This window comes from Callospermophilus lateralis, chromosome 14 (assembly GCF_048772815.1).
Source record: "Callospermophilus lateralis isolate mCalLat2 chromosome 14, mCalLat2.hap1, whole genome shotgun sequence".
NCBI classification, from domain to species: Eukaryota; Metazoa; Chordata; class Mammalia; order Rodentia; family Sciuridae; genus Callospermophilus; species Callospermophilus lateralis.
This window is the reverse complement of record NC_135318.1, coordinates 74,328,578-74,472,756: the sequence shown is the minus strand read 5'-3', so window position 1 is coordinate 74,472,756 and position 144,179 is coordinate 74,328,578. Positions and strand designations below refer to the sequence as shown.

Sequence of the window (144,179 nt, the reverse complement as noted above, 5' to 3'; positions counted from 1 at the left end):
CACTCTGATTTTCAATTTGTAAATATGTTTTCACAATTGTGAATAATAATTATTAGTGTATTAGTGAATTTTTATTGCTTATTTGTTACAACTTTCTTCATACCAAGAAGCAAGTCTTCATTAAAGCTAATGTCAAGTCTCATCAAGAAACAAGGCATTAGATATGGGAAAATTAAGGGAATACATAAAACAAATATAAATTTAAATCAGAATAAGAATTTGAAGATAGACTTAAAAGATGGTTAAGGCATGGTGGGTGGGGATTCTAAGGTGAGAATAACTTCAAGTGTCAGAAAAAGCCATTGAATTAGAAGGGTGGGAAAAACACAAGTGGGAAGAAGTATCAGAACATTTGAGGTTTCATACATCTCAAAAATTCTCTCTTTTCCATATTATTTTTTTTACTGACATAATATTTCTACATATTTATGGGTAGATTATTGTAATTTGAGACATGTATATGATGTGTGATTTAAATCTTGTCAAATATAAGCATTTTGTGTGTTGGCAATGTTCAAATTCCTTTTATTTATTATAAAATGTATAACTAATATTTCAAACATTTTCTTAACTGTTTTCTATTCTTTCAGTTCACAATAGCTAAACTGTGGAACCAAACTAGATGTGTTTCAGTAAATGAATGCAAAAAGAAAATGTGGTATATATACACAATGAAATATTACTCAGCAATAAACAGAATGTAATTATGGCATTTGCAAGTAATTGGATGGAGTTGGAGAATAAAATGCTAAGTGAAGTAAGCCTATCCAAAAAAAATGACAAATATTTTCTTTGATATAAGGAGGCTGATTCATAGGGGGGCTGGGAGGGGGAGAATGGGAGAATTAGACAAACTCTGTATAGGGCAAAGGGGTAGGAGGGCAAGGGAGGGATCATGGGAGTAGAAAAGATGGTGGAATGAGTTGGACATCATCACCCTAACTACGTGTTTGAAGACAAGAATGGCGTGAGTATATTTTGTATACAACCACATATAAAAATTTTTACTTTATATGTGTAATATGAGTTGTAATGAATTCTGCTGTCATATATAACAAATTAAAATAAAAAATATATAAAAAAACATCAAAAAATGTGCATTTTTTAGCTATCTCCTATACTTTTTTTTCCTGTCTTCAAACTGAAAACTGAGTATTTTTAACCTAAGAGAAGTTATGTTGTATGTACAGCTAAACTGTATGTCTTAGTAATAAATTAAACCCATATCTTACCAACTCATAATGCATTTTCAAAATGAGACAAATCTGTATTGTAAGCAAAAATAACTGAAATTAGAGCAGATATCATGGGCAGAAATTCTTTTTATTGTTCTGTGTAGTCAATCAGTCAGGCACTGGAGGTGCACAATTTCATGGTGGAAAATGGACACTGGGTACAAGTGGATTCTGTGTTTTATATGTTACAATGAGGGTGACTTAATTTCTGGAAACTTAAGCAGAACCTGTCAGTTTGGGGAGTCAGGAAAACACTTATAAAAGTGTGAAAAACATTGTTACCAGCAAGGAATGAAAATGTAGAGCCTAGAGCTCACTATTTTATTTTTTACACTGGGACTCATTGTTATCCAGAGCTCATTGTCTCCTCTCTCCCTCCAAGACCCATCCTCACTGGGACAAGGTGAAAGTCCAGAGCCCAGGCTCACTATTTTACTCCTCCCTTCAGGATCCATTGTCCTCTTCTTTCCTTGAGTGTTGTTATTTTTCATATGTTTAATCTATCAAAATACATTTTCTCTGGGAAACATAACCAAGTGGATCTATGAAAGGTAAACATTAACTTTGGCAGGTGTCAGTGTAGGAAATTCTATAACAAGCATATTTGCCCTTATTCCCTCAGAGCTGCTTAACTTTCAATTTAAGATATTTAAATGTTACAAATTTTAAAAATCTTTTGAACATTTTATGATGTCAACATTTGTTTCTCTTTACACATGATTATCAACCATGCTCTAGCACTTAAAATTCTCTGACTAGTCTTTGGGTGCTTAATTCCCAGAATCTGGAACACCTGTGGTGGCAGCATTTGCTGTTAATACAGGCAACAACTTCTGCTGTTCACACACAGCAATTGCACTTGTCAGATGGTCTGCAGCTTTCTCAAGTTTTCCTTGGCTTATTAACTCTTTACTAAGCTCTATTTCTTCAAGGAAGAATTGCTGAACAGCTTCAGCTTTATTAATATACTGTAACTTGGAGAACCTCCTCTCTCCCCTTGACAAACTTCTGCTTTTCTCTTCCTCCCCAAAGTGTGCTCTTGAATTTGGGGTTTCTCAACCTCTTGCCATTGAAGAAAGTGCAAAAGTGGATGATGAGCCCTGAATTTTCCTGCAGCCAGGGTGCAGCTTACCTTTTTTCCCTAGGGGCATGGAGTGGTTCTTTCTTGCCCATGGAGTAGTAGTTGGTGGAGCCTAGAGAGAGTGGAATTTTAATAAAGTATTTAAAATAAATTTTACATATTGGTTGTCTTCTCTTCATCAGTGTTTTCTTTGCTTTAAATACAATGAACTGCATTTTCCTGACATGGCCTTCTTAGTCTCCCTTGCTGCTTTTTCTGTTATATAAATATGTGTGTTTTCTTATCCTAAGTCACCATAGCTGGTGCTTTAATCTATCATTATTATATTATATTAAGACCAAAATTGTTTTCTAGATGTGTCAAAAACTCCAAATTCATCCTACTTCTAAACCCTTGTCATTTTTTTTTTCATTTTCTCTTCTTCCTTGTTAACTAAGTACCCAACAGCCCACATCCTTCCCCTTCTTACTCAGTATGTTCTCCTTGCTTCTCCATTGATACACAATCTTAAATGAGAGGCCAAGGAAGAGTGTCAGAGTACTTTGGCAATAGCATAACTGCTTGGGGATTGTGCTCATGTGCATGATCTTCAAATAATTCACTGCCAGTCACTACCCTGCTGCACTATCAAGAGGCCAGTGTTGATTAGAGGACTAACCCACCTAGCAACTAGCTGGTGATCATGGCTACTTCTTCAGTTTTACCATCAAGAAATACTGGCCAGTACCATAAGCATCATTGCTCCTGAAGCTATTGGGGCATCTTACATTATTACATTTACAAAGCATTTCCCAAACTTGGAAAATGACTGGCTTAGCCAAAACATAAAACCAAAACAAATATTACGTTCTAAACATGTATCAGCACATGCATTTATTCTGTAAATATATTATTCTATATTGTAGAGAGGGATAGTTGGGGCTCACTTACCCACAACACTCAAATAGAAAGTCACATGTAGGAAAATAAGTATACGTACATTTCATCTAATGCTCATGTTATTTTGAATGATGTTTTCTCAGAAGGAATTGTCCACAATCATGAAAGTAAAGTGGGCCTCATTCCAATGATATTTTCCCTATTGTCTCCTTAAGGAGTAAGATACAGACCTTGCAATGGAGTCATTATCTAATTGAATATATTTATACATGGTTTTACTTTTTCTTAGCCTATAGGCATCAAAGTGAAAATGACAACACATAAAGGGAAATGTCTTGTACTAAATTCATACATGTCAACAATGCTATTTTTCTGATAATTGTCATTAGAGGCACGGGTCACATAGCCTGGCTGCATATTCAGTGTGCTGAGTGCAACAACTGGGGACACAAGAAGCAATATGGAGTAAAGGTGGTCAGCTGCCATACATTTCCCAACCCAAAAGAATGAAAAAAAAAAACAATACATTTACATCGTGAAGGTTAATGCTAAGATGAAAACTAAAAATATATACATTCTTTTTCTGAGTATGTCATGTTTTACATGAGACAAAGGGAGAAATTATTGAATTAAGATTTTATACTTGCTAAAAGCTGCTTAATGAATTCTTCTCATTTGCTAGGACTAGAATTTCTGGGCTATGGCCAAGCAGATTTTAAGATTTTTAAGGCACATTTTTGTTTTGTTTTGTTTTTACAATCCCCAACAAAGTCATACAAACATATCTAATAATATATGAAGGTACTCACTTCAGATTATTACAATATTGGTGGCTATAATTTCTTAATAATCTCTAATTTCATAATTTAATAATGGTAATTTGCTTTCCAGAGAAATTGAATGCCTTACTATAGTGTACTTAAAGCCCATGATTTTTAGTAAGTGAATATGCTAAAATTATTCAAATATTTTATTAAATTCATAAACATATAATATTTATTTATTGGATCAATAAATGTATAGTTGATCAAATAGCATAGAGAAAATGTTGCCTTATTTAAAATTAATTATAACTGCATACACCTAAATTACTTTTTATGTGATTTTATGGAAGATGTGCATATTATAATAGTTATTATCTTTATGAGTAGTTTATTCTTTTGCAGCATTTATTTTTATTACTAAAAATCATAACACATAAAAAAGAAAACAACTAAAGTATTTAAAAAATCACAGGAATTATTACAGTGATTAACTCACCCAGCTCCTGCTTCAGAATCCTGAAAGCCACTGTGATTTCAGGCATATGCCACCATGCCAGGAGAAAGTATGTTATTTTAAGTGCCAGTGGATTTACAACTTGTTCAATGTCAATAAAAATTTGTCAAACTAACAAAAAACATTAATTCATTACTTTTTAGTTTTTTTTTTTCCTTTCAGCTTTCCAGAGGTCCTTCTGTACATAGCTGTTGCTATGTCCATTCCTATCCATCATTAAATCAAATCCACACTTTAAGTCAGATTTATGTATTGATTTGTAAAGATAACAATACATTTAAGCAGTAAATTAATTTACTCTTTTGTACTTTATTTCCTGTAGTACTCTTCAGTGAATTACTTGTTTGAATTCAGATGTAGTTCAACATTATTTTTCAAATTATTATTTGTTTCCATCAAGAGATCCTTTCATGTCATTTGAGTTTGATCAAATTGTGCTTTTAACCAAATCATCTGAAATTTTAGAAAATCTATTACTCATATTTCTTTTCCCAAGCTCAAAGTTAATGGATCCAGAATGACAGGCATTTACCCCATTAACACTCATTCTTCTAAAGCCACCAGAATCAGTTACATTTTGAGGTCAAATGCCACCGTAACAATAGAGTTTATAGAAATTAACCAGCCACCCCAAGGATAAAGACAATATTAAATCCTAGGCCTTAGTGAAGAGAAGGCAGAAATTATCAAGGAAGGAAAAGATGCATATTCAAGTATAATGTTCAAACATAGTCATAGGTGGGGCAAGAAATGGGATTCAAATATGGGATCCCTGAAACAGAGAGGAATAGCCATTTGCATGTGCCCTGTGTGAAAGTCAATTACAAGATTAAATCCCTACTATAGGCTATTTGTAGTGAGTTATTTATGGAAATCAGAAAACAATCTAGAAAATGTTCAAAGGCACACATTTCCTGAGCATTTCCAAATGCCAAGATCTAATCTGAGTGGGGCTGCAAGCATCTTGATAAGGCTTTCTTAAAATAAGAGTCTCTCTGTTAGAAAGCATTTAGGGTCTCCTGGACTGTGGAGAACTGAATGTTTCAGCTGTTTTCCAGAGAGCCCAGAAAACACAGAATCTATTATTGGATTTGCTGTTTGTCCTGTAAATTTGTTGAGATTGATTATAGAATCTTCAGGTGAGTACAGAATTTCTCAGATATAACTCATATTGCTTTAGCTGAAAAGTTAAAAAGAAAACAAATATATATATATATATATATTTTTTTTTTGGGGGGGTGTGGTTACTGGGGAATGTATTTAGGGGCACTCGACCACTGAGCCACACCCCCTGTCCAGTTTTGCATTTTATTTAGAGACAGGATTTAACTGAGTTGCTTAGTGCCTTAGAGTTTAGCTTTGAACTCATAAGCCTTCTGCTTCAGCCTCCTGAAAGCCACTGGGATTACAGATATATGCCACCATGCCAGGAGAGAGAAAGTTATTTTAAATCTCAGTGGAGTTACATCTTTTTCAATGTCAATGACATTTTGTCAAATTAACAAAAAAATCAATTAATTACTTCTAGGTTTTTCCCTAAAGTATAGAACATAATTCCTATTATTGATTTTAATTTTATAGGTTTAATAGGGCTTTTAAAATTTGTGGTGTCATGTGTAGAAATTTCCTAAATTTATAAAGACATTTCTCTTCAAAAAAATGTTGTAGACCTTGAGACTTCAGTTTCTAGTCTTCTTTTTTAATAGTCATCTTCAACATCTAAAACTCCAGGATGGTGGAGAAAGGTGACAATGAGTAACACAATGAAGTTTCAAGGTGAGAGTTTCTGAATTCTTTTTGATCTACAAATCAGGAGCTGATTAACTTCACCTTTCTAAAAATATTGCTAAAAAAAGGATCCCCTTTATTAAAAGTCTTGTACTATCTATCTATCTATCTATCTATCTATCTATCTATATATATATATATATATATATATACATACACACATATATATGTATAATGCCTTGTATCACCTGATATGTGAAATTTAATTTTGCTCTAAAAGTTTACAGTATATATATATATATATATATATATATATATATATATATATATATACACACACACACACACACACACACACACACACACACACACGTGGTACAAGGCATATATATAATATTTGGACACATTCCTTTTATTTTGTTCATTTTTATATGGTGCTGAGGATCAAACCCAGGACATCACATGTGCTAGGTGAGCAATCTACTGCTGAGCCCCAGCTCCAGCCCTTGGCTTTATTTCCTGTTTACCAGAGAGATAACAGCTTTTTTTCATTTTTTAACTTTACTATACTTTATCATTCTTTAATCTTCTACTGAAATTTCTATTTCTGCTCGTTTTAAAAACCTAAGGTCCCTTTTATTCTCTGAATGTTTCTTTTAAGAATTTCTTAAAAATTTTTTGGCAACTTACAAATTTATTATGCAAAATCAATACTATAGCTCTAAACATATATTTTGAAAATACACAAAAGATTAATTGTGTGGAGTGAACAAAGACTATCTTATTTAATACATCTAAATTTTGCCATCTCCATCACTTTGGCACATTATATATTCTCTTTCATTTTACTTGATTTCTTCGTCTATGCAGTGAGGAAATAATAGCAAACATACCAGGCAGTGCTGTAATGATAAACATGGGAAAATGAGTGTAAAGCCCTGTGGAGGGAACCTGGGTCGTGAAAGTGCCACATGGGAACAACACTACATTTATGTGGCTCCACTCACATCCTAACACTGTAGGAAAATGGAAGAAGAACCGTTCTTCCTCATTGGAATCACATTCCAAATATTCCACATGACATTTGGAAAGTAAATTTTATTTAATTTATAGTTTTTCTTAGATTATGTCTGTTATTTAATTTAGTCATAAAAATTTTGAAAAAGTTGGAGGTGGAAGATAAAACTTTTCTTCTGAAACCTTTGAGTTAATGTCATACCCCATAATAACAGATAGGTTTATTTATTAATCTTGTCCTTTTTTGTTTTTTCATGAGAAAAAAATCTGTCTCAATTATTACTTCTATCACTTTATTAAGATTCATTTTTCTTTCCTGAGGACATTAAAAAAGTTGTGTTTTTTTATTTTTTAAAACTAAAACTCCAGTGACTTTGAAGTTTATTCTCTCTTCTCAGAGAAATCCCCATATTTTAATATTTTTATTTTTGATTCATAATTTTAAAATCTTCTCTTATGAAGGATTATTTTAAATTATTTTTTGGGGATGGTGAACAACACTTGAGCCCCTTTTTATTTTTTATTTAGAGACAGGATGTCACTAAGTTGCTAATGACCACACTAAATTGTGAAGGCTGGTCTTGAACTTGTGGTCTTTCTGCCTCAGCATTGCAAATTGCTGGTATTACAGACATGTGTGACAGCATCCTGTTTGTTTAATCTGTTTTACACCAGACATGGTGGTGAACACCTGTAATTCCAGTGACTTGGGTGTCTGAGGTAGGAGGACTGCATGTTCAAGGTCAGCTTTGGCAACTTAGTGAGATCTGTTCCTCCCCCCCCCCAAAAAAAAATAATATAAAAAGGCTGGGTAGGTGCTCAGTGTGAGAAAGCTTGCATAGCATGTGTGAGATCCTATATTTAGTGTTCAGTACTTAAGAAAACACTTTTCTGAATGGTAAATATTTTTTAATCAAATTTGTTGTTCTTCCAAAGAGTAACAGTAAAATTATTTAAAAAATATCTTTACATAGTGGAGTACAATATGCTGGATGATAATTCTTTTTTTTCCACCTCATATGTGAAATTTAACTTTTCTCTAAAGTGTTTACAGCATTTTGATCTTTTCTTTTTTTTAATGCATTCTTTACTATTTATCCCAGATTTATTATAAAACAGTCATCTCTTAGTGTTAGTAACCTGTAAATAAAAAAAAAAAATCTGTAGATTCTCGAGTCCTTTATATGAAATGGTGAAATATTTACACATAATCTACACACTTCAAATATCTCTGGGTTACTTATGCAATCTAATAACTGAATGTAAAAGTTATGTTATACTGTATTGTTCAGGAAATTAAAAGTCTGAACAAAACATGTTCAACATATTGTGTGTGTGTGTGTGTGTGTGTGTGTGTGTGTGTGTGTGTGTGTATATATATATATATATATATATATATATATATATATATATATATATATACTGAATTCATAAATGCAGAACCCACAGGTATAGAGGGCCTACTGTAACTACTACTGTATTAAAATTTGCACCTTGAGTGTATTTAGAAGTTTTATTTTAAAATGATATAAATGCTGTCCCTTTATAGCTTGAACTCTTGAACTTAATTTTAAATAACTAAGACAGCAGTGAGAACTGCAAAACAGTGGCTATAGGGGCACTGAGAAGTTTCCCTGAAATATCCAACACCAAGAGTCAGAACCCAAGTATTTGACCAATAATTTTTTAAGACATAGTTTTATGAGGCTGATTGTCTTTCATTTGATGCATCTTAAGTTATGAAATTTTTTCTAGTTAATAATTGTGAATTACCTCTGAAGTCTATCAACATTACAATATTTTCCTATTTTCCTCTTAAATTCATCAGTGTTAGTAAGAACTGGAAGATCAACTACTCAGCATTGCTAGAATAAAGATTTCTGTTAAGATATGATTATGCATATTTTAGATTAAAATAAGTCTTCTCAGGCTGTGGCTGTGGCTCAGTGGTAGCACACTTGCCTGGCAAGTGTGAGGCAGGGAGTTCAATTCTTAGCACCACATATAAATAAATAAAAATAAAGATCTATTTAAAAAAAGCAAGTAAGTGTTTTAAAAAAAATAAAATAAAATAAGTCTTCTCTTTTGTTTTAAAAAATGAAGAGGAACATGTAACTTTAACTGTGCTCCAATTATTCTGCCAGAAATCAGGATTATAATTGTTAGAGTACCCAAGAAATAAGGTTGTGATGAAAATCACATGTTGATTGTAATAAGATTATTTTTTAAAAATAATTTTTCTAGTTTTTTAATCCTCAAAATTAAAACAGAAACAAAACCAAACAAACAAAAAACATTTTTTTTTAATTTCTTACCCTTACAGAAAACCTAGATTGGTTTTATTTTTTGAATTGATGTGGTTTATGTGTGCAATGGTTAAGGTGAATTGTCACCTTGGTTGGATTAAGAAATAAAGAAGATTTAGAGATTTCTGGGTGGGTCAAGAGGGTGTGTCTAGGAATGATTAGCATATGGAATAGCCAACTGAAATGAAAACTCTCCCTAACTGGGGGCAATACAGTCCAATAGGGTGATGGATTGGATGGAATAAAAATAGGAAGAAGAAAGAAGCAACAGCAGATGCCATCTTGATTCTTTTTGAACTGTTTCTTGATTGCTGTTTTGAGCATCTGAAATTGTCTGATTCTGGCTTCTTCACTCTTCCAAAGAAGACTATGCCAGTGATTCTCTAGGGAGTTTCCAGAAACTTGCAGTCTTTGACTTGGAATTGATCCCTCTTGTTTTGAAGCTTAAGCCTCTTGAACTGTACAGCTACTTGTTCTTCCAACTCTCCAGCCTGCAGGCATCCTTTGTGGAACACCCAACTTCTGGTCGACCTAAAAAAATACCGTTTTATAATTATACTTCCTATTGGTTTCAAATATATATATATTTGATTTTGTGAGTTTTACTTTTAAAGAGCTGGTCTCTTTCTAGTGAACTTCTCATACTTCATTGGCCCAAGTAGACTTTCCTCAATAAACCTGCTTTCATTTTCCTTTTATTGAAAAGATGAATGGAAACAATTATAATTGTTTGTAGGGCCCTTATGACCCAAGTCCTACACCCACATCCAGATGATTAATATTCAAATTTCTATTCTGGTGGGAGCAGAAACTCAGTATGGCAGGAATATGAGTTATCTAGTCAAAATTATGCCTGACATAAAGCTGAAGTCTCTCCTTGTGCATCAGTTCTTTTGTGTTATAAAATAGAGTTTGTACTACTTTAATGACCATTTTTTAAGAAAATTAAAATGTAGTTATTACTCCCCAGGTATGGGTCTGAAGAACCATTTTGCCTAATCAGACTCAGACTCAGAAATAACATGTTGCTTCTTCTTCTTCTTCTTCTTCTTCTTCTTCTTCTTCTTCTTCTTCTTCTTCTTCTTCTTCTTCTTCTTCTTGTTCTTCTTCTTCTTCTTCTTCTTCTTCTTCTTCTTCTTCTTCTTCTTCTTCTTCTTCTTCTTCTTTTTCTTTTTCTTCTTCTTCTTCTTCTTGTTCTTCTTCTTCTTCTTCTTCTTCTTCTTCTTCTTCTTCTTCTTCTTCTTCTTCTTCTTTTTCTTCTTCTTCTTCAAAAATATGGATTCCAGAATCAAGCAAGCCTTCCAGAAGGAAATCATCTGCCCTATCTGCATGAAGTACTTTATAGATCCAGTCACCTTAGCCTGTGGGCACAGCTTTTGTAGGCCCTGTATCTACCTTGGCTGGCATGATCTCTCAGTTCTTGTTACCTTCTCTATATGCAAGCAGATGGTACAGAATAGAGACTTTAAAACAAATGTTTGTGTGAAGAAACTGGCAGCCCTGACCAGGAAAAAAAAAAACCAGTCTTTGGCAATTTCTGAGCTTGGAGTAACACATGCGTGAGACTCATAAGGAGATGAAGAAGATTTTCTGTAAAGAAGACAAGAACTTTCTCTGTTTGCTCTGCTCTAAATCCCAGGAGCATGAAGCTCACACACATGGCCAATCGAAAGTGCTGCTGAGGAGCACAGGGAAAGTGATTCCTCTGAAGATCCATTCTTAAAAAATCAAAGAAATCAACATGGGTCTGTTTTCTTGGGGGAACAGATGACTCTATGTTTCCCATTCAGAATGCCTTCTGGGTTCCAAGTCTCAGGCTTCCCATATTTGACAAACATCTGAAAGGAACAAAGAAAACATAATGACCCTATTATTTTCAATGAGGTTAATTTATCTCTCATTTCTGATTTCTTCCCTATGTGAAGGTCTGAATGTTACACTATTTTTTTGCTGCTTCTCTAACTTATGGTTCTTGTACAGAAGAATCTGCTGAAGAAAATGCAATGCTTATGGAAAAAATATTGTGAAAGTCACAGAAACCTGGCCATGGAGATATTGACTATGGACTCATGGGAGGTTAGTGCTATACTTCTGCCTTCAACATAAACTTAGGGGTCATATATGCAATATTTAAAGTAGGAAATAGATCTGAAACTCTAGTATTCTCTAGGATTGAACAAGAAAGGGGAGGAGTCAATAATAAAAGTATTTCCTCAGTTTCTAGTTATACCAGTTTGGCCCTTAGATAGGGTTTCTATTTGAGACACAGATATTATCAAAATCACTCTGCTTTACTACATGTAAAGGTACACTTAGTACTTACACAACAGGTATAAAAAACTAGGCCATTTCAAAATGTCATATGTGCTGGGATGATGTAAATGGCAGGCAAAAGTGGCATTTGGTAGTTACTGAAAATTCAAATGTAGCTTCCAAAGCAGATTAAGCTGACTGCTAGTGAAAAAATAAGTGGTCATAAATGGGTGCAAAATTTCAGAGAGAGGGATAAATGGTTCAAATATAAGAACAGTCTGAAATTACTCCAAAGAATTAATATTTAACAGCATTATATAAAGTATGGAGGGGAAATATGATTAGTGAAGCAGCTTTGTGTTTGAGTAGAAGATTACAAATTTGAGAATAATTTTTAAATAACTAATTTTCTTTGTGGATGTTTATCCGAGTGTCTTATAATTTAAATTAAAATTAATTTAAAATTGTTTCATGATAACTCTATTACAAATAATAAGCTAAATAACATGCAGAAAACAAGGCTGAAAAAATCTCTTATTGGAAAGGTTAAGATACAAATCAGAAAGGAAAATGACCATCATGTAAATAAGTAAAATTCTTGATATATTAGAGCACAATAACATTTTTTAGACTAATTAAGCAGGAAAGGTGAAAATGAGTAAAAGAGCACAGACTGCAAATTAGGTTTAAATTTTAAATAGTTGGTGGCAAAATTTTTAACTCAAAAAATACTTTAAGATTAAATTCTGAAGAGGAACATAGCCATAGAATGTCAACCCAGAGAGAAGCACATGATAAATAATTGCACTGGTATATTGGGAGGGAGGTTACTGAAGTTATGGTGAAGTTGATGTCATAGATTGGAATGACTTTTGAAGAGAATTTAAGAAGATGGTCTCAGAGAGATAATAAGATCAGGTGCTAAATGACACTTCAGTATTTCAGTTAGCTGGGTGAAGTGCTTGGAGATGACTATTGTACTCTGAAGTTACAGTATGTAGGTTTAAGTAAATTGGCTTAAACTCAAGAAGAGTGACTGGATTTCAATCTATTCATTGTAGTCTAAAGTCCTTAAGTATGAAATGGGTTATGTTTCCTCACATATGGGTTGGAAAGGATAAAACAATTTTTTTGTGTGTGTGTGTGGATTGTTTTAGAAAACTCTTTATCATGAATTAAGTGAATGTAACCTGTTGATTAAAACTGTTGATGCAGAGAAAAGGACATGGTAGTGCAGTCTTGTAATCTCAGCTGATTGGGAGGCTAAGGCAGAAAGATTACAAGTTTGAGTCTAGCCTTAGCAAATTAATTAGAAAGAAAGAAACAAGCCATGAATATTTGTAAAAAAGGAAAGGAATAAAAATTTGTGGATTCTGAAAGTTTGACAAGATGAAGACTTAAATATGATTGTTAATAATACAAATAAGAATCTGGGAGTTTATTTTATTTTTTGTTTGTCCTTTTAAAATACACATGACAGTAGAATGTACTTTGATCTATTATTCATACTTAGATTATAACTTATTCTGATTAGAATCCCATTCTTGTGATAGTACATGATGTGGAATTTCAATGGTGGTATATTGATATATAAACATAGGAAAGTGAAGTCCTAGAATTAGGAAGTTTCAACAGGTTTTAGAGGGATAGGTTTATATTTTGATGAATTTAATTTTACTGCAGAACTACATAAATTTAAGAAGAGAAGCAATCAGAGTTGAATATGGGAAGATGCCTCCATTTTACTATGAGGAAGAATGGCATCATTCAGACAGGATGCAGAAAGAGAGGAAAGACATTTTTGAGCAGCTCAAAGAGAGTAAAACCAGAATGATTCATATGACAGAGATCTCAAGACGACCTGAAGGAAATATGCCACAGACAAGATGTGGAGTCACTCCAGGTAACTACTGATACATGGGGATATAAGACAGGCATGTATAGCTATTTCATTTCACAACTGAAATCCACTTCCCTTGTTGCTTCAAGTTTGGTTGTACAAACATATTTCTCCACAACTGTGATTACTTTGCTACGAGGTCACTTCTTCCAAGAAATTCTAAAAACAAGGATCCCTCCTATGTTATCTGTAAGTAACAAAAATGTATGGAATGATTAATGGATAGTCCCCTTCTGAAAATCAACAACATATTTGGGACTTTTAGAAATTCACCAAGTAGTAAGCTGCACATGGGTATTCTTGTTAATTCACAGACATAACAAGACGGGGTGATTCAGGAATATTGACCTTATTGTTACTGCTTTGTGTCTGCTTACCTGAGACACAGGGTCTTTAGACAATTGCTGGGATTTATATATGGTTGCAGCAGAACCCAGACTCCACAGCATCATCCCCTCCCACACACACAGAATATTGCAGAACCACACTTTACCAGGATTCTATAGTGGACTGTGTTCTATTGAGTAGAAAAGAAGTTGGAAATGCACCCTAGGATGGAAGACAGAACTTCTTGGGAACTAGTAGCTTCTGGAGCTGATTCAAAAATCTCACACTGTACTTAATGGTAGAGGGATCTTGTAAAAATCACTCAGAATTTTTATTTTTCTTTTCCCAGGTCATTGGAGACACAATGTACAGGTGAATGTTTACATGCCTCCCAACAGATCCTTTTGCAGTTTTTACAGTACTTGTCAGGACTATTACAGTGCATGATTCATTGGAATACTCAGTCCCTCTTGTAATTGATCTGCTTTTTCTTCCCCCACCTAATTTGACATCTCTCTTAGTTCTCATTCTCAGTAATTTTAGGAGTAGCTTCAATAAAAATGTTGCAAAAGAGAAATTATTTCAAAATCCTTCCATTCCTGGTTTTCTTTCCAGTTCTGGAAAGCCTATGCAGATGAAGGAGAAATACTAAGTGTACACAAGGTTGATGAAGTCAAACACCTCACAGAGCTAATAGTGGGAACACAGGCTAACAGGAGAGGTAGAGTGCTCCAATGTGTGAAACCTCTAGAGATTTGTTAATTTTGTATGTATAAGTTGACAGTTTAAAATGATAGTTGAAATAAACTTAAAGCATTAGAACTCTGTGGGTCCTCCAGGCTAGCTCAGCTCCAGAAACCAGATATCACTGCCTAGAATTCTTCTGACAGTCTCCCTGTGAAGGAGGCAATAGCCAGTTCTAGTTCTTAGAGAAGATTTTGACTGCAGATAGGGAGATTTCAGTGCAGACTGGAAATGGACACCAGATTTTTACTCTTATATATATGCAAGTGAACAGAAAACTAAGCATATTTACAGAATTTGAGGAGTAACAGAAAGGATTAAAATGGATTTCAACAGCATTTAAAATATATTTAAATATTTAGGAACTGTGAATAAGAATTAATTTCACAAAGTGATGATTTCTGTATTTCCACACCTGTGTGTTGCTAGAATTCTTATAAAGGGTCATATCAAGAAAAGTCATGATTTTCTGACTTTACATATGTTCACTGCATCTTCCTTATTGCAGGATTGAATCTATGCAGCTGTATATAGCCCAGCCTCTGAATCCAGAACTCAGTGCAGGGCCCATCACTGGATTAATCCACAGCTCAATTGCTTTCAAGGTAAACATAAGCGCTTTGTCAGTATTCTCATATGTATTATTTGTTCTTAGGACCACATGGGTGGTATTTCCCTTTTATTAAATATCTTACTTATTTTTATAAATAAATAATATGACTGCAAATCCTTGAGTATGTATCTATAGTCAAATTTACAGTATAAAGAGTGAAAAATTAAAAAAAACTACATAAATATAATCCAGGCTCATATCTCCTGAGGTATATATAAAATAAGCAATATAAAAATTGGTAATTTTAATAAATAGCTATACTCAGATTTAAGTTTCATTATTCAATTTCACAAACAAATTTATGCAGTTGTTCAGTATGTTCAGTATTTTAAAAAAATGGCCCTGGCATTTTAACTTGGGGCCTCCCACATATTAAGCAAGCACCCTACCAGTTAGCCAGATATGCAACCCCCAGTATTTTTTGTAACAGAGTCTCATGAATTTGCCCAAGCTGGCGTTGAACTTTCCATCTGCTTATCCCAGTCTTCTGGGATTTCAGACATAAGCCACCTTACTCTGCTAAATTTGAATTGTTAGGAGAAGCTTTGGGGGGTAAATAGTTGAATAGTACTTTATGTTGTTTGTACCATGGGTATATATAATTTATATGACATAAAATTTTGAATAGCTATAGAAAATCTGAGAAAATAAATCAACTTTATCACCAAGAAAGGAAAATAAAAATAAAAATGATTTCAGTTTGCTCAGTATAAAAAGCTACATGTTAAATCTCATAAATTCAGGGCAGTGCAGAACATGCAGAAAACTTAGGGATAGTGAAAAGATTTGCATAAATAAATATTAAATTATTCTTTCTAAAATTACAAGATTTGAGGAATAACAGAAAGGATTGAAGTGGATTCCAGCAGCATGTACAATATATTTGAATATTTAGGAAATGAAAAAGAATTAATTTCATAAAGTGATACTTTCTAAAATATATAAATAGATTTTTATACAGTTGCTTATAAAAGCTTACAAGAGAGAATCAACTGAAACCTGCAAATATTTTAATTTTCCAAATTCTGGCAAGTGTGTGACATCCATCTGCCAAATGTGGTTAGGTATCAGTCCTTAAGGATTGATCTCAAGATTAACTTGTGGTAAAAAGGTCACACAATTTTGATATTTTTTTTTATATGTCTGGCTTGTTCCTTAGTTATTTTAAAATGCTTTTTTAATGTATTAGCATTGACATGGAACCTTATATGAAAATTTGTAGCTTCTTCAAGTGTAGAGAAAATATGTATGTCATGTGTAGTTTTATCTGCTAAATCATTGCCCAAACTAAGGGCTCCAGGCAATCCTGTACGTGCCCTGATATGTCCTATACAGAATGGATCTTTTCTGTCCCAGATTAGACTTGTATAGTGGAAAACAAAGAGAAAACAGTAGAGGAAGGAGAAATCCTACCAGCATCTTCAAGGGATACTATATCATTAACTATATACAGACTATCAGAAAATAAAATAAATACAGAATCTTTAAACATCACAAAAGCATATAATACTGCATTAAGCTGTACCTTTTGACCTGATTGTTTGAGTACTAAAAATGTAAAGTTTTGATCAGGGATAACTACTTCTGCTGTACCATTATTTGACCCATCAGTGAATATATTTGAAGCAGTCATGATAGGTGTTTTTCTTGTCATTTTTGGAAAAACTACAGGACACGAAGACCAAAAAGACAATAAAAAATTAGATGGTAAGTGATTATCAAACAAAACATTAGATTTACACCTGATTATTGCACAAGTATTTAACTCGTTAGCTAACTCATCTATTTGATCCATAGTATATGGAGTAATAATTTTATTGGGAGAAATTCCAAACACTCTGTTTGCTGCTTTTATTCCTCTGCGTATTAATTGTCCTACAGCCTCAGGATACCTAGTAAGAATAGTGTTAGGAGAACAAGATAAATGTATCCACAATAATGGAACTTCATGCCAAAATACTCCTGTAGGAATATTTTTGTTGCTATTACAACAAATAATAAAGGCAAACTTATATCTCATTCCACCATCTTTTCTACCCCCATTCTCCATTCCTTACCTTCCCTCCCCTTTGCCCAATCAAAGTTCCTCCATTTTTGCACCTCACACCCATTATGTGTGCAGAGAGCCATCAAAATAGAAATATGTCAAAACAATATTCTTCTGAAGAATTTGATGTCCAATTTCAGAAAGGCTAGTCTCAGGAAATTCCTGAGCTCTGAAGAAGATGTGCATGATCCACAAAGAGACAAAGAAGATCATCTGTGAAGAGGAAAACCCCCTGCTGTATTTGCTCTGCTCTAGCTCTCATGAGCACAGGGCTCAGAAACTTCCTTCAGTAGAAGGGGTTGCTGAGGATTACCAGGTAAGTGAGTGAGGGAGCTCAGATATTATAACAAAGATGAGGATCCTGATGATGATTGCCCTATTCTTTACTGCATACTACCTATTTTTCTAAGTATCAAGGAAGAAGCTAAGTACCAAATGTTTAACCAATAAATAAAGTATATAAATATACCTGCCTTAGTGGAGCTTGCTTCTACAGGGCTAGCGATAAGGTACATGGCAATTTTAATTTTGAGTTTAACACTAAGGCATGAGAAAGTTCTCATTTCAAATGAGGTACAGGTTACTAAAATAATAAATATAAAATATGTCTATATAGTATGCATATATACTAACACAAGAGAATAAATAGCATAAAGTGCTTTGCAATTATTGGAGGAGAGCATCAGAAAAATCCCAATGTTGATGCCAATTGCCACACTAACTGAAAGCTATATATCAATATTCCTGGCTACATTACACTTTATACTTTTTTATCCTGAAATCTTCTAAAATTCATAATCATCAATGGTAAAAAGAAAGTAGTATAATTTTTTTCCTACTAAAGTACTTATATCTTATTTGTTGATTCTATCCTTGTGAGATGGAAACAAATGTATTTTCTTCTCAACTGTTTATATATATATATATATATATATATATATATATATATATATATATATATATATATATATATATATATATATAAAGGAGAAGCTGCTAAAGCAAAAAAGATTATTATGGGAAAAGATCCATGTAAATCAGAAAAATGTAAATGAAGAGAACAAAATTATTAATCCATGGATGGTAAGTATAAGTCTATTTTCCTAACATTCAGCTTGAAAAAAAAAAAACATACTAGAAATATATCTATAATCACTTTAGCATCATAGTGTAAAGATATTAGGCATAGCTTTTCTGATGGGTTCTAATCCTGAAAGTAAAATTTAAATATGCTGGGCAAACAAATCACCAAGCAATGTTGTAGGGATGTTTGAGATTAAAATTTATTTCCTAACCATAGTTGAGACTATTACAGTATTGCAAATAATGATGTGTGTCTCATCTATAAATTCTAATTTCTTGCATAGATGATTTTGGATGAATTATCAATCAAAACTTTTTTGGATATTTTACACTCTCATGAAGCAGATAAAAGTGGATAAAAGCAGATAAAAGGATGGCTTGATAATTTCCATCATTATAAAGAATAGAAAAACAATCAAGATTAAAGAGGAGTGAAATTGCAATTTCTGAGAAATGGGTAGATATGAATTCATGTTATATGCAACATACTGATAAAGGTACTGGCCAAAGAAAGAGGTTTAAGTGGAGGAGGATAAAATCATGCTGGAAAGGTGATCTAGACAACCTATCCATACAGTGCTACATGTAACTACAGGAAGAGATGATGAGGGCTGAATATAAGTAACTGTGTCCCATTCTTCTTCAGGAAGAAAAAACTACATGTAGATTCTTAAAAAGGAAAGCAAATGAATTTTAGAGCATCTCAAAAAAAGCAAAGCCAATTTTTTTTTCAAAAGAAGAAACAACTTAGAGAAATACATAAGAAGCTGGTGAAAAATTCCCATAAACCCTATGTTGAGCTACTTCAGGTAAGCACTGAGATGGAGGTGACAGGGTTTTATATAATCTGAAATTTTCAATTTTGACCACATTATTTGTTGCCACATCTAGATTTTTACATCTCCTGCATCAATGATCAGGGTTCTGTCCTCTTTAGATATAATCTAGGTAAAATTTAACTTCTGTTCTGACTACAAATAAGCAAAATTTATAGAATTTTGTGAGTAGCTGTCCTAGCAAATGTTTACTTCATAAATTGTTGTTTTGAAGCTTGCTTTCCTAAGAACCAGAAAATAACCTTTTATTCATGAACATTCCATTTTTGCCTACCACTGGATAATATGAAGTAATTTTGTAAAAGCTAATGGTTCCTTAATTCTGTTTAGAAGTTGTGGGTTTGAAATGCCCTCATTAGAGACATTATCTACTCTGTGCTACCCAGGTCCCTCCTACTCACTCTTTTCACACCCTCTGGGCACTGAATTCTTCAAGAATTCAGTTTTTTAAAATATGCTATACCAGTATTATCCTGAGAGATGAAAATGAAAATGAATTTATAACAAGGATTGCTGTGATGATATTTGATACATACCTGAACTTTGCAAAAAACAAAATAGCATCCTATTTATTAAGAAATCTAAGCCTTTTTTTTGGCAGGACTTGGGAGATCTATTGACAAAGTACTTTAGTCTTTAGGGCAACTAGGGCACCATGTGAGCTATGAAAAGAATCAAGCTGTTTCTAACAAAGTGAAGAAATACTTTTTGTAGATAATAATCAACTGTGAGTGCATATGTTTGTGTGAATATGATTTCCTGTTCCCTGTATCAGAAGTTAGCTTCTCTTCTGTGGTTGAGGGATGTATATTTTGCAGGACTGAATGCTGGCATTCATAAATACAACTCTGTATGATTTTACAGTGTTTCTAAGGTGCATGGGATAGTTTTTCCTAGTTAGAAAATGACACTGGCACCTCTGAGAATGAGTAGATAAAAGGCAAATAAAGTAATAAAGACTCCTAGGAAGAATCCCTTCTCATGATCATATAGGTACACTCTGATGAGAAAAGGTTTTCAAGAAATATTTTCAAAGGAATGGTTGTTTAGTTCCTTAAAAACTGTGATGACATCTTTTACATGAGAAGATTCATGTCCTCTTCCTCTTTACAGAAGTGAGTCCGTGCAGCTGCACATGCCTCAGCCTATAAAGCCAGCACTTTCTGCCCAGACCATCACTGGACTGATAGACAGGCTCAACTGCTGCGAAGGTGAGCGTCAACCCACTGATGGGAACACAGTATAGTGCCCTTCAGTAATGATTTTCTGTGGGAAATCTTTATTAACCATTATTATCTCAAAACAAAATGGCCTGTCACTTGGTATCTATAATCACATTTAGTAATCTGGTTACCATGATTAAATAAGAAAAAAATAAGTTCAGGGTGGTATAATAATAAATGTAATTCATGATATAGATGCAAAATCATTTAAATAAGTCAGACAATTATAAAGTAGCTTATAATTTTATATATTACATATAATATATATATTATATAATATATATATATACATATATAATATATATATATATATATATATATTAAAGTGAAAATTGCCACTTTAAATTAAGTGCAGTTAGTGATGCACATTATTTAAATGTTTTCACTTAAAATATCTTAGTAATTTAATATTTCACATGTGTTATATTAAATGTAACATATAAAAATGTATTAAATTTAATGTATTACAATGCATGAACAAACATAAAATAACTGAATTCACAGAGCAATACTTCACGAGCATCAAAAATAAAATGAGTTGTGAATGTTGAGGCAGTATATAGATTTCCATAGTAGACCTAAATCAGAACCGAAGCAAATAGTTAACTATTTGGACTTAGTGGAAATGCAGACTTCTAGTTCTCAGATAAAATGAAAAGCAGTGAGCGAGAAGTAGGCATGACCACACTATTTGTTACAGTGTCCATATTTTTAGCAGTGTTTTCACTGTGATTGGGCTCTTTTTTTGGCTGCAGGTGTTCTGGAACACTTGCAATATACTACAGAAACAATTATGCCTTTACTTCTTCCTTCTATCCCACCTCTCCTCCCAAAAGATTCAAAGGTATAACTTCTCATCTAACAGGAATTTAAAGATGATTTTTTTTGGAATATTCTCTTCTTTACACAGTGAAAAATTTTTTTTAAATGCAGTTAGCGATGATAACAACAATCTATTTGATGATGTGAGAAGTTTGAAATTTGAACATGTCCATCCGGACTCATATTTGCATTCTGATAGTTCTAACTATTTTGCTGTGTGAGGAACAAAGAGTTCCCTGTAAAATATTATTGGAAATTGGATATGAAGGACTCTTTGGACAGCGATCTAGGAATCTGCAAGAATTCCTGGGTAAGGAAGAATGGCACACTGATTGACTCCAAAGTCAGGTTTCTTCTTCTCTTTCTGAAGGAGGATAAACACCACAGTCTCTTGAACAACTCCCCAATGTTTCCTCACTACACAGAGAAACTTCAGGGCTAGGTTGGTGTGTTAATTAATTTTTGAGAGTGGAAGTGTGAGTTTTGTGGATGTTACCAAGAGTTCTCTTATATGGCAGTACCCTGCTGTCACTTTGAATTTCCCAGTCAGAACTTTTGTTAATACTGGCTACAAATGATCACATATAAGTCAGGAAACTCTATGCCTAGGAATTCTGTAATTCACGTAGCCCTTTTCAGTAAAAGTCAACAATATTATACTTTAGTATTTCTCAGTATTTTTGTCTTGAGCCAGGCATCATGGTACATGCTTATTAATTCCAGTAATTGTAGTAATTCAGGAAGCTGAGGTTGGAGAACCTCAAATTTGAGGCCAGCCTTAGAAACTTAGCAAGACCTGGTCTCAAAAATAAAAAAAAAAGAAAGGATTAGAAGGGCTCAGATACACTTCAGTTGGTAGAGTGGTTCCCTCACTTGCACACCACAAAAAGTAGAAGAAGGAGAAGAAGAAGAAGAAGAAGAAGAAGAAGAAGAAGAAGAAGAAGAAGAAGAAGAAGAAGAAGAAGAAGGAGGAGGAGGAGGAGGAGGAGGAGGAGAAGGAGGAGGAGGAGGAGAAAAACATTTTCTTGAATGTAACTTCATTCTGCTTCTAAAAGCAAAGACTGTGTGTTGAAGACAGTATGAATGTAAAATTGTGTTAATTAATTTTCCTTAAATGAAGATCATGTTTTGTGGCACAGAAAATACTTTGCATTCCCTTTTTTTTCATCTGCACTATAGGCTGTGTATCATTGCATGTTTTGTGAGTTTGTTAGAATTTATAAAATTACATAATTGTATGATACATGCTCAGTAGCATTTTTTATAGAGAATTTTCACATCATAGACAGAACTGTGTGTCCACACTAGACATATCATTTTGATGTTTTCACCTTTCTGATGATCTAAGAAATTCTAATTTATTCATTCTTAGAGAATAATAAAACAGAAAACTCTTTTCCACACTCAGGAAAAGAAGCCATTTTTTAGTGAAGCCAGTAAAGTTGTCCCTTTCACTTTCCCTGCTATTTCCTTAACTATTTTTATTTCCTTCATTTTCTTCACTATTTTTATCTTTTATTTTAATTACTTATAAATGATAGCAGAATGCATTTCTATTCATTGTACATATATAGAGCACAGCTTTTCATTTCTCTGGCTGTATACAATGTAGAGTTTTTCACATGTGCAGTCATACACGTACCCAGGGTAATGATGTTAATCTCATTCCACCATCTTTTCTACCCCCATTCTCCATTCCTTACCTTCCCTCCCCTTTGCCCAATCAAAGTTCCTCCATTTTTGCACTTCACGCCCATTATGTGTCAGCATTTACTTCTCAGGTAGACCTATACAGTGAACACTAAAGAACACTAAACAAAGACTTTGAAGAAGATCTTAGAAGATGGAAATATCTCCCATGTTCTTGGGTAGGAAGAATTAATATTTTCAAAGTGGCCATACTACCAACATCGTTATGTAGATTTGAGGCAATCTCAATTAAAATTCCAACAATATTCCTCATAGAAATAGAAAAAGGAATCATGAAAATCATTTGAAATACTAAGAGACTCCGAATAGCCAGAGGAATTCTTACCAAAAAAAGTAAATCAGCATGCATCATAAGACCAGACCTTAAACTATACTACAGAGCCATAGTGATAAAAGTGGCATGGTATTGGTACCAAATTAGACTTGAAGACCAATGGTACAGAACAGAAAACAAAGAGAGAACACCACATAAATACAGTTATCTCATAGTAGACTAAACCACTGAAAACATACATTAGAGAAAAGATAGCCCTTTAAACAAATGGTGCTGGGAAAAATAGAAATCCATATGCAACAAAATGAAATTAAACCAATATCTCTCACCATGCACACAGCTTGACTGGAAGTGGATTAAGGACCTAGGAATTGGACAAAATATTCTGCATCTAACAGAAAAAAAAATAGGCCAAAATATTTAACATGTTTGATTAGGTCCTGACTTCGTTACTAATTTTTTAAAAAATTTCTGTTAACAGGAAAACCGAGAGAAAATTTAAAAAATTACAGATATTCTCTGCTCCTTCTCTATATACACAAGTGTATAGCTTCAATCATTATCCATATCCTCTTTCAGAATGATGCATTTTTTATAACCAATGAACTTAATTTGATACACAGAATATGTGGATACCATATACTTGTAATATAATGAGGAGTGAATTTTCTCTCTGTATTCTTCCTCTGTGAACCTATGACTCTAGTCAATTTATGAGAAAAACATCTACAAACCAAAATTGAGGGTCCTTTCACAAAAAGCCTGACAAGTATTTCTCAAAATTGTGAAAGTCATAAAAAGTAAGAAAAGAAGCTCTTACAAGTGAAACCAAAAGAGACATCAGACTAAATTCAATATTCCATTCTAGGTTGGATTCTAGAATAGAAAATTGGATATTCATGTACAAGCTGGTGTAATTTAAACCAAAATTAAATATGTCTGACTTTAGTTCATGATAACTTACCAATGTAAGCTTCCAATGCTTGGAAACTGTCTCATGAAAATGTATGAATATTTTATAGGAAAAGAAAAGTGGCCATAGAAATACAAATACATATTAAGTCATTATTTCACATTTTTAACTTTTCTTTAAATATAAAATATTTTAAAGTAAACTTTGAAAAGTTTTAACACAAATATCTATGTTTCTATGCTCCATGACACACTTAGATAGTCAAAAAGGCACATTTTAGAAGAATTTATATAGAGTATTATGTTCTTGAAAATATACACATACACCAATTAATCATACATCACAGGTGGACAGTGTCTGAAGTATGAAGCTCCATGCAGACCTGAGCCTCTAAATCTGCTGAGCCTGAACCACTTTTCTTCTCAATTTGCTGATTACTCTATTTGAGAGTTAAGATAGCAGTTGTGGTTGCCAATTCAGGTCAGCATTTTACTTTTTACCTCAATGGAATTTGGTGATAATTTCTTTCTCAGTTTCTTGCCTCTTTTCTGTTTAAATCAAGACCTCTGAGGAATCTCAGGCTATCTCATTATGATGTCTCTTTGGGGTTCTTAATGCATTATTTTATCTGAATTATTTTACCTCTTTTATATGAATCTTCTTTCTTTTCTTTTATTCCTTTGTTTGATTCTTCTGACGGTTTTTAAGTAATTATATAACACTGAATTTTACATTAAAAAAAACTCATCTTTGCCATCGTTAAAAATCTATATTTCTCCTCTCTTTCAAACTAAGTAGTTCAGTACTCTCTTATACTCGGTGTCTGGGCAGATTTATCCAAACCTCCATAGTTGGACAAGGAATAGCAGTCATGAATCACTAACCCCACATATTAGTAGTATTTTTCACATTAGCTTGTGTTCACCTGTCAATTTGTAATATTACCTGAATGCCTGTTTCTTCTGAGAGGAAAATGCTATCCTCCAATGATAACTCAAATGAGCTGACAGCATCATTTTAGTCTGCATTTAAAAATAGAAAATATTTTTATATTTACCAGGAAGAAATGAGTTTTGCATTTCTTCTCATTTAGATTATCTTGCATCTCTTGACTCATTTTTCATAATGGATCCATTTCCTTTAAAATGTTTTTCCACAATAAAATCATAGTCTTTAGTGTTAGGGAAGACAGGCTTGTAGGTTTCATCCTTTGTGTATTTAAAAAAAAAAAAAACAGTGTTTTGGAGAAAATCAATTTGAGTTAAAAGAAAGTCAGATTTTTACAAATTAGTATAAATTAATTTTGTTATTTGGGATATCATCAGAAGCAAACCATCATCATCATCATCATCATCATCATCATCATCATCATCATCATCATAGGTCTGGCCTATCTGGCAAGGAAAGCCAGCGTCTTGAGGACAATGTTGGTCCTGAAGTCTACTTTCTCTGCTATTTCTCTACACTCAGGGCAGCACATTGGTGTTTGGGCTTCCTCCCAGCAAAGGCAAAGGCAGGGTTGGCAAAAAGTATGCCCACAGTCTATGGTTACAGGTTGTAAGAAGTAATTCATGCAAATGGAGCATGTAAATGCACACTGGAAGTCTTGCAAGGCCTTTGAAACCATATTTCTGAAATTGAAAATATAGGAGAAGTGGGTAAGAAGAAAATGAAAAATAAAAGAGACTTATCCTCTGTATTGATGAGGGAATAAAAAATATAAAAGAGTTTTGGACAGCCATGCTTATTCAGTTGAATTGTGCCAAAATTTTCTATTAACTTCAAATATAGAAAAGATAAAGAGTCTGGGTTTGTTCTGACACAAATGAACAAAACGAGATGAGCATGATCTTTGTTTTTAAAAAAGGATCTTTCTCAATCATTTGGAAAAGTTCAATATTTGGACAAAGAAGAATGTTTAGGATGATTCCAGACTTACCTACATTAGCTGATCACTCTGAGTGCTCATTTCTATCTCTCATTTTGTCTCTGTGACTCCATAACTGTAATAAACACCCAGACAGTCTTTATGCCAAATGTCTATGCTCTATGCCTCTCAAATCATGGTTGTGCTTCTGTAAAGACAATTAACACTGAGTTTAATTCATTTGAAGATGGCTTGATTTAATCACTGTTGGGTTCAGCTTCGAACTCATGAAACTTCAAATAGTTGAATTTATACCTGTAACATTAATTAAACAATTTCTTTCAAAAAATAAAATGTAAGCTGGGTGTATTGATGTACACCACTCATTCAACTACTTGAGAAGCTGAGGCAAATTGATTAAAGATATGAGGCCAACTGCAACAATTTATTGAGATCATGTCTCAGAATAAAAACTAAGAAAAGGTTGATTATGCAACTCAGTTTAGAAAAACACTCTGTCCAATACCCAGTACCAATAAAAAAATGAATTACTGGGGATGTAATCAGTGGTAGAGCACTTACTTGCCCAACACATGTAAGGTCTTGAGATTTAGCCCCAGGACTGAAGACAAAATAAAAAAGGTTTTTTTTTCTATTACTTTTCATTACAGAAAATAATTTTCCCCATAATCAGTTCTGACCATCAGAGTGCCTTCCTTTGTATGAATGCTGAAGTAATAATCAGCAATAATTAATCTATTGTTGTTTTAAACCAAATCAACTGGAGAGCCCAGTGTAATGGTGCATGCCTACTATCCTAGCTTCTGGGGAGACTGAGTCACAAACTGAGTCACAAGGAAACTAAGTTTATGGCCAGCCTTGGAACCTTAGTGAGACTGTTTCAAAATGGGTTGTAATACAATGGTAGATTAGCCCTGAGTACAATAAAAAGAAAGAAAGAAAAATTAGTGCGAGATGGAGAGCAAAAATTAACAATGGTAACAATGGTGCATTTCTCTCTATACTAGAGTTGAGAAACTTCACTTTAGTTTAGAGATGCAGTTGATGAAGTATGATAAATTCATGTTAATTTCTAGTATTTTTCTGTAGTGATCAATTTTTCCACTTGGAAACTTCTGCAGTTTGGTAGCACATACTGGAAATCATATCAACTATTTTGGGAAATGAAGGTTGTAAAAAGACAACATGTAGAACTTTTACATCAAGGGTTTTACTATCAAAACTATACATTATAATTTGAAACCAAGGGTGGTGGAACACATCTATAATTCCAGATGCTCTGGGGGCTAAGGCAGAAGGTCTTGAGATCAAAGTCTGCCTCTGTAGAAGTGAGGTAATAAGGAACTGAGTCAGACCCTCAATTAAATACAAAATAAGACTGGAAATGTGGCTTAGTGGTTGAGTGCCTTTGAGTTCACTCCCTGGTACCCACACTACCCCCAAAAAATTTAAATTTATATGCATAAAGACTATTGCATACATTCAATATACTGAATATATAAGTAATTTATGGGTTACAAAATTGATAAAACTGCAGAAATATTTCATTTAAAACCTGCAAAATCTAATAAAGCACAAGGGAAGAGAATGAAAATTACTCATGTCACTTATTAAAATTGCTGTAATTATATATGTATTTACTCCAAGAAAAAATAAGTAGGTTTTTACTTGGACAAAAACTCAAGTAGGTTGAAAAGTAAATTTAAAGATTTTTTAGGAGCGAATGCCATGATCTTTTTTTAAGTGCTGAGTAATATTCCATTGTGTATATATGCTACATTTTTTAATCCATTCATCCACTGAAGGACATCTAGGTTGGCTTCACAGTTTAGCTATTGTGAATTGGGCTGCTATCAACATTGATGTGGCTGTGGCCCTCTAGTATGCTGTTTTTAAGTCCTTTGAGTATGCACCAAGGAGAGGAATGGCTGGGTAAAATGGTGGTTCAATTTTCAGATTTCCAAGGAATCCCCATACTGCTTTCCACATTGGCTGCACCAATTTTCAGTCCCACCAGCAATGTGTGAGTGTATCTTTTCTCTCACATCCTCAACAACACTTATTTTTGTTTGTCTTCATTATAGCTGCCATTCTGACTGGATTGAGATGATATTATAGAGTAGCTTTGATATGTCTTTTTCTGATTGCTAGAGATGATGAAATTTTTCATATATTTGTTGATTGATTGTATATCCTCTTCTGAGAAGTGTCTGTTCAAGTCCTTGACCCATGTATTGTTTTTTTAGGTGCTTTGCTTCTTAAGTTCTTTATACACCCTAGAGTTTAGTGCTTTATCTGATGTGTGAGAGGTAAAATTTTTCTCCCAGGATGTAGGCTCCCTGTTCACCTCACAGATTATTTCTTTTGCTGAGAAAAAAACATAGTTTGAATCCATCTCATTTATTGATTCTTGGTTTTAATTCTTGTGCTATAGGAGTTCTTAAGGAAGTTGGGGCCTAATCCCACATGATGAAGATTCAGGGCTACTTTTTCTTCTATTAGATACAGAGTCTCTTGTTAATTCCAAGATCCTTGATCCATTTTAAGTTAACTCTTGTGCATGGTGAGACATAGGGATTCAATTTCATTTTGTTGCATATGGATTTCTAGTTTTCCCAGCATCATTTGTTGAAGATGCTATATTTTCTCCAGTGCATGTTTTTGGTACCTTTGTCTAAAATATGATAGCTGTAATTTTATGAGTTACTCTCTGTGTCCTGTATTTTGTACCACCAGCCTATCAACCTGTTTTGATGCCAGTACAATGCTGATTTTGTTAGTATTGCTCTTTAGTATAGTTTCAGGTCTGATATAGCAATACTACCTGCTTCACTCTTTCTGCTTAGAATTGTTTTAGCCATTCTGGGTCTCCTCTTTTTCCAGATGAATTTCATGATTGCTTTTTCTATTTCCAAAAGGAATTCCATTGGGATTTTTATCAGAATTGCATTAAACCTGTATAGTGCTTTTGGTAATATGGTCATTTTGATAATACTAATTCTTCCTATCCATGAGCAAGGTAGTTCATTCAATTTTCTAAGGTCTTCTTTGATTTCTCTCTTTAGGGTTCTTTAGTTTTTAATGTATAGATCCTTCACCTCTTTTGATAAGTTGATTCCCAAGTATCTTATTTTTCTTGAGGATATTGTGAATGGGGTACTTTCTCTCATTTTCTTTACAGAGGATTTGTCAGTGATATACAGAAACGCATTTGATTTATGAGTGTTGATTTTATATCCTGTCACATTGCTGAATTCATTTACTAGTTCTAGAAGTTTCCTGGTGGAGTTTTATTTGTGTGTGAGTTTGTGTGTGTGTGTGTGTGTGTGTGTGTGTGTGTTCTAGGTATAGAATCATATTATCAGCAAATAGTGCTACTTTACATTCTTCTTTACATATGGTTATTCATTTAATTTCTTTCATCTGTCTAATTGCTCTGGCCAGTGTTTCAAGAACGGTGTTAAATTGAAGGGGTGAGAGAGTGCATCCCTATTTATTCCAGATTTTAGAGGGAATGCCTTCGGTTTTTCTCCATTTATAATGATGTTGGTCTGAGGCTTAGCATAGATAGCCTTTACAATGTTGGGATATGTTCCTGTTATCCCTAGTTTTTTAAAAATGTTTTGAACATAAAAACATTTTATCAAATGCTTTTCCTGCATCTACTGAGATGATCATAAGAGTGTTATCTTTAATTCTATTGATATGATGCATTACATTTATTGATTTCTATATGTTTTACCAACCTTGAATCCCTTGGATGAATCCCACTTGATCAAAGTGCACGATCTTTTTGATCTTTTTTATTCAATTTTCCAGAATTATATTGAGGATTTTTGCCTCTATGTACATTAGAGATATTGTACTAAAGTTTTCTTTCTTTGAAATGTCTTTGGTTTTGAAATCAGGGAGATATTGGCCGCATAGAATAAATTTGGAAGCACTTCCTCTTATTCTATTTCCTAAAATAGATTGAAGAGTATTGGTACTAGTTCTTCTTTAAAGGTCTTGTAAAACTCGGCTATATACCTGTCTGGTCCTGGACTTTTCTTGGTTGGTAGTCTTTTGATGCTTCTTCTATTTTCTCATTTGATATTAGTCTGTTTAAATTGTGTATATCTTTCTGACTCAATCTGGGCAGATTATATAACTTAAGGAATATATCAATTCCTTCACTATCTTCTATTTTATTGGAGTATAAGGCCTCAAAATAATTTCTAATTATCTTCTGTATTTCTGAAGTATCTGTTGTTATATTGTCTTTCTCCTCATGTATGATAGTAATTTGAGTTCTCTCTCTCTTTCTCTTCATTAGCATGGTTAAGGGTCTGACATTTTTATTTATTTTTTCAAAGAACCAACTTTTTTTCTTTTGTCAATTTTTTCAATTGTTTCTTTTGTTTCAATTTTATTGATTTAAGCTCTGATTTTAATTATTTATTGGCTTCTACTGCTTTTGCTGCTGATTTGTTTTTCTTTTTCTTGGGCTTTGAGATGTAGTGTGAGGTCATTTATTAGTTGATTTTTTCTTCTTTTAAGGAATGAACTCCAATGAATTTTCCTCTTAGTACCTCTTTCATAGTGTCCAAGAGATTTTGATATGTTATGTCTGTGTTCTCATTTACCTTTAAGAATTTTTTAATCTCCTCCTTTATGTGTTCTGTAACCCATTGTTCATTCAGTAACATATTGTTCAGTCTCCATGTGATACAGACATTTTTATTCTTTGTTTTGTTGTTGATTTCTAATTTCATTCCATTATGATATTTAACAATGCACAGACCACATCAATGTTTATTGCAGCACAATTCACAATATTTAAACTGTGAAGCCAATCTAGATGTCATTCAGTGGATGAATGGAAGAAAAATGTGGCATTTATACATGAGGGAATATTATTCAGCATTAAAAATCATGGCATTTGCAGGTAAATAGATGGCATTGGAAAACATAATGCTAATAGAAGTGAGCCAATCCCCCCAAAAAACAAATACCAAATGTTTTCTCTGATATAAGGTGGTGATTCATAGTGGGGTGAAGAAAGAGAACATGGTAGTATTAGATTAATTCTAGATAGGAAAGAAGGGTGGGAGGGAAAGGGATGGGTAAGGGGATGAGCAAGAATGGTAGAATGTGGTGGTCATAATTATACAAAATACATGTATGAGGACTTGAATTGGGTGTCAACATAACTCATATAAAGAAGATATTTAAAATTGTGATATATATGTACATTAAGAATTGTAATGCAAAAAAAGTACATGTATAATGGCATAAATTGATGTGAATGTACTTTATATACAGAGATACAAAAATTGGGCTCTATATGTGTAATAATGAATTCCACTGTTGTTGTGTATTTATAAAAAATAATAAAATCAATTAAAAATAAAAAGTAGCATCAAAATATTTACATATTAATGATGGTCATTGAATTCATTTTGTTGTATTTTGCCAAATAGGAAAAAAATGATTATTTGGATGTTTAAAATAATAAGAAAATAAAATATTTTTTTAACAAAAAAAGATAGATTACTAATCTCTAGGGTATGTAAAGAACTCAAAAAACTAAGTACCAAAAAAAACCCCCAAATAACCCAATCATCAAATGGGCCAAGGACCTGAACAGACAATTCTCAGAAGAGGATATACAATTAATCAACAAATATATGAAAAAAAGCTTAATCATCTTTAGCAATTATAGAAATACAAATCAAAACTACTCTAAGATTTCATCTCACTCCAGTCAAAATGGCAGATATTACAAAGACAAACAATAAGTGATGGTGAAGATGTGGGTGGAAAAGGTACACTCATACATTGCTGTTGGGAGGGCAAATTGGTGCAGCCAATGTGAAAAGCAGTATGGAGATTCCTTGGAAAACTGGTAATGGAACCACCATTTGACCCAGCCATTCCTCTCCTTGGTGTATACTCAAAGGACTTAAAAACAGCATACTACAGAGCCACAGCCACATGAATGTTTATAGCAGCCCAAGTCACAATAGCTAAACTGTGAAACCAACCTTGATGCCCTTCAGTAGATGAATGGATAAAAAATGTGGCGTATATACACAATGGATTATTACTCACTATAAAAGAGAATAAACTCATAGCATTTTCAGGTAAATGGAACATAATGAAAATAATGCTAAGTGAAGATAGCCAATCAACAAAAATCAAATGCTGATGTTTTCTCTGATATAAGGAGGCTAATTCTTACTGGGTTAGGGAGGAAGGGCAAGGGAAGAATAGATGAACTCTAGATAGGGTAGAACTGAGGAAGGGAAGGGTAAGGGAAAAGGCAAGGCTTCAGCAAGAATGTTGAAATGTGATGGATATCATTATCCAAAGTACGTGTACATTTATATACAACCAGAGATATGAAAATTTGTGCTGGATATGTGTAACAAGAATTGTGATGCATTCCACTGTCAATTATTTTTGAAATATCAATTTGAAAAAATTTAAAAAAATGTTAATGTTTAGGCATGACAGCCACTGGTGACTATAATTCAGCTACTATGGGATTTGAGCAGGAGGATCTCACATTCCATGCCAGCTTCAGCAACTTAACCATTCCCTATGTAATTTAGAAGACCCTGTCTCAAAAGAAAAAAATAAAATTCTGGGAATGTAACTCTTTGGTTAAGTGCACTTGAGTTCGATTCACAGGGTGAAAAATAAATGAATATATATATATATATATATATATATATATATATATATATATATATATATATATATATATACATACACACACTGTGTTTATTCAAAAAATATGTATCACCCCCTGAAATTACATGACTAAATCCATATGTATTGGAGATTGATATAATTCAATGTGGGCTGCTTTCACTGAAATTGAAGATTTTTTGTTGGTTAGTATGGATTTTATTCAGTGACTCATGAATACAGATGCATTCTTTCATTCCTTATTTATTAACAATATCTGCTAGCCTCAAGAAAAGACCAGAAAGTAAGCAAATTACTACACTATGGAAAGCTTACTGTTCTCATGAAAGCACACTTGTACTTCTAGAGCAAGGTTTTGAAGAGATAGGTGTAAGAGTAATCACTTACTTTCAAATAATATTGAATGTTATGAAGGAAACTACTAGTCACTGTGGCCATTAGTGCTGAAAAAGTGTACTCAGATGACTGTAAGAAAGAAAAATCTGACCTTAGAGATAAAACATGATTCGAGTGTTTGGCAGGGATAATTAAGTGGGAGAAAGTATAAGTTTTAATGACTAATGAAAACCATTGAGTCTGGAGTGAGCCTGACACAAGAGTGAAATAAAGAAGGATATAAAGTTAGGCACCAGCCAGAATATTCAGGATAATGGAGGGTCCAGAAAGCCTTTCTTGTTTCTTTTCTTTATTTATTTTTTGTTTGTTGTTTATTTGTTTGTTTTGGGGAAGGGGTGGTCCAAGGACTGAACTCAGTGGCACTTGAACACTGAGTCAAATTCCAGGCCCTACGTTATATTTTATTTAGAGACAGTCCCTGAGTTGCTTAGTGAATTGATGTTCCTGGGGTTGGCTTTGACCTCGAAATTCTCATGCTTCAGCCAAACCAGCCACTGAGATTACAGGTGTGTTCCACCATGATAGTTCAGAAAGTCTTTATTTTCAGTACATTTACATTTATATATAATTTCTTTATATAATCACAGACTAGAAAACAAAAAAGCGTATTAGAGGTTGAGATTTTTAACATTTAAAGAGTTCATACAAAGCAAAAAGTTAATTGAAATGGGCAAAGGATATGAAAAAATTTTCAAATACATAAAAAGATGTTCCATCTAATTTGTGAAAGGAATCAGAATTTGCAAACACACAGAACAGAGTAGCAAAAGGAGGACGGTGTGCGCAGATCATGGGCAGAAATCGTGTCCTTCTGATAAACCATTTTATTTGGTGCACTTTATCCAAAAAGCTGAGATGGCTCCCCAGTCATTGCTCTGAGGGCCCAGTAGATCCCATGGGCAGTAAGCTTCTGGTGGGAGTCCCAGAAGAGCTCCCTGCAGGAGAGTAGTGCTTCTGGACTGCTCTTCATAGTTAGAACTGTGGAAGAAAATTCTTTAAGAAGCAGTGCCAAATTAGGTCCCTGTTCTGTTTGGAAATATGCACAGGACTTGAAAAAATGAAGCTGCCAAACCAAATTGTTGTCCATTGTTGGCTTTTACCATCCACCCATCCACGACTTCTAAACCATCTTGATTTTAAGTTTCTGGTTGTAAGATTTAGCAGGGAAAAAATAGTAATAATAATAATACAGGTAAAGGTTTGACAAGAGCATTGCCACATAACAATCCAATATTATTCTCCCATTCTTGTGCTGGCAGTAGGTACCAGTGAAGTGTTCAAAGGAAAGTGAAACAAACCTGAAACTTTCCTCTCAATCTGTAATCAGCTTTCAGACCCATCTTGGAAGGATCTTGGGAAGATTTTCTCAGGGAAAGTTGGTCCTTATTTCTCCAGAAAAATGAAAAGTTAACTTTAAAAGCTTGGAAAACTTAAAGTTGTTGTTTATATGTTTATATGTTTCTGCATTGTTTTCTCCCAAACAATGAAGAAACATATTTAGATTCTACGTGCATTTTTTAACCTGCATTTACACAAGAACCAGACATGAGTTATCAGGATTTTGTAAAATACCAAAACAACAACAAACAAACAAGGAAACAAAAAAGCCCAGAAACTAACAAAATTAAATCATTTCATTCTCAACACCCTCAACAACCCTACAGCACATTTATAAATACTTTGGGAAAATATATAGTAATTTCTCTCTCTCTCTTTCTCCCTCTCTCTCTTTTTTTCTTTGAATCCAGGGGTGCCTTACCACTGAACTACATCCCCAGCCCTTTATTATTTTATTATGTTAAAATTCAATTTAATCTTTTTTTAAAAAAAAATTGGTACTGGGAATTGGACACTGGGACAATTTAGCACTGAGGTACATCCCCAGGATTTTTTATTTATGTATTTTCTTATTTCTAAATTTTAAGATGGGATATAGCTAAATTTCTTAGGTCCTCACTAAATTGCAGAGTCTGGCTTCAAACTTATGGTTCTCTTGTCTCAGCATCATGTGCCTCAATGCCTGCTCAGATTTTCTTAATAAATATCATTTTTTTTTACTTTACTAAAGAGAAGATGGTGTTGAAAATTTGATTTAGTGCTAGAAAGCCCTTAGTTTTACAAATTATGGGTCCACTGAGTGCAGCTGTAATTTTAGAATCCAAGACAATTTCTAAAAAGCAATGTTGTAAAAATTTACCAGAACATAAATTGTATACATACATATATGTACATTGAAAGACTAACAGATCAGGTAAGAATTCTTGTTCCTTTTAAAACCCTTACATTACCAAAACAGAATATTGGTGTGAAGTATGCCAGAAAAGGGAGGTACCCAAATTAAACAATCAAGTTTGGGAATATGATTTATTCTTTTTTTAAACACTATTTCTCAAATTCAGTAAATAAAGAAACTATTTCACATTTTTTTTCATTTTTCTTTACTTATTGTAATAATAAGTAAATTGGAGCTATCACAGTGGTGTACACCAGTAATTCAGCCACTCAGAAGATGAAGGCAGGAGGATGTCAAGTTGAAGGCCAGCCTGAGCAATTTAAAGTGTGTCAAAAAAATAGGGGCTGGGGTTATAGCTTAGTAGTTGAGCACATGCCTTGCATGTGTGAGGAACTGGGTTCAATCATTAACACCAAATAAAATAAAGGTATTTTTAAAATATATAACTATAATATAAATTATAAATTAAGTTGCCCACAAAGTTCCCTGAGCTAGGAATTCTTGACCTTTTCCCCTTGTATTCTTCAGATGGGTCAGGCAGAACCAAACTAAATTACTGCCTTTGCTGGTGGCCTTGGAAAATGTGGTCTAAAATGTGAAGCCTGGATAAATTTCCAGTGTAGAGTTGGATCAAAGGTATTCTTAGATTAAAATAAAAATAAATAAATAAATAATGGCATCACTCTTTAAAGGACAAGAAAGAATTAAAGCCAATCTGAAGCAAAACAGTTTATCTTTGAAGCTGATAAGATAACTACACAGGCACAATATCTAGTTTCTATGCTGTTGTCCTTGTAGAAAAGGGCTCTGTGTTTTAATTAGAATGGATTTGATCTCAGTTGTTTAGCACTTGGGATTAAAGGAATATTATACCATAATGTAGTTATTGTATTAATGAACTATATAACTTTTGATACAAATAAACACAGCTGCTTGTAGAGACAGCCACTCTTTCTTTCCCTTTCCTGCCTCTGCATCTTGTCTCTATATCTCCTTTAATTTTCTTTTAATAATGTTAATGATGATAATAATAATGTCCAATATTTAAACAAAATAACTAAGTTAAATGTTCAATGGCAATGCTGTTTCTTTTCTTTTTTTTTTTACTTTATTTGTTTATTTTTATAATTCTGGGAACAAAACCCAGGGCCTCTACCATGGTGGGCCAGATTCTACCACTGAGCTACATCCCTAGACCTCACATGCCCTTTTAGTCTTGCAAAGTTGTTTACTGTTTACTTTGAGATTGCAATTCTCCTGCTTCTGCCTCCTTAGCAACTGCAATTGCAGGCATCAATCACTGCTCCCAGCTTCTTCAAGTCAATCTTAGAGAAAGATCATTTCTTCACTCATTTTTTCCCTTACACTCATGCACTTAGATATCATCTTCTTCACACATCACTAGTCCATTTCCAAAGAAATTTGGGAATCTTCCATTTCCAAAGGTATTTGGAAAACCCCCATAAGTAAATTTGCATTATTGTAATTCTATTAAGAAATAAAATAAAAATTATCTGGTACAAGTGGCTCACACCTATTATCCCAGTGACTCAAGGCTCAGACAGGATGATTTCAAGTATAGTATTGGCAATTTGTAGGAGCACTCATAAATGTGTAAGACCCTATTAAAGAAAGGTGTGGGGATGTAGCTAATTGGTTAACTTCTCCTGGGTATAATCCCAAATACCCCACACCCCAAAAAAGAAAAAAAGTAAAGAAAGAAAGAAAGAAAGAAAGGAAAAAAGGAAAGAAGACAATTTAGAAAGGGTTAGAATAGGAGTATAAAGAAAAAAAAATTCTGTGATTTTTGTAGGCCTGTTCTTTTAAGATCCACTTTGTTTATAGAGAGCTAGAGTAGTTCAGAAGTTCCATGAAGCTTTTTTTTCTTTTGTGGTACTGCGGATTGAACTCAGTATAGAAAACCCTGAGCTATATCCCCAGTCCTTTTTTATTTGTATTTTGTAAAAATCTCACCCTAAATTGCTGAAGCTGGCCTCACACTTGTAATCCTCTTGTCCCAGTCTATGGAGTTGATGGGATTACAAGTATGACTCACCTCCCCAGACCAGGGAACACTCTTCTATGGAGTGAAGGAAGCACTGCTTCAGTAGAAGTTCAGAGCAATCTGACATCATTTCTGATAAATCTTTACTAACATCTGTCATGGAAAGTCCGGTAAAAACGGACCTCAATTCCTCAACTTCTTTTTCTTAAATACTTATCTGTAATTATGCATACTGTGTATCAACAGATTATTTTTTCCTACAAAATGGGTTACTAAGTTGTAAGTAAATAATGTTTAATGTTTTTCATTGACAATTATGCTTATTCACTGGTATGCTTATATTGTATAAAAAATTGTTGAAGTCAACAATATGGATACTTTAAAGTACTAAGAGCACAATTTACTTCTGAGTTACCTAAAAAATAGTTACTTAGTTTCACTGTATCACATACAAAAATATAGATGTTAAATGAACTAATCTGAAAGAACTTTCCAATTTCAGGAATCTTTTTAAAAAGGGAGTTATAAAATAGTAACCCATAGAATAGCCATAAAACTGTATGTTTTGTGATCCAATTAATGTTCCTCTCATTATTTTCAACATATCTAAGACTATCATAATAGGAATGGAGATTAGTTCAACTGATCTTTAATCAGAAATTGATAAAATTTTACTCTAAAATAATTTTGTATTTTTTTCCCTAAACGGAGTATTATATTGGGATCTGGTAATGACTTTGAGGTGTTCTTCCAAAGACTCAAAATTGCTTCAGACAGAGCACAAAATATTAAAGATTGGGTAATTTTCTTTCATCAATTTCTTCAAGATTATTTATACATCTATTTTAACCAAACATATAATTTTTATTTCAAAAAGGGGCTCAAGCACTAGAGGAGGTGAAGAATATAAAGGCACAAAAAAGATGTCACAGGGCTTGGCAGTGCTGGTCCTAAATGGGGTGACTCCTATATCTTATGTCCTGAATCCTTGCTCACTGCCACCTGGCCTCAGTACACCTGACTGCAAACTTACTTGTGTTCTATTAAATACATTTTCTCATTTATTTGGTGGTAATGCATCCATTAAGTCATTTAAATCATGTAGTAATTGTCTATTTAACATTTTGATATAGTCATAGAGCATAGAATATATGTCTTCCTCCCTCCCCCTGTTCCCCTTCATCTATTCTACACATCTTCCATATATTTTCATATATTTAAATTGGTGTTTTGTATAGATACCTAAAAGTGGAATTCACCTATCTGCACATAGCATAATGTTTTTGACACTCATTGTCATTTAAAATTTATCCATATAAATAGGTACATAAATAATCTATTTTATCTCTTATACATCCAATTCTTAAATAAATGATAGCTCTTTAAAAAGTGACATAATACACAGTGAAGATACAAAAGTCATTTTCCATTCCTATTGTTGTTTCTGCTACTATGATAAACTTATATTTTCATTTTTAGCAAAGTAACGTATACATATACATATATATACATATATATATATATATATATATATATATATATATATATATATATATATATTGTTTATAAAATCTCAAGTACTTTATAAAACTGCATAACTAAAACCAGTAACTTCTTATCTGAGTTCTGTAATTTTCCCATCTGGTATCTATTTGTCAGGTGAAAAGTCTTTCAACTTTTCTGTATTTCTATTATCTACCTCCATTTTCATAAATGATCAAAAACAAATGATCAATAACAAAAATTCAAGCACCTTGAGAAATTATCAAAAGTCATAAATCAACATTTTTATTTATTTATTTATTTATTTATTTATTTATTTATTGCTGAGGGATAAAACCCAGGGGACTTTACCACTGAACCTCATCCCCAGTCTACTTTTATATAATTTTTAAAATTGAGACAGGATCTCCCTAAGTTGTCCAGGCTGGCCTTGAACTTGTAATTCCATTGTCTCAGACTTCCAAGTTGCTGAGATTACAGAAGTCCACCACTGTGCCTAGATGAAAAGTAATTCCTTTATGGGTTTTTCTTTTGCTCTTAATTTTCTTTATACTGGTCTGACCATCCTTCCCTGTCCTTAGTGAGATTCTGTGTTTACTTCTGAACCCTTCATTGCTTGGAATCCCCACTTGTTCTTACACTGTCCATCAGAGAATTATTTTTCCATAGAATGTCAGTGTTTAAAAAATTCTGCATACTTCTCTATATAATACTGTCAGCTTTATTTATTGCCTCCAATAGATCTGTAATCTTAAATTTTTTTTTATCAAAAGCAACACTTGACTTTTATTTGGTTTCTTAAAACATTTCCACATCTCCCCTATTGTTAAAGGCAAATGGGTATGATGACTCCAAAGAATGTTTTATAATATTGTTTATACCACACATACATTTATTTTACTTGTTAGAAACCTATAGTGAGTATAATACTGGGATGTTAGACCGAATAAATTAGTATATTGAGGTATTTAACTACTTCCTTTTATATATTAGTAATGAAACATTCTGACTATTATTAACAGTAAATACAGTGCTATGTATTTTATTATAAGCTATGGGAGATTTGTGGTTCTTTTGAAGAAAACACACAAATTGAGCACTGTCCGCTGTATCAGAGTATCTATAAAACATATGAGTTTGTATGAATTTTTTTTCATCCAACATTTAAATATCATCTCATCATGTCCCAGTTTCAAGAAGGGATGATATTTTAATTGGCCAATTACATAGTTCTTCCTTTTGACTGTGAAGATTATGCTGTAGTTGTTTTTTTTAAGTATGCTTATGAAATCTACAGTATAAAATGAAGCCTAGAATGTATCAACATTAAAATGAAAATATACAGCAAAAAATTCGATATTTTGCATGTCCCCATCCAATGTCATTATTTATACTGTTCCAGGAATTTCTGAAACGCAATGACCTCCCTTAGGTCATTTATTCTTTATTTTTGTTCTGCATGATCAAACATTCTGTTTAGTTGTGCACATGTACTTCCCATGTCATGGCCGCTCACATACCTTGTAAGACTCAAAAGAAGATGAACATCTATATTCTCATTTCTTAACCTATGGAAGAACATCATTAGAAATTCTATTTGTAAAGATTCTGATGATTCCAACTTCTATTTCAGATGTTCTGTTTTCTGTAGTAAAGAATTTTACAGAAATTGCTTCTATGTTCATAGAATATACTATGAAAGTTTCAACAGCCAGAACTGAGTTTTTATGTTTGACTTGGCCTTTTCATTTCATGTTTTTTCTTAAGAATGTAATCTCAAGTTTGGATAAAAAGAAACTACATAGAGAAAGATATGAATTACAAAGTATAATGTCAAATAATTAAAACAACCTAAATGCCCAATAGGGAAATAATTATGGAAAGATAACTATCAATTTGACATTTTATAAACACTAAAATGGATTATTATAAATATCATATATACAAATATAATAGCACATTAGTTAAGCCAAAAAATATAAGAAATTAAATAACTTTATGTTTTACCAAAAAGTAATGTAAGGGGAATAAAGCAATTAGTGTAATAATTATATTATATTGACATTACTATGGAGGAAGTATTTTTATCCTTTATATTTTTCTCTAAGTATTCTATGCATGAAAAAAAAAAACAAGAAATGCCTTTTTATAGAGATCCCAAACACCATTTATTCCACCTTTAGATTTTCTACCTTTTTCAAATTGATATATTTTTTTTAAATACATGGCAATGAAATGCATTACAATTATTATTACAGATATAGAGCAACAATTTTTCATATCTCTCTTTGTATATAAAGTATGTTCACACCAATTCATGTATTTATACATGTACTTTGGATAATGATGTCCATCACATTCCACTATCATTGCTAACCCCCTGCTCCCTCTCTTCCCCTCTCACCCCTCTGCCCTATCTAGAGTTCCTCTATTCCTCCCATGCTCTCCCTTCCTACCCCACTATGAGTCAGTCAACTTATGTCAGAGAAAACACTCACCATTTGTCTTTTTGGAATTAGCAAACTTTACTTAGCATTATCTTCTCCAATTGCATCCATTTACCTACAAATGCCATGATTTTATTCTCTTTTATTGCCGAGTAATATTCCATTGTGTATATATGCCAGGTTTTTTTCATCCATTCATCTACTGAAATGTAGGAGTAACTCTTGGTTTGCAGCTATCAGCTACAAGCAGCTCAGAGTGCTTGTGAAACCTACACTCATACAGGTCTGACAGGAACACATGCAGGATGGGGCTCTATGTTCTAACAAGCAGTCTGAGAAACCACATCCTCCGTGATTGAGTTCAGCATTGCCAGTCAACCAAGAGACAGGGGCCTCAGGGCATAATTCCCCGAACTCATATGGCCCCATTTTCATAGGGACCATGATCCTACCAGTCTGCCTTCCACTGCACAGCAATATTTGGAGCTTTCTCAAAGTGTGGTTACTTTGATTATAAGATGATTGTTTTCTAAATGTTACATAACCTGCTTGCTTAGGTATGATTGGAGGATATGCCCTGTATCAATTGTAATCACTTCTGCAGTAAATAAGCCTACTGGAGGTCAACTAAGGCTGCCACCTGCCAGATGTCAACAGCACTCAGTGTCTATGTGTTGCCTCCAGATCCCCGCACACCCACTGTGACTGAGGTAGATGAGTGGCCCAAAGCAACACTGAAGAACATGTAGGCTGGTTCCACAGTTTAGATATTGTGAATTGTGCTGCTTTAAACATTGATGTGGCTGTGTCCCTATAGTATGCTGTTTTCCATTAGGTATAGACTTAGAAGTGGGATAGCTGTGTGAAATGGTGGTTCCATTCCCAGTTTCCCAAGGAATCTTCATAATGCTTTCCACAATGGCTGCACCAATTTACAGTTCCACCAGTAATATATGAGTGTACTATTTCAACATATTCTTGCCAACACTTATTGTTGTTTTTTATGCATAATAGCTGCCATTCTGACTTCAGGGAGATGATATCTTAGAGTAGCTTTGATTTGCATTTCTCTAATTGCTAGAGATGATTAACATTTTTTCATATATTTGTTGATTGATTGTACATCCTCTTCTGAGAAGTGTCTGTTCAGGTCATTGGCCCATCTATTAATTTGGTTTTTGTGTTTTTTGGTGCTTAGCTTGTTGAGTTCTTTATATACCCTAGAGATAAGTGCTCTATCTGATGTGTGAGGGTTAAAGATTTGCTCCCAGGATGTAGGCTTTCTATTCACCTCACAGATTGTTTCTTTTGCTGGAAAGAAACTTTTTTAGTTTTAGTCCATCTTATTTATTGATTCTTGGTTTCAATTATTGCCCAACAGGACTCTTATTAAGGAAGTTGGGGCCTATTCCCACATGATGAAGATTAGGGCCTATTTTTTTTCTTCTATTAGATGCAGATTCCCCGGTTTAATTTCTAGGTCCTTGATTCATTTTGAGTTGAGTTTTGTGCCTGGTAATAGATAGGGATTGAATTTCATTTTCCTGCACATGGATTTCTAGTTTTCCCAGCATCATTTGTGGAAAAGGCTATATTTTCTCCAATGCATGTTTTTGGCACCTTTGTATAATATAAGATAATTGTAATTTTGTGGGTTAGTGTCTGTGTCCTCTTTTCTGTACTGTTGGTCTACTAGTGTGTTTTGATGCCAATAACACGCTGTTTTTGTTACTATCGCTCTGTAGTATAATTTTAGGTCTAGTGCAGTGATGCCACCTGCTTAACTCTTCCTGCCAATTATTGCTTTAGCTGTTCTGGGTCTATTATTTTTCCAGATAAATTTTATGATTCTTTTTCTTCTTTTATGAGGTAGATTTTTTTCTTTAAAACAAAATTGTGTTTACTCCTTTCTCTAACAGAATGACTGATGTGATTTATATTAGGTTTTCTGAGAGCAATCAGCTTAAACTTTTGTATGTGCCTTATTCTCTCTAAATGATATTTAAGATATAGTTTTTGTCTTTCTTTGATATTTAGGCAACCTGAAACACCTGTGTGTTTCACAAAATAACAGTAAACATTACATAGAAAATTAAACTGCATGTTGAGTTTCTCAATTAAAATTTTCAAATATAAAGGGACAGTTCTCATCCTGCTTTCCTTACATCAGTATTTTTGCTCATCAGAGAATATGGGTTCTTGAGTCTTTACTACCTTCAGGGTTGCATAATAATCAACATTAAAATCTATAATCCTCTTGTCCTCCCTGGAGAGAATGGAATGCTCCAAGAGTGAAAAGTTTTCTTAACTGTCATAAACCGAGTATTTGAAGCCCAGTGTTGTTTCAAGTTAAACTCAGGTACTGTACAAAAGAACTTCTGAAAGCATTTATTAAAAGCTACAAAATAAAAAATTCAATAGAAAAGTAGACAAAGGGAGATAGAGATGCAGATGTAGATGGAGAAGAAGACAAAAGAGAGGGAGAAAAGAGAAATAAACCTAGGTGTATAAGAGGAAAAGAGAGACAGAGGGAAGAAGTATTAAAAAGAAGTGTGTGTGTGTGTGTGTGTGTGTGTGCACTTTTTTGTGTACATCCACATAGTCTCTTGTATTTACACCAATGCTTTCTAAATTTGATTCATAAACCTGTAACTTCATATTGAAATTATCTTTCATTCTTATCTTCTTTGCTTATGTGAGCTGCTAACAGGTTAAGTATATGCCTTATTTAAACTACCACAACAACTGAATTCATTATTCTGAATAAGTAATTGTTGAAAAATAGCTCAACTCCAAATTATGGGGTCTTAGTTATATCTATTTTCCTTTTGTCTACATAGTGAAGCCAATAGAACAACACTGACTGCCTATTTCACTCTACAGCTTTCCAGTTGCAAAGTTGGGCAAATTGATAACCTATTGTGTCTTCTGTATACCATTTATAAAGTGGAGCTATTGCTGGGTGCACAAGTACACACCTGTATTCTCCAAAACTCTGAAAGATGAGGTAAATTAGTGAGGCCCTAAACAACTGAGCGAGATCCTGTCTCAAATTTCAAATAAAGTAAAATTAAAATGTGTAAATTTTCAAATAAAGTAAAATTAAAAGTTAAAAAAAATGTGTGGGGATGTGGCTGAGTGATTAAGCACCTCTGAGATAAATTTCCTTTACCAAAAATTAATTAATTAATTAAAGTCAATAGAAAATTATATTTTTTGAGAGAGAGAGAGAGAGAGAGAGAGAGAGAGAGAGAGAGAGAATTTTTTAATATTTATTTTTTTCTAGTTTCTAAGTGGACACAACACCTTTATGTTTTATTTTTACGTGGTGCTGAGGATCTAACCTAGTGCCGCGCATGCCAGGCAAGCACATTACCTCTTGAGCAAAATCCCCAGCCCAAATATAAAATTTTTTAAAATAAAGTTATTACTCTGTTGAACCTGAAGGATTGGACTGAAGATTAAAAATAATATTTTAGCATTCAGAACAGTAAGTGATTATGAGACACTGTTACTATTAAAAACAACATTAAAAAATGTAAAGCAACTTAAACCAATAAATAAAACAACTATTCCTGTTCATAATGATTATTTCTCCTTTGTTAGTTAAATTATGACACAAGTAATATATTGAATTAAAAAATTATTGTTTAATTATTCAGGTCTGTTAGATTAATTTTGATTATATTGAATCATTTTTTATAACAACAACAACCATACTACCAGCCTCCGGAATGCAAGCTCTGTGACAGTGTTGGATGCACAGTAGGCTTTCCACTACCATTGAAAGAACAAAAAGAGGGCTGGGGATGTGGCTCAAGTGGTAGCATGCTCACCTGGCATGTATGTGGCTGGGGTTTGATCCTCAGCACCACATACAAACAAAGATGTTGTGTCTGCTGAAAACTAAGAAAAAAATATTTTAAAAATTCTCTCTCTCTCTCTCTCTCTCTCTCTCTCTCTCTTAAAAAAGAAACAACAAAAGACACCATTTTTTATGCTCATGAGATTTATCTTTAATAACAAGAAAATATCATGAGTTGTCACTTGAAAAATTTTTCTGTCACCTTAAAAACATTTTAGATTATTTCATTTAAATATTGATATAACTTCCATGAGTAGATAATTAAATTCCTAAAGTGAAAAAAAAGTCTTTCTTGCATTTATACTCTTAGATATATCACTTACTCTTTCCACTTACATAAAAATGACTATCACGTTTCCATTGGCACGTGTCATTCTTTTAATAGGTTCATAAGCCTCAGCAAAACAGAATTTTGCAAGATATCAAAACTATGATAATTACCTTGCTGTTGTTCTTAATTTGCATATTAAAGAATTATTAGATTTTTTTGCTGGCTAGTAAATGCAGTTTCATCTACCCATACCTATATTAATTTTCTCTTAATCATAATATTATTGACGATTATGAATGATCAACTGATTTTTCTGAAAAAGCATTCATTGATCTTTTATGGTTACCAGATAAGTCATTCTGTTGGTAAGAAAAAAAAATATATGACTTTTCATTCTAATATAATTTTTTTAAATGTTGTACATTGTGGGAAAAAATATCAAAATTAATTTCTTGCAAGATAATAGTATATTTCAAAATATATCATAAATAATAAAATTATACTATATTAGATTTTCAAAAAATATAATAAGTGTAATATGATCCTTAAAAATATTTCTTTTTAGCATTGTGTTCTGAATATATATATATATATATATATATATATATATATATATATATATATATATATATATATCTTAGGAAATGTTAAAGATTCAGGAAGACATCGCCAGAAAACAAAAATCTCCCCATTTACAGTCAAATATAAAATGAAATATATTTTGTTACATATGATTTTAAACCTTATTCTATTTTTTATATACATATGACAAAAATAAATTTTATAAACATGCATAATATGTAATGATTATGTATTTACTCTTTAAATTTGATATAAATATTCCCCCTTTTCTTACAGTTTGGCATATGTGTTTGTTTCTTAGAAGGTACACACTAACCACCAGGTTGCCTATATTGTGAGTACTGCAGAATGGGTTATGTTTTGGAACAGCCAGAAGTGGTGCCACCTTTCCCTGTAGGGACTATAAAAGGGTCAGTGCTTTCGAGAAAAGGCATTATACAAACAAGTTAACTATTTTGTTAATGATAGCATGGTTTTGCCTCTTTGTTCTTTACCTTGTTACTTTGCAACTTATCCACTTTCAGGGCTAGCACATGACCTAGATTAGCCCCTTCAATTAAACAGTCTTCTTAGGCCTTGTAAATATAACAAAAATGATTTTTATTGGATCTTCTTGCATTAACCTAAGCATTTTAACATAGAATATAACTTTTGAAAGAACAGTAAATCATTGATTGGCCGGTTATAAATGAAACTTTAATGACTACAGCAGTGTTATAATTCCAGGAACAGTGTAATTTAGTAAAAGTTAATACTTATTTCCCATACACATTGAGACAAATAGTTTAATAATAGTCAGTTTCCTCCTCTGTAAAATATTAATGTCAACTTTGTAGAATTCACTTTTAAAAATTAAAAAAAAATGGCCAGGCATGTTTGTTCACAACTATAATCCCTCTAATTTAGGAGGTTGATCAGGAGAATAACAATTTCTAGGCCAACCTCAGTAACTTAGTGAAACTCTAAGCAATTAAATGAGGTCCTGACACACACACACACAAAATAAAAATAAATAAATAAATAAATAAATAAATAAATAAATAAATAAATAAAAAGAATTAGAAAAATTATAAATTCTTGCAGGCTACCAAGCACAGTCTATACCAGGTCATCAGCTGTTGTTATCATTGTTGCTACTGGTATTAGCTCTGAAGCACATTGAGCTATGTGGGTAAAGTAAAAGTCATCAATACATATTTCATAGACTAGTCTTTGGAGACTATTGAACTTGTAAGTTTGCTTGAAAAAGGGATTAAACAAAGTATAAATTTAGGAATATAAGATCCAAGATTGCATGGTGCTCCTTTTTCTTTTTTATGTCATTTGTGCAGCTAACACCATAGTATTTTCTTAACAAGGATCCCATCTATGTTCCTAGCATCCACAACAAGTATGCAGGGAAGTCATTCTCAGGACTTTATGATGCTTTGTTTGACATTGAAAGCAAAATGGATCCTTCCAAGGCCTGGGAAGAAGTAAAGACAGATTTTTTCAGCTTCATGGTGAAAGCTATTGCAGGGACTTTGAGACAAGTAGCCTAAGAGAGATCTTTAAATACCCCATGTTGAATGGGTATAATATATCCATGAGTGTATTGATAAATTAAGAAATAAAAGTGGAATATTTTGTCTCTGTGTATGTGTTTGTGTATGTGTGTGTGTGTGTGTGTGTGTGTGTGTGTGTGTTTACCTTGCTCCTCATTTTTTATCCCTGGGGATCAATAAAGAAGAAATGAAAGATTTATATTCTATAATTATGCAACTTTGAAATTGAAAAGTTGAGTTGAGTATTAAAAATAAAGAGAAAACTTTAATACATTAAAACAACAACTATTATCCAACAGTATTAGGAAATCAAGTATACTGCAGCCCTTTCAGATCTAATCACATTACTGCACACAGGAAAGCATTAGTCTCTTATGGAGCACATGGGAAGTGTGCATGAGGCTGCTCTGCCCTGAAGCCTTGACCTGCTTCTTAGAAAATTCTGATCTAATCATGTTTCTAGTAAATGTAGTCACTCTTTACCACACAGGACAATTACTTTTGCATTAGTATTATATATATATATATATATATATATATATATATATATATATATATATATATATATAAAATTAAAAGAGCATTTGTAAATCCAACAAGATATAATAAGCACAGACCATTTTCAATACTTTTGTAACTCATATTCTGCTGACTGGTTGTGCCTTTTGTGTGAAACCTAATCGTTTTTTAAAAAAATTATGTTTACCTTTTCTTCCAATCTCTCTACTTTCCTATATCTCTTCCTTACTCTCCCTCTGTTTTTCTTTATTTCTACTGAGGATTGAAATGTGAACTCAGGGGCACTCTATCTCACTGAGTTACATTCCTGGTTCTTTTTTTTTTCAGTTTGGGAAAAGGTCTCCCTCAGTTTCCCAGGTTTGTGTTTGTTTCTGAGAAATATATTAACTGAGTAGCAGCTTCAAACCACTGAAATATGAATAAAGTGACCATGTATTTGTGTTGGGAGCTGCAGCTAAAGCAGCCACAGCAAACTTCCAGCTGATTGGCTCACCACAGCCCCAGCAAACTTCCAGCTAATTGACTCCTCTGCAGTGATGCTCATTGGGCTGTTTCCCTGCCCTTTCAGACCACGAAGCTGCTCATTGGGGAACTCTTTTGGCTCTGCCCATGTGACCCAGCCAATCTGGCTCAAAAGCAGGGACCTAAGAGTTCTGGTGAAGTGCTCGCTGGAAGAGCAGGAGGTGACGTTTGAGCTCTCAGGGAATTCCCGGAGAGCTCATGTAATTCGGCGTGCATGCTAAAAACAAAGTTCGTTCCTGCTTGACAAGTGGCTCGTGAATTTTGCCCAGCCAGACTACAGCATTTGGTGGCCCGTACAGGGAACAAATGAGGGTAAGTGATAAGGCAAACTGCTCACCCCTGAGGGCAGGGTGAGAGGATGTGTAGGCATTTTAAGATTATTCTTTCATTTTTTTTCGCTTTTGTTTTAAGTTGCCTGTCCCTGGAGATGAGTGAGATGGACGAAAAACAGCTCACATCTGAGGAACAGATAGGGAGAAAGGATGGATGGACATTTCAGGAGGATAGAAAGGCAGATATAATCAATTTTTGTTCCATTTTTGTTTCATTTTGTCTCGGTTTTCTTTTGCATTATCTTAGTGAGGGGTATCTTCGTCACGGAAATGTGGAATTAAAAATTAGTAAAAATCAAACTTAAAAATGTTAAGTAAATTGTTAGAGGAAGGAGACACCCCAGTAAAAGCAAGAACAGTTAGGGCATACGTTGAAGATTTAAAAAGGATAGAAAAGGAAACCCAGGAACTCTGCCAGTTGGCACAATACTGTTATGAACGTTGGTACAATCTTTTTTACTTAGTCAAAAAGAAGACAATTTAGATCAAGTAAAAGAGGAGGCCTCTCGAGATAGTCAGAAAGGGGAAGGAAGTTTAGAGCAGAAAAAGCCATCAGAGGAGAAGTTACAACAGGAGGCTGCTACTAACACCATTCTATCACCAGAGGGCGAAAGTGTCCAACCAACAGCTCCACCTATGGAGACAACATATGCTGAGAGGCCCCTAACCCCCGTAGTTGATAGATGGGATCCTGAGACAGGACCTCAAAAATTAACATGCCCTGTATTTGAGCATGTAGGAGGGCAGCAAATTCACCATGCTTTAGATTTCAAAACAGTGAAGCAGCTAAAAGAGGCTGTAACAACCTATGGTCCTCAAGAACCCTTCACAGTAAGCATGGTCGAGTCCATTACCAATTTGAACATGACACCAGCAGAATGGACTAGTATGTGTAAAGCTGTGGTAAGTGGAGGACAATGCCTGTTATGGAAGGTTGCCAATGAGGAATTTTGCACAGAGACGGTGAGGAAAAATGCAGCAGCCAGTTATCCTCAGAGAAATCTAGATATGTTGTTAGGAAAGAGACCTTATGAGGGTCATCAGCAACAAATTGCATATGAACCTTCCATATACTCACAAATTTCTGCAGATGCTGTTAGGGCATGGAAGACTTTAGAAGGACATGGAGATTTACAAGGTCAATTATCTAAGGTAATGCAGAGAGCAAATGAATCTTACGCTGACTTTGTAGATAGGCTTATTCAAACAGCTTCCAGAGTTTTTGGGGATACAGAACAAGCAATGCCATTAATAAAACAACTGGCTTATGACCAAGCAAATTGGTGCTGCAGAGAGGTTGTTAGACCTTGGAAACATGAAGATTTAAACACATATATTAAATTATGTAGAGACATTAATGAATAAGGGCAAGTCTTGGCAGCTGCCGTACAACAGGCTTTAGATGCCAGGCCAAAAACATGCTACAATTGTGAACAAACAGGACATTTCAAAAGGAATTGCCCCATAGGAGGAGGGTTTAACAAAGCTAGGTATCAAAGGGGTAGAATACCAGGTATTTGCCCATGATGCCTTAGCGGGAGACATTGCACTAATGAATGTCATTCTCAAACCACCAAAGAGGGTACTCCATTATCAAAAAATGGACAAGGACCAGGTGTTTACCCATGATAACATGGAGAAAGGCATCAGGCTCCATTGCCAAAAAACGGACAGGGGGGCTCAATGCTCCAGAACTCATAACCACAAATATACAGGGCACTGGAGAAACCCAGCAACACCATCATGATAGTGCCCAGGACACATTATCCATTAAATCCCTCACTTGACAAACCAGAGAGAGTGCAGGATTGGACATCTGCGCCTCCATCAGAGCAGTACTAATTCCAGAGATGGGAGTTCAAATCATTCCCACAGGGGTAAAAGGGCCTCTTCCCCAAGGAACAGTATGCTTATTATTGGGACACAGTTCTACTACTCTAAAAGGACTTATGATAAGTCCTGGGGTAATTGATCCCAATTATGAAGGTGAAGTAAAAATTATAGCCATTCTCCAAAGGGTATATCACTAACTTCACAAGGAGATAGAATAGCACAGTTATTAATAATACCCAGCCTACATGATAAATTTTCCAGTTGTATTGTAGAAAGAGGTTCCAGGGGATTAGACTACACAGGTGTAGATTGGGCTATGCTTTCTTTAAATTTAGATTCTCGCCCTATGTTAAAACTAAATATTCAGGGACATGAATTTAATGGGCTACTGGATACAACTGCAGACCTTAGCATCATCTCTCTTTAAGAATGGCCAAAACATTGGCTATTACAACAAGCCACTCAAATGCTTCCAGGCCTAGGAGTGGGACTAATCCCCATATAAGTGTGATGGTATTAGATTGGAAGGATCCTGAAGAATGTAAGGGAACTATACAACCATATGTATTGGATCATCTTCCTATAAATTTATGGGGATGAGATGTCTTAGATCAATTAGGACTAACATTAAAAAATAACATCAATTCAAATGCACCCACTATTTTGGCTAGAAAAGGTTTTAGGAAAGGAAAAGGATTGGAAGAAAAAGGACAAAGTACAGTGGCACCAATACAAATAGATCAAGAAATAGATAGACATGGATTGGGTTTTCAGAAGGGCTCACTGTGACAATAAAAATTACTTGGAAATCAGAAAGACCAGTATGGGTTCCTCAGTGGCCCCTGACCAAAGAAAAGATACAAGCAGCCCATGACTTGGTCAAACAACAATTAGCAGAGGGACATATATAACCTTCCATATCTCCCCATAATACTCCTATTTTTGTCATCAAAAATATATCTGGTAAATGGAGATTATTGCAAGACTTAAGAGCCATTAATAGTTAGATGGTTATTTTGGGACCTGCTCAATCAAGGATTCCCCTATTGTCTGCTTTGCCAAAATCCTGGTATGTTTAATTATAGATATTAAAGATTTTTTTTTCAATTCCAATTCATCCTGAGGATAGTCCATGATTTGCATTTACTATCCCTGCACTGAATCATAAAGGTCCTGCTCAGAGATATGAATGGAAAGTACTCCCTCAATGGATGGCTAACAGCCCAACTATGTGTCAAATTTGTGTTAACAAAGTAATTCAGCCACTTAGAAATCAAAATCCTGAACTACTAATATTTCACTCTACGGATGATGTATTATTAGCACAAAAAGCTAAAAACACATTGCTAGAATGTTATGCCACACTTACAAACATATTAAAAAATTATAATCTAGAGATAGCAATAGATAAAGTACAATTAAAATTTCAAATGAATTATTTAGGAATTCTATTATCCTCAAATACGGTCCATCCACCAAAAATTCAAATATGAGTAGATCAACTCAAATCACTTAACGACTTTCAAAAGTTATTAGAAGACATAAATTGGATAAGGCCTTATCTAGGCATACCAACAGGAGAGTTGGGACTTTTATTTGATATCCTAAAAGGTCCATGAGATCCTAATTCATGACAAATGTTAACACCTGAAGCAAAAAAGACATTAAAAACATTGAAACATATATGGAAAATATGCATTTGGATAGAATTGATATAAATATGCCTTTATTATTTATTATACTACAACCAAAATATTCCTACAGCAGTATTTGGAAAAGAAGGTCCATCATTATGGATACATTTATCTTATTCTCCTAACACTATTCTTACTAGGTATCCTGAGGCTGTAGGACAATTAATACTCAAAGGAATAAAAGCAGCAAACAGAGTACTTGGAATTTCTCCCAATGAAATTACTATTCCATATACTATAGATCAAATGGATGAATTAGCTAATGAGTTAAATACTTGGAAAATAATTATGTGCAAATGAAGTGGTTCATTTGATAACCACTTACTATCTAATCATTTGTTGTCTTTTTGGAATTTGCATCCTGTAGTTTTTCCAAAATCTGCATGATACTTGACCTACAATTAATTGAAATGTGAAAAATTCAGGCCTAGAAAAACAAAACCAACATACATAATAAATCTAATCAGTCTGTCTCACCTGTTTTCAAATCAGTCCTTTAAATAAACCTAAATTGCCAGCATAAAACATCAGTTGCTCTAAACGAGTGGACGGATGTCCCCTGCCATGGGCTGTGTAAAATACATGAAGAATGCTGCACTGATTGTTATCTAGAATGACTTCTGCATGAACTACTATTGGAGAATAGTTGCTGATATACTGCGGTTCTTATACCAGTAAACTGGAATGAAGGTAATTTCAGACCGCAAAAAGAATAAATTGATTTTGCTAACTGGTTTTTGGAAAACACTGCCATGAAAAATTATCAATATGTTCATAAAGGCATCTACATGTCTCGCCACAGGGGTTTTACTTAATGGGGGAGGGGGTGAGGTCTGGATATAACTTAACTGTCCATTAGTAGGTAGAACAATATAATGGAAATAACAGTGCATATACCGGTTTGAACTCAATCTAGGAAAAATGGATTCATCTCTGTGTAACAGGCCTCCTTCTGAAACACACAATATAGAGCTCCAAAAGCAGAACGATACTTTCAGAATATCATGTAATGTTTGTAAATAGATAGACAGATAGATATACAGAAATCCAAAATCTGAAAACGGTCTGGAAGTGTACATTTCAATAACTTACAATGTCAGTAGTGGGGGATTACTAGCAGATCAAGAGGACTACATCTGCATGCGAAATGGTTCAATTTTTAAAGAGTTTTTTAAATGACAATGGACAAAAAATTCAAAGGGTTACAATAAGTGTTGAGGAGTGACTTGGTAAAAGGAGCACAGAGGTGAGAAAAAATTAAGTAGAGTTCAATGGAACCAGGTATAATATCGGTACACATGACTCCATGAACAGGAGCAAAGGGGACACTTAAAGAAATCATAAGGACTAAGGAGAGATCAAAATTAGGGGGGATTGTAAGAAGAGCTGAAAAATACAAAAGCATGCAATGGGCAGAAAATGTGGAAGAAAAGGCCTCATAGGTGGTAAACTGATCCATCTCTCCCTGGTAGTTCAACTGTATGAATAAGAGAGAGGCCGGCTAAGTGGGAAAGTACTTGGAAACTCTGTTGATACAGAAACAGAAAGTGCCACCAGAGTGAAAAAAGTAAACCTAGTAAGACAGCTTAGCCCCTTCCCCTTGGTGTTTTATGCCAGCTATCTTTCTTACTGTGCCTCTGTTCATCTACACTGATACGTGTTAGGTCCAAAAACAGTGACAAACATTGTTACATGTATTGATGAATCCTGCCAATTCCACAAAGCACAGCCCTTTTACTTACTGTTCTCAATACCTTTTTTTCGACTCTCACCTCGTTTGAAGAAACACTTTCAGAGGAAAGAAGTTCTCTCTAAGCCACATGTGTCCTTAAGTAAACTATGAATTGAGTGCTATTTCAAGGTGTTTGGGCTGATTCCTCCAAATGGCACGTAAAACCTAGAAAAGTGTCATGCACCAACAGGCAGTACATCTTCACTGAGTTCTGTTCTTTGCACACCAGGGTCATCTTATTGTCCATTTAATGGTCAGAAAAACAGTGTTACAATGAGTATCCTTCTTAGTAGTAGGACTAAAGTGTTTTGGACTCGCATGTTCAGATACTGAAAAGGCTCAGGGAAATCCACTTGAAAGCTGGTCATTCGACACAAGTGCTAGAGAGAAAAACAAGCTACTCTCATTTGGCAACTTTTAGACTGTGATACAGGTCTGGCCATGTAAGTGTAAATAACAACAGGTCTAATCATGCATGGTGGCCTATGGGCTTGGAACTTGTATGCTTACAAAACCAGTGATTACTTGTGCATCTTCTCCTTCGAACCTCATATGTGACTAATCAACAAGTCAAGTGTAAACTTGGGAGGAAAACAATATGTTGGGATGTCCTTTTTGTACATCAAGCCATGAACTCTTTGTCTTAACATCAACAATATAACACACGTTCAGGATTTACATCCATTTCAGAGAGTCATATCCATCTTTCTCTTGGCTATATAGTTATAAAGACCAGCCAGCTTCCTTAGATGTTTTCAAGCCCATGAAAAGACCAAAAAAAAAAAAAAAAACATATGAAAGAAGAGTTTGAAGAATTTTCAACAAATACTAGTCTAGAAATGCTGACATGAAAACCAACTAAAGGTTTCAACACTTTCTTTTTGAAAACATTAGCTGTGCCGTGCTTTTCAAAAATGACTTGTCATAATTGATTTGTACCCATGTTAGCAACTCTACTGAAATTATTTTGAAAGTAGACTAATGTGAGAGTTTCTCTTTAGAAATAATTCAAATTACTTGCATAAGAAGTGGAAGAAGGTCTGGGGATGTTGTACCTCAGTGGCAGTGACATTGCCTAGCTTGGGGGTGGTTTGCCATGGACTTTCACCCCAAACACATGCAAGAAAAGAAAATGGAGGGAAGGGAGAGGGAAAGTTGGAAGGGAGGGAGTCAAAGTTGGAGGGATGGAGGGAGGTAGAAAAGAAGGAAGAAGAAAAGGAGAAAAACCAGGAAGGGAGGCAGGAAGCAAGGAAGGAAGGAAATAGGGAGAGCACAAGGGCAGGGAAAGGACTGAGTCACTAAAACAAAAGGCAAGGGACACAAAGACCAATATAGGCCATTAAAGCTGTTGGAACTGTTTAGACAGCTTTAGAATTTGAGTGACATCAAATTGAGTGTTATTATGACTGGATGGAATCTTCCTACTAAGACCCGCCTTGGCCGGGACTAAAACAAATCAAGGGGTGGGTGGCATGGAGAGGAATTCTCTCTGGCTGGAGGGGGAGGGACCTAAACCTGTGGCACTTGAGGATGCACTGTGTATGGAAGGGGACAAGAATCCCCTGATGGGATGTTGAGCACAACAAGGCCCTGGGACCCCTTGATCATGGCTCCACCGCCATTCGCCCACTACCCGCCATACGCTGAGGCCGAGAATGGGATCACAGTGGTCTGCTCTGTTGCCTTGTGCAGGTTGGAGTTCCTGACCAAACACCGGAGTGTCCACAGCCTGTGTTTGCCTGCCTGGGCAGGCTGTGGTTGTGGTAGCAAGAGCCAAAGCCGTCTTGGCGTGATGGAGGAGCCAAGGGCTGCCTCTCAGCCATACTAGTGGGTGGTTCTGGAAGAAGCACCCAGGGTTGTGGCAGCATTGTCTGAAGACATGAAGCCAGGCCATCTTTCTTATGGCTTTCCTTGGGAGTTGGTGATGTGTACAGCTCTTGGATTTTTTGCTGTTCTCTCACTTTTCTGGAGAAGTTTTCAGTTGGTCAGTCGCAGGCTTTACGTGGGAAAAGAAAAAAAGCTGGCTCTAAATCTTGCTGGACTTATTGAAAAAAAATGTGGACTTCTTGAGAAAGTTAGCCTTGTTGAAAAAGAACATGAAGGCTTAGATTCATCTTTAAAGGATTGCAGGTTTGAGAAGGGTTCAAGGGAAGTACAACATCTGGAGGAAACCTACGAAAAGCTGCATAGGTCCGAATCCCGCCATGGCGTTGAAATGCTCTTTCTGGAAGAAGAGCTCAAATCACAGAAGGCTAAACATGGTCAACAGGATGAAACAATGGCGCATCTATCAAGAAGGATACAGTCCCTCCAAGGTGAAGCTGAATCCCTCAGATCACAAGTAGCTGAAGCTAAAACAAACTGGAGACTCTTTCAAGTCAATGAGGAAGAACTGAAGCTGGCAATGAAAGAGAATTTGAATGAAGGATCCCAACTTCCGCAAACGCAGAGACCAACAATACAAGGAGAAGCTGAAGCACAGAGGGAACAAGGAGGTGTCCAATATAAAGCAAAAATCACATTAGAGGACTCTAAAGTCGCTGGAGAACAAGTTCTAAGAGACACAGAAAAAAACATGGAGTCTCTGAGTGTATGCTTGCTGAAGATGAAGATAGGTCTTCTCCAAGCCTGGGAGCCCAAAGGGATGGTGGTCACCTGGAATTGGGAAGGACGAGTGAACCAGAAATTGGTGCTCACTTGGAGGATGAGTCCAAAGGAGCTTTGAGGAACCTGGTTTATGGTGCTAAGCTAAAGGCCTCCTTAGAAATGTTGGCAGGAGGAAGAAATCAAAAATGTACTTTCTCATCTGAAGTGGTGAAAACCACAGAAGACCTTACAGAACACCTTTAAACTCTGCAGACTGAACAGGCATCCTTGCAGTCTGAAAATGCACAGCTGCAAAGTGAGAATGAGACCTTACAGAAGAACTTTAAAGTCATGGTGGAACGCTATCAAAAGAATATGATGAAACTGCACAGGAAATTAAGAGTGGAGAAAAACTCCCGGGTGGAACAAGAGGAGAAACTTTTCAAAGTCGAAGAAAATTTGAGCCATACAATGGAAGAGCTGGAGACCTACAGAAAGAGAGCCTAATATCTGGAAGAAGAATTGCAGAGAACCATTCATTCCTGTCTGGGGAAGATTATTTCCTCTGAGAAAGAAGCACATGCTAGTGAGTTGGCAGCTCGGATTGCTGAAAGAAACCTCAGTTATTTCAGGAAACAAAATGCGTGCAACAGTCAAAAATTAACTGAGAAGGAGCTTAGATTTGAACGTGTAGAAAAAGATCCCTATGATGCACTAGATGTTTCCAACTCAGCCATGGGCAGAAAGCCTTCTCCAAATGGGCCCTCACAAATAGGTCAGCCTTCATCTGAAAGGAGACCTCCTCATTTTGAAAAGAGTGGTCCACTCACACTCTCAGCTTTCACTCCAGTTGGAGGATGAAGAGGGTCAAGGGGCCCTGGAGAATCCTATGGACCATGCGATGAGCAGTAAAGGAAGACAATCCAGCTGTCATAAGTTCACTGATTTTCAGAGAGCACTTTCTCAGACTGGGCCCCTCTCTCCTCCAGGGGAACAGGCCAGCAGGCTGATGATCCCTCCACCAGGACAACCATATTCTTCTGATCCACGTCTTCCTCTACAAAGGCAAGATAGGTTTTACTCAAATTGTGATAGACAATCGGGACCAGCAGAACACAGAACTCCTAATATGCCTAATTTGGATAAATGGGATGGGCCTATGTCTTTACCAAGGCAATCCAGTAGAAAGGAGACCATAGTCGATCTCAGGGACTCTGACGTGCCTGATTCACCTCTCCATGCTGAAAACCAAGCAACTGACTCTGGTTCTGTGTTGGCACCTTTCCCTCCAGTCAGAGGTGCCTTGTTTCCAGTTGACCCAAGGAGTCAGTTCATGAGAAGAGGACCTTTTTTTTCCTCCACCTCGCCCAGGAATCATGTATGGGAACCTGGAGATAATTTTCCACCAGGCCTGCCACCCACTCCATTTCCAATGGGAAATGTCTACACAGGGAGGGGGTTTTCGTCACAATCTTCCCCCAAGAGCTGGAATTCAGCCCTCTACACCCGCATTCTGAAAGTACAAGTGAGTTCCCTTAAGGGTTCCTTCCACCTGCAAATAAGCCTGTGACTCAACATCCAGAACCAAACAAGAAACCTCATGCTGTTGCTCTCTCTTCAAATGTAATTGGACATATCTCTCATTTTTAGTTTTTAAGTAACTGCTGTTACTTCAGTAATTGACTATACTTTGGCTCCATATGAAGCTCAATGAAACTATTATTCTTAAGATAGTATTTTGTAAATAAATTGGTTTACGTAGGAATCTTATGAGTAAATTATTCCTATTTTATTTTATTCCAGAGTACAGCATTTAATCTGATGAAGCCACTATTATATAAACAAGAATGGGAGTTCTAGGTACTTGTAATCTAGCTGCTGGAAATATATTTTAAACTCCCAACAAAGAAGTGTATTTAGTATGACTGTAGCAAATGTCAAGTGACTTTAGGCTTAATGAAATTGTCACTGATTTACAGACTGGTTGGGCATATCAGCAAGTTTTTCCATATCAGAATAACTAGAGCATGGGAGGACCAAAGGAGAGAACACAACGAAACATGTCACGGAATCAGGAGATCTCAACTACAAAGAAAAATGAAGACCTCTTTTTTATATTGGTTGCTTAAAACATTACATAGCTCTTGAGATATCATACTTCCTACATTACATTCAAGTGAGTTATGAACTCCCATTTTTACCCCATATACACATTGCACAATAACATTGTTTACACATCCACATTTTTACAACATGCCATATTAGTAACTGTTGTATTCTGCTACCTTTTCTATCCTCTACTATCCCCCCTCTTCTGCCCTCCCATCTTCTCTCTCTATCCCATCTGCTGTAATTTAAAGTTTGTGAATTGGAAACCACACTTTAAACTCACTCTGCTCCCCTTTTTCCCTTCTGTCAAATTACTCATGATCTTCTTCTATTTCTCCTCCTCCTTCTCCTCTTCCTCCTCCTCCTTATACCTTTCATTCATTCATCATACACTCATGCATTGGTTCATTCATTCCTTTCACATATGGTGTTGGGGATCCAACTCAGGACCTTTGAAAGTGCGAAGCCAGCACTCTAGTGCTGAGTCACAACCCCAGCACCTATCTTTTTGATTTTATGACTGTTTATATGAAATTCAGAATTGCATTCTGCTATGGTTCACTGATATGTGGATTGACCTAGTCCTTGATTTCTGAGAGACTTTTGGAAAATACATATGAATTATTAGGAGGTTGAAATGAAGAAACAAAGAGGAAATTCCCCAATTTCTTATTCTTAAATTCCACACTCTGACGCTGCCTACCTGCTATAAAAACTTTAAATGCTTACTCCCCATTTCTATATCATTGCCAACAAGTGAACATGAACTGCCCTCCAACAAACCAGAGAACTCACATTGAACAATGTTTCCCCATTAGAGACCAAGAAACAATACTTATTAAAAAAATTCCCTAGTTATGAATTAGTAGTTAAAGGTTTATTTGGGTGTTAAATGTGCTCTAATAATGTGTTTGTGTGTTTGTTGATGTGTGTGTGTGTGTGTGTGCTAATGTGTCAACATGCACTGAGGTGTAAAATAAATGCAGGATTGCAACGGCCTTCTTAAAAATAAGAAGCAGCTTTATCACATTTGTAGCCCAGGGAAGAATCTGCCTGATACTTGACCTACAAGTAATTGAAATGTGAAAAATTCAGGCCTAGAAAAACAAAGCCAACATACATAATAAATCTAATCTGTCTGTCTCACCTGTTTTCAAATCAGTTCTTTAAATAAACCTAAATTGCCAGCATAAAACATCAGTTGCTCTAAACGAGTGGATGGATGTCCCCTGCCATGGGCTGTGTAAAATACATGGAGGATCCCGCACTGATTGTTATCTAGAATGACTTCTGCCTCAACTACTATTAGTGAATAGTAGCTGTTATAGTGCGGTTCTGACACCAGTAAACATTAATGAAGGTAATTTCAGGCTGCAAAGAAATAAATTGATGTTACTAACTGGTTTTTGGAAAACACTGCCATAAAAAATTATCAATATGTTCATAAAGGCATCTACATGTCTCTCCACAGGGGTTTTACATAATGGGGTAGGGGGTGAGGTCTGGATATAACTTAACTGTCCATTAGTCAATAGAACAATGTAATGGGAATCACAGTGCACATACTCGTTTCAACTCAATCTAGGTAACATGGATTCATCTCTGTGTAAGAGGCCTGTTTCTGAAAAACACAATGTAGAGCTCCAAAAGCAGAACGATACTTTCAGAATACCATGTTATGTTTGTAAATAGAAAGACAGATAGATATACAGAAATCAAAAATCTGAAAACGGTCTGGAAGTGTACATTTCAATAACTTACAATGTCAGTAGTGGAAGATTAATAGCAGATCAAGAAGACTGTATCTGCATGCGAGATGGTTCAATTTTTAAAGAGTTTTTTAAATGACAATGGACAGAAAATTCAAAGGGTTACAGTAAGTGTTGAGGAGTGACTTCGTAAAAGGAGCACATAGGTGAGAAAGAATTAAGTACAGTTCAATAGAACCAGGTATAATATCTGTACACATGACTCCATGAACAGGAGCAAAGGGAACACTAAAAGAAATCATAAGGACTAAGGAGAGATCAGGATGAGGGGGGCTTGTAGGAAGAGCTGAAAAAAACAAAAGCATGCAATGGGCAGAAAATGTGGAAGAAAGAGCCTCACAGGTGGTAAACTGATCCATCTCTCCCTGGTAGTTCAACTGTATGAATAACAGAGAAGCCGGCTAAGTGGGAAAGTACTTGGAAACTCTGTTCATGCAGACAACAGAAAGTGCCACCAGAGTGAAAAAAGTAAACCTAGTAAGGCAGCCTAGCCCCTTCCCCTTGGTGTTTTATGCAGGCTCTCTTTCTTACTGTGCCTCTGTTCATCTACACTGATACGTGTTAGGTCCAAAGGCAGTGACAAACATTGTTACATGTATTGATGAATCCTGCCAATTCCACAAAGCACAGCCATTTTACTTAGTGTTCTCAATACCTTCTTTTTGACTCTCATCTCGTTTCAAGAAACACTTTCAGAGGAAAGAAGTTCTCCCTAAGCCACATGTGTCCTTAAGTAAACTAGGAATTGAGTGCTATTTCAAGGTGTTTGGGCTGATTCCTCCACATGGCCCGGAAAACCTAGAAAAGTGTCATGCACCAACAGGCAGTACATCTTCACTGAGTCCTGTTCTTTGCACTCCAGGGTCATATTATTGTCCATTTAATGGTCAGAAAAACAGTGTACAGTGAGTATCCTTCTTAGTAGTAGGACTAAAGTGTTTTGGACTCGCATGTTCAGTTACTGAAAAGGCTCAGGGAAGTGCACTTGAGAGCTGGTCATTTGATACAGGTACTGCAGAGGAAAACAAGCTACTCTCATTTGGCAACTTTTAGACAGTGATACAGCTCTGGCCATGTAAGTGTAAATAACAACAGGTCTAATCATGCATGGTGGCCTATGGGCTTGGAACTTGCATGCTTACAAAACCAGGGATTACTTGTGCATCTTCTCCTTCAAACCTCATATGTGAATCATCAACTAGTCAAGTGTTAACTTCGGAGGAAAACAATATGTTGGGATGTCCTTTTTGTACATCAAGCCATGAACTCTTTGTCTTAACATCAACAATATAATTAATGTTCAGGAGTTACATCCATTTCAGAGAGTCATATCCATCCTTCTCTTGGCTATATATTTTTAAGGACCAGCCAGCTTCCTTAGATGTTTACAAGCCCATGAAAAGGCCAAAAAAAAAATCTGAAAGAAGAGTTTGACGAATTTTCAACAAATACTAATCTAGAAATGCTGACATGAAAACCAACTAAAGTTTTCAACTCCTTCTTTTTTGGAACATTAGCTATGCCGGGCTTTTCAAAAATGACTTCTCAGAACTGACTTGTGCCCATGTTAGCAACTCTTCTGAAATTACTTTGAAAGTAGACTAATGTGAGAGTTTCTCTTTAGAGATAATTTAGATTACTTGCATAGGAAGTGGCAGCAGGTCTGGGGATGTCGGAGCTCAGTGGCAGTGACCTTGCCAAGCTTGGGGCTGGCCTGCCATGGACTTTCACCCCAAACACTTGCAAGAAAAGAAAATGGAGGGAAGGGAGAGGGAAAGTTGGAAGGGAGGGAGGCAAAGTTGGAGGGATGGAAGGAGGTAGAAAAGAAGGAAGAAGAAAAGGAGAAAAACCAGGAAGGGAGGAAGGAAGCAAGGAAGGAAGGAAATAGGGAGAGCACAAGGGCAGGGAAAGGACTGAGTCACTAAAACAAAAGGCAAAGGACACAAAGACCAATATAGGCCATAAAAGCTGTTGGAACAGTTTAGTCAGCTTTAGAATTTGAGTCACATCAAACTGAATGTTATTATGACTGGATGGAATCTTCCTACTTAGCTCCGCCTTGGCCTGGCCTAAACCAAATCAAGGGGTGGGTGGCATGGAGAGGAATTCTCTCTGGCTGGAGTGGGAGGGACCTAAACCTGTGGAACTTGAGGATGCACTGGGTAGGGAAGGGGACAAGACTCCCCTGATGGGCAGTTGAGCACAACAAGACTCCTGGGAGCCCTTGATCATGGCTCCTACCGCCATACGCCCACCACCCGCCATACGCTCAGCCCCTGAAGGGGATCACAGTGGTCAGCTCCGTTGCCTGGTGCAGGTTGGAGTTCCTGACCAAACACCTGAGTGTCCACAGCCTATGTTGGCCTTCCTGGCCAGGCTGTGGTTGTGGTGGCAAGAGCCAATGCCATCTTGGCGTGATGGAGGAGCCAAGGGCTGCCTCTCAGCCATACTAGTGGGTGGTTCTGGAAGAAGCACCCAGGGTTGTGGCAGCATTGTCCGAAGACATGAAGCCAGGCCATCTTTCTTATGGCTTTCCTTGGGAGTTGGTGATGTGTACAGCTCTTGGATTTTTTGCTGTTCTCTCACTTTTCTGGAGAAGTTTTCAGTCGGTAAGTAGCAGGCTTTACGTGGGAAGAGAAAAAAAGCTGGCTCTAAATCTTGCTGGACTTATTGAAAAAAAATGTGGACTTCTTGAGAAAGTTAGCCTTGTTGAAAAAGAACATGAAGGCTTAGATTCATCTTTAAAGGATAGCAGATTTGAGAAGGGTTCAAGGGAAGCACAACATCTGGAGGAAACCTACGAAAAGCTGCATAGGTCCGAATCCAGCCATGGCGTTGAAATGCTGTTTCTGGAAGTAGAGCTCAAATCACAGAAGGCTAAACATGGTCAACATGATGAAATGATGGCGCATCTATCATGAAGGATACAGTCCCTCCAAGGTGAAGCTGAATCCCTCAGATCACAAATAGCTGAAGCTAAAACAAACTGGAGACTCTTTCAAGTCAATGAGGAAGAACTGAAGCTGGCAATGAAAGAGGTTTTGAATGAAGGATCCCAACTTCCGCAAAGGCAGAGACCAACAATACAAGGAGAAGTGAAGCACAGAGGGAACAAGGAGGTGTCCAATATAAAGCAAAAATCACATTAGAGGACTCTAAAGTCGCTGGAGAACAAGTTCTAAGAGACACAGAAAATCACATGGAGTCTCTGAGTGTATGCTTGCTGAAGATGAAGGATAGGTCTTCTCCAAGCCTGGGAGCCCAAAGGGATGGTGGTCACCTGGAATTGGGAAGGACGAGTGAACCAGAAATTGGTGCTCACTTGGAGGATGAGTCCAAAGGAGCTTTGAGGAACCTGGTGGATGGTGCTAAGCTAAAGGCCTCCTTAGAAATCTTGGCAGGAGGAAGAAATCAAAAATGTACTTTCTCATCTGAAGTGGCGAAAACCACGGAAGACCTTACAGAACACCTTAAAAGTCTGCAGACTGAACAGGCATCCTTGCGGTCAGAAAATGCACAGCTACAAAGTGAGAATGAGACCCTACAGAAGAACTTTAAAGTCATGGTGGAACGCTATCAAGAAAATATGATGAAACTGCACAGGAAATTGAGAGTGGAGAAAAACTCCCGGGTGGAGCAAGAGGAGAAACTTTCCAAAGTCCAAAAAAGTTGAGCCATACAATGGAAGAGCTGGAGACCTACAGAAAGAGAGCCCAATATCTTGAAGAAGAATTGCAGAGAACCATTCATTCCTGTCTGGGGAAGATTATTTCCTCTGAGAAAGAAGCACATGCTAGTGAGTTGGCAGCTCGGATTGCTGAAAGAAACCTCAGTTATTTCAGGAAACAAAATGCGCGCAACAGTCAAAAATTAACTGAGAAGGAGCTTAGATTTGAACTTGTAGAAAAAGATCCCTATGATGCACTGGATGTTTCCAACTCAGCAATGGGCAGAAAGCCTTCTCCAAATGGGCCCTCACCAATAGGTCAGCCTTCACCTGAAAGGAGACCTCCTCATTTTGAAAAGAGTGGTCCACTCACACTCTCAGCTTTCACTCCAGTGGGAGGAGGAAGAGGGTCAAGGGGCCCTGGAGAATCCTCTGGACCATGCGACTAGCAGTAAAGGAAGAGAATCCAGCTGTCATAAGTTCACTGATTTTCAGAGAGTACCTTCTCAGACCGGGCCCCTCTCTCCTCCAGGGGAACAGGCCAGCAGGCTGATGATAACTCCACCAGGCCAACCATATTCTTCTGATCCACGTCTTCCTCTACAAAGGCAAGATAGGTTTTACTCAAATTGTGGTAGACCATCGGGACCAGCAGAACACAGAACTCCTAATATGCCTCCTTTGGATAAATGGGATGGGCCTATGTCTTTACCAAGGCAATCCAGTAGAAAGGAGACCATAGTCGATCTCAGGGACTCTGCCGTGCCTGATTCACCACTCCATGCTGAAAACCAAGCAACTGGCTCTCGCTGTGTGTTGGCACCTTTCCCTCCAGTAAGAGTTGCCTTGTTTCCAGTTGACCCAAGGAGTCAGTTCATGAGAAGAGGAACTTTTTTTTCCTCCACCTCGCCCAGGAATCGTGTATGGGAACCTGGAGATCATTTTCCACCAGGCCTGTCACCCACTCCATTTCCAATGGGAAATGTCTACGCAGGGAGGGGGTTTTCGTCACAATCTTCCCCCAAGAGCTGGAATTCAGCCCTCTACACCCGCATTCTGAAAGTACAAGTGAGTTCCCTGAAGGGTTCCTTCCACCTGCAAATATGCCTGTTACTCAACATCCAGAACCAAACAAGAAACCACATGCTGTTGCTCTCTCTTCAAATGTAATTGGACTTATCTCTGATTTTTAGTTTATAAGTAACTGCTTTTACTTCAGTAATTGACTATACTTTGGCTCCAATTGAAGCTCAATGAAAGTATTATTCTTAAGATAGTATTTTTTAAATAAATTGGTTTACCTAGGAAACTTATGAGTAAATTATTCCTATTTTATTTTATTCCAGAGTACAGCATTTAATCTGATGAAGCCACTATTATATAAACAAGAATGGGAGTTCTAGGTACTTGTAATCTAGCTGCTGGAAATATATTTTAAACTCCCAACAAAGAAGTGTATTTAGTATGACTGTAGCAAATGTCAAGTGACTTTACTCTTAATGAAATTGTCACTGATTTACAGACTGGTTGGGCATATCAGCAAGTTTTTCCATATCAGAATAACTAGAGCATGGGAGGACCAAAGGAGAGAACACAACGAAACATGTACGGAAACAGGAGATCTCAACTACAAAGAAAAATGAAGACCTCTTTTTTATATTGGTTGCTTAAAACATTACATAGCTCTTGAGATATCATATTTCCTGATTAGATTCAAGTGAGTTATGAACTCCCATTTTTACCCCATATACACATTGCACAATAACATTGTTTACACATCCACATTTTTACAACATGCCATATTAGTAACTGTTGTATTCTGCTACCTTTTCTATCCTCTACTATCCCCCCACTTTTGCCCTCCCATGTTCTCTCTCTATCCCATCTGCTGTAATTTAAAGTTTGGGAATTGGAAACCACACTTTAAACTCACTCTGCTCCCCTTTTTCCCTTCTGTCAAATTACTCATCATCTTCTTCTATTTCTCCTCCTCCTCCTCCTCTTCCTCCTCCTCCTTATACCTTTCATTCATTCATCATACACTCATGCATTGGTTCATTCATTCCTTTCACATATGGTGTTGGGGATCCAACTCAGGACCTTTGAAAGTGCGAAGCCAGCACTCTAGTGCTGAGCCACAACCCCAGACCTGTCTTTTTGATTTTATGACTGTTTATATGAAATTCAGAATTGCATTCTGCTATGGTTCACTGATATGTGGATTGACCTAGTCCTTGATTTCTGAGAGACTTTTGGAAAATACATATGAATTATTAGGAGGTTGAAATGAAGAAACAAAGAGGAAATTCCCCAATTTCTTATTCTTAAATTCCGCACTCTGACTCTGCCTACCTGCTATGAAAACTTTTAAACGCTAACTCCCCATTTCTATATCATTGCCAACAAGTGAACATTCACTGCCCTACAAGAAACCAGAGAACTCACATTGAACAATGTTTCCCCATTAGAGACCAAGAAACAATACTTATTAAAAAAATACCCTAGTTATGAATTAGTAATTAAAGCTTTATTTGGGTGTTAAATGTGCTCTAATTATGTGTTTGTGTGTTTGTTGATGTGTGTGTGTGTGTGTGTGTGTGTGTGTGTGTGTGGGTGTGTGTGCTTGCGTGTCAAACATGCACTGAGGTGTAAAATAAATGCAGGATTGCAATGGCCTTCTTAAAAATAAGAAGCAGCTTTATCACATTTGTAGCCAAGGGAAGAATCTGCATGATACTTGACCTACAAATAATTGAAATGTGAAATATTCAGGCCTAGAAAAACAAAGGCAACATACATAATATATCTAATCAGTCTGTCTCACCTATTTTCAAATCAGTTCTTTAAATAAACCTAATTGCCGGCATAAAACATCAGTTGCTCTAAACGAGTGGATGGATGTCCCCTGCCATGGGCTGTGTAAAATACATGGAGGATCCCGCACTGATTGTTATCTAGAATGACTTCTGCCTGAACTACTATTAGTGAATAGTTGCTGTTATAGTGTGGTTCTGATACCAGTAAACTTTAATGAAGGTAATTTCAGGATGCAAAGAAATAAATTGATTTCACTAACTGGTTTTTGGAAAACACTGCCATAAAAAAATATCAATATGTTCTTAAAGGCATCTACATGTCTCTCCACAGGGGTTTTACTTAATGGGGGAGGGGGTGAGTTCTGGATATAACTTAACTGTCCATTAGTAGGTAGAACAATGTAATGGGAGTCACAGTGCACATACTGGTTTGAACTCAATCTAGGTAACATGGATTCATCTCTGTGTAAGAGGCCTGCTTCTGAAAAACACAATGTAGAGCTCCAAAAGTAGAACTATACTTTCAGAATACCATCTTATGTTTGTAAATAGACAGACAGATAGATAGATATACAGAAATCAAAAATCCGAAAACGGTCTAAAGGGTACATTTCAATAACTTACAATGTCAGTAGTGGGAGATTAATAGCAGATCAAGAAGACTGTATCTGCATGCGAGATGGTTCAATTTTTAAAGAGTTTTTAAATGACAATGGACAGAAAATTCAAAGGGTTACAGTAAGTGTTGAGGAGTGACTTGGTAAAAGGAGCACAGAGGTGAGAAAGAATTAAGTAGAGTTCAATAGAACCAGGTATAATATCTGTACACATGACTCCATGAACAGGAGCAAAGGGGACACTTAAAGAAATCATAAGGACTAAGGAGAGATCAGGATGAGGGGGGCTTGTAGGAAGAGCTGAAAAAAACAAAAGCATGCAATGGGCAGAAAATGTGGAAGAAAAGGCCTCACAGGTGGTAAACTGATCCATCTCTCCCTGGTAGTTCAACTGTATGAATAACAGAGAGGCCGGCTAAGTGGGAAACTACTTGGAAACTCTGTTCATGCAGACAACAGAAAGTGCCACCAGAGTGAAAAAAGTAAACCTAGTAAGGCAGCTTAGCCCCTTCCCCTTCGTATTTTATGCAGGCTCTCTTTCTTACTGGGCCTCTGTTCATCTACACTGATACGTGTTAGGTCCAAAGGCAGTGACAAACATTGTTACATGTATTGATGAATCCTGCCAATTCCACAAAGCACAGCCATTTTACTTAGTGTACTCAATACCTTCTTTGTGACTCTCATCTCGTTTGAAGAAACACTTTCAGAGGAAAGAAGTTCTCCCTAAGCCACATGTGTCCTTAAGTAAACTATGAATTGAGTGCTATTTCAAGGTGTTTGGGCTGATTCCTCCACATGGCCCGTAAAACCTAGAAAAGTGTCATGCACCAACAGGCACTGCATCTTCACTGAGTCCTGTTCTTTGCACTCTAGGGTCATATTATTGTCCATTTAATGGTCAGATAAACAGTGTTACAGTGAGTATCCTTCTTAGTAGTAGGACTAAAGTGTTTTGGACTCGCATGTTCAGTAACTGAAAAGGCTCAGGGAAGTCCACTTGAGAGCTGGTCATTTGATACAGGTACTGCAGAGGAAAACAAGCTACTCTCATTTGGCAACTTTTAGACAGTGATACAGCTGTGGCCATGTAAGTGTAAATAATAACAGGTCTAATCATGCATGGTGGCCTATGGGCTTGGAACTTGCATGCTTACAAAACCAGTGATTACTTGTGCATCTTCTCCTTCGAACCTCATATGTGAATCATCAACTAGTCAAGTGTTAACTTGGGAGGAAAACAATATGTTGGGATGTCCTTTTCGAACATCAAGCCATGAACTCTTTGTCTTAACATCAACAATATAATTAATGTTAAGGAGTTACGTCCATTTCAGAGAGTCATATCCATCCTTCTCTTGGCTATATATTTTTAAGGACCAGCCAGCTTTCTTAGATGTTTTCAAGCCCCTGAAAAGGACAAAAAAAAAAACATCTGAAAGAAGAGTTTGACGAATTTTCAACAAATACTAATCTAGAAATGCTGACATGAAAACCAACTAAAGTTTTCAACTCCTTCTTTTTTGGAACATTAGCTATGCCGGGCTTTTCAAAAATGACTTCTCAGAACTGACTTGTGCCCATGTTAGCAACTCTTCTGAAATTACTTTGAAAGTAGACTAATGTGAGAGTTTCTCTTTAGAGATAATTCAGACTACTTGCATAGGAAGTGGCAGCAGGACTGGGGATGTCGTAGCTCAGTGGCAGTGACCTTGCCTAGCTTGGGGCTGGCCTGCCATGGACTTTCACCCCAAACACTTGCAAGAAAAGAAAATGGAGGGAAGGGAGAGGGAAAGTTGGAAGGGAGGGAGGCAAAGTTGGAGGGATGGAGGGAGGTAGAAAAGTAGGAAGAAGAAAAGGAGAAAAACCAGGAAGGGAGGAAGGAAGCAAGGAAGGAAGGAAATAGGGAGAGCCCAAGGGCAGGGAAAGGACTGAGTCACTAAAACAAAAGGCAAAGGACACAAAGACCAATATAGGCCATAAAAGCTGTTGGAAAGTTTAGACAGCTTTAGAATTTGAGTGACATCAAACTGAATGTTATTATGACTTAATGGAATCTTCCTACTTAGCCCCGCCTTGGCCTGGCCTAAACTAAATCAAGGGGTGGTTGGCATGGAGAGGAATTCTCTCTGGCTGGAGTGGGAGGGACCTAAACCTGTGGAACTTGAGGATGCACTGGGTAAGGAAGGGGACAAGACTCCCCTGATGGGCAGTTGAGCACAACAAGGCTCCTGGGAGCCCTTGATCATGGCTCCTACCGCCATATGCCCACCACCCGCCATACGCTCAGCCCCAGAAGGGGATCACAGTGGTCTGCTCCGTTGCCTGGTGCAGGTTGGAGTTCCTGACCAAACACCTGAGTGTCCACAGCCTGTGTTGGCCTGCCTGGGCAGGCTGTGGTTGTGGTGGCAAGAGCCAAAGCCGTCTTGGCGTGATGGAGGAGCCAAGGGCTGCCTCTCAGCCATACTAGTGGGTGGTTCTGGAAGAAGCACCCAGGGTTGTGGCAGCATTGTCTGAAGACATGAAGCCAGGCCATCTTTCTTATGGCTTTCCTTGGGAGTTGGTGATGTGTACAGCTCTTGGATTTTTTGCTGTTCTCTCACTTTTCTGGAGAAGTTTTCAGTCGGTCAGTAGCAGGCTTTACGTGGGAAGAGAAAAAAAGCTGGCTCTAAATCTTGCTGGACTTATTGAAAAAAAATGTGGACTTCTTGAGAAAGTTAGCCTTGTTGAAAAAGAACATGAAGGCTTAGATTCATCTTTAAAGGATAGCAGATTTGAGAAGGGTTCAAGGGAAGCACAACATCTGGAGGAAACCTACGAAAAGCTGCATAGGTCCGAATCCAGCCATGGCGTTGAAATGCTGTTTCTGGAAGAAGAGCTCAAATCACAGAAGGCTAAACATGGTCAACAGGATGAAACGATGGCGCATCTATCAAGAAGGATACAGGCCCTCCAAGGTGAAGCTGAATCCCTCAGATCACAAATAGCTGAAGCTAAAACAAACTGGAGACTCTTTCAAGTCAATGAGGAAGAACTGAAGCTGGCAATGAAAGAGGTTTTGAATGAAGGATCCCAACTTCCACAAACGCAGAGACCAACAATACAAGGAGAAGTGAAGCACAGAGGGAACAAGGAGGTGTCCAATATAAAGCAAACATCACATTAGAGGACTCTAAAGTCGCTGGAGAACAAGTTCTAAGAGACACAGAAAATCACATGGAGTCTCTGATGTATGCTTGCTGAAGATGAAGGATAGGTCTTCTCCAAGCCTGGGAGCCCAAAGGGATGGTGGTCACCTGGAATTGGGAAGGACGAGTGAACCAGAAATTGGTCCTCACTTGGTGGATGAGTCCAAAGGAGCTTTGAGGAACCTGGTTGATGGTGCTAAGCTAAAGGCCTCCTTAGAAATCTTGGCAGGAGGAAGAAATCAAAAATGTACTTTCTCATCTGAAGTGGCGAAAACCACGGAAGACCTTACAGAACACCTTAAAAGTCTGCAGACTGAACAGGCATCCTTGCAGTCAGAAAATGCACAGCTGCAAAGTGAGAATGAGACCCTACAGAAGAACTTTAAAGTCATGGTGGAACGCTATCAAGAAAATATGATGAAACTGCACAGGAAATTAGAGTGGAGAAAAACTCCCTGGTGGAGCAAGAGGAGAATCTTTCCAAAGTCGAAGAAAAGTTGAGCCATACAATGGAAGAGCTGGAGACCTACAGAAAGAGAGCCCAATATCTTGAAGAAGAATTGCAGAGAACCATTCATTCCTGTCTGGGGAAGAATATTTCCTCTGAGAAAGAAGCACATGCTAGTGAGTTGGCAGCTCGGATTGCTGAAAGAAACCTCAGTTATTTCAGGAAACAAAATGCGCGCAACAGTCAAAAATTAACTGAGAAGGAGCTTAGATTTGAACTTGTAGAAAAAGCTCCCTATGATGCACTGGATGTTTCCAACTCAGCAATGGGCAGAAAGCCTTCTTCAAATGGGCCCTCACCAATAGGTCCGCCTTCATCTGAAAGGAGACCTCCTCATTTTGAAAAGAGTGGTCCACTCACACTCTCAGCTTTCACTCCAGTGGGAGGAGGAAGAGGGTCAAGGGGCCCTGGAGAATCCTCTGGACCATGCGACTAGCAGTAAAGGAAGAGAATCCACCTGTCATAAGTTCACTGATTTTCAGAGAGTACCTTCTCAGACTGGGCCCCTCTCTCCTCCAGGGGAACAGGCTAGCAGGCTGATGATCCCTCCACCAGGCCAACCATATTCTTCTGATCCACGTCTTCCTCTACAAAGGCAAGATAGGTTTTACTCAAATTGTGGTAGACCATCGGGACCAGCAGAACACAGAACTCCTAATATGCCTCCTTTGGATAAATGGGATGGGCCTATGTCTTTACCAAGGCAATCCAGTAGAAAGGAGACCATAGTCGATCTCAGGGACTCTGCCGTGCCTGATTCACCACTCCATGCTGAAAACCAAGCAACTGTCTCTGGCTCTGTGTTGGCACCTTTCCCTCCAGTAAGAGGTGCCTTGTTTCCAGTTGATCCAAGGAGTCAGTTCATGAGAAGAGGACCTTTTTTTTCCTCCACCTCGCCCAGGAATCGTGTATGGAAACCTGGAGATCATTTTCCACCTGGCCTGCCACCCACTCCATTTCCAATGGGAAATGTCTACGCAGGGAGGGGGTTTTCGTCACAATCTTCCCCCAAGAGCTGGAATTCAGCCCTCTACACCCGCATTCTGAAAGTACAAGTGAGTTCCCTGAAGGGTTCCTTCCACCTGCAAATAAGCCTGTTACTCAACATCCAGAACCAAACAAGAAACCTCATGCTGTTGCTCTCTCTTCAAATGTAATTGGACTTATCTCTCATTTTTAGTTTTTATGTAACTGCTTTTACTTCAGTAATTGACTATACTTTGGATCCAATTGAAGCTCAATGAAACTATTATTCTTAAGATAGTATTTTGTAAATAAATTGGTTTACGTAGGAAACTTATGAGTAAATTATTCCTATTTTATTTTATTCCAGAGTACAGCATTTAATCTGATGAACCCACTATTATATAAACAAGAATGGGAGTTCTAGGTACTTGTAATCTAGCTGCTGGAAATATATTTTAAACTCCCAACAAAGAAGTGTATTTAGTATGACTTTATCAAATGTCAAGTGACTTTAGGCTTAATGAAATTGTCACTGATTTACAGACTGGTTGGGCATATCAGCAATTTTTCCATAGCAGAATAACTAGAGTATGGGAGGACCAAAGAGAGAACACAACGAAACATGTCACGGAAACAGGAGATCTCAACAACAAAGAAAAATGAAGACCTCTTTTTTATATTGGTTGCTTAAAACATTACATAGCTCTTGAGATATCATATTTCCTACATTAGATTCAAGTGAGTTATGAACTCCCATTTTTACCCCATATACACATTGCACAATAACATTGTTTACACATCCACATTTTTACAACATGCCATATTAGTAACTGTTGTATTCTGCTACCTTTTCTATCCTCTACTATCCCCCCTCTTCTGCCCTCCCATCTTCTCTCTCTATCCCATCTGCTGTAATTTAAAGTTTGGGAATTGGAAACCACACTTTAAACTCACTCTGCTCCCCTTTTTCCCTTCTGTCAAATTACTCATCATCTTCTTCTATTTCTCCTCCTCCTCCTCCTCTTCCTCCTCCTCCTTATTCCTTTCATTCATTCATCATACACTCATGCATTGGTTCATTCATTCCTTTCACATATGGTGTTGGGGATCCAACTCAGGACCTTTGAAAGTGCGAAGCCAGCACTCTAGTGCTGAGTCACAACCCCAGCAAATATCTTTTTGATTTTATGACTGTTTATATGAAATTCAGAATTGCATTCTGCTATAGTTCACTGATATGTGGATTGACCTAGTCCTTGATTTCTGAGAGACTTTTGGAAAATACATATGAATTATTAGGATGTTGAAATGAAGAAACAAAGAGGAAATTCCCCAATTTCTTATTCTTAAATTCCACACTCTGACTCTACCTACCTGCTATAAAAACTTTTAAACGCTTACTCCCCATTTCTATATCATTGCCAACAAGTGAACATTCACTGCCCTACAACAAACCAGAGAAATCACATTGAACAATGTTTCCCCATTAGAGACCAAGAAACAATACTTATTAAAAAAATACCCTAGTTATGAATTAGTAGTTAAAGCTTTATTTGGGTGTTAAATGTGCTCTAATTATGTGTTTGTGTGTTTGTTGATGTGTGTGTGTGTGTGTGGGGGGGTGTGTGTGCTTGTGTGTCAAACATGCACTGAGGTGTTAAATAAATGCAGAATTGCAACGGCCTTCTTAAAAATAGGAAGCAGCTTTATCACATTTGTAGCCCAGGGAAGAATCTGCCTGATACTTGACCTACAAATAATTGAAATGTGAAAAATTCAGGCCTAGAAAAACAAAGCCAACATACATAATAAATCTAATCAGTCTGTCTCACCTGTTTTCAAATCAGTTCTTTAAATAAACCTAAATTGCCAGCATAAAACATCAGTTGCTCTAAACGAGTGGATGGATGTCCCCTGCCATGGGCTGTGTAAAATACATGGAGGATCCCGCACTGATTGTTATCTAGAATGACTTCTGCCTGAACTACTATTAGTGAATAGTTGCTGTTATAGTGCGGTTCTGATACCAGTAAACTTTAATGAAGGTAATTTCAGGATGCAAAGAAATAAATTGATTTTACTAACTGGATTTTGGAAAACACTGCCATAAAAAAATTATCAATATGTTCATAAAGGCATCTACATGTCTCTCCACAGGGGTTTTACTTAATGGGGGAGGTGGTGAGGTCTGGATATAACTTAACTGTCCATTAGTAGGTAGAACAATGTAATGGGAATCACAGTGCACATACTGGTTTGAACTCAATCTAGGTAACATGGATTCATCTCTGTGTAAGAGGCCTGCTTCTGAAAAACACAATGTAGAACTCCAAAAGCAGAACGATACTTTCAGAATACCATGTTATGTTTGTAAATAGACAGACAGATAGATATACAGAAATCAAACATCTGAAAACGGTCTAGAAGTGTACATTTCAATAACTTACAATGTCAGTAGTGGGAGATTAATACCAGATCAAGAAGACTGTATCTGCATGCGAGATGGTTCAATTTTTAAAGAGTTTTTTAAATGACAATGGACAGAAAATTCAAAGGGTTACAGTAAGTGTTGAGAAGTGACTTGGTAAAAGGAGCACAGAGGTGAGAAAGAATTAAGAAGAGTTCAGTAGAACCAGGTATAATATCTGTACACATGACTCCATGAACAGGAGCAAAGGGGACACTTAAAGAAATCATAAGGACTAAGGAGAGATCAGGATGAAGGGGGCTTGTAGGAAGAGCTGAAAAAAACAAAAGCATGCAATGGGCAGAAAATGTGGAAGAAAAGGCCTCACAGGTGGTAAACTGATCCATCTCTCCCTGGTAGTTCAACTGTATGAATAACAGAGAGGCCGGCTAAGTGGGAAAGTACTTGGAAACTCTGTTCATGCAGACAACAGAAAGTGCCACCAGAGTGAAAAAATTAAACCTAGTAAGACAGCTTAGCCCCTTCCAATTGGAGTTTTATGCAGGCTCTCTTTCTACTGTGCCTCTGTTCATCTACACTGATACGTGTTAGGTCCAAAGGCAGTGACAAACATTGTTACATGTATTGATGAATCCTGCCAATTCCACAAAGCACAGCCATTTTACTTAGTGTTCTCAATACCTTCTTTTTGACTCTCATCTCGTTTCAAGAAACACTTTCAGAGGAAAGAAGTTCTCCCTAAGCCACATGTATCCTTAAGTAAACTATGAATTGAGTGCTATTTCAAGGTGTTTGGGCTGATTCCTCCACATGGCCCGTAAAACCTAGAAAAGTGTCATGCACCAACAGGCAGTACATCTTCACTGAGTCCTGTTCTTTGCACTCCAGGGTCATATTATTGTCCATTTAATGGTCAGAAAAACAGTGTTACAGTGAGTATCCTTCTTAGTAGTAGGACTAAAGTGTTTCGGACTCGCATGTTCAGTTACTGAAAAGGCTCAGGGAAGTGCACTTGAGAGCTGGTCATTTGATACAGGTACTGCAGAGGAAAACAAGCTACTCTCATTTGGCAACTTTTAGACAGTGATACAGCTCTGGCCATGTAAGTGTAAATAACAACAGGTCTAATCATGCATGGTGGCCTATGGGCTTGGAAATTGCATGCTTACAAAACCAGTGATTACTTGTGCATCTTCTCCTTCGAACCTCATATGTGAATCATCAACTAGTCAAGTGTTAACTTGGGAGGAAAACAATATGTTGGGATGTCCTTTTTGTACATCAAGCCATGAACTCTTTGTCTTAACATCAACAATATAATTTATGTTCAGGAGTTACATCCATTTCAGAGAGTCATATCCATCCTTCTCTTCTCTATATATTTTTAAGGACCAGCCAGCTTCCTTAGATGTTTTCAAGCCCATGAAAAGGCCAAAAAAAAAATCTGAAAGAAGTGTTTGACAAATTTTCAACAAATACTAATCTAGAAATGCTGACATGAAAACCAACTAAAGTTTTCAACTCCTTCTTTTTTGGAACAATAGCTATGCCGGGCTTTTCAAAAATGACTTCTCAGAACTGACTTGTGCCCATATTAGCAACTCTTCTGCAATTACTTTGAAAGTAGACTAATGTGAGAGTTTCTCTTTAGAGATAATTCAGATTACTTGCATACGAAGTGGCAGCAGGTCTGGGGATGTTGTAGCTCTGTGGCAGTGACCTTGCCTAGCTTGGGGCTGGCCTGCCATGGACTTTCACCCCAAACACTTGCAAGAAAAGAAATTGGAGGGAAGGGAGAGGGAAAGTTGGAAGGGAGGGAGGCAAAGTTGGAGGGATGGAGGGAGGTAGAAAAGAAGAAGAAGAAAAGGAGAAAAACCAGGAAGGGAGGAAGGAAGCAAGGAAGGAAGGAAATAGGGAGAGCACAAGGGCAGGGAAAGGACTGAGTCACTAAAACAAAAGGCAAAGGACACAAAGACCAAAATAGGCCATAAAAGCTGTTGGCACAGATTAGACAGCTTTAGAATTTGAGTGACATCAAACTGAATGTTATTATGACTGGATGGAATCTTTCTACTTAGCCCCGCCTTGGCCTGGCCTAAACCAAATCAAGGGGTGGGTGGCATGGAGAGGAATTCTCTGTGGCTGGAGTGGGAGGGACCTAAACCTGTGGAACTTGAGGATGCACTGGGAAGGGAAGGGGACAAGACTCCCCTGATGGGCAGTTGAGCACAACAAGGCTCCTGGGAGCCTTTGATCATGGCTCCTACCGCCATATGCCCACCACCCGCCATACGCTCAGCCCCTGAAGGGGATCACAGTGGTCTGCTCCGTTGCCTGGTGCAGGTTGGAGTTCCTGACCAAACACCTGAGTGTCCACAGCCTGTGTTGGCCTGCCTGGGCAGGCTGTGGTTGTGGTGGCAAGAGCCAAAGCCGTCTTGGCGTGATGGAGGAGCCAAGGGCTGCCTCTCAGCCATACTAGTGGGTGGTTCTGGAAGAAGCACCCAGGGTTGTGGCAGCATTGTCTGAAGACATGAAGCCAGGCCATCTTTCTTATGGCTTTCCTTGGGAGTTGGTGATGTGTACAGCTCTTGGATTTTTTGCTGTTCTCTAACTTTTCTGGAGAAGTTTTCAGTCGGTCAGTAGCAGGCTTTACGTGGGAAGAGAAAAAAAGCTGGCTCTAAATCTTGCTGGACTTATTGAAAAAAAATGTGGACTTCTTGAGAAAGTTAGCGTTGTTGAAAAAGAAAATGAAGGCTTAGATTCATCTTTAAAGGATAGCAGATTTGAGAAGGGTTCAAGGGAAGCTCAACATCTGGAGGAAACCTACGAAAAGCTGCATAGGTCCGAATCCAGCCATGGCGTTGAAATGCTCTTTCTGGAAGAAGAGCTCAAATCACAGAAGGCTAAACATGGTCAACAAGATGAAACGATGGCACATCTATCAAGAAGGATACAGGCCCTCCAAGGTGAAGCTGAATCCCTCAGATCACAAATAGGTGAAGCAAAAACAAACTGGAGACTCTCTCAAGTCAATGAGGAAGAACTGAAGCTGGCAATGAAAGAGGTTTTGAATGAAGGATCCCAACCTCCGCAAACGCAGAGACCAACAATACAAGGAGAATTGAAGCACAGAGGGAACAAGGAGGTGTCCAATATAAAGCAAAAATCACATTAGAGGACTCTAAAGTCGCTGGAGAACAAGTTCTAAGAGACACAGAAAATCACATGGAGTCTCTGAGTGTATGCTTGCTGAAGATGAAGGATAGGTCTTCTCCAAGCCTGGGAGGCCAAAGGGATGGTGGTCACCTGGAATTGGGAAGGACGAGTGAACCAGAACTTGGTGCTCACTTGGAGAATGAGTCCAAAGGAGCTTTGAGGAACCTGGTTGATGGTGCTAAGCTAAAGGCCTCCTTAGAAATCTTGGCAGCAGGAAGAAATCAAAAATGTACTTTCTCATCTGAAGTGGCGAAAACCACGGAAGACCTTACAGAACACCTTAAAAGTCTGCAGACTGAACAGGCATCTTTGCAGTCAGAAAATGCACAGCTGCAAAGTGAGAATGAGACCCTACAGAAGAACTTTAAAGTCATGGTGGAACCCTATCAAGAAAATATGATGAAACTGCACAGGAAATTAAGAGTGGAGAAAAACTCCCGGGTGGAGCAAGAGGAGAAACTTTCCAAAGTCGAAGAAAAGTTGAGCCATACAATGGAAGAGCTGGAGACCTACAGAAAGACAGCCCAATATCTTGAAGAAGAATTGCAGAGAACCATTCATTCCTGTCTGGGGAAGATTATTTCCTCTGAGAAAGAAGCACATGCTAGTGAGTTGGCAGCTCGGATTGCTGAAAGAAACCTCAGTTATTTCAGGAAACAAAATGCACGCAACAGTCAAAAATTAACTGAGAAGGAACTTAGATTTGAACTTGTAGAAAAAGTTCCCTATGATGCACTGGATGTTTCCAACTCAGCAATGGGCAGAAAGCCTTCTCCAAATGGGCCCTCACCAATAGATCAGCCTTCATCTGAAAGGAGACCTCCTCATTTTGAAAAGAGTGGTCCACTCACACTCTCAGCTTTCACTCCAGTGGGAGGAGGAAGAGGGTCAAGGGGCCCTGGAGAATCCTCTGGACCATGTGACTAGCAGTAAAGGAAGAGAATCCAGCTGTCATAAGTTCACTGATTTTCAGAGAGTACCTTCTCAGACTGGGCCCGTCTCTCCTCCAGGGGAACAGGCTAGCAGGCTGATGATCCCTCCACCAGGCCAACCATATTCTTCTGATCCACGTCTTCCTCTACAAAGGCAAGATAGGTTTTACTCAAATTGTGGTAGACCATCGGGACCAGCAGAACACAGAACTCCTAATATGCCTCCTTTGGATAAATGGGATGGGCCTATGTCTTTACCAAGGCAATCCAGTAGAAAGGAGACCATAGTCGATCTCAGGGACTCTGACGTGCCTGATTCACCACTCCATGCTGAAAACCAAGCAACTGGCTCTGCCTCTGTGTTGACACCTTTCCCTCCAGTAAGAGGTGCCTTGTTTCCAGTTGACCCAAGGAGTTAGTTCATGAGAAGAGGACCTTTTTTTTCCTCCACCTCGCCCAGGAATCGTGTATGGGAACCTGGAGATCATTTTCCACCAGGTCTGCCACCCACTCCATTTCCAATGGGAAATGTCTATGCAGGGAGGGGGTTGTCGTCACAATCTTCCCCCAAGAGCTGGAATTCAGCCCTCTACACCCGCATTCTGAAAGTACAAGTGAGTTCCCTGAAGGGTTCCTTCCACCTGCAAATAAGCCCGTTACTCAACATCCAGAACCAAACAAGAAACCTCATGCTGTTGCTCTCTCTTCAAATGTAATTGGACTTATCTCTCATTTTTAGTTTATAAGTAACTGCTTTTACTTCAGTAATTGACTATACTTTGGCTCCAATTGAAGCTCAATGAAACTATTATTCTTAAGATAGTATTTTGTAAATAAATTGGTTTACGTAGGAAACTTATGAGTAAATTATTCCTATTTTATTTTATTCCAGAGTACAGCATTTAATCTGATGAAGCCACTATTATATAAACAAGAATGGGAGTTCTAGGTACTTGTAATCTAGCTGCTGGAAATATATTTTAAACTCCCAACAAAGAAGTGTATTTAGTATGACTGTAGCAAATGTCAAGTGACTTTAGGCTTAATGAAATTGTCACTGATTTACAGACTGGTTGGGCATATCAGCAAGTTTTTCCATATCAGAATAACTAGAGCATGGGAGGACCAAAGGAGAGAACACAACGAAACATGTCACGGAAACAGGAGATCTCAACTACAAAGAAAAATGAAGACCTCTTTTTTATATTGGTTGCTTAAAACATTACATAGCTCTTGAGATATCATATTTCCCACATTAGATTCAAGTGAGTTATGAACTCCCATTTTTACCCCATATACACATTGCACAATAACATTGTTTACACATCCACATTTTTACAACATGCCATATTAGTAACTGTTGTATTCTGCTACCTTTTCTATCCTCTACTATCCCCCCTCTTCTGCCCTCCCATCTTCTCTCTCTATCCCATCTGCTGTAATTTAAAGTTTGGGAATTGGAAACCACAATTTAAACTCACTCTGCTCTCCTTTTTCCCTTCTGTCAAATTACTCATCATCTTCTTCTATTTCTCTTCCTCCTCCTCCTCTTCCTCGTCCTCCTTATACCTTTCATTCATTCATCATACACTCATGCATTGGTTCATTCATTCCTTTCACATATGGTGTTGGGGATCCGACTCAGGACCTTTCAAAGTGCGAAGCCAGCACTCTAGTGCTGAGTCACAACCCCAGCAAATATCTTTTTGATTTTATGACTGTTTATATGAAATTCAGAATTGCATTCTGCTATGGTTCACTGATATGTGGATTGACCTAGTCCTTGATTTCTGAGAGACTTTTGGAAAATACATAGGAATTATTAGGAGGTTGAAATGAAGAAACAAAGAGGAATTTCCCCAATTTCTTATTCTTAAATTCCACACTCTGACTCTACCTACCTGCTATAAAAACTTTTAAATGCTTACTCACCATTTCTATATCATTGCCAACAAGTGAACATTCACTGCCCTACAACAAACCAGAGAACTCACATTGAACAATATTTCCCCATTAGAGACCAAGAAACAATACTTATTAAAAAAATACCCTAGTTATGAATTAGTAATTAAAGCTTTATTTGGGTGTTTAATGTGCTCTAATTATGTGTTTGTGTGTTTGTTGATGTGTGTGTGTGTGTGTGTTGTGTGTGGGTGTGTGTGCTTGTGTGTCAAACATGCACTGAGGTGTAAAATAAATGCAGGAATGCAACAGCCTTCTTAAAAATAAGAAGCAGCTTTATCACATTTGTAGCCCAGGGAAGACTCTGCCTGATACTTGACCTACAAATAATTGAAATGTGAAAAATTCAGGCCTAGAAAAACAAAGCCAACATACATAATAAATCTAATCAGTCTGTCTCACCTGTTTTCAAATCAGTTCTTTAAATAAACCTAAATTGCCAGCATAAAACATCAGTTGCTCTAAACGAGTGGATGGATGTCCCCTGCCATGGGCTGTGTAAAATACATGGAGGATCCCGCACTGATTGTTATCTAGAATGACTTCTGCCTGAACTACTATTAGTGAATAGTTGCTGTTATAGTGTGGTTCTGATACCAGTAAACTTTAATGAAGGTAATTTCAGGATGCAAAGAAATTAATTGATTTTACTAACTGGATTTTGGAAAACACTGCCATAAAAAAATTATCAATATGTTCATAAAGGCACCTGCATGTCTCTCCACAGGGGTTTTACTTAATGCGGGAGGGGGTGAGGTCTGGATATAACTTAACTGTCCATTAGTAGGTAGAACAATGTAATGGGAATCACAGTGCACATACTGGTTTGAACTCAATCTAGGTAACATGGATTCATCTCTGTGTAAGAGGCCTGCTTCTGAAAAACACAATGTAGAGCTCCAAAAGCAGAACGATAATTTCAGAATACCATGTTATGTTTGTAAATAGACTGACAGATAGATATACAGAATTCAAAAATCTGAAAACGGTCTAGAAGTGTACATTTCAATAACTTACAATGTCAGTAGTGGGAGATTAATAGCAGATCAAGAAGACTGTATCTGCATGCGAGATGGTTCAATTTTTAAAGAGTTTTTTTAAATGACAATGGACAGAAAATTCAAAGGGTTACAGTAAGTGTTGAGGAGTGACTTGGTAAAAGGAGCACAGAGGTGAGAAAGAATTAAGTAGAGTTCAATAGAACCAGGTATAATATCTGTACACATGACTCCATGAATAGGAGCAAAGGGGACACTTAAAGAAATCATAAGGACTAAGGAGAGATCAGGATGAGGGGGGCTTGTAGGAAGAGCTGAAAAAAACAAAAGCATGCAATGGGCAGAAAATGTGGAAGAAAAGGCCTCACAGGTGGTAAACTGATCCGTCTCTCCCTGGTAGTTCAACTGTATGAATAACAGAGAGGCCGGCTAAGTGGGAAAATACTTGGAAACTCTGTTCATGCAGACAACAGAAAGTGCCACCAGAGTGAAAAAAGTAAACCTAGTAAGGCAGCTTAGCCCCTTCCCCTTGGTATTTTATGCAGGCTCTCTTTCTTACTGGGCCTCTGTTCATCTACACTGATACGTGTTAGGTCCAAAGGCAGTGACAAACATTGTTACATGTATTGATGAATCCTGCCAATTCCACAAAGCACAGCCATTTTACTTAGTGTACTCAATACCTTCTTTGTGACTCTCATCTCGTTTGAAGAAACACTTTCAGAGGAAAGAAGTTCTCCCTAAGCCACATGTGTCCTTAAGTAAACTATGAATTGAGTGCTATTTCAAGGTGTTTGGGCTGATTCCTCCACATGGCCCGTAAAACCTAGAAAAGTGTCATGCACCAACAGGCAGTACATCTTCACTGAGTCCTGTTCTTTGCACTCCAGGACCATATTATTGTCCATTTCATGGTCAGAAAAACAGTGTTACAGTGAGTATCCTTCTTAGTAGTACCACTAAAGTGTTTTGGACTCGCACGTTCAGTTACTGAAAAGGCTCAGGGAAGTGCACTTGAGAACTGGTCATTTGATACAGGTACTGCAGAGGAAAACAAGCTACTCTCATTTGGCAACTTTTAGACAGTGATACACCTCTGGCCATGTAAGTGTAAATAACAACAGGTCTAATCATGCATAGTGGCCTATGGGCTTCGAACTTGCATGCTTACAAAACCAGTGATTACTTGTGCATATTCTCCTTCGAACCTCATATGTGAATCATCAACTAGTCAAGTGTTAACTTGGGAGGAAAACAATATGTTGGGATGTCCTTTTTGTACATCAAGCCATGAACTCTTTGTCTTAACATCAACAATATAATTAATGTTCAGGAGTTACATCCATTTCAGAGAGTCATATCCATCCTTCTCTTGGCTATATATTTTTAAGGACCAGCTAGCTTCCTTGGATGTTTTCAAGCCCCTGAAAAGGCCAAAAAAAAAACATCTGAAAGAAGAGTTTGACGAATTTTCAACAAATACTAATCTAGAAATGCTGACATGAAAACCAACTAAAGTTTTCAACTCCTTTTTTTTTTGGAACATTAGCTATGCTGGGCTTTTCAAAAATGACTTCTCAGAACTGACTTGTGCCCATGTTAGCAACTCTTCTGAAATTACGTTGAAAGTAGACTAATGTGAGAGTTTCTCTTTAGAGATAATTCAGATTACTTGCTTAGGAAGTGGCAGCAGGTCTGGGGATGTCGTAGCTCAGTGGCAGTGACCTTGCCTAGCTTGGGGCTGGCCTGCCATGGACTTTCACCCCAAACACTTGCAAGAAAAGAAAATGGAGGGAAGGGAGAGGGAAAGTTGGAAGGGAGGGAGGCAAAGTTGGAGGGATGGAGGGAGGTAGAAAAGAAGGAAGAAGAAAAAAAGAAAAACCAGGAAGGGAGGAAGGAAGCAAGGAAGGAAGGAAATAGGGAGAGCACAAGGGCAGGGAAAGGACTGAGTCACTAAAACAAAAGGCAAAGGACACAGAGACCAACATAGGCCATAAAAGCTGTTGGAAAAGTTTAGACAGCTTTAGAATTTGAGTGACATCAAACTGAATGTTATTATGACTGGATGGAATCTTCCTACTTAGCCCCGCCTTGGCCTGGCCTAAACCAAATCAAGGGGTGGGTGGCATGGAGAGGAATTCTCTCTGGCTGGAGTGGGAGGGACCTAAACCTGTGGAACTTGAGGATGCACTGGGTAGGGAAGGGGACAAGACTCCCCTGATGGGCAGTTGAGCACAACAAAGCTCCTGGGAGCACTTGATCATGGCTCCTACCGCCATATGCCCACCACCCGCCATACGCTCAGCCCCTGAAGGGGATCACAGTGGTCTGCTCCGTTGCCTGGTGCAGGTTGGAGTTCCTGACCAAACACCTGAGTGTCCACAGCCTGTGTTGGCCTGCCTGGGCAGGCTGTGGTTGTTTTGGCAAGAGCCAAAGCCGTCTTGGTGTGATGGAGGAGCCAAGGGCTGCCTCTCAGCCATACTAGTGGGTGGTTCTGGAAGAAGCACCCAGGGTTGTGGCAGCATTGTCTGAAGACATGAAGCCAGGCCATCTTTCTTATGGCTTTCCTTGGGAGTTGGTGATGTGTACAGCTCTTGGATTTTTTGCTGTTCTCTCACATTTCTGGAGAAGTTTTCAGTCGGTCAGTAGCAGGCTTTACGTGGGAAGAGAAAAAAAGCTGGCTCTAAATCTTGCTGGACTTATTGAAAAAAAAATGTGGACTTCTTGAGAAAGTTAGCCTTGTTGAAAAAGAACATGAAGGCTTAGATTCATCTTTAAAGGATAGCAGATTTGAGAAGGGTTCAAGGGAAGCACAACATCTGGAGGAAACCTACGAAAAGCTGCATAGGTCGGAATCCAGCCATGGCGTTGAAATCCTCTTTCTGGAAGAAGAGCTCAAATCACAGAAGGCTAAACATGGTCAACAGGATGAAACGATGGCGCATCTATCAAGAAAGATACAGGCCCTCCAAGGTGAAGCTGAATCCCTCAGATCACAAATAGCTGAAGCTAAAACAAACTGGAGACTCTTTCAAGTCAATGAGGAAGAACTGAAGCTGGCAATGAAAGAGGTTTTGAATGAAGGATCCCAACTTCCGCAAACGCAGAGACCAACAATACAAGGAGAAGTGAAGCACTGAGGGAACAAGGAGGTGTCCAATATAAAGCAAAAATCACATTAGAGGACTCTAAAGTCGCTGGAGAACAAGTTCTAAGAGACACAGAAAATCACATGGAGTCTCTGAGTGTATACTTGCTGAAGATGAAGGATAGGTCTTCTCCAAGCCTGGGAGCCCAAAGGGATGGTGGTCACCTGGAATTGGGAAGGACGAGTGAACCAGAAATTGGTGCTCACTTGGAGGATGAGTCCAAAGGAGCTTTGAGGAACCTGGTTGATGGTGCTAAGCTAAAGGCCTCCTTAGAAATCTTGGCAGGAGGAAGAAATCAAAAATGTACTTTCTCATCTGAAGTGGCGAAAACCACGGAAGACCTTACAGAACACCTTAAAAGTCTGCAGACTGAACAGGCATCCTTGCAGTCAGAAAATGCACAGCTGCAAAGTGAGAATGAGACCTACAGAAGAACTTTAAACTCATGGTGGAACGCTATCAAGAAAATATGATGAAACTCCACAGAAAATTAAGAGTGGAGAAAAACTCCCTGGTGGAGCAAGAGGAGAAACTTTCCAAAGTCGAAGAAAAGTTGAGCCATACAATGGAAGAGCTGGAGACCTACAGAAAGAGAGCCCAATATCTTGAAGAAGAATTGCAGAGAACCATTCATTTATGTCTGGGGAAGATTATTTCCTCTGAGAAAGAAGCACATGCTAGTGAGTTGGCAGCTCGGATTGCTGAAAGAAACCTCAGTTATTTCAGGAAACAAAATGCGCGCATCAGTCAAAAATTAACTGAGAAAGAGCTTAGATTTGAACTTGTAGAAAAAGATCCCTATGATGCACTGGATGTTTCCAACTCAGCAATGGGCAGAAAGCCTTCTCCAAATGGGCCCTCACCAATAGGTCAGCCTTCATCTGAAAGGAGACCTCCTCATTTTGAAAAGAGTGGTCCACTCACACTCTCAGCTTTCACTCCAGTGGGAGGAGGAAGAGGGTCAAGGGGCCCTGGAGAATCCTCTGGACCATGCCACTAGCTGTAAAGGAAGAGAATCCAGCTGTCATAAGTTCACTGATTTTAAGAGAGTACCTTCTCAGACTGGGCCCCTCTCTCCTCCAGGGGAACAGGCTAGCAGGCTGATGATCCCTCCACCAGGCCAACCATATTCTTCTGATCCACGTCTTCCTCTACAAAGGCAAGATAGGTTTTACTCAAATTGTGGTAGACCATCGGGACCAGCAGAACACAGAACTCCTAATATGCCTCCTTTGAATAAATGGGATGGGCCTATGTCTTTACCAAGGCAATCCAGTAGAAAGGAGACCATAGTCGATCTCAGGGACTCTGACGTGCCTGATTCACCACTCCATGCTGAAAACCAAGCAACTGGCTCTGGCTCTGTGTTGGCACCTTTCCCTCCAGTCAGAGGTGCCTTGTTTCCAGATGACCCAAGGAGTCAGTTGATGAGAAGAGGACTTTTTTTTTCCTCCACCTCGCCCAGGAATCGTGTATGGGAACCTGGAGATCATTTTCCACCAGGCCTGCCACCCACTCCATTTCCAATGGGAAATGTCTACGCAGGGAGAGGGTTTTCGTCACAATCTTCCCCCAAGAGCTGGAATTCAGCCCTCTACACCCGCATTCTGAAAGTACAAGTGAGTTCCCTGAAGGGTTCCTTCAACCTGCAAAGAAGCCCGTTACTCAACATCCAGAACCAAACAAGAAACCGCATGCTGTTGCTCTCTCTTCAAATGTAATTGGACTTATCTCTCATTTTTAGTTTTTAAGTAACTGCTTTTACTTCAGTAATTGACTATACTTTGGCTCCAATTGAAGCTCAATGAAACTATTATTCTTAAGATAGTATTTTGTAAATAAATTGGTTTACGTAGGAAACTTATGAGTAAATTATTCCTATTTTATTTTATTCCAGAGTACAGCATTTAATCTGATGAAGCCACTATTATGTAAACAAGAATGGGAGTTCTAGGTACTTGTAATCTAGCTGATGGAAATATGTTTTGAACTCCCAACAAAGAAGTGTATTTAGTATGACTGTAGCAAATGTCAAGTGACTTTAGGCTTAATGAAATTGTCACTGATTTACAGACTGCTTGGGCATATCAGCAAGTTTTTCCATATCAGAATAACTAGAGCATGGGAGGACCAAAGGAGAGAAGAAAACGAAACATGTCACGGAAACAGGAGATCTCAACTACAAAGAAAAATGAAGACCTCTTTTTTATATTGGTTGCTTAAAACATTACATAGCTCTTGAGATATCATATTTCCTACATTAGATTCAAGTGAGTTATGAACTCCCATTTTTACCCCATATAAACATTGCACAATAACATTGTTTACACATCCACATTTTTACAACATGCCATATTAGTAACTGTTGTATTCTGCTACCTTTTCTATCCTCTACTATCCCCCCTCTTCTGCCCTCCCATCTTCTCTCTCTATCCCATCTGCTGTAATTTAAAGTTTGGGAATTGGAAACCACACTTTAAACTCACTCTGCTCCCCTTTTTCCCTTCTGTCAAATTACTCATCATCTTCTTCTATTTCTCTTCCTCCTCCTCCTCTTCCTCCTCCTCCTTATACCTTTCATTCATTCATCATACACTCATGCATTGGTTCATTCATTCCTTTCACATATGGTGTTGGGGATCCAACTCAGGACCTTTGAAAGTGCGAAGCCAGCACTCTAGTGCTGAGTCACAACCCCAGCAAATATCTTTTTGATTTTATGACTGTTTATATGAAATTCAGAATTGCATTCTGCTATGGTTCACTGATATGTGGATTGACCTAGTCCTTGATTTCTGAGAGACTTTTGGATAATACATAGGAATTATTAGGAGGTTAAAATGAAGAAACAAAGAGGAAATTCCCCAATTTCTTATTCTTAAATTCTGCACTCTGACTCTGCCTACCTGCTATAAAAACTTTTAAACGCTTACTCCCCATTTCTATATCATTGCCAAGAAGTGAACATTCACTGCCCTACAACAAACCAGAGAACTCACATTGAACAATGTTTCCCCATTAGAGACCAAGAAACAATACTTATTAAAAAATACCCTAGCTATGAATTAGTAGTTAAAGCTTTATTTGGGTGTTAAATGTGCTCTAATTATGTGTTTGTGTGTTTGTTGATGTGTGTGTGTGTGTGTGTGTGTGTGTGTGGGTGTGTGTGCTTGCGTATCAAACATGCACTGAGGTGTAAAATAAATGCAGGATTGCAACGGCCTTCTTAAAAATAAGAAGCAGCTTTATCACATTTGTAGCCCAGGGAAGAATCTGCCTGATACTTGACCTACAAATAATTGAAATGTGAAAAATTCAGGCCTAGAAAAACAAAGCCAACATACATAATAAATGTAATCAGTCTGTCTCACCTGTTTTCAAATCAGTTCTTTAAATAAACCTAAATTGCCAGCATAAAACATCAGTTGCTCTAAACGAGTGGATGGATGTCCCCTGCCATGGGCTGTGTAAAATACATGGAGGATCCCGCACTGATTGTTATCTAGAATGACTTCTGCCTGAACTACTATTAGTGAATAGTTGCTGTTATAGTGCGGTTCTGATACCAGTAAACTTTAATGAAGGTAATTTCAGGCTGCAAAGAAATAAATTGATTTTACTAACTGGTTTTTGGAAAGCACTGCCATAAAAAATTATCAATATGATCTTAAAGGCATCTACATGTCTCTCCACAGGGGTTTTACTTAATGGGGGAGGGGGTGAGGTCTGGATATAACTTAACTGTCCATTAGTAGGTAGAACAATGTAATGGGAATCACAGTGCACATACTGGTTTGAACTCAATCTAGGTAACATGGATTCATCTCTGTGTAAGAGGCCTGCTTCTGAAAAACACAATGTAGAGCTCCAAAAGCAGAACTATACTTTCAGAATACCATGTTATGTTTGTAAATAGACAGACAGATAGATAGATATACAGAAATCAAAAATCTGAAAACGGTCTAGAAGTGTACATTTCAATAACTTACAATGTCAGTAGTGGGAGATTAATAGCAGATCAAGAAGACTGTATCTGCATGCGAGATGGTTCAATTTTTAAAGAGTTTTTTTAAATGACAATGGACAGAAAATTCAAAGGGTTACAGTAAGTGTTGAGGAGTGACTTGGTAAAAGGAGCACAGAGGTGAGAAAGAATTAAGTAGAGTTCAATAGAACCAGGTATAATATCTGTACACATGACTCCATGAATAGGAGCAAAGGGGACACTTAAAGAAATCATAAGGACTAAGGAGAGATCAGGATGAGGGGGGCTTGTAGGAAGAGCTGAAAAAAACAAAAGCATGCAATGGGCAGAAAATGTGGAAGAAAAGGCCTCACAGGTGGTAAACTGATCCATCTCTCCCTGGTAGTTCAACTGTATGAATACCAGAGAGGCCGGCTAAGTGGGAAAGTACTTGGAAACTCTGTTCATGCAGACAACAGAAAGTGCCACCAGAGTGAAAAAAGTAAACCTAGTAAGGCAGCTTAGCCCCTTCCCCTTGGTATTTTATGCAGGCTCTCTTTCTTACTGGGCCTCTGTTCATCTACACTGATACGTGTTAGGTCCAAAGGCAGTGACAAACATTGTTACATGTATTGATGAATCCTGCCAATTCCACAAAGCACAGCCATTTTACTTAGTGTACTCAATACCTTCTTTGTGACTCTCATCTCGTTTGAAGAAACACTTTCAGAGGAAAGAAGTTCTCCCTAAGCCACATGTGTCCTTAAGTAAACTATGAATTGAGTGCTATTTCAAGGTGTTTGGGCTGATTCCTCCACATGGCCCGTAAAACCTAGAAAAGTGTCATGCACCAACAGGCAGTACATCTTCACTGAGTCCTGTTCTTTGCACTCCAGGGTCATATTATTGTCCATTTAATGGTAGGAAAACAGTGTTACAGTGAGTATCCTTCTTAGTAGTAGGACTAAAGACTAAAGTGTTTCGGACTCGCACGTTCAGTTGCTGAAAAGGCTCAGGGAAGTGCACTTGAGAGCTGGTCATTTGATACAGGTACTGCAGAGGAAAACAAGCTACTCTCATTTGGCAACTTTTAGACAGTGATACACCTCTGGCCATGTAAGTGTAAATAACAACAGGTCTAATCATGCACGGTGGCCTATGGGCTTGGAACTTGCATGCTTACAAAACCAGTGATTACTTGTGCATCTTCTCCTTCGAACCTCATATGTGAATCATCAACTAGTCAAGTGTTAACTTGGGAGGAAAACAATATGTTGGGATGTCCTTTTTGTACATCAAGCCATGAACTCTTTGTCTTAACATCAACAATATAATTAATGTTCAGGAGTTACATCCATTTCAGAGAGTCATATCCATCCATCTCTTGGCTATATATTTTTAAGGGCCAGCCAGCTTCCTTAGATGTTTTCCAGCCCATGAAAAGGCAAAAAAAAAAATCTGAAAGAAGAGTTTGACGAATTTTCAACAAATACTAATCTAGAAATGCTGACATGAAAACCAACTAAAGTTTTCAACTCCTTCTTTTTTGGAACATTAGCTATGCCGGGCTTTTCAAAAATGACTTCTCAGAACTGACTTGTGCCCATGTTAGCAACTCTTCTGAAATTACGTTGAAAGTAGACTAATGTGAGAGTTTCTCTTTAGAGATAATTCCGATTACTTGCATAGGAAGTGGCAGCAGGTCTGGGGATGTCGTAGCTCAGTGGCAGTGACCTTGCCTAGCTTGGGGCTGGCCTGCCATGGACTTTCACCCCAAACACTTGCAAGAAAAGAAAATGGAGGGAAGGGAGAGGGAAAGTTGGAAGGGAGGGAGGCAAAGTTGGAGGGATGGAGGGAGGTAGAAAAGAAGGAAGAAGAAAAGGAGAAAAACCAGGAAGGGAGGAAGGAAGCAAGGAAGGAAGGAAATAGGTAGAGCACAAGGGCAGGGAAAGGACTGAGTCACTAAAACAAAAGGCAAAGGACACAGAGACCAATATAGGCCATTAAACCTGTTGGAACAGTTTAGACAGCTTTAGAATTTGAGTGACATCAAACTGAATGTTATTATGACTGGATGGAATCTTCCTACTTAGCCCCGCCTTGGCCTGGCCTAAACCAAATCAAGGGGTGGGTGGCATGGAGAGGAATTCTCTCTGGCTGGAGTGGGAGGGACCTAAACCTGTGGAACTTGAGGATGCACTGGGTAGGGAAGAGGACAAGACTCCCCTGATGGGCAGTTGAGCACAAAAAGGCTCCTGGGAGCCCTTGATCATGGCTCCTACCGCCATATGCCCACCACCCGCCATACGCTCAGCCCCTGAAGGGGATCACAGTGGTCTGCTCCGTTGCCTGGTGCAGGTTGGAGTTCCTGACCAAACACCTGAGTGTCCACAGCCTGTGTTGGCCTGCCTGGGCAGGCTGTGGTTGTGGTGGCAAGAGCCAAAGCTGTCTTGGCGTGATGGAGGAGCCAAGGGCTGCCTCTCAGCCATACTAGTGGGTGGTTCTGGAAGAAGCACCCAGGGTTGTGGCAGCATTGTCTGGAGACATGAAGCCAGGCCATCTTTCTTATGGCTTTCCTTGGGAGTTGGTGATGTGTACAGCTCTTGGATTTTTTGCTGTTCTCTCACTTTTCTGGAGAAGTTTTCAGTCGGTCAGTAGCAGGCTTTACGTGGGAAGAGAAAAAAAGCTGGCTCTAAATCTTGCTGGACTTATTGAAAAAAAAATGTGGACTTCTTGAGAAAGTTAGCCTTGTTGAAAAAGAACATGAAGGCTTAGATTCATCTTTAAAGGATAGCAGATTTGAGAAGGGTTCAAGGGAAGCAAAACATCTGGAGGAAACCTACGAAAAGCTGCATAGGTCCGAATCCAGCCATGGCGTTGAAATGCTCTTTCTGGAAGAAGAGCTCAAATCACAGAAGGCTAAACATGGTCAACAGGATGAAACGATGGCGCATCTATGAAGAAAGATACAGGCCCTCCAAGGTGAAGCTGAATCCCTCAGATCACAAACAGCTGAAGCTAAAACAAACTGGAGACTCTTTCAAGTCAATGAGGAAGAACTGAAGCTGGCAATGAAAGAGGTTTTGAATGAAGAATCCCAACTTCCGCACACGCAGAGACCAACAATACAAGGAGAAGTGAAGCACTGAGGGAACAAGGAGGTGTCCAATATAAAGCAAAAATCACATTAGAGGACTCTAAAGTCGCTGGAGAACAAGTTCTAAGAGACACAGAAAATCACATGGAGTCTCTGAGTGTATGCTTGCTGAAGATGAAGGATAGGTCTTCTCCAAGCCTGGGAGCCCAAAGGGATGGTGGTCACCTGGAATTGGGTAGGACGAGTGAACCAGAAATTGGTGCTCACAAGGAGGAAGAGTCCAAAGGAGCTTTGAGGAACCTGGTTGATGGTGCTAAGCTAAAGGCCTCCTTAGAAATCTTGGCAGGAGGAAGAAATCAAAAATGTACTTTCTCATCTGAAGTGGCGAAAACCACGGAAGACCTTACAGAACACCTTAAAAGTCTGCAGACTGAACAGGCATCCTTGCAGTCAGAAAATGCACAGCTGCAAAGTGAGAATGAGACCCTACAGAAGAACTTTAAAGTCATGGTGGAACACTATCAAGAAAATATGATGAAACTGCACAGGAAATTAAGAGTGGAGAAAAACTCCCTGGTGGAGCAAGAGAAGAAACTTTCCAAAGTCGAAGAAAAGTTGAGCCATACAATGGAAGAGCTGGAGACCTACAGAAAGAGAGCCCAATATCTTGAAGAAGAATTGCAGAGAACCATTCATTCCTGTCTGGGGAAGATTATTTCCTCTGAGAAAGAAGCACATGCTAGTGAGTTGGCAGCTCGGATTGCTGAAAGAAACCTCAGTTCTTTCAGGAAACAAAATGTGCGCAACAGTCAAAAATTAACTGAGAAGGAGCTTAGATTTGAACTTGTAGAAAAAGATCCCTATGATGCACTGGATGTTTCCAACTCAGCAATGGGCAGAAAGCCTTCTCCAAATGGGCCCTCACCAATAGGTCAGCCTTCATCTGAAAGGAGACCTCCTCATTTTGAAAAGAGTGGTCCACTCACACTCTCAGCTTTCACTCCAGTGGGAGGAGGAAGAGGGTCAAGGGGCCCTGGAGAATCCTCTGGACCATGCGACTAGCAGTAAAGGAAGAGAATCCACCTGTCATAAGTTCACTGATTTTCAGAGAGTACCTTCTCAGACTGGGCCCCTCTCTCCTCCAGGGGAACAGGCTAGCAGGCTGATGATCCCTCCACCAGGCCAACCATATTCTTCTGATCCACGTCTTCCTCTACAAAGGCAAGATAGGTTTTACTCAAATTGTGGTAGACCACCGGGACCAGCAGAACACAGAACTCCTAATATGCCTCCTTTGGATAAATGGGATGGGCCTATGTCTTTACCAAGGCAATCCAGTAGAAAGGAGACCATAGTCGATCTCAGGGACTCTGACGTGCCTGATTCACCACTCCATGCTGAAAACCAAGCAACTGGCTCTGGCTCTGTGTTGGCACCTTTCCCTCCAGTCAGAGGTGCCTTGTTTCCAGTTGACCCAAGGAGTCAGTTCATGAGAAGAGGACCTTTTTTTTCCTCCACCTCGCCCAGGAATCGTGTTGGGAACCTGGAGACCATTTTCCACCAGGCCTGCCACCCACTCCATTTCCAATGGGAAATGTCTACGCAGGGAGGGGGTTTTCGTCACAATCTTCCCCCAAGAGCTGGAATTCAGCCCTCTACACCCGCATTCTGAAAGTACAAGTGAGTTCCCTGAAGGGTTCCTTCCACCTGCAAATAAGCCCGTTACTCAACATCCAGAGCCAAACAAGAAACCTCATGCTGTTGCTCTCTCTTCAAATGTAATTGGACTTATCTCTCATTTTTAGTTTATAAGTAACTGCTTTTACTTCAGTAATTGACTATACTTTGGCTCCAATTGAAGCTCAATGAAACTATGATTCTTAAGATAGTATTTTGTAAATAAATTGGTTTACGTAGGAAACTTATGAGTAAATTATTCCTATTTTATTTTATTCCAGAGTACAGCATTTAATCTGATGAAGCCACTATTATATAAACAAGAATGGGAGTTCTAGGTACTTGTAATCTAGCTGCTGGAAATATATTTTAAACTCCCAACAAAGAAGTGTATTTAGTATGACTGTAGCAAATGTCAAGTGACTTTAGGCTTAATGAAATTGTCACTGATTTACAGACTGGTTGGGCATATCAGCAAGTTTTTCCATATCAGAATAACTAGAGCATGGGAGGACCAAAGGAGAGAACACAACGAAACATGTCACGGAAACAGGAGATCTCAACTACAAAGAAAAATGAAGACCTCTTTTTTATATTGGTTGCTTAAAACATTACATAGCTCTTGAGATATCATATTTCCTACATTAGATTCAAGTGAGTTATGAACTCCCATTTTTACCCCATATACACATTGCACAATAACATTGTTTACACATCCACATTTTTACAACATGCCATATTAGTAACTGTTGTATTCTGCTACCTTTTCTATCCTCTACTATCCCCCCTCTTCTGCCCTCCCATCTTCTCTCTCTATCCCATCTGCTGTAATTTAAAGTTTGGGAATTGGAAACCACACTTTAAACTCACTCTGCTCCCCTTTTTCCCTTCTGTCAAATTACTCATCATCTTCTTCTATTTCTCTTCCTCCTCCTCCTCTTCCTCCTCCTCCTTATACCTTTCATTCATTCATCATACACTCATGCATTGGTTCATTCATTCCTTTCACATATGGTGTTGGGGATCCAACTCAGGACCTTTGAAAGTGCGAAGCCAGCACTCTAGTGCTGAGTCACAACCCCAGCAAATATCTTTTTGATTTTATGACTGTTTATATAAAATTCAGAAATGCATTCTGCTATGGTTCACTGATATGTGGATTGACCTAGTCCTTGATTTCTGATAGACTTTTGGAAAATACATAGGAATTATTAGGAGGTTGAAATGAGAAACAAAGAGGAAATTCCCCAATTTCTTATTCTTAAATTCCGCACTCTGACTCTGCCTACCTGCTATAAAAACTTTTAAATGCTTACTCCCCATTTCTATATCATTGCCAACAAGTGAACATTCACTGCCCTACAACAAACCAGAGAACTCACATTGAACAATGTTTCCCCATTAGAGACCAAGAAACAATACTTATTAAAAAAATACCCTAGCTATGAATTAGTAGTTAAAGCTTTATTTGGGTGTTAAATGTGCTCTAATTATGTGTTTGTGTGTTTGTTGATGTGTGTGTGTGTGTGGGTGTGTGTGTGTGTGTGTGTGGGTGTGTGCTTGTGTGTCAAACATGCACTGAGGTGTAAAATAAATGCAGGATTGCAACGGCCTTCTTAAAAATAAGAAGCAGCTTTATCACATTTGTAGCCCAGGGAAGAATCTGCCTGATACTTGACCTACAAATAATTGAAATGTGAAAAATTCAGGCCTAGAAAAACAAAGCCAACATACATAATAAATCTAATCAGTCTGTCTCACCTGTTTTCAAATCAGTTCTTTAAATAAACCTAAATTGCCAGCATAAAACATCAGTTGCTCTAAACGAGTGGATGGATGTCCCCTGCCATGGGCTGTGTAAAATACATGGAGGATCCCGCACTGATTGTTATCTAGAATGACTTCTGCCTGAACTACTATTAGTGAATAGTTGCTGTTACAGTGTGGTTCTGATACCAGTAAACTTTAAAGAAGGTAATTTCAGGATGCAAAGAAATAAATTGATTTTACTAACTGGTTTTTGGAAAACACTGCCTTAAAAAATGTCAATATGTTCATAAAGGCATCTACATGTCTCTCCACAGGGGTTTTACTTACTCGGGGAGGGGATGAGGTCTGGATATAACTTAACTGTCCATTAGTAGGTAGAACAATGTAATGGGAATCACAGTGCACATACTGGTTTGAACTCAATCTAGGTAACATGGATTCATCTCTGTGTAAGAGGCCTGCTTCTGAAAAACACAATGTAGAGCTCCAAAAGTAGAACTATACTTTCAGAATACCATGTTATGTTTGTAAATATACAGACAGATAGATAGATATACAGAAATCAAAAATCTGAAAACGGTCTAGAAGTGTACATTTCAATAACTTACAATGTCAGTAGTGGGAGATTAATAGCAGATCAAGAAGACTGTATCTGCATGCGAGATGATTCAATTTTTAAAGAGTTTTTTAAATGACAATGGACAGAAAATTCAAAGGGTTACAGTAAGTGTTGAGGAGTGACTTGGAAAAAGGAGCACAGAGGTGAGAAAGAATTAAGTAGAGTTCAATAGAACCAGGTATAATATCTGTACACATGACTCCATGAACAGGAGCAAAGGGGACACTTAAAGAAATCATAAGGACTAAGGAGAGATCAGGATGAGGGGGGCTTGTAGGAAGAGCTGAAAAAAACAAAAGCATGCAATGGGCAGAAAATGTGGAAGAAAAGGCCTCACAGGTGGTAAACTGATCCATCTCTCCCTGGTAGTTCAACTGTATGAATAACAGAGAGGCCGGCTAAGTGGGAAAGTTCTTGGAAACTCTGTTCATGCACACAACATAAAGTGCCACCAGAGTGAAAAAAGTAAACCTAGTAAGGCAGCTTAGCCCCTTCCCCTTGGTATTTTATGCAGGCTCTCTTTCTTACTGGGCCTCTGTTCATCTACACTGATACGTGTTAGGTCCAAAGGCAGTGACAAACATTGTTACATGTATTGATGAATCCTGACAATTCCACAAAGCACAGCCATTTTACTTAGTGTACTCAATTCCTTCTTTTTGACTCTCATCTCAGAGGAAAGAAGTTCTCCCTAAGCCACATGTGTCCTTAAGTAAACTATGAATTGAGTGCTATTTCAAGGTGTTTGGGCTGATTCCTCCACATGGCCCGTAAAACCTAGAAAAGTGTCATGCACCAACAGGCAGTACATCTTCACTGAGTCCTGTTCTTTGCACTCCAGGGTCATATTATTGTCCATTTAATGGTCAGAAAAACAGTGTTACCGTGAGTATCCTTCTTAGTAGTAGGACTAAAGTGTTTTGGACTCGCATGTTCAGTTACTGAAAAGGCTCAGGGAAGTGCACTTGAGAGCTGGTCATTTGATACAGGTACTGCAGAGGAAAACAAGCTACTCTCATTTGGCAACTTTTAGACAGTGATACACCTCTGGCCATGTAAGTGTAAATAACAACAGGTCTAATCATGCATGGTGGCCTATGGGCTTGGAACTTGCATGCTTACAAAACCAGTGATTACTTGTGCATCTTGTCCTTCGAACCTCATATGTGAATCATCAACTAGTCAAGTGTTAACTTGGGAGGAAAACAATATGTTGGGATGTCCTTTTTGTACATCAAGCCATGAACTCTTTGTCTTAACATCAACAATATAATTAATGTTCAGGAGTTACATCCATTTCAGAGAGTCATATCCATCCTTCTCTTGGCTATATATTTTTAAGGACCAGCCAGCTTCATTAGATGTTTTCAAGCCCATGAAAAGGCCAAAAAAAAAATCTGAAAGAAGAGTTTGACGAATTTTCAACAAATACTAATCTAGAAATGCTGACATGAAAACCAACTAAAGTTTTCAACTCCTTCTTTTTTGGAACATTAGCTATGCCGGGCTTTTCAAAAATGACTTCTCAGAACTGACTAGTGCCCATGTTAGCAACTCTTCTGAAATTACGTTGAAAGTAGACTAATGTGAGAGTTTCTCTTTAGAGATAATTCCGATTACTTGCATAGGAAGTGGCAGCAGGTCTGGGGATGTCGTAGCTCAGTGGCAGTGACCTTGCCTAGCTTGGGGCTGGCCTGCCATGGACTTTCACCCCAAACACTTGCAAGAAAAGAAAATGGAGGGAAGGGAGAGGGAAAATTGGAAGGGAGGGAGGCAAAGTTGGAGGGATGGAGGGAGGTAGAAAAGAAGGAAGAAGAAAAGGAGAAAAACCAGGAAGGGAGGAAGGAAGCAAGGAAGGAAGGAAATAGGGAGAGCACAATGGCAGGGAAAGGACTGAGTCACTAAAACAAAAGGCAAAGGACACAGAGACCTATATAGGCCATGAAAGCTGTTGGAACAGTTTAGACAGCTTTAGAATTTGAGTGACATCAAACTGAATGTTATTATGACTGGATGGAATCTTCCTACTTAGCCCTGCCTAGGCCTGGCCTAAACCAAATCAAGGGGTGGGTGGCATGGAGAGGAATTCTCTCTGGCTGGAGTGGGAGGGACCTAAACCTGTGGAACTTGAGGATGCACTGGGTAGGGAAGGGGACAAGACTCCCCTGATGGGCAGTTGAGCACAACAAGGCTCCTGGGAGCCCTTGATCATGGCTCCTACCGCCATATGCCCACCACCCGCCATACGCTCAGCCCCTGAAGGGGATCACAGTGGTCTGCTCCGTTGCCTGGTGCAGGTTGGAGTTCCTGACCAAACACCTGAGTGTCCACAGCCTGTGTTGGCCTGCCTGGGCAGGCTGTGGTTGTGGTGGCAAGAGCCAAAGCCGTCTTGGCGTGATGGAGGAGCCAAGGGCTGCCTCTCAGCCATACTAGTGGGTGGTTCTGGAAGAAGCACCCAGGGTTGTGGCAGCATTGTCTGAAGACATGAAGCCAGGCCATCTTTCTTATGGCTTTTCTTGGGAGTTGGTGATGTGTACAGCTCTTGGATTTTTTGCTGTTCTCTCACTTTTCTGGAGAAGTTTTCAATCGGTCAGTAGCAGGCTTTACGTGGGAAGAGAAAAAAAGCTGGCTCTAAATCTTGCTGGACTTATTGAAAAAAAATGTGGACTTCTTGAGAAAGTTAGCCTTGTTGAAAAAGAACATGAATGCTTAGATTAATCTTTAAAGGATAGCAGATTTGAGAAGGGTTCAAGGGAAGCACAACATTGGAGGAAACCTACGAAAAGCTGCATAGGTCCGAATCCAGCCATGGCGTTGAAATGCTCTTTCTGGAAGAAGAGCTCAAATCACAGAAGGCTAAACATGGTCAACAGGATGAAAAGATGGCGCATCTATCAAGAAGGATACAGGCCCTCCAAGGTGAAGCTGAATCCCTCAGATCACAAATAGCTGAAGCTAAAAAAAACTGGAGACTCTTTCAAGTAAATGAGGAAGAATGGAAGCTGGCAATGAAAGAGGTTTTGAATGAAGGATCCCAACTTCCGCAAACGCAGAGACCCACAATACAAGGAGAAGTGAAGCACAGAGGGAACAAGGAGGTGTCCAATATAAAGCAAAAATCACATTAGAGGACTCTAAAGTCGCTGGAGAACAAGTTCTAAGAGACACAGAAAATCACATGGAGTCTCTGATTGTATGCTTGCTGAAGATGAAGGATAGGTCTTCTCCAAGCCTGGGAGCCCAAAGGGATGGGGGTCACCTGGAGTTGGGAAGGACGAGTGAACCAGAAATTGGTGCTCACTTGGAGGATGAGTCCAAAAGGAGCTTTGAGGATCCTGGTTGATGGTGCTAAGTTAAAGGCCTCCTTAGAAATCTTGGCAGGAGGAAGAAATCAAAAATGTACTTTCTCATCTGAAGTGGAGAAAACCACGGAAGACCTTACAGAACACCTTAAAAGTCTGCAGACTGAAGAGGCATCCTTGCAGTCAGAAAATGCACAGCTGCAAAGTGAGAATGAGACCCTACAGAAGAACTTTAAAGTGATGGTGGAACGCTATCAAGAAAATATGATGAAACTGCACAGGAAATTAAGAGTGGAGAAAAACTCCCTGGTGGAGCAAGAGGAGAAACTTTCCAAAGTCGAAGAAAAGTTGAGCCATACAATGGAAGAGCTGGAGACCTACAGAAAGAGAGCCCAAAATCTTGAAGAAGAATTGCAGAGAACCATTCATTCCTGTCTGGGGAAGATTATTTCCTCTGAGAAAGAAGCACATGCTAGTGAGTTGGCAGCTCGGATTGCTGAAAGAAACCTCAGTTATTTCAGGAAACAAAATGCACGCAACAGTCAAAAATTAACTGAGAAGGAGCTTAGATTTGAACTTGTAGAAAAAGATCCCTATGATGCACTGGATGTTTCCAACTCAGCAATGGGCAGAACGCCTTCTCCAAATGGGCCCTCACCAATAGGTCAGCCTTCATCTGAAAGGAGAACTCCTCATTTTGAAAAGAGTGGTCCACTCACACTCTCAGCTTTCACTCCAGTTGGAGGAGGAAGAGGGTCAAGGGGCCCTGGAGAATCCTCTGGACCATGCGACTAGCAGTAAAGGAAGAGAATCCAGCTGTCATAAGTTCACTGATTTTCAGAGAGCACCTTCTCAGACTGGGCCCGTCTCTCCTCCAGGGGAACAGGCCAGCAGGCTGATGATCCCTCCACCAGGCCAACCATATTCTTCTCATCCACATCTTCCTCTACAAAGGCAAGATAGGTTTTACTCAAATTGTGGTAGACCATCGGGACCAGCAGAACACAGAACTCCTAATATGCCTCCTTTGGATAAATGGGATGGGCCTATGTCTTTACCAAGGCAATCCAGTAGAAAGGAGACCATATTCGATCTCAGGGACTCTGACGTGCCTGATTCACCTCTCCATGCTGAAAACCAAGCACCTGGCTCTGGCTCCGTGTTGGCACCTTTCCCTCCAGTCAGAGGTGCCTTGTTTCCAGTTGACCCAAGGAGTCAGTTCATGAGAAGAGGACCTTTTTTTTCCTCCACCTCACCCAGGAATCGTGTATGGGAACCTGGAGATCATTTTCCACCAGGCCTGCCACCCACTCCATTTCCAATGGGAAATGTCTACACAGGGAGGGGGTTTTCGTCACAATCTTCCCCCAAGAGCTGGAATTCAGCCCTCTACACCCGCATTCTGAAAGTACAAGTGAGTTCCCTGAAGGGTTCCTTCCACCTGCAAATAAGCCTGTTACTCAACATCCAGAACCAAACAAGAAACCTCATGCTGTTGCTCTCTCTTCAAATGTAATTGGACTTAACTCTCATTTTTAGTTTTTAAGTAACTGCTTTTACTTCAGTAATTGACTATACTTTGGCTCCAATTGAAGCTCAATGAAACTATTATTCTTAAGATAGAATTTTGTAAATAAATTGGTTTACGTAGGAATCTTATGAGTAAATTATTCCTATTTTATTTTATTCCAGAGTACAGCATTTAATCTGATGAAGCCACTATTATATAAACAAGAATGGGAGTTCTAGGTACTTGTAATCTAGCTGCTGGAAATATATTTTAAACTCCCAACAAAGAAGTGTATTTAGTATGACTCTAGCAAATGTCAAGTGACTTTAGGCTTAATGAAATTGTCACTGATTTACAGACTGCTTGGGCATATCAGCAAGTTTTTCCATATCAGAATAACTAGAGCATGGGAGGATCAAAGGAGAGACCACAACTAAACATGTCACGGAAACAGGAGATCTCAACTACAAAGAAAAATGAAGACCTCTTTTTTGTATTGGTTGCTTAAAACATTACATAGCACTTGAGATATCATATTTCCTACATTAGATTCAAGTGAGTTATGAACTCCCATTTTTACCCCATATACACATTGCACAATAACATTGTTTACACATCCACATTTTTACAACATGCCATATTAGTAACTGTTGTATTCTGCTACCTTTTCTATCCTCTACTATCCCCCCTCTTCTGCCCTCCCATCTTCTCTCTCTATCCCATCTGCTGTAATTTAAAGTTTGGGAATTGGAAACCACACTTTAAACTCACTCTGCTCCCCTTTTTCCCTTCTGTCAAATTACTCATCATCTTCTTCTATTTCTCTTCCTCCTCCTCCTCTTCCTCCTCCTCCTTATACCTTTCATTCATTCATCATACACTCATGCATTGGTTCATTCATTCCTTTCACATATGGTGTTGGGGACCCAACTCAGGACCTTTGAAAGTGCGAAGCCAGCACTCTAGTGCTGAGCCACAACCCCAGCAAATATCTTTTTGATTTTATGACTGTTTATATGAAATTCAGAATTGCATTCTGCTATGGTTCACTGATATGTGGATTGACCTAGTCCTTGATTTCTGAGAGACTTTTGGAAAATACATAGGAATTATTAGGAGGTTGAAATGAAGAAACAAAGAGGAAATTCCCCAATTTCTTATTCTTAAATTCCGCACTCTGACTCTGCCTACCTGCTATAAAAACTTTTAAAAGTTTACTCCCCCTTTCTATATCATTGCCAACAAGTGAACATTCACTGCCCTACAACAAACCAGAGAACTCACATTGAACAATGTTTCCCCATTAGAGACAAGAAACAATACTTATTAAAAAAATACCCTAGCTATGAATTAGTAGTTAAAGCTTTATTTGGGTGTTAAATGTGCTCTAATTATGTGTTTGTGTGTTTGTTGATGTGTGTGTGTGTGTGTGTGTGTGTGGGTGTGTGTGCTTGCGTGTGAAACATGCACTGAGGTGTAAAATAAATGCAGGATTGCAACGGCCTCCTTAAAAATAAGAAGCAGCTTTATCACATTTGTAGCGCAGGGAAGAATCTGCCTGATACTTGACCTACAAATAATTGAAATGTGAAAAATTCAGGCCTAGAAAAACAAAGCCAACATACATAATAAATCTAATCAGTCTGTCTCACCTGTTTTCAAATCAGTTCTTAAAATAAACCTAAATTGCCAGCATAAAACATCAGTTGCTCTAAACGAGTGGATGGATGTCCCCTGCCATGGGCTGTGTAAAATACATGGAGGATCCCGCACTGATTGTTATCTAGAATGACTTCTGCCTGAACTACTATTAGTGAATAGTTGCTGTTATAGTGCGGTTCTGATACCAGTAAACTTTAATGAAGGTAATTTCAGGATGCAAAGAAATCAATTGATTTTACTAACTGGTTTTTGGAAAACACTGCCATAAAAAATGTCAATATGTTTATAAAGGCATCTACATGTCTCTCCACAGGGGTTTAACTTAATGGGGGAGGGGGTGAGTTCTGGATATAACTTAACTGTCCATTAGTAGGTAGAACAATGTAATGGGAATCACAGTGCACATACTGGTTTGAACTCAATCTAGGTAACATGAATTCATCTCTGTGTAAGAGGCCTGCTTCTCAAAAACACAATGTAGAGCTCCAAAAGTAGAACTATACTTTCAGAATACCATGTCATGTTTGTAAATAGAAAGACAGATTGATAGATATAAAGAAATCAAATATCTGAAAACGGTCTAGAAGTGTACATTTCAATAACTTACAATGTCAGTAGTGGGAGATTAATAGCAGATCAAGAAGACTGTATCTGCATGCGAGATAATTCAATTTTTAAAGAGTTTTTTAAATGACAATGGACAGAAAATTCAAAGGGTTACAGTAAGTGTTGAGGAGTGACTTGGAAAAAGGAGCACAGAGGTGAGAAAGAATTAAGTAGAGTTCAATAGAACCAGGTATAATATCTGTACACATGACTCCATGAACAGGAGCAAAGGGGACACTTAAAGAAATCATAAGGACTAAGGAAAGACCAGGATGAGGGTGGCGTGTAGGAAGAGCTGAAAAAAACAAAAGCATGCAATGGGCAGAAAATGTGGAAGAAAAGGCCTCAGAGGTGGTAAACTGATCCATCTCTCCCTGGTAGTTCAACTGTATGAATAACAGAGAGGCCGGCTAAGTGGGAAACTACTTGGAAACTCTGTTCATGCAGACAACATAAAGTGCCACCAGAGTGAAAAAAGTAAACCTAGTAAGGCAGCTTAGCCCCTTCCCCTTGGTATTTTATGCAGGCTCTCTTTCTTACTGGGCCTCTGTTCATCTACACTGATACGTGTTAGGTCCAAAGGCAGTGACAAACATTGTTATATGTATTGATGAATCCTGCCAATTCCACAAAGCACAACCATTTTACTTAGTGTACTCAATACCTTCTTTTTGACTCTCATCTCAGAGGAAAGAAGTTTTCCCTAAGCCACATGTGTCCTTAAGTAAACTATGAATTGAGTGCTATTTCAAGGTGTTTGGGCTGATTCCTCCACATGGCCCGTAAAACCTAGAAAAGTGTCATGCACCAACAGGCAGTACATCTTCACTGAGTCCTGTTCTTTGCACTCCAGGGTCATATTATTGTCCATTTAATGGTCAGAAAAACAGTGTTACCGTGAGTATCCTTCTTAGTAGTAGGACTAAAGTGTTTTGGACTCGCATGTTCAGTTACTGAAAAGGCTCAGGGAAGTGCACTTGAGAGCTGGTCATTTGATACAGGTACTGCAGAGGAAAACAAGCTACTCTCATTTGGCAACTTTTAGACAGTGATACACCTCTGGCCATGTAAGTGTAAATAACAACAGGTCTAATCATGCATGGTGGCCTATGGGCTTGGAACTTGCATGCTTACAAAACCAGTGATTACTTGTGCATCTTGTCCTTCGAACCTCATATGTGAATCATCAACTAGTCAAGTGTTAACTTGGGAGGAAAACAATATGTTGGGATGTCCTTTTTGTACATCAAGCCATGAACTCTTTGTCTTAACATCAACAATATAATTAATGTTCAGGAGTTACATCCATTTCAGAGAGTCATATCCATCCTTCTCTTGGCTATATATTTTTAAGGACCAGCCAGCTTCATTAGATGTTTTCAAGCCCATGAAAAGGCCAAAAAAAAAAAAAATCTGAAAGAAGAGTTTGACGAATTTTCAACAAATACTAATCTAGAAATGCTGACATGAAAACCAACTAAAGTTTTCAACTCCTTCTTTTTTGGAACATTAGCTATGCCGGGCTTTTCAAAAATGACTTCTCAGAACTGACTTTGCCCATGTTAGCAACTCTTCTGAAATTACGTTGAAAGTAGACTAATGTGAGAGTTTCTCTTTAGAGATAATTCCGATTACTTGCATAGGAAGTGGCAGCAGGTCTGGGGATGTCGTAGCTCAGTGGCAGTGACCTTGCCTAGCTTGGGGCTGGCCTGCCATGGACTTTCACACCAAACACTTGCAAGAAAAGAAAATGGAGGGAAGGGAGAGGGAAAGTTGGAAGGGAGGGAGGCAAAGTTGGAGGGATGGAGGGAGGTAGAAAAGAAAGAAGAAGAAAAGGAGAAAAACCAGGAAGGGAGGAAGGAAGCAAGGAAGGAAGGAAATAGGGAGAGCACAAGGGCAGGGAAAGGACTGAGTCACTAAAACAAAAGGCAAAGGACACAAAGACCAATATAGGCCATAAAAGCTGTTGGAACAGTTTAGACAGCTTTAGAATTTGAGTGACATCAAACTGAATGTTATTATGACTGGATGGAATCTTCCTACTTAGCCCCGCCTTGGCCTGGCCTAAACCAAATCAAGGGGTGGGTGGCATGGAGAGGAATTCTCTCTGGCTGGAGTGGGAGGGACCTAAACCTGTGGAACTTGAGGATGCACTGGGTAGGGAAGGGGACAAGACTCCCCTGATGGGCATTTGAGCACAACAAGGCTCCTGGGAGCCCTTGATCATGGCTCCTACCGCCATATGCCCACCACCCGCCATACGCTCAGCCCCTGAAGGGGATCACAGTGGTCTGCTCCGTTGCCTGGTGTAGGTTGGAGTTCCTGACCAAACACCTGAGTGTCCACAGCCTGTGTTGGCCTGCCTGGGCAGGCTGTGGTTGTGGTGGCAAGAGCCAAAGCCGTCTTGGCGTGATGGAGGAGCCAAGGGCTGCCTCTCAGCCATACTAGTGGGTGGTTCTGGAAGAAGCACCCAGGGTTGTGGCAGCATTGTCTGAAGACATGAAGCCAGGCCATCTTTCTTATGGCTTTCCTTGGGAGTTGGTGATGTGTACAGCTCTTGGATTTTTTGCTGTTCTCTCACTTTTCTGGAGAAGTTTTCAATCGGTCAGTAGCAGGCTTTACGTGGGAAGAGAAAAAAAGCTGGCTCTAAATCTTGCTGGACTTATTGAAAAAAAATGTGGACTTCTTGAGAAAGTTAGCCTTGTTGAAAAAGAACATGAATGCTTAGATTCATCTTTAAAGGATAGCAGATTTGAGAAGGGTTCAAGGGAAGCACAACATCTGGAGGAAACCTACGAAAAGCTGCATAGGTCCGAATCCAGCCATGGCGTTGAAATGCTCTTTCTGGAAGAAGAGCTCAAATCACAGAAGGCTAAACATGGTCAACAGCATGAAACAATGGCGCATCTATCAAGAAAGATACAGGCCCTCCAAGGTGAAGCTGAATCCCTCAGATCACAAATGGCTGAAGCTAAAACAAACTGGAGACTCTTTCAAGTCAATGAGGAAGAACTGAAGCTGGCAATGAAAGAGGTTTTGAATGAAGGATCCCAACTTCCGCAAACGCAGAGACCAACAATACAAGGAGAAGTGAAGCACTGAGGGAACAAGGAGGTGTCCAATATAAAGCAAAAATCACATTAGATGACTCTAAAGTCGCTGGAGAACAAGTTCTAAGAGACTCAGAAAATCACATGGAGTCTCTGAGTGTATGCTTGCTGAAGATGAAGGATAGGTCTTCTCCAAGCCTGGGAGCCCAAAGGGATGGTGGTCACCTGGAATTGGGAAGGACAAGTGAACCAGAAATTGGTGCTCACTTGGAGGATGAGTCCAAAGGAGCTTTGAGGAACCTGGTTGATGGTGCTAAGCTAAAGGCCTCCTTAGAAATCTTGGCAGGAGGAAGAAATCAAAAATGTACTTTCTCATCTGAAGTGGAGAAAACCACGGAAGACCTTACAGAACACCTTAAAAGTCTGCAGACTGAAGACGCATCCTTGCAGTCAGAAAATGCACAGCTGCAAAGTGAGAATGAGACCCTACAGAAGAACTTTAAAGTCATGGTGGAACACTATCAAGAAAATATGATGAAACTGCACAGGAAATTAAGAGTGGAGAAAAACTCCCTGGTGGAGCAAGAGGAGAAACTTTCCAAAGTCGAAGAAAAGTTGAGCCATACAATGGAAGAGCTGGAGACCTACAGAAAGAGAGCCCAATATCTTGAAGAAGAATTGCAGAGAACCATTCATTCCTGTCTGGGGAAGATTATTTCCTCTGAGAAAGAAGCACATGCTAGTGAGTTGGCAGCTCGGATTGCTGAAAGAAACCTCAGTTATTTCAGGAAACAAAATGCGCGCAACAGTCAAAAATTAACTGAGAAGGAGCTTAGATTTGAACTTGTAGAAAAAGATCCCTATGATGCACTGGATGTTTCCAACTCAGCAATGGGCAGAAAGCCTTCTCCAAATGGGCCCTCACCAATAGGTCAGCCTTCATCTGAAAGGAGACCTCCTCATTTTGAAAAGAGTGGTCCACTCACACTCTCAGCTTTCACTCCAGTGGGAGGAGGAAGAGGGTCAAGGGGCCCTGGAGAATCCTCTGGACCATGCCACTAGCAGTAAAGGAAGAGAATCCACCTGTCATAAGTTCACTGATTTTCAGAGAGTACCTTCTCAGACTGGGCCCCTCTCTCCTCCAGGGGAACAGGCTAGCAGGCTGATGATCCCTCCACCAGGCCAACCATATTCTTCTGATCCACGTCTTCCTCTACAAAGGCAAGATAGGTTTTACTCAAATTGTGGTAGACCATCGGGACCAGCAGAACACAGAACTCCTAATATGCCTCCTTTGGATAAATGGGATGGGCCTATGTCTTTACCAAGGCAATCCAGTAGAAAGGAGACCATAGTCGATCTCAGGGACTCTGACGTGCCTGATTCACCACTCCATGCTGAAAACCAAGCAACTGGCTCTGGCTCTGTGTTGGCACCTTTCCCTCCAGTCAGAGGTGCCTTGTTTCCAGTTGACCCAAGGAGTCAGTTCATGAGAAGAGGACCTTTTTTTTCCTCCACCTCGCCCAGGAATCGTGTATGGGAAGGTGGAGACCATTTTCCACCAGGCCTGCCACCCACTCCATTTCCAATGGGAAATGTCTACGCAGGGAGCGGGTTTTCGTCACAATCTTCCCCCAAGAGCTGGAATTCAGCCCTCTACACCCGCATTCTGAAAGTACAAGTGAGTTCCCTGAAGGGTTCCTTCCACCTGCAAATAAGCCCGTTACTCAACATCCAGAACCAAACAAGAAACCTCATGCTGTTGCTCTCTCTTCAAATGTAATTGGACTTATCTCTCATTTTTAGTTTATAAGTAACTGCTTTTACTTCAGTAATTGACTATACTTTGGCTCCAATTGAAGCTCAATGAAACTATTATTCTTAAGATAGTATTTTGTAAATAAATTGGTTTACGTAGGAAACTTATGAGTAAATTATTCCTATTTTATTTTATTCCAGAGTACAGCATTTAATCTGATGAAGCCACTATTATATAAACAAGAATGGGAGTTCTAGGTACTTGTAATCTAGCTGATGGAAATATATTTTAAACTCCCAACAAAGAAGTGTATTTAGTATGACTGTAGCAAATGTCAAGTGACTTTAGGCTTAATGAAATTGTCACTGATTTACAGACTGGTTGGGCATATCAGCAAGTTTTTCCATATCAGAATAACTAGAGCATGGGAGGACCAAAGGAGAGAACACAACGAAACATGTCACGGAAACAGGAGATCTCAACTACAAAGAAAAATGAAGACCTCTTATTTATATTGGTTGCTTAAAACATTACATAGCTCTTGAGATATCATATTTCCTACATTAGATTCAAGTGAGTTATGAACTCCCATTTTTACCCCATATACACATTGCACAATAACATTGTTTACACATCCACATTTTTACAACATGCCATATTAGTAACTGTTGTATTCTGCTACCTTTTCTATCCTCTACTATCCCCCCTCTTCTGCCCTCCCATCTTCTCTCTCTATCCCATCTGCTGTAATTTAAAGTTTGGGAATTGGAAACCACACTTTAAACTCACTCTGCTCCCCTTTTTCTCTTCTGTCAAATTACTCATCATCTTCTTCTATTTCTCTTCCTCCTCCTCCTCTTCCTCCTCCTCCTTATACCTTTCATTCATTCATCATACACTCATGCATTGGTTCATTCATTCCTTTCACATATGGTGTTGGGGATCCAACTCAGGACCTTTGAAAGCGCGAAGCCAGCACTCTAGTGCTGAGTCACAACCCCAGCAAATATCTTTTTGATTTTATGACTGTTTATATGAAATTCAGAATTGCATTCTGCTATGGTTCACTGATATGTGGATTGACCCAGTCCTTGATTACTGAGAGACTTTTGGAAAATACATAGGAATTATTAGGAGGTTGAAATGAAGAAACAAAGAGGAAATTCCCCAATTTCTTATTCTTAAATTCCGCACTCTGACTCTGCCTACCTGCTATAAAAACTTCTAAACGCTTACTCCCCATTTCTATATCATTGCCAACAAGTGAACATTCACTGCCCTACAACAAACCAGAGAACTCACATTGAACAATGTTTCCCCATTAGAGTCCAAGAAACAATACTTATTAAAAAAATACCCTAGCTATGACTTAGTAGTTAAAGCTTTATTTGGGTGTTAAATGTGCTCTAATTATGTGTTTGTGTGTTTGTTGATGTGTGCGTGTGTGTGTGTGTGTGTGTGTGTGGGTGTGTGTGCTTGCGTGTGAAACATGCACTGAGGTGTAAAATAAATGCAGGATTGCAACGGCCTTCTTAAAAATAAGAAGCAGCTTTATCACATTTGTAGCCCAGGGAAGAATCTGCCTGATACTTGACCTACAAATAATTGAAATGTGAAAAATTCAGGCCTAGAAAAACAAAGCCAACATACATAATAAATCTAATCAGTCTGTCTCACCTGTTTTCAAATCAGTTCTTTAAATAAACCTAAATTGCCAGCATAAAACATCAGTTGCTCTAAACGAGTGGATGGATGTCCCCTGCCATGGGCTGTGTAAAATACATGGAGGATCCCGCACTGATTGTTATCTAGAATGACTTCTGCCTGAACTACTATTAGTGAATAGTTGCTGTTACAGTGCGGTTCTGATACCAGTAAACTTTAATGAAGGTAATTTCAGGATGCAAAGAAATAAATTGATTTTACTAACTGGTTTTTGGAAAACACTGCCATAAAAAATTATCAATATGTTCATAAAGGCATCTACATGTCTCTCCACAGGGGTTTTACTTAATGGGGTAGGGGGTGAGGTCTGGATATAACTTAACTGTCCATTAGTAGGTAGAACAATGTAATGGGAATCACAGTGCACATACTGGTTTGAACTCAATCTAGGTAACATGGATTCATCTCTGTGTAAGAGGCCTGCTTCTGAAAAACACAATGTAGAGCTCCAAAAGCAGAACGATACTTTCAGAATACCATGTTACGTTTGTAAATAGACAGACAGATAGATAGATATACAGAAATCAAAAATCTGAAAACGGTCTAGAAGTGTACATTTCAATAACTTACAATGTCAGTAGTGGGAGATTAATAGCAGATCAAGAAGACTGTATCTGCATGCGAGATGGTTCAATTTTTAAAGAGTTTTTTTAAATGACAATGGACAGAAAATTCAAAGGGTTACAGTAAGTGTTGAGGTGTGACTTGGTAAAAGGAGCACAGAGGTGAGAAAGAATTAAGTAGAGTTCAATAGAACCAGGTATAATATCTGTACACATGACTCCATGAATAGGAGCAAAGGGGACACTTAAAGAAATCATAAGGACTAAGGAGAGATCAGGATGAGGGGGGCTTGTAGGAAGAGCTGAAAAAAACAAAAGCATGCAATGGGCAGAAAATGTGGAAGAAAAGGCCTCACAGGTGGTAAACTGATCCATCTCTCCCTGGTAGTTCAACTGTATGAATAACAGAGAGGCCGGCTAAGTGGGAAACTACTTGGAAACTCTGTTCATGCAGACAACAGAAAGTGCCACCAGAGTGAAAAAAGTAAACCTAGTAAGACAGGTTAGCCCCTTCCCCTTGTCATTTTATGCAGGCTCTCTTTCTTACTGGGCCTCTGTTCATCTACACTGATACGTGTTAGGTCCAAAGGCAGTGACAAACATTGTTACATGTATTGATGAATCCTGCCAATTCCACAAAGCACACCCATTTTACTTAGTGTACTCAATACCTTCTTTGTGACTCTCATCTCGTTTGAAGAAACACTTTCAGAGGAAAGAAGTTCTCCCTAAGCCACATGTGTCCTTAAGTAAACTATGAATTGAGTGCTATTTCAAGGTGTTTGGGCTGATTCCTCCACATGGCCCGTAAATCCTAGAAAAGTGTCATGCACCAACAGGCAGTACATCTTCACTGAGTCCTGTTCTTTGCACTCCAGGGTCATATTATTGTCCATTTAATGGTCAGAAAAACAGTGTTACAGTGAGAATCCTTCTTAGAAGTAGGACTAAAGTGTTTTGGACTCGCACGTTCAGTTACTGAAAAGGCTCAGGGAAGTGCACTTGAGAGCTGGTCATTTGATACAGGTACTGCAGAGGAAAACAAGCTACTCTCATTTGGCAACTTTTAGACAGTGATACAGCTGTGGCCATGTAAGTGTAAATAACAACAGGTCTAATCATGCATGGTGGCCTATGGGCTTGGAACTTGCATGCTTACAAAACCAGTGATTACTTGTGCATCTTGTCCTTCGAACCTCATATGTGAATCATCAACTAGTCAAGTGTTAACTTGGGAGGAAAACAATATGTTGGGATGTCCTTTTTGTACATCAAGCCATGAACTCTTTGTCTTAACATCAACAATATAATTAATGTTCAGGATTTACATCCATTTCAGGGAGTCATATCCATCCATCTCTTGGCTATATATTTTGAAGGTCCAGCCAGCTTCCTTAGATGTTTTCAAGCCCATGAAAAGGCCAAAAAAAAATCTGAAAGAAGAGTTTGACGAATTTTCAACAAATACTAATCTAGAAATGCTGACATGAAAACCAACTAAAGTTTTCAACTCCTTCTTTTTTGGAACATTAGCTATGCCGGGCTTTTCAAAAATGACTTCTCAGAACTGACTTGTGCCCATGTTAGCAACTCTTCTGAAATTACGTTGAAAGTAGACTAATGTGAGAGTTTCTCTTTAGAGATATTTCCGATTACTTGCATAGGAAGTGGCAGCAGGTCTGGGGATGTCGTAGCTCAGTGGCAGTGACCTTGCCTAGCTTGGGGCTGGCCTGCCATGGACTTTCACCCCAAACACTTGCAAGAAAAGAAAATGGAGGGAAGGGAGAGGGAAAGTTGGAAGGGAGGGAGGCAAAGTTGGAGGGATGGAGGGAGGTAGAAAAGAAGGAAGAAGAAAAGGAGAAAAACCAGGAAGGGAGGAAGGAAGCAAGGAAGGAAGGAAATAGGGAGAGCACAAGGGCAGGGAAAGGACTGAGTCTCTAAAACAAAAGGCAAAGGACACAAAGACCAATATAGGCCATAAAAGCTGTTGGAACAGTTTAGACAGCTTTAGAATTTGAGTGACATCAAACTGAATGTTATTATGACTGGATGGAATCTTCCTACTTAGCCCTGCCTTGGCCTGGCCTAAACCAAATCAAGGGGTGGGTGGCATGGAGAGGAATTCTCTCTGGCTGGAGTGGGAGGGACCTAAACCTGTGGAACTTGAGGATGCACTGGGTAGGGAAGGGGACAAGACTCCCCTGATGGGCAGTTGAGCACAACAAGGCTCCTGGGAGCCCTTGATCATGGCTCCTACCGCCATATGCCCACCACCCACCATACGCTCAGCCCCTGAAGGGGATCACAGTGGTCTGCTCCGTTGCCTGGTGCAGGTTGGAGTTCCTGACCAAACACCTGAGTGTCCACAGCCTGTGTTGGCCTGCCTGGGCAGGCTGTGGTTGTGGTGGCAAGAGCCAAAGCCGTCTTGGCGTGATGGAGGAGCCAAGGGCTGCCTCTCAGCCATACTAGTGGGTGGTTCTGGAAGAAGCACCCAGGGTTGTGGCAGCATTGTCTGAAGACATGAAGCCAGGCCATCTTTCTTATGGCTTTCCTTGGGAGTTGGTGATGTGTACAGCTCTTGGATTTTTTGCTGTTCTCTCACTTTTCTGGAGAAGTTTTCAGTCGGTCAGTAGCAGGCTTTACGTGGGAAGAGAAAAAAAGCTGGCTCTAAATCTTGCTGGACTTAATGAAAAAAAATGTGGACTTTTTGAGAAAGTTAACCTTGTTGAAAAAGAACATGAAGGCTTAGATTCATCTTTAAAGGATAGTAGTTTTGAGAAGGGTTCAAGGGAAGCACAACATTGGAGGAAACCTACGAAAAGCTGCATAGGTCCGAATCCAGCCATGGCTTTGAAATGCTCTTTCTGGAAGAAGAGCTCAAATCACAGAAGGCTAAACATGGTCAACAGGATGAAACGATGGCGCATCTATCAAGAAGGATACAGGCCCTCCAAGGTGAAGCTGAATCCCTCAGATCACAAATAGCTGAAGCTAAAACAAACTGGAGACTCTTTCAAGTCAATGAGGAAGAACTGAAGCTGGCAATGAAAGAGGTTTTGAATGAAGGATCCCAACTTCCGCAAACGCAGAGACCCACAATACAAGGAGAAGTGAAGCACAGAGGGAACAAGGAGGTGTCCAATATAAAGCAAAAATCACATTAGAGGACTCTAAAGTCGCTGGAGAACAAGTTCTAAGAGACACAGAAAATCACATGGAGTCTCTGATTGTATGCTTGCTGAAGATGAAGGATAGGTCTTCTCCAAGCCTGGGAGCCCAAAGGGATGTGGGTCACCTGGAGTTTGGAAGGACGAGTGAACCAGAAATTGGTGCTCACTTGGAGGATGAGTCCAAAGGAGCTTTGAGGATCCTGGTTGATGGTTCTAAGCTAAAGGCCTCCTTAGAAATCTTGGCAGGAGGAAGAAATCAAAAATGTACTTTCTCATCTGAAGTGGAGAAAACCACGGAAGACCTTACAGAACACCTTAAAAGTCTGCAGACTGAACAGGCATCCTTGCAGTCAGAAAATGCACAGCTGCAAAGTGAGAATGAGACCCTACAGAAGAACTTTAAAGTCATGGTGGAACGCTATCAAGAAAATATGATGAAACTGCACAGGAAATTAAGAGTGGAGAAAAACTCCCTGGTGGAGCAAGAGGAGAAACTTTCCAAAGTCGAAGAAAAGTTGAGCCATACAATGGAAGAGCTGGAGACCTACAGAAAGAGAGCCCAATATCTTGAAGAAGAATTGCAGAGAACCATTCATTCCTGTCTGGGGAAGATTATTTCCTCTGAGAAAGAAGCACATGCTAGTGAGTTGGCAGCTCGGATTGCTGAAAGGAACCTCAGTTATTTCAGGAAACAAAATGCGCGCAACAGTCAAAAATTAACTGAGAAGGAGCTTAGATTTGAACTTGTAGAAAAAGATCCCTATGATGCACTGGATGTTTCCAACTCAGCAATGGGCAGAAAGCCTTCTCCAAATGGGCCCTCACCAATAGGTCAGCCTTCATCTGAAAGGAGAACTCCTCATTTTGAAAAGAGTGGTCCACTCACACTCTCAGCTTTCACTCCAGTGGGAGGAGGAAGAGGGTCAAGGGGCCCTGGAGAATCCTCTGGACCATGCGACTAGCAGTAAAGGAAGAGAATCCAGCTGTCATAAGTTGACTGATTTTCAGAGAGCACCTTCTCAGACTGGGCCCCTCTCTCCTCCAGGGGAACAGGCCAGCAGGCTGATGATCCCTCCACCAGGCCAACCATATTCTTCTCATCCACATCTTCCTCTACAAAGGCAAGATAGGTTTTACTCAAATTGTGGTAGACCATCGGGACCAGCAGAACACAGAACTCCTAATATGCCTCCTTTGGATAAATGGGATGGGCCTATGTCTTTACCAAGGCAATCCAGTAGAAAGGAGACCATATTCGATCTCAGGGACTCTGACGTGCCTGATTCACCTCTCCATGCTGAAAACCAAGCACCTGGCTCTGGCTCTGTGTTGGCACCTTTCCCTCCAGTCAGAGGTGCCTTGTTTCCAGTTGATCCAAGGAGTCAGTTCATGAGAAGAGGACCTTTTTTTTCCTCCACCTCGCCCAGGAATCGTGTATGGGAACCTGGAGATCATTTTCCACCAGGCCTGCCACCCACTCCATTTCCAATGGGAAATGTCTACGCAGGGAGGGGGTTTTCGTCACAATCTTCACCCAAGAGCTGGAATTCAGCCCTCTACACCCGCATTCTGAAAGTACAAGTGAGTTCCCTGAAGGGTTCCTTCCACCTGCAAATAAGCCTGTTACTCAACATCCAGAACCAAACAAGAAACCTCATGCTGTTGCTCTCTCTTCAAATGTAATTGGACTTATCTCTCATTTTTAGTTTTTAAGTAACTGCTTTTACTTCAGTAATTGACTATACTTTGGCTCCAATTGAAGCTCAATGAAACTATTATTCTTAAGATAGTATTTTGTAAATAAATTGGTTTACGTAGGAAACTTATGAGTAAATTATTCCTATTTTATTTTATTCCAGAGTACAGCATTTAATCTGATGAACCCACTATTATATAAACAAGAATGGGAGTTCTAGGTACTTGTAATCTAGCTGCTGGAAATATATTTTAAACTCCCAACAAAGAAGTGTATTTAGTATGACTTTAGCAAATGTCAAGTGACTTTAGGCTTAATGAAATTGTCACTGATTTACAGACTGTTTGGGCATATCAGCAATTTTTCCATATCAGAATAACTAGAGCATGGGAGGACCAAAGAGAGAACACAACGAAACATGTCACGGAAACAGGAGATCTCAACTACAAAGAAAAATGAAGACCTCTTTTTTATATTGGTTGCTTAAAACATTACATAGCACTTGAGATATCATATTTCCTACATTAGATTCAAGTGAGTTATGAACTCCCATTTTTACCCCATATACACATTGCACAATAACATTGTTTACACATCCACATTTTTACAACATGCCACATTAGTAACTGCTACCTTTTCTATCCTCTACTATCCCCCCTCTTCTGCCCTCCCATCTTCTCTCTCTATCCCATCTGCTGTAATTTAAAGTTTGGGAATTGGAAACCAAACTTTAAACTCACTCTGCTCCCCTTTTTCCCTTCTGTCAAATTACTCATCATCTTCTTCTATTTCTCCTCCTCCTCCTCCTCTTCCTCCTCCTCCTTATTCCTTTCATTCATTCATCATACACTCATGCATTGGTTCATTCATTCCTTTCACATATGGTGTTGGGGACCCAACTCAGGACCTTTGAAAGTGCGAAGCCAGCACTCTAGTGCTGAGCCACAACCCCAGCAAATATCTTTTTGATTTTATGACTGTTTATATGAAATTCAGAATTGCATTCTGCTATGGTTCACTGATATGTGGATTGACCTAGTCCTTGATTTCTGAGAGACTTTTGGAAAATACATAGGAATTATTAGGAGGTTGAAATGAAGAAACAAAGAGGAAATTCCCCAATTTCTTATTCTTAAATTCCGCACTCTGACTCTGCCTACCTGCTATAAAAACTTTTAAACGCTTACTCCCCATTTCTATATCATTGCCAACAAGTGAACATTCACTGCCCTACAACAAACCAGAGAACTCACATTGAACAATGTTTCCCCATTAGAGACCAAGAAACAATACTTATTAAAAAAATACCCTAGCTATGAATTAGTAGTTAAAGCTTTATTTGGGTGTTAAATGTGCTCTAATTATGTGTTTGTGTGTTTGTTGATGTGTGTGTGTGTGTGTGTGTGGGTGTGTGTGCTTGCGTGTGAAACATGCACTGAGGTGTAAAATAAATGCAGGATTGCAACGGCCTTCTTAAAAATAAGAAGCAGCTTTATCACATTTGTAGCCCAGGGAAGAATCTGCCTGATACTTGACCTACAAATAATTGAAATGTGAAAAATTCAGGCCTAGAAAAACAAAGCCAACATACATAATAAATCTAATCAGTCTGTCTCACCTGTTTTCAAATCAGTTCTTTAAATAATCCTAAATTGCCAGCATAAAAAATCAGTTGCTCTAAACGAGTGGATGGATGTCCACTGCCATGGGCTGTGTAAAATACATGGAGGATCCCGCACTGATTGTTATCTAGAATGACTTCTGCCTGAACTACTATTAGTGAATAGTTGCTGTTACAGTGCGGTTCTGATACCAGTAAAGTTTAATGAAGGTAATTTCAGGATGCAAAGAAATAAATTGATTTTACTAACTGGTTTTTGGAAAACACTGCCATAAAAAATTATCAATATGTTCATAAAGGCATCTACATGTCTCTCCACAGGGGTTTTACTTAATGGGGGAGGGGGTGAGGTCTGGATATAACTTAACTGTCCATTAGTAGGTAGAACAATGTAATGGGAATCACAGTGCACATACTGGTTTGAACTCAATCTAGGTAACATGGATTCATCTCTGTGTAAGAGGCCTGCTTCTGAAAAACACAATGTAGAGCTCCAAAAGCAGAACGATACTTTCAGAATACCATGTTACGTTTGTAAATAGACAGACAGATAGATAGATATACAGAAATCAAAAATCTGAAAACGGTCTAGAAGTGTACATTTCAATAACTTACAATGTCAGTAGTGGGAGATTAATAGCAGATCAAGAAGACTGTATCTGCATGCGAGATGGTTCAATTTTTAAAGAGTTTTTTTAAATGACAATGGACAGAAAATTCAAAGGGTTACAGTAAGTGTTGAGGAGTGACTTGGTAAAAGGAGCACAGAGGTGAGAAAGAATTAAGTAGAGTTCAATAGAACCAGGTATAATATCTGTACACATGACTCCATGAATAGGAGCAAAGGGGACACTTAAAGAAATCATAAGGACTAAGGAGAGATCAGGATGAGGGGGGCTTGTAGGAAGAGCTGAAAAAAACAAAAGCATGCAATGGGCAGAAAATGTGGAAGAAAAGGCCTCACAGGTGGTAAACTGATCCATCTCTCCCTGGTAGTTCAACTGTATGAATAACAGAGAGGCCGGCTAAGTGGGAAACTACTTGGAAACTCTGTTCATGCAGACAACAGAAAGTGCCACCAGAGTGAAAAAAGTAAACCTAGTAAGACAGGTTAGCCCCTTCCCCTTGTCATTTTATGCAGGCTCTCTTTCTTACTGGGCCTCTGTTCATCTACACTGATACGTGTTAGGTCCAAAGGCAGTGACAAACATTGTTACATGTATTGATGAATCCTGCCAATTCCACAAAGCACACCCATTTTACTTAGTGTACTCAATACCTTCTTTGTGACTCTCATCTCGTTTGAAGAAACACTTTCAGAGGAAAGAAGTTCTCCCTAAGCCACATGTGTCCTTAAGTAAACTATGAATTGAGTGCTATTTCAAGGTGTTTGGGCTGATTCCTCCACATGGCCCGTAAAACCTAGAAAAGTGTCATGCACCAACAGGCAGTACATCTTCACTGAGTCCTGTTCTTTGCACTCCAGGGTCATATTATTGTCCATTTAATGGTCAGAAAAACAGTGTTACGGTGAGAATCCTTCTTAGAAGTAGGACTAAAGTGTTTTGGATTCGCACGTTCAGTTACTGAAAAGGCTCAGGGAAGTGCACTTGAGAGCTGGTCATTTGATACAGGTACTGCAGAGGAAAACAAGCTACTCTCATTTGGCAACTTTTAGACAGTGATACACCTCTGGCCATGTAAGTGTAAATAACAACAGGTCTAATCATGCATGGTGGCCTATGGGCTTGGAACTTGCATGCTTACAAAACCAGTGATTACTTGTGCATCTTCTCCTTCGAACCTCATATGTGAATCATCAACTAGTCAAGTGTTAACTTGGGAGGAAAACAATATGTTGGGATGTCCTTTTTGTACATCAAGCCATGAACTCTTTGTCTTAACATCAACAATATAATTAATGTTCAGGATTTACATCCATTTCAGGGAGTCATATCCATCCATCTCTTGGCTATATATTTTGAAGGTCCAGCCAGCTTCCTTAGATGTTTTCAAGCCCATGAAAAGGCCAAAAAAAAATCTGAAAGAAGAGTTTGACGAATTTTCAACAAATACTAATCTAGAAATGCTGACATGAAAACCAACTAAAGTTTTCAACTCCTTCTTTTTTGGAACATTAGCTATGCCGGGCTTTTCAAAAATGACTTCTCAGAACTGACTTGTGCCCATGTTAGCAACTCTTCTGAAATTACGTTGAAAGTAGACTAATGTGAGAGTTTCTCTTTAGAGATAATTCCGATTACTTGCATAGGAAGTGGCAGCAGGTCTGGGGATGTCGTAGCTCAGTGGCAGTGACCTTGCCTAGCTTGGGGCTGGCCTGCCATGGACTTTCACCCCAAACACTTGCAAGAAAAGAAAATGGAGGGAAGGGAGAGGGAAAGTTGGAAGGGAGGGAGGCAAAGTTGGAGGGATGGAGGGAGGTAGAAAAGAAGGAAGAAGAAAAGGAGAAAAACCAGGAAGGGAGGAAGAAAGCAAGGAAGGAAGGAAATAGGGAGAGCACAAGGGCAGGGAAAGGACTGAGTCTCTAAAACAAAAGGCAAAGGACACAAAGACCAATATAGGCCATAAAAGCTGTTGGAATAGTTTAGACAGCTTTAGAATATGAGTGACATCAAACTGAATGTTATTATGACTGGATGGAATCTTCCTACTTAGCCCCGCCTTGGCCTGGCCTAAACCAAATCAAGGGGTGGGTGGCATGGAGTGGAATTCTCTCTGGCTGGAGTGGGAGGGACCTAAACCTGTGGAACTTGAGGATGCACTGGGTAGGGAAGGGGACAAGACTCCCCTGATAGGCAGTTGAGCACAACAAGGCTCCTGGGAGCCCTTGATCATGGCTCCTACCGCCATATGCCCACCACCCGCCATACGCTCAGCCCCTGAAGGGGATCACAGTGGTCTGCTCCGTTGCCTGGTGCAGGTTGGCGTTCCTGACCAAACACCTGAGTGTCCACAGCCTGTGTTGGCCTGCCTGGGCAGGCTGTGGTTGTGGTGGCAAGAGCCAAAGCCGTCTTGGCGTGATGGAGGAGCCAAGGGCTGCCTCTCAGCCATACTAGTGGGTGGTTCTGGAAGAAGCACCCAGGGTTGTGGCAGCATTGTCTGAAGACATGAAGCCAGGCCATCTATCTTATGGCTTTCCTTGGGAGTTGGTGATGTGTACAGCTCTTGGATTTTTTGCTGTTCTCTCACTTTTCTGGAGAAGTTTTCATTCGGTCAGTAGCAGGCTTTACGTGGGAAGAGAAAAACAGCTGGCTCTAAATCTTCCTGGACTTATTGAAAAAAAATGTGGACTTCTTGAGAAAGTTAGCCTTGTTGAAAAAGAACATGAAGGCTTAGATTCATCTTTAAAGGATAGCAGATTTGAGAAGGGTTCAAGGGAAGCACAACATCTGGAGGAACCCTACGAAAAGCTGCATAGGTCCGAATCCAGCCATGGCGTTGAAATGCTCTTTCTGGAAGAAGAGCTCAAATCACAGAAGGCTAAACATAGTCAACAGGATGAAACGATGGCGCATCTATCAAGAAGGATACAGGCCCTCCAAGGTGAAGCTGAATCCCTCAGATCACAAATAGCTGAAGCTAAAACAAACTGGAGACTCTCTCAAGTCAATGAGGAAGAACTGAAGCTGGCAATGAAAGAGGTTTTGAATGAAGGATCCCAACTTCCGCAAACGCAGAGACCAACAATACAAGGAGAAGTGAAGCACAGAGGGAACAAGGAAGTATCCAATATAAAGCAAAAATCACATTAGAGGACTCTAAAGTCGCTGGAGAACAAGTTCTAAGAGACTCAGAAAATCACATGGAGTCTCTGAGTGTATGCTTGCTGAAGATGAAGGATAGGTCATCTCCAAGCCTGGGAGCCCAAAGGGATGGTGGTCACCTGGAATTGGGAAGGACGAGTGAACCAGAAATTGGTGCTCACTTGGAGGATGAGTCCAAAGGAGCTTTGAGGATCCTGGTTGATGGTGCTAAGCTAAAGGCCCCCTTAGAAATCTTGGCAGGAGGAAGAAATCAAAAATGTACTTTCTCATCTGAAGTGGCGAAATCCACGGAAGACCTTACAGAACACCTTAAAAGTCTGCAGACTGAACAGGCATCCTTGCAGTCAGAAAATGCACAGCTGCAAAGTGAGAATGAGACCCTACAGAAGAACTTTAAAGTCATGGTGGAACGCTATCAAGAAAATATGATGAAACTGCACAGGAAATTAAGAGTGGAGAAAAACTCCCTGGTGGAGCAAGAGGAGAAACTTTCCAAAGTCGAAGAAAAGTTGAGCCATACAATGGAAGAGCTGGAGACCTACAGAAAGAGAGCCCAATATCTTGAAGAAGAATTGCAGAGAACCATTCATTCCTGTCTGGGGAAGATTATTTCCTCTGAGAAAGAAGCACATGCTAGTGAGTTGGCAGCTCGGATTGCTGAAAGGAACCTTAGTTATTTCAGGAAACAAAATGCGCGCAACAGTCAAAAATTAACTGAGAAGGAGCTTAGATTTGAACTTGTAGAAAAAGATCCCTATGATGCACTGGATGTTTCCAACTCAGCAATGGGCAGAAAGCCTTCTCCAAATGGGCCCTCACCAATAGGTCAGCCTTCATCTGAAAGGAGACCTCCTCATTTTGAAAAGAGTGGTCCACTCACACTCTCAGCTTTCACTCCAGTGGGAGGAGGAAGAGGGTCAAGGGGCCCTGGAGAATCCTCTGGACCATGCGACTAGCAGTAAAGGAAGAGAATCCACCTGTCATAAGTTCACTGATTTTCAGAGAGTACCTTCTCAGACTGGGCCCCTCTCTCCTCCAGGGGAACAGGCTAGCAGGCTGATGATCCCTCCACCAGGCCAACCATATTCTTCTGATCCACGTCTTCCTCTACAAAGGCAAGATAGGTTTTACTCAAATTGTGGTAGACCGTCGGGACCAGCAGAACACAGAACTCCTAATATGCCTCCTTTGGATAAATGGGATGGGCCTATGTCTTTACCAAGGCAATCCAGTAGAAAGGAGACCATAGTCGATCTCAGGGACTCTGACGTGCCTGATTCACCACTCCATGCTGAAAACCAAGCAACTGGCTCTGGCTCTGTGTTGGCACCTTTCCCTCCAGTCAGAGGTGCCTTGTTTCCAGTTGACCCAAGGAGTCAGTTCATGAGAAGAGGACCTTTTTTTTCCTCCACCTCGCCCAGGAATCGTGTATGGGAACCTGGAGACCATTTTCCACCAGGCCTGCAACCCACTCCATTTCCAATGGGAAATGTCTACGCAGGGAGGGGGTTTTCGTCACAATCTTCCCCCAAGAGCTGGAATTCAGCCCTCTACACCCGCATTCTGAAAGTACAAGTGAGTTCCCTGAAGGGTTCCTTCCACCTGCAAAGAAGCCCGTTACTCAACATCCAGAACCAAACAAGAAACCTCATGCTGTTGCTCTCTCTTCAAATGTAATTGGACTTATCTCTCATTTTTAGTTTTTAAGTAACTGCTTTTACTTCAGTAATTGACTATACTTTGGCTCCAATTGAAGCTCAATGAAACTATTATTCTTAAGATAGTATTTTGTAAGTAAATTGGTTTACGTAGGAAACTTATGAGTAAATTATTCCTATTTTATTTTATTCCAGAGTACAGCATTTAATCTGATGAAGCCACTATTATATAAACAAGAATGGGAGTTCTAGGTACTTGTAATCTAGCTGATGGAAATATATTTTAAACTCCCAAAAAAGAAGTGTATTTAGTATGACTGTAGCAAATGTCAAGTGACTTTAGGCTTAATGAAATTGTCACTGATTTACAGACTGGTTGGGCATATCAGCAAGTTTTTCCATATCAGAATAACTAGACCATGGGAGGACCAAAGGAGAGAACACAACGAAACATGTCACGGAAACAGGAGATCTCAACTACAAAGAAAAATGAAGACCTCTTTTTTATATTGGTTGCTTAAAACATTACATAGCTCTTGAGATATCATATTTCCTACATTAGATTCAAGTGAGTTATGAACTCCCATTTTTACCCCATATACACATTGCACAATAACATTGTTTACACATCCACATTTTTACAACGTGCCATATTAGTAACTGTTGTATTCTGCTACCTTTTCTATCCTCTACTATCCCCCCTCTTCTGCCCTCCCATCTTCTCTCTCTATCCCATCTGCTGTAATTTAAAGTTTGGGAATTGGAAACCACACTTTAAACTCACTCTGCTCCCCTTTTTCCCTTCTGTCAAATTACTCATCATCTTCTTCTATTTCTCTTCCTCCTCCTCCTGTTCCTCCTCCTCCTTATACCTTTCATTCATTCATCATACACTCATGCATTGGTTCATTCATTCCTTTCACATATGGTGTTGGGGATCCAACTCAGGACCTTTGAAAGTGCGAAGCCAGCACTCTAGTGCTGAGCCACAACCCCAGCAAATATCTTTTTGATTTTATGACTGTTTATATGAAATTCAGAATTGCATTCTGCTATGGTTCACTGATATGTGGATTGACCTAGTCCTTGATTTCTGAGAGACTTTTGGAAAATACATAGGAATTATTAGGAGGTTGAAATGAAGAAACAAAGAGGAAATTCCCCAATTTCTTATTCTTAAATTCCGCACTCTGACTCTGCCTACCTGCTATAAAAACTTTTAAACGCTTACTCCCCATTTCTATATCATTGCCAACAAGTGAACATTCACTGCCCTACAACAAACCAGAGAACTCACATTGAACAATGTTTCCCCATTAGAGACCAAGAAACAATACTTATTAAAAAAATACCCTAGCTATGAATTAGTAGTTAAAGCTTTATTTGGGTGTTAAATGTGCTCTAATTATGTGTTTGTGTGCTTGTTGATGTGTGTGTGTTTGTGTGGGGGGGTGTGCTTGCGTGTGAAACATGCACTGAGGTGTAAAATAAATGCAGGATTGCAACGGCCTTCTTAAAAATAAGAAGCAGCTTTATCACATTTGTAGCCCAGGGAAGAATCTGCCTGATACTTGACCTACAAATAATTGAAATGTGAAAAATTCAGGCCTAGAAAAACAAAGCCAACATACATAATAAATCTAATCAGTCTGTCTCACCTGTTTTCAAATCAGTTCTTTAAATAAACCTAAATTGCCAGCATAAAACATCAGTTGCTCTAAACGAGTGGATGGATGTCCCCTGCCATGGGCTGTGTAAAATACATGGAGGATCCCGCACTGATTGTTATCTAGAATGACTTCTGCCTGAACTACTATTAGTGAATAGTTGCTGTTACAGTGCGGTTCTGATACCAGTAAACTTTAATGAAGGTAATTTCAGGATGCAAAGAAATAAATTGATTTTACTAACTGGTTTTTGGAAAACACTGCCATAAAAAATTATCAATATGTTCATAAAGGCATCTACATGTCTCTCCACATTGGTTTTACTTAATGGGGGAGGGGGTGAGGTCTGGATATAACTTAACTGTCCATTAGTAGGTAGAACAATGTAATGGGAATCACAGTGCACATACTGGTTTGAACTCAATCTAGGTAACATGGATTCATCTCTGTGTAAGAGGCCTGCTTCTGAAAAACACAATGTAGAGCTCCAAAAGCAGAACGATACTTTCAGAATACCATGTTATGTTTGTAAATAGACAGACAGATAGATAGATATACAGAAATCAAAAATCTGAAAACGGTCTAGAAGTGTACATTTCAATAACTTACAATGTCAGTAGTGGGAGATTAATAGCAGATCAAGAAGACTGTATCTGCATGCGAGATGGTTCAATTTTTAAAGAGTTTTTTTAAATGACAATGGACAGAAAATTCAAAGGGTTACAGTAAGTGTTGAGGAGTGACTTGGTAAAAGGAGCACAGAGGTGAGAAAGAATTAAGTAGAGTTCAATAGAACCAGGTATAATATCTGTACACATGACTCCATGAATAGGAGCAAAGGGGACACTTAAAGAAATCATAAGGACTAAGGAGAGATCAGGATGAGGGGGGCTTGCAGGAAGAGCTGAAAAAAACAAAAGCATGCAATGGGCAGAAAATGTGGAAGAAAAGGCCTCACAGGTGGTAAACTGATCCATCTCTCCCTGGTAGTTCAACTGTATGAATAACAGAGAGGCCGGCTAAGTGGGAAAGTACTTGGAAACTCTGTTCATGCAGACAACAGAAAGTGCCACCAGAGTGAAAAAAGTAAACCTAGTAAGGCAGCTTAGCCCCTTCCCCTTGGTATTTTATGCAGGCTCTCGTTCTTACTGGGCCTCTGTTCATCTACACTGATACGTGTTAGGTCCAAAGGCAGTGACAAACATTGTTACATGTATTGATGAATCCTGCCAATTCCACAAAGCACAGCCATTTTACTTAGTGTACTCAATACCTTCTTTGTGACTCTCATCTCGTTTGAAGAAACACTTTCAGAGGAAAGAAGTTCTCCCTAAGCCACATGTGTCCTTAAGTAAACTATGAATTGAGTGCTATTTCAAGGTGTTTGGGCTGATTCCTCCACATGGCCCGTAAATCCTAGAAAAGTGTCATGCACCAACAGGCAGTACATCTTCACTGAGTCCTGTTCTTTGCACTCCAGGGTCATATTATTGTCCATTTAATGGTCAGAAAAACAGTGTTACAGTGAGTATCCTTCTTAGTAGTAGGACTAAAGTGTTTTGGACTCGCACGTTCAGTTACTGAAAAGGCTCAGGGAAGTGCACTTGAGAGCTGGTCATTTGATACAGGTACTGCAGAGGAAAACAAGCTACTCTCATTTGGCAACTTTTAGACAGTGATACACCTCTGGCCATGTAAGTGTAAATAACAACAGGTCTAATCATGCATGGTGGCCTATGGGCTTGGAACTTGCATGCTTACAAAACCAGTGATTACTTGTGCATCTTCTCCTTCGAACCTCATATGTGAATCATCAACTAGTCAAGTGTTAACTTGGGAGGAAAACAATATGTTGGGATGTCCGTTTTGTACATCAAGCCATGAACTCTTTGTCTTAACATCTACAATATAATTAATGTTCAGGAGTTACATCCATTTCAGAGAGTCATATCCATCCATCTCTTGGCTATATATTTTTAAGGACCAGCCAGCTTCCTTAGATGTTTTCAAGCCCATGAAAAGGCCAAAAAAAAAATCTGAAAGAAGAGTTTGACGAATTTTCAACAAATACTAATCTAGAAATGCTGACATGAAAACCAACTAAAGTTTGCAACTCCTTCTTTTTTGGATCATTAGCTATGCCGGGCTTTTTAAAAATGACTTCTCAGAACTGACTTGTGCCCATGTTAGCAACTCTTCTGAAATTACGTTGAAAGTAGACTAATGTGAGAGTTTCTCTTTAGAGATAATTCAGATTACTTGCATAGGAAGTGGCAGCAGGTCTGGGGATGTCGTAGCTCAGTGGCAGTGACCTTGCCTAGCTTGGGGCTGGCCTGCCATGGACTTTCACCCCAAACACTTGCAAGAAAAGAAAATGGAGGGAAGGGAGAGGGAAAGTTGGAAGGGAGGGAGGCAAAGTTGGAGGGATGGAGGGAGGTAGAAAAGAAGGAAGAAGAAAAGGAGAAAAACCAGGAAGGGAGGAAGGAAGCAAGGAAGGAAGGAAATAGGGAGAGCACAAGGGCAGGGAAAGGACTGAGTCAGTAAAACAAAAGGCAAAGGACACAGAGAAAATATAGGCCATAAAAGCTGTTGGAACAGTTTAGACAGCTTTAGAATTTGAGTGACATCAAACTGAATGTTATTATGACTGGATGGAATCTTCCTACTTAGCCCCGCCTTGGCCTGGCCTAAACCAAATCAAGGGGTGGGTGGCATGGAGAGGAATTCTCTCTGGCTGGAGTGGGAGGGACCTAAACCTGTGGAACTTGAGGATGCACTGGGTAGGGAAGGGGACAAGACTCCCCTGATGGGCAGTTGAGCACAACAAGGCTCCTGGGAGCCCTTGATTATGGCTCCTACCGCCATATGCCCACCACCCGCCATACGCTCAGCCCCTGAAGGGGATCACAGTGGTCTGCTCCGTTGCCTGGTGCAGGTTGGAGTTCCTGACCAAACACCTGAGTGTCCACAGCCTGTGTTGGCCTGCCTGGGCAGGCTGTGGTTGTGGTGGCAAGAGCCAAAGCAGTCTTGGCGTGATGGAGGAGCCAAGGGCTGCCTCTCAGCCATACTAGTGGGTGGTTCTGGAAGAAGCACCCAGGGTTGTGGCAGCATTGTCTGAAGACATGAAGCCAGGCCATCTTTCTTATGGCTTTCCTTGGGAGTTGGTGATGTGTACAGCTCTTGGATTTTTTGCTGTTCTCTCACTTTTCTGGAGAAGTTTTCAGTCGGTCAGTAGCAGGCTTTACGTGGGAAGAGAAAAAAAGCTGGCTCTAAATCTTGCTGGACTTATTGAAAAAAAATGTGGACTTCTTGAGAAAGTTAGCCTTGTTGAAAAAGAACATGAAGGCTTAGATTCATCTTTAAAGGATAGCAGATTTGAGAAGGGTTCAAGGGAAGCACAACATCTGGAGGAAACCTACGGAAAGCTGCATAGGTCCGAATCCAGCCATGGCGTTGAAATGCTCTTTCTGGAAGAAGAGCTCAAATCACAGAAGGCTAAACATGGTCAACAGGATGAAACGATGGCGCATCTATCAAGAAAGATACAGGCCCTCCAAGGTGAAGCTGAATCCCTCAGATCACAAATAGCTGAAGCTAAAACAAACTGGAGACTCTTTCAAGTCAATGAGGAAGAACTGAAGCTGGCAATGAAAGAGGTTTTGAATGAAGGATCCCAACTTCCGCAAACGCAGAGACCAACAATACAAGGAGAAGTGAAGCACTGAGGGAACAAGGAGGTGTCCAATATAAAGCAAAAATCACATTAGAGGACTCTAAAGTCGCTGGAGAACAAGTTCTAAGAGACACAGAAAATCACATGGAGTCTCTGAGTGTATGCTTGCTGAAGATGAAGGATAGGTCTTCTCCAAGCCTGGGAGCCTAAAGGGATGGTGGTCACCTGGAATTGGGAAGGACGAGTGAACCAGAAATTGGTGCTCACTTGGAGGATGAGTCCAAAGGAGCTTTGAGGAACCTGGTTGATGGTGCTAAGCTAAAGGCCTCCTTAGAAATCTTGGCAGGAGGAAGAAATCAAAATGTACTTTCTCATCTGAAGTGGCGAAAACCACGGAAGACCTTACAGAACACCTTAAAAGTCTGCAGACTGAACAGGCATCCTTGCAGTCAGAAAATGCACAGCTGCAAAGTGAGAATGAGACCCTACAGAAGAACTTTAAAGTCATGGTGGAACGCTATCAAGAAAATATGATGAAACTGCACAGGAAATTAAGAGTGGAGAAAAACTCCCTGGTGGAGCAAGAGGAGAAACTTTCCAAAGTCGAAGAAAAGTTAAGCCATACAATGGAAGAGCTGGAGACCTACAGAAAGAGAGCCCAATATCTTGAAGAAGAATTGCAGAGAACCATTCATTCCTGTCTGGGGAAGATTATTTCCTCTGAGAAAGAAGCACATGCTAGTGAGTTGGCAGCTCGGATTGCTGAAAGAAACCTCAGTAATTTCAGGAAACAAAATGCGCGCAACAGTCAAAAATTAACTGAGAAGGAGCTTAGATTTGAACTTGTAGAAAAAGATCCCTATGATGCACTGGATGTTTCCAACTCAGCAATGGGCAGAAAGCCTTCTCCAAATGGGCCCTCACCAATAGGTCAGCCTTCATCTGAAAGGAGAACTCCTCATTTTGAAAAGAGTGGTCCACTCACACTCTCAGCTTTCACTCCAGTGGGAGGAGGAAGAGGGTCAAGGGGCCCTGGAGAAACCTCTGGACCATGCCACTAGCAGTAAATGAAGAGAATCCACCTGTCATAAGTTCACTGATTTTCAGAGAGTACCTTCTCAGACTGGGCCCCTCTCTCCTCCAGGGGAACAGGCTAGCAGGCTGATGATCCCTCCACCAGGCCAACCATATTCTTCTAATCCACGTCTTCCTCTACAAAGGCAAGATAGGTTTTACTCAAATTGTGGTAGACCATCGGGACCAGCAGAACACAGAACTCCTAATATGCCTCCTTTGGATAAATGGGATGGGCCCATGTCTTTACCAAGGCAATCCAGTAGAAAGGAGACCATAGTCGATCTCAGGGACTCTGACGTGCCTGATTCACCACTCCATGCTGAAAACCAAGCAACTGGCTCTGGATCTGTGTTGGCACCTTTCCCTCCAGTCAGAGGTGCCTTGTTTCCAGTTGACCCAAGGAGTCAGTTCATGAGAAGAGGACCTTTTTTTTCCTCCACCTCGCCCAGGAATCGTGTATGGGAACCTGGTGATCATTTTCCACCAGGCCTGCCACCCACTCCATTTCCAATGGGAAATGTCTACGCAGGGATTGGGTTTTCGTCACAATCTTCCCCCCAGAGCTGGAATTCAGCCCTCTACACCCGCATTCTGAAAGTACAAGTGAGTTCCCTGAAGGGTTCCTTCCACCTGCAAAGAAGCCCGTTACTCAACATCCAGAACCAAACAAGAAACCTCATGCTGTTGCTCTCTCTTCAAATGTAATTAGACTTATCTCTCATTTTTAGTTTATAAGTAACTGCTTTTACTTCAGTAATTGACTATACTTTGGCTCCAATTGAAGCTCAATGAAACTATTATTCTTAAGATAGTATTTTGTAAATAAATTGGTTTACGTAGGAAACTTATGAGTAAATTATTCCTATTTTATTTTATTCCAGAGTACAGCATTTAATCTGATGAAGCCACTATTATATAAACAAGAATGGGAGTTCTAGGTACTTGTAATCTAGCTGATGGAAATATATTTTAAACTCCCAACAAAGAAGTGTATTTAGTATGACTGTAGCAAATGTCAAGTGACTTTAGGCTTAATGAAATTGTCACTGATTTACAGACTGGTTGGGCATATCAGCAAGTTTTTCCATATCAGAATAACTAGAGCATGGGAGGACCAAAGGAGAGAACACAACGAAACATGTCACGGAAACAGGAGATCTCAACTACAAGAAAAATGAAGACCTCTTTTTGATATTGGTTGCTTAAAACATTACATAGCTCTTGAGATATCATATTTCCTACATTAGATTCAAGTGAGTTATGAACTCCCATTTTTACCCCATATACACATTGCACAATAACATTGTTTACACATCCACATTTTTACAACATGCCATATTAGTAACTGTTGTATTCTGCTACCTTTTCTATCCTCTACTATCCCCCCTCTTCTGCCCTCCCATCTTCTCTCTCTATCCCATCTGCTGTAATTTAAAGTTTGGGAATTGGAAACCACACTTTAAACTCACTCTGCTCCCCTTTTTCCCTTCTGTCAAATTACTCATCATCTTCTTCTATTTCTCTTCCTCCTCCTACTCTTCCTCATCCTCCTTATACCTTTCATTCATTCATCATACACTCATGCATTGGTTCATTCATTCCTTTCACATATGGTGTTGGGGATCCAACTCAGGACCTTTGAAAGTGCGAAGCCAGCTCTCTAGTGCTGAGTCACAACCCCAGCAAATATCTTTTTGATTTTATGACTGTTTATATGAAATTCAGAATTGCATTCTGCTATGGTTCACTGATATGTGGATTGACCTAGTCCTTGATTTCTGAGAAACTTTTGGAAAATACATAGGAATTATTAGGAGGTTGAAATGAAGAAACAAAGAGGAAATTCCCCAATTTCTTATTCTTAAATTCCGCACTCTGACTCTACCTACCTGCTATAAAAACTTTTAAACGCTTACTCCCCATTTCTATATCATTGCCAACAAGTGAACATTCACTGCCCTACAACAAACCAGAGAACTCACATTGAACAATGTTTCCCCATTAGAGACCAAGAAACAAAACTTATTAAAAAAATACCCTAGCAATGAATTAGTAGTTAAAGCTTTTTTTGGGTGTTAAATGTGCTCTAATTATGTGTTTGTGTGTTTGTTGATGTGTGTGTGTGTGTGTGTGTGGGTGTGTGTGCTTGTGTGTCAAACATGCACTGAGGTGTAAAATAAATGCAGGATTGCAACGGCCTTCTTAAAAATAAGAAGCAGCTTTATCACATTTGTAGCCCAGGGAAGAATCTGCCTGATACTTGACCTACAAATAATTGAAATGTGAAAAATTCAGGCCTAGAAAAACAAAGCCAACATAAATAATAAATCTAATCAGTCTGTCTCACCTGTTTTCAAATCAGTTCTTAAAATAAACCTAAATTGCCAGCATAAAACATCAGTTGCTCTAAACGAGTGGATGGATGTCCCCTGCCATGGGCTGTGTAAAATACATGGAGGATCCCGCACTGATTGTTATCTAGAATGACTTCTGCCTGAACTACTATTAGTGAATAGTTGCTGTTACAGTGCGGTTCTGATACCAGTAAACTTTAATGAAGGTAATTTCAGGATGCAAAGAAATAAATTGATTTTACTAACTGGTTTTTGGAAAACACTGCCATAAAAAATTATCAATATGTTCATAAAGGCATCTACATGTCTCTCCACAGGAGTTTTACTTAATGGGGGAGGGGGTGAGGTCTGGATATAACTTAACTGTCCATTAGTAGGTAGAACAATGTAATGGGAATCACAGTGCACATACTGGTTTGAACTCAATCTAGGTAACATGGATTCATCTCTGTGTAAGAGGCCTGCTTCTGAAAAACACAATGTAGAGCTCCAAAAGCAGAACGATACTTTCAGAATACCATGTTATGTTTGTAAATAGACAGACAGATAGATAGATATACAGAAATCAAAAATCTGAAAACGGTCTAGAAGTGTACATTTCAATAACTTACAATGTCAGTAGTGGGAGACTAATAGCAGATCAAGAAGACTGTATCTGCATGCGAGATGGTACAATTTTTAAAAAGTTTTTTTAAATGACAATGGACAGAAAGTTCAAAGGGTTACAGTAAGTGTTGAGGAGTGACTTGGTAAAAGGAGCACAGAGGTGAGAAAGGATTAAGTAGAGTTCAATAGAACCAGGTATAATATCTGTACACATGACTCCATGAATAGGAGCAAAGGGGACACTTAAAGAAATCATAAGGACTAAGGAGAGATCAGGATGAGGGGGGCTTGCAGGAAGAGCTGAAAAAAACAAAAGCATGCAATGGGCAGAAAATGTGGAAGAAAAGGCCTCACAGGTGGTAAACTGATCCATCTCTCCCTGGTAGTTCAACTGTATGAATAACAGAGAGGCCGGCTAAGTGGGAAAGTACTTGGAAACTCTGTTCATGCAGACAACAGAAAGTGCCACCAGAGTGAAAAAAGTAAACCTAGTAAGGCAGCTTAGCCCCTTCCCCTTGGTATTTTATGCAGGCTCTCTTTCTTACTGGGCCTCTGTTCATCTACACTGATACGTGTTAGGTCCAAAGGCAGTGACAAACATTGTTACATGTATTGATGAATCCTGCCAATTCCACAAAGCACAGCCATTTTACTTAGTGTACTCAATACCTTCTTTGTGACTCTCATCTCGTTTGAAGAAACACTTTCAGAGGAAAGAAGTTCTCCCTAAGCCACATGTGTCCTTAAGTAAACTATGAATTGAGTGCTATTTCAAGGTGTTTGGGCTGATTCCTCCACATGGCCCGTAAAACCTAGAAAAGTGTCATGCACCAACAGGCAGTACATCTTCACTGAGTCCTGTTCTTTGCACTCCAGGGTCATATTATTGTCCATTTAATGGTCAGAAAAACAGTGTTACAGTGAGTATCCTTCTTAGTAGTAGGACTAAAGTGTTTTGGACTCGCACGTTCAGTTACTGAAAAGGCTCAGGGAAGTGCACTTGAGAGCTGGTCATTTGATACAGGTACTGCAGAGGAAAACAAGCTACTCTCATTTGGCAACTTTTAGACAGTGATACACCTCTGGCCATGTAAGTGTAAATAACAACAGGTCTAATCATGCATGGTGGCCTATGGGCTTGGAACTTGCATGCTTACAAAACCAGTGATTACTTGTGCATCTTCTCCTTCGAACCTCATATGTGAATCATCAACTAGTCAAGTGTTAACTTGGGAGGAAAACAATATGTTGGGATGTCCTTTTTGTACATCAAGCCATGAAATCTTTGTCTTAACATCAACAATATAATTAATGTTCAGGAGTTACATCCATTTCAGAGAGTCATATCCATCCATCTCTTGGCTATATATTTTTAAGGACCAGCCAGCTTCCTTAGATGTTTCAAGCCCATGAAAAGTCCAAAAAAAAAATCTGAAAGAAGAGTTTGACGAATTTTCAACAAATACTAATCTAGAAATGCTGACATGAAAACCAACTACAGTTTTCAACTCCTTCTTTTTTGGAACATTAGCTATGCCGGGCTTTTCAAAAATGACTTCTCAGAACTGACTTGTGCCCATGTTAGCAACTCTTCTGAAATTACGTTGAAAGTAGACTAATGTGAGAGTTTCTCTTTAGAGATAATTCAGATTACTTGCATAGGAAGTGGCAGCAGGTCTGGGGATGTCGTAGCTCAGTGGCAGTGACCTTGCCTAGCTTGGGGCTGGCCTGCCATGGACTTTCACCCCAAACACTTGCAAGAAAAGAAAATGGAGGGAAGGGAGAGGGAAAGTTGGAAGGCAGGGAGGCAAAGTTGGAGGGATGGAGGGAGGTAGAAAAGAAGGAAGAAGAAAAGGAGAAAAACCAGGAAGGGAGGAAGGAAGCAAGGAAGGAAGGAAATAGGGAGAGCACAAGGGCAGGGAAAGGACTGAGTCACTAAAACAAAAGGCAAAGGACACAAAGACCAATATAGGCCATAAAAGCTGTTGGAACAGTTTAGACAGCTTTAGAATTTGAGTGACATCAAACTGAATGTTATTATGACTGGATGGAATCTTCCTACTTAGCCCCGCCTTGGCCTGGCCTAAACCAAATCAAGGGGTGGGTGGCATGGAGAGGAATTCTCTCTGGCTGGAGTGGGAGGGACCTAAACCTGTGGAACTTGAGGATGCACTGGGTAGGGAAGGGGACAAGACTCCCCTGATAGGCAGTTGAGCACAACAAGGCTCCTGGGAGCCCTTGATCATGGCTCCTATCGCCATATGCCCACCACCCGCCATACGCTCAGCCCCTGAAGGGGATCACAGTGGTCTGCTCCGTTGCCTGGTGCAGGTTGGAGTTCCTGACCAAACACCTGAGTGTCCACAGCCTGTGTTGGCCTGCCTGGGCAGGCTGTGGTTGTGGTGGCAAGAGCCAAAGCCGTCTTGGTGTGATGGAGGAGCCAAGGGCTGCCTCTCAGCCATACTAGTGGGTGGTTCTGGAAGAAGCACCCAGGGTTGTGGCAGCATTGTCTGAAGACATGAAGCCAGGCCATCTTTCTTATGGCTTTCCTGGGGAGTTGGTGATGTGTACAGCTCTTGGATTTTTTGCTGTTCTCTCACTTTTCTGGAGAAGTTTTCAGTCGGTCAGTAGCAGGCTTTATGTGGGAAGAGAAAAAAAGCTGGCTCTAAATCTTGCTGGACTTATTGAAAAAAAATGTGGACTTCTTGAGAAAGTTAGCCTTGTTGAAAAAGAACATGAAGGCTTAGATTCATCTTTAAAGGATAGCAGATTTGAGAAGGGTTCAAGGGAAGCACAACATCTGGAGGAAACCTACGAAAAGCTGCATAGGTCCGAATCCAGCCATGGCGTTGAAATGCTCTTTCTGGAAGAAGAGCTCAAATCACAGAAGGCTAAACATGGTCAACAGGATGAAACGATGGCGCATCTATCAAGAAGGATACAGGCCCTCCAAGGTGAAGCTGAATCCCTCAGATCACAAATAGCTGAAGCTAAAACAAACTGGAGACTCTTTCAAGTCAATGAGGAAGAACTGAAGCTGGCAATGAAAGAGGTTTTGAATGAAGGATCCCAACTTCCGCAAACGCAGAGACCAACGATACCAGGAGAAGTGAAGCACAGAGGGAACAAGGAGGTGTCCAATATAAAGCAAAAATCACATTAGAGGACTCTAAAGTCGCTGGAGAACAAGTTCTAAGAGACACAGAAAATCACATGGAGTCTCTGAGTGTATGCTTGCTGAAGATGAAGGATAAGTCTTCTCCAAGCCTGGGAGCCCAAAGGGATGGGGGTCACCTGGAGTTGGGAAGGACGAGTGAACCAGAAATTGGTGCTCACTTGGAGGATGAGTCCAAAGGAGCTTTGAGGATCCTGGTTGATGGTGCTAAGCTAAAGGCCTCCTTAGAAATCTTGGCAGAAGGAAGAAATCAAAAATGCACTTTCTCATCTGAAGTGGAGAAAACCACGGAAGACCTTACAGAACTCCTTAAAAGTCTGCAGACTGAACAGGCATCCTTGCAGTCAGAAAATGCACAGCTGCAAAGTGAGAATGAGACCCTACAGAAGAACTTTAAAGTCATGGTGGAACGCTGTCGCGACCCCTTGCCCGCAAGGAAGACGCAACTCAGGAATCTTCTTTCAGCAGTTTATTCAGGCTTTGATTAAAGTATCTTTTAGTGACTCCCTTTCTTTCTCCCCCCGAGGGCCCAAGCACAGCCTAATAAAGCCTCCCACGTACCAATCTTAAGCCGCCGCGTGGATCTTTCTTATAGGGTGGCAAGAGATAGCGTGCCAACTCTCCACAAAAGAATTTGTTTATCACAGGCCACAGTGGAAGCCGGCGCCATCTTCTAATGGCGGCCACAATCTACAGAAACGGCTCACCACAGTTCCCCCTTCTAATTTATAAAACAATGCAGGCGAAAGTAGAGGTCCTATCCCACTGTGCAGAAGTGGCTGCAATGTATGGTTCAGTCCTAAGGAGGCGCCTTCCCCAGACCTGACCCCATATCAGCCGACGCCTTTTTTCGTAGGGCGGGGGTGTGGACGTCAAACCCGCATGCAATAGGACATGCTTTCCTTGAGGTCCGTTGAGGGATCACTCAAGTGCAGTGCTTTGCCTCGCATCCTGTATCGTGACGAAGGTGGACGAAGGGGGACAGCTGAGGCTGTTCTGTGGCTGAACACAACGACAAACGAGTTGACAGCACCCTGAAAGAAAGGCACGGACTTTAAGGCGATAGAGAAGTATTAGTGTGGAAACCCACCTGCGTGCAATGGCAGCAAGACCGGCAGAGTGCAAGGGCTTTCCAACACTAAGAGAATAACGAGGAAAGACATGCCGATCCCAGTGCAATGTTATAACAACTTGGGGTGCAACGACCATGTCAAAGATTTACTGTTTAAGCTGTGCAAGCCAGACTTGAGGTGAATTGCCATTTTCTAAAGCTGCAAGAGCTTGGATGATCATAGCCTTATCGTGAGCATTGCGGGCCTTGAGGCGACAGAGAAACCACAAACAGAGAAACATACCGAAGCAACACATTGCACCAAAAATGCCTACCCCCACCCACTCTTTAAAAAAGGAAAAGGCAGAAGATATCCAATCGGTGAATTGACCCAAAGTCACGGGATCAACACGGGTGTTATTCAAGACAGCTATCTGGGTTAGTTGAGACTGGATCATGTCTTCCGCTTCCATGGACCAATTTCCAGCCAAATATTCGCCAATGATGCGGGAAGCATTCCTGGAATCATTAAATCTGACAGAGGTTATGCATAAATGTGCACGTTGGTCAACACAACCCAAAAGCACTAAGTCAGCCAATTCTTCTACCTGAGCTTGGAGTAAATCTATTCTTTGGTTGGCAGCTAAAATCCCTGACAAAATATGTAGATTAATTGTATTTTGGGATTCAAGTATGGTGGAAGTTTGTTGGACAACTTGATTAATGGTGGCAGCAGTTTGTACTTGATTGGCCATAGCCACTCCGGCCGTAACCGCTGCAGCAGCAGATATCGCCACGGCTGTCACTATAGCTGCTGTGATCCCAAAATCTCTGCAGACTCTAAGTAGCTCAACAATAGGGAATTTATCAGGATCCGCAGTGACCGGGATTGGGACGAAAGTTGGAATTTTCATAACCACTGCTACAGTCCAGGAACCATTCCAACACTCAGATAAGAGACAGGTAGTATGAGAACAATCCAGCATCCCCGATGAGGTGGCCTTAGCCAAAAGGAATAAGAAGGGGGATTGGACACAGACCATTGCAGGAGGCAATGTGGCATTATACAACAGAGAGTTGAATGAAACAGATGTAAGTCTATTACCTTGTTCACTTTCCCTAACAGTACCAGAAATATTAGCCGGCCAACTTTTGGCTCCTAGCAACTGAGCCAATGCAGAAATATCGGCTGAAGCCCCCTTTTCATTAGAAATCAGCCATTGAAACCAGGACCAACCTACTCCTGTAGAGGAGCTGGCACTATTGTTAAAGTTATAAACATACCTATTAAGAGAGGGGGAAAGGGAGAAACCTTTAGCAACTTGATGTTTCTCCCAAGAATGATCCTGACAAGGCGTAAATGTTGGGGGGAAACCAAGATTAGGGGAACAGTAAGGAGAGGCCTTAAAATGAGTGGCATTATAAATACTACTAGAAGAAGGAGGCACTGGGATTAGTACCTCGGAGATAATAGCCAAGGTAGTTATGTTGAGAGCAGAGCTGCTGTTTGCGGGGGTCCCTGAGCCTGATTGCTTCCCCGAAGCTACCTTGCTCAATACATCACTGATAATGCTTCCTGAGACCTGATTGGACCGCAATGGCTCCTCCCAGTTAGTCAAATTTTTGGTCTTAAGGCTAATGCAATTAGCGTTTCTAAGGCTGAAACAAAAAACTCCTGTGAGATTAACTTGAGATTGATTAAAAATTCTCTCCATGTCCCCTCTAGGAGAGGCACAGGGAGCAGACATCTCACATGAGGTTGAAAAAAGAGTGGGGAGGACATTAGAATTACCATGAACCGGCATCGGCATTGGCCAGGCCCGTGCCACTGCCCACCACCGCATTGGTGTCGCCTGTGCCATCGGCACCAGCACCAGAGCCAGAGCACTTAGCAGAATGAAGATCCTCATCACAGGATTGTTGTGGTATCTCTTGTTGCTGGTCAGTTGATGTCGAGACTCTTCTTGTCAAGCGTTCAGGGACCCACAATGGTTCCGTACGATCCTGGGGAAAAACACATACAGATCCTCGTGCCCATGTCAGCACGGGGTCAGGGCCGTTCCATTGGCCCGTAAGAACATCCTTCCACTTAACATAGCCAATCACAGAGGGCTGAGGGGACACATGTCTATCGGCCGCAGAGCGACCATGAATATCCAAATTCAAAAAATTAATGGTAAAGAGAGCTAAGGACAGGCGTTCTTTAGGAGTGTGTTCAGCTCCTATTCCCCCTTTTTGTTTTTGTAAAGTTTCCTTTAAGGTGTGATGAGCACGCTCAACAATGCCTTGTCCTTGAGGATTATAAGGTAAACCATGAGTAAGTTGCACTCCCATAGTAGAACAAAAAGCTGTAAATTGTCTGCCAGTATAAGCAGGTCCATTATCAGTCTTAAGGGATGCAGGTGCACCCCATGCTGCCCATGCCTCTAAACAGTGAGTAATGACATTACGTGCCTTTTCTCCCGATAAAGCAGAAGCATGGATAATTCCAGAGCACGTATCAACGGAAACATGCACATACTTAAGGTTACCAAAGTCAGGTATATGTGTCACATCCATTTGCCAAACAACCAATGGCTTTAATCCCCGTGGGTTTACTCCATAATTAGGGGGATGAAGAAATGTGACACAATGGGGACATTGCAATACTATCTGCCGAGCATCCGCTCTTGAGATGGAAAAACGCCTGCGCAGCCTTAATGCATTAACATGGAAGTTTTGGTGAAACAACTTAGCCCTCTCTAAGGAGGAAGCCAAGCATATCAATTGACCTCTAGTGGCTAAGTCCGCACAGGCATTACCTTGGGATAACGGACCAGGAAGAGAGGTGTGAGCCCTGATATGCATTGGATAAAAAGAAGCAGTGCGGTTAGAGATAAGCTGTTGAAGCTGAGTAAAGTAAACAGACACATTGTGGGCATCACTAATAGTTCCCACGGCCTCCAGGACTTTTAGTGCTTGTACCACATAGCTGGAGTCCGAAATAAGATTAAAAGGAAAAGAACACTGTTTAAAAACTTCAATAACAATTTGTAGTTCTACCCATTGTGGATTTCCAGGAGCAAATTGATGCTGGATAGGGGGAGAGTCATTAATTACATAAGCTCCCATTCCAGACTTGGAACCATCAGTAAAAATGTTAACAGCCCCCGGAATTGGACTGGATGAAGTTACCTTAGGGAAAATGATGGGATGTTCTTTAACAAAATGGAGTAATGGATGAGAAGGGTAGTGATTATCAATACTCCCTTGAAACGAGCAACACAGAATAGCCCAGTTGTCTAGAGTAGCACATAAAACATTAAGCTGAGCTTTAGTGTAGGGTATGATAAGAGAAGAAGGTGATTGGCCGAAAAATTGAATGCTCTGTTGAATCCCTTTAAGTGCCAATGCTGCAACAGCATCAGGATAATATTCTAAGGATTTTCCTGGGGATACATGTGGGTGGATCCATAGTAAAGGCCCATCTTGCCACAGTACTCCAGTAGGCTGCCGCATAGTGGCAAGCACACATAACTGGAAAGGTTTATCACTCTGGAGCCTGCATAGAGTGGCATGCTGTATAGCTTGTTCTACTTTTATAAGGGCCGCTCTAGCCTCAGTAGTGAGGCTACGAGGGGAAGCAAGATCTGGATCACCCTTAAGAGTAGCATACAAGGGCTGGAGCACAATATTAGGAATATGTAAATATCCTCTTATCCAATTAATATCTCCCAGCAATTTTTGAAAATCATTTAAAGTTCGGAGATCTTGAGTCCTGATGGTAATTTTTTGTGGTTTTAATTTGTCATACCCAATTGTCGCTCTCAAAAACCTGATAGAATCTCCCGTTTGAACCTTTTCAGGTGCGATGTGCAGTCCATGTTGAGCCAACAGCATCACGAGTTCTTTATAAGCCTCATAAACTGTCTGTTCTAATTTTGCGGCCAATAACACATCATCCATATAGTGAATGATCTTGGTGGAGGAATACTTATGTCTGAGAGGTGCGAGTGCCCTCCCCACATACATCTGGCACATCGTGGGACTGTTAGCCATCCCCTGTGGCAACACCACCCACTCAAACCTTTGATCTGGTTCCTCATGATTACACGAGGGAAGGGTGAAAGCAAAACGTTGTGAATCTCTAGGATGCAAAGGAATGGAAAAGAAACAGTCTTTAATGTCAATAACAATTATATGCCAGCCTTGAGGAACAGAGGAGAGCAGAGGCAGCCCTCTTTGAATGGGCCCCATGAGCTGCATCTGAGCATTAACTGCTCGTAGATCATGCAGTAGGCGCCACTTCCCTGATTTTTTCTTAATGACAAATATGGGAGTATTCCATGGAGAAGTAGAAGGTTGGATGTGACCCAAATCAAGTTGTTCTTTGACTAGATCATGGGCTGCTGCCAGTTTAACCGAGGGAAGAGGCCACTGAGGCACCCAAACAGGCTCCTCGGTGAGCCATGTTATGGGTATTTGAGCCCCAGTGGCCCCTAGGAAAAACCCAGACCAAACCTGTTAAGCTTTTGATGACCTTGCACAGGATGCTTATGTCCCTGTAGGTGCCTTCCTAGTCCTAGACCTGGCCTATACCCCATATTTTGCATGATATGTTGAGACACTGGGGAATAGTCATTACTAAGAGTGAACCCCATGTCTTTCATCAGATCACGGCCCCATAAAGAAATAGGTAAATCAAGTACATAAGGCTGAAAGGTACCATCATGTCCTTCCGAGTCCTTCCAAGATAGATGGCTACAGCTGATTTGAGGGGCTTGGGCATATCCAAGTCCTCTTAAGGATTGCTCAGAAGCCTGCACTGGCCATCCCCTAGACCAGTCCTTAAGGGCTATGATACTACGATCTGCTCCTGTGTCCAGCAATCCCACAATAGATTTACCTTCTATGCTTAATTCCAAAGTGGGGCGATTGCTCATATCCAGTGATAAATAGGCACAATTTCCTCCGGTGGTACCAATCTGATTTCCTGTCCGTGACCTTGAGTCAGCAGGGAAGTGATTATGCAAACTAGGCAAAATTAGCAATTGAGCAATCCGATCCCCTGGGGAGATAGACACAATGCCCCTTGGAGCTTCCACCATAACCTTTACTGCCCCTACAGTATCAGGGTTTACAACTCCGGGGAAAACATGAAGACCTTGTAGGATAGAGGATGCACGTCCAATTAACAAACCTACAGTGCCAGGGGGTAAAGGCCCTTTGAACTCAGTTTCCACCAATTGGACTCCCATCTTAGGTGTTAATACGAGTCTGGAGGTGGAACAGAGGTCCAATCCCGCGGCACCTGTAGTGGCTCTCCGCATCTCGTGGGATGGCGCAGAGAAGGCCATGTCTCGGGTTCGGGTGTGACATTCTCCATTGCCCCATATATTTGTGGGCCCTGGGGTCGGGGGCCCCTTCGGCCGTTTTTTGGCCCAGCTGAAATAGGCTGTCCATGGATGTCCCTCACTGATCTACACTCCCTTGCCCAATGCTTCCCCTTTTTGCATTTTGGACACAGCCCCGGTTGACGAGGGCCATTAGAAGGGCCACCGCGAGGAGGTCCAGTAAAATTGCCTTTTTTGGGGCAGTCACGTTTGAAATGGCCGGATTGACCACAATGGAAGCATGTTCCGGCACCAGGTCCGCCCCCTTTTGCAATCCGAAGGACAGCAGCTGCAAGACCTGCATTAGTTAAAGGTCCTCCAAGCTCTCTGCACACTTTCATCCAAGCTTCTATGTCCTTGTTTTTATAAGGAGCGATTGCTGCTTTACATTCTTTGGTGCATTGCTCAAAAACAAGTTGTTTAATCAAGGGCATTGCTCTATCAGGGTCACCAAAGATTTTTTCTGCGGCATCCACCATCCTAGCAACAAAGTCCGAGAAAGGTTCTGTGGGGCCTTGCATGATTTTTGTTAAATTGCTAGACACTTCTCCTCTATTTGGGAGTGATTTCCATGCACCGATACAAATGTTATTGATCTGTTCATATACCTCAGGGGGGTATCCTGTTTGTTGATTAGCAAATCTGCCTTGTCCCAAAAGCATTTCCTTGTCCCAATGGGGGTGTCCCGCTGCATAGTTTTGGGCAGCCTGCTCTACAGCACCCTCTAGCACAAAGGCTCTCCAGTCCAAATATTTGCCTGGAGAAACACAAGCCCGAACAAGGCTAGCCCAATCAGAGGGAGTCATACAGTATCTAGACAGACTCTCCACCTGAGTTAATGTGAAGGCGGCATCCACCCCATAAGTGCGCACAGACTCTGCCAGGGTCTTCACAATTTTGAAATCTAAGGGCTCATGGAATCTTCCCCTATTGTCATCCTGGAAAACTGGATAAGCAAGACCCATCTCAGCGTTAACAGCCCTCCATGTTTGGGCATGGAAAGCTCTCCTCGAAACACCCCCACCGTACGGTGGCGGGTCCGGAGGATCATTTTTCTTGAGCTCCTGTTTATCTTTGTTCCCTTCTCCCATAGTTAAACTCCCTAGCTGCCAAGACAGTCTCCCGAGCTCCTCCTGCTCATTCTCCTCCTCTTCTGACCCACTTTTGCATGGGAGTGTGCGCAGTGTACTGAGATCTGGATACAAGCGTTTCCTCCCCCGTTTCTCGCTCTGCACATTCCCTTCCTCCTGAAATATTTCACTCTGTGCCAGAGACAATCACCTCCTCCCCTGTTTCTCACTCCGCACACTGCCATCCTCCTGAAATACGTCACTGCCTGCCGGAGATAATTGTTTCCTCCCCTGTTTCTCGCTCCGCACACTCCCACCCTCCTGAAATACCTCACTGCCTGCCATTTCTGATCTTTCTTCATGTAATTGCTCTAAAACTTCTTGTCCTTTAGTAAGTGCTTCCTGACATCTGCCATCTGCGAGGCAACTACGGATCATCTTCCAAAGGGGTATCACCCCACCCTCTAATATGCCCTGCTCAGAAGCAAAGTCAAGATCTGTGCCTAACTTATCCCAGCTAGGTAGAGTAAAGCTGCCCGAGAACGGAAACCACGATGCAGCAATATCTGTCTTCTGTAAAAATCTCTGTAAAGTACTACGTTTCACTTCTAGGCTCTTGGAACGTAACAGGTTATCTAGGGCCAGGAGAAGCGGACTTGAAGATACGGCACCCATGACACAACAAAAGACACACAAAAAACAAAAGTGAAAGTAAGAGCGAAAGTACACAGTGCAGCTGCAATAAGATTTAATGCTCTCTCTGGCTTTACAGAGGAGCTGCCACTTTGATAGCGGGTCCCAATTAGTCTGGGACTAATCTCCCCTTTAACCGCGGGTCCCAATTAATCTGGGACTAATCTCCGCTTTAATCGCGGGTCCTACTTATCTAGGACTGATCTTCCGCTTTACCTGCGGGTCCCAACTTACCTGGGACTAATTGGTGCACCACCCCTGACTGCTGAAAGTTCTGGTTCCCGGGTTTTCAGCACCACTTGTCGCGAACCCTTGCCCGCAAGGAAGACGCAACTCAGGAATCTTCTTTCAGCAGTTTATTCAGGCCTTGATTAAAGTATCTTTTAGTGACTCCCTTTCTTTCTCCCCCCGAGGGCCCAAGCACAGCCTAATAAAGCCTCCCACGTACCAATCTTAAGCCGCCGCGTGGATCTTTCTTATAGGGTGGCAAGAGATAGCGTGCCAACTCTCCACAAAAGAATTTGTTTATCACAGGCCACAGTGGAAGCCGGCGCCATCTTCTAATGGCGGCCACAATCTACAGAAATGGCTCACCACAGAACGCTATCAAGAAAATATGATGAAACTGCACAGGAAATTAAGAGTGGAGAAAAACTCCCTGGTGGAGCAAGAGGAGAAACTTTCCAAAGTCGAAGAAAAGTTGAGCCATACAATGGAAGAGCTGGAGACCTACAGAAAGAGAGCCCAATATCTTGAAGAAGAATTGCAGAGAACCATTCATTCCTGTCTGGGGAAGATTATTTCCTCTGAGAAAGAAGCACATGCTAGTGAGTTGGCAGCTCGGATTGCTGAAAGAAACCTCAGTTATTTCAGGAAACAAAATGCGCGCAACAGTCAAAAATTAACTGAGAAGGAGCTTAGATTTGAACTTGTAGAAAAAGATCCCTATGATGCACTGGATGTTT

At 39.3% G+C, this 144,179-nt stretch overlaps 1 pseudogene; it reads left to right on the top strand.

The window, feature by feature from the left end:
- Positions 1–10,799: 10,799 nt before the first annotated feature.
- LOC143637859 (tripartite motif-containing protein 51G pseudogene) lies at positions 10,800–13,691 on the top strand (annotated as a pseudogene).
- The last annotated feature ends 130,488 nt before the right edge of the window (positions 13,692–144,179 follow it).